The sequence below is a fragment of the Balaenoptera ricei genome, chromosome 1, assembly GCF_028023285.1.
Source record: "Balaenoptera ricei isolate mBalRic1 chromosome 1, mBalRic1.hap2, whole genome shotgun sequence".
NCBI lineage: Eukaryota > Metazoa > Chordata > Mammalia > Artiodactyla > Balaenopteridae > Balaenoptera > Balaenoptera ricei.
In genome coordinates this window covers 32,505,465-32,636,676 of record NC_082639.1, presented here as the reverse complement: position 1 = coordinate 32,636,676, position 131,212 = coordinate 32,505,465, and the positions used below count along the sequence as shown (strand labels likewise).

The 131,212-nt window shown below is 42.4% G+C and overlaps 5 protein-coding genes across 12 annotated transcripts in view; 3 read left to right on the top strand and 2 right to left on the bottom strand.

Annotated features, from left to right (window-relative positions):
* The first annotated feature begins 25,454 nt into the window (after positions 1-25,454).
* On the top strand, positions 25,455-41,904 carry PPT1 (palmitoyl-protein thioesterase 1). The gene is made up of 9 exons (XM_059897309.1): positions 25,455-25,593; positions 29,134-29,243; positions 29,468-29,595; positions 29,921-29,991; positions 31,940-32,042; positions 35,796-35,886; positions 36,717-36,815; positions 39,055-39,126; positions 40,426-41,904. Exons 1-9 carry the CDS (start codon positions 25,470-25,472, stop codon positions 40,546-40,548), a joined length of 921 nt encoding a protein of 306 aa, XP_059753292.1. The 5' UTR covers positions 25,455-25,469; the 3' UTR covers positions 40,549-41,904.
* A 67-nt stretch (positions 41,905-41,971) lies between these two features.
* Positions 41,972-66,554, bottom strand: CAP1 (cyclase associated actin cytoskeleton regulatory protein 1). Of its 5 annotated transcripts, none has more exons than XM_059919735.1 (13): positions 66,454-66,554; positions 54,457-54,578; positions 53,728-53,831; positions 51,974-52,051; positions 50,073-50,216; positions 49,886-49,971; positions 48,057-48,162; positions 46,699-46,876; positions 44,775-44,959; positions 44,470-44,593; positions 44,232-44,314; positions 43,771-43,914; positions 41,972-43,150 (listed from the first exon to the last, which is right to left on the bottom strand). In XM_059919735.1, exons 2-13 carry the CDS (start codon positions 54,566-54,568, stop codon positions 43,067-43,069), a joined length of 1,428 nt encoding a protein of 475 aa, XP_059775718.1. In that variant the 5' UTR covers positions 54,569-54,578; positions 66,454-66,554; the 3' UTR covers positions 41,972-43,066. The 5 variants fall into 5 exon arrangements, with proteins under 5 accessions (XP_059775718.1, XP_059775709.1, XP_059775702.1 ...); XM_059919726.1 differs by having other exon boundaries at positions 54,457-54,581; positions 66,436-66,550; XM_059919719.1 differs by having other exon boundaries at positions 66,436-66,549.
* Positions 66,555-102,588: 36,034 nt separating this feature from the next.
* Positions 102,589-103,552, top strand: LOC132349135 (small ribosomal subunit protein uS2-like). The gene is given in 2 exon segments (XM_059897301.1): positions 102,589-103,026; positions 103,029-103,552. Coding segments are annotated over 2 exon segments (885 nt in total). The 5' UTR covers positions 102,589-102,647; the 3' UTR covers positions 103,535-103,552.
* A 1,592-nt stretch (positions 103,553-105,144) lies between these two features.
* Positions 105,145-113,063, top strand: LOC132347695 (signal recognition particle receptor subunit alpha-like). The gene is given in 5 exon segments (XM_059894842.1): positions 105,145-105,190; positions 111,080-111,178; positions 111,181-111,656; positions 111,659-112,899; positions 112,901-113,063. Coding segments are annotated over 5 exon segments (2,025 nt in total).
* Positions 113,064-129,021: 15,958 nt separating this feature from the next.
* MFSD2A (MFSD2 lysolipid transporter A, lysophospholipid) overlaps positions 129,022-131,212 on the bottom strand; it is an 11,522-nt gene continuing 9,331 nt past the window's right edge. For all 4 annotated transcript variants that reach the window (XM_059897265.1, XM_059897287.1, XM_059897272.1 and 1 more), the window contains exons 11-14: positions 131,145-131,212; positions 130,552-130,695; positions 130,285-130,461; positions 129,022-129,504 (exon numbers count right to left, since the gene is read on the bottom strand). The exon at positions 131,145-131,212 is cut by the window's right edge and continues 45 nt beyond it. In XM_059897265.1, coding sequence (XP_059753248.1) covers positions 129,441-129,504; positions 130,285-130,461; positions 130,552-130,695; positions 131,145-131,212 — 453 coding nt within the window. In that variant the 3' untranslated portion in view covers positions 129,022-129,440. The remainder of the gene's footprint in view (positions 129,505-130,284; positions 130,462-130,551; positions 130,696-131,144) is intronic.

The following is a 131,212-nucleotide window of genomic DNA, read 5'->3' as shown; positions in this document are numbered from 1 at the left end:
TAAGAAGCCCGTGCACCGCAAGGAAGAGTAGCCCCCGCTCACCGCAACTAGAGAAAGCCTGCGCACAACAATGAAGACCCAACGCAGCCAAAAATAAATAAATAAAATAAATAAATTTATTAAAATAAAAAAGAAATAGCATCATGGGATTGCCTGAGGATCAAATGCATTAATATATGCAAAATTTTTAGAACAATATTATATAAATGTCAACCATTATTGTTGCCTTATCAGGTATTGTGAAGATTAAAGGAAATGAGATAACCGTTGTGAAGCTCATGTTACAGTGCCTGACACATAGAAAGTGCTAAATAAGTGTTGGCTATTGTTATAAATAGATATTTCTGTGATTTCCTATGAAGCCCACCACTTTATTAGGTACATCTTGCCTTTCTTCACAACTTGGACATATGATGAATATGTTATCATAGTAAGCATTGATATTTTTTTTTCACAGTTATTCTTCAGCCAAGCAACTCATTTTTGAGACCTTACGTCTGCATTTCCAAACATGGTAGCCTGTGGCCACATATGTCTATTGAGCACTTGAAACGCGGCTTGTACAAAATGAGATGAGCTATGATTGTAAATTACACATCAGTTTTGTTTTGTTTTAAATTCTTGTTTTACCTTGTACAATCCCTATTTAATATTTACCTATGTTACACCTTAAGGCATGTGGTCAGTCTTTTTTTTTTTTTAATTAATTAATTTATTTATTTATTTTTGGCTGTGTTGGGTCTTCATTTCTGTGCGAGGACTTTCTCTAGTTGTGGCAAGCGGGGGCCACTCTTCATCGCGGTGCGGGGGCCACTCTTCGTCGCGGTGCGCGGGCCTCTCATTATCGCGGCCTCTCTTGTTGCGGAGCACAGGCTCCAGACGCGCAGGCTCAGTAGTTGTGGCTCACGGGCCTAGTTGCTCCGTGGCATGTGGGATCTTCCCAGACCAGGGCTCGAACCCGTGTCCCCTGCATTGGCAGGCAGATTCTCAACCACTGCACCACCAGGGAAGCCCACACATCAGTTTTTGAAGTTTTGGTATGAAAAAAAAAGATTGAAAAATCTCATTAATAATTTTATATTGATCACATGTTCAAATTGTTATATTTTGAATATATTGGATTAAATAAATATATTATTAAAATTAATTTTAATTTTACCTTGTTTTTTTTTTAAATTATTTATTTATTTATTTATTTATTTTTATTTTTGGCTGTGTTGGGTCTTCCTTTCTGCGCGAGGGCCCCCTCCAGCCGCGGCAAGCGGGGGCCACTCCTCACCGCGGTGCGCGGGCCTCCCACCATCGCGGCCTCTCCCGTTGCGGAGCACAGGCTCCAGACGCGCAGGCTCAGCAGCCGTGGCCCACGGGCCCAGCCGCTCCGCCGCATGCGGGATCCTCCCAGACCAGGGCTCGAACCCGTGTCCCCTGCATTGGCAGGCAGACTCCCAACCACCGCGCCACCAGGGAAGCCCTACCTTGTTTTTTTAATGTGACTACTAGAAAATTTAAAGTTCCATATATGGGACTTCCCTGGTGGCGCAGTGGTTAAGAATCCGCCTGCCAGTGCAGGGGACACGGGTTCGAGCCCTGGTCCACGAAGATACCACAAGCCGCAGAGCAACTGGGCCAGTGCACCACAATTACTGAGCCCGCGTGCCACAACTACTGAAGCCCACGTGCCTAGAGCCTGTGCTCCACAACAAGAGAAGCCACTGCAATGAGAAACCCACACGCTGCAACGAAGAGTAGCCCCTGCTCGCCACAACTAGAGAAAGCCCGTGCGCAGCAACGAAGACCCAATGCAGCCAAAAATAAATAAATAAAATAAATTAATTTATAAAAAGAAATTTTAAAAATAAAGTTACATATATGAGAATGTGGAGAAAAGGGAACCCTATACACTGTTGGTGGGAATGTAAATTGGCAAAACCACTATAGAAAACAATACAGAGTTTCCTCAAAAAATCAGAAATAGAACCACCAGTGGATCCAACAATTCCACTTCTGGGTATTTATCCAAAGAAAATGAAAGCGCTAATTCGAAAAGATATATGTACCTCCATGTTCATTGCAGCATTATTTAAAATAGTCAAGACACAGGAACAACCTAAGTTGTGGCCCTAAGTGTCCATCGATGGACGAAAGGATAAAGAAAATGTGATATATATGTATAATGGAATATTACTTGGCCATTAAAAAGAATGAAATCCTGCCATTTGCAACAACATTGATGGTCTTTGAAGTCATTATCCTAAGTGAAATAAGTCAGAGAGAGAAGACAAATATTGTATGATCTCACTTATATGTGGAATCTTAAAACAAACAAATAACAAATGCACTGAGCTCATAGATATAGAGAATAGAGAGAACAGACTAGTGGTTGCCAGAGACAGGCGTGAGGGTTGGGGGAGGGGACTGACAAAATGAGTGAAAGGAGTCAAAAGGCACAAATTTCCAGGTATAAAATAAGTCATGAGGATGTTTAAAAAAAATAAAGACTTACAATAAAGCTACAGTAATCAAGGCAGTGTGTTATTTGCGAAAGAATAAACAAATAGATCAATGGAACAGTATAGAACACCTGCAGATAGAGCCACATGAGTGTAATCCGCTGATCTTTGACAAAGGAACACAGGCAACACAATGGAGCAAACATAGTCTCAAACAAATGGAACAACTGGACATCCACATGAAAAAAAAAAAAGAATCCAGACACAGACCTTACACCCTTCACAAAAATTAACTTGAAATGGATCATAGACCTAAGTGTAAAATGCAAAACTGTAAAATTCCTAGAAGGTAACAGGAGAAAACCTAGATGATGTTAGGTATGGTGATGTCTTTTTGGATAAAATACCAAAGACACAATCCATGAAATAAAGAATAAGCTGAGCTTAATTAAAATTAAAATGTTTTGCTTTGTGAAAGACAATGTCAAGAGATTAAAAAGACACCACAGACTGGGAGAAAATATTTGCAAAAGATATATCTGATAAAGGACTGCTATCCAAAATAAACAAAGAACTCTTAGACTCAACACTAAGAAAACAAACAACCTGATTAGAAAATAGGCCAAACATCTTAACAGACACCTCAAACATCTTAACAGACACCTCAGATGGCAAATAAGCATATAAAAAGATGCTCCACATATGTCATTAGAGAAATGCAAGTTAAAACAATTATAAGATACCACTATACACCTATTGGTATGGCCAAATCCAGAACACTGACAACATTGAATGCTGGTGAGGGTGTGGAGCAACAGGAACTCTCATTCATTGTTGCTGTGACTACAAAACGGTTGAATCACTTAGAGAACAATTTGGCAGCCTCTTACAAAACTAAACCTACTCTTATACAAACCAGCAACGTGCTCTTTGGTATTTACCATTTACACAAAGAAGTTGAAAAGTTACGTCCATGAAAAAACCCGTGTATGAACATTGATAGCAGCTTTATTCATAATTGCCAAAACTTGAAAGCTACCAAGATGCACTTCAGTGGGTGAATGGATAAATAAACTCTGGTATGACCAGACAACGGAATATTATTCAAGTCTAAAAAGAAATGAGCTATCAAGCCATGAAAAGACATGGAGGAAACTTAAATGTATGTTTCTAAGTGAAAGAAACCAATCTGAAAAGACTACGTACTGAGATTCCTCTATGACATTCTCAAAAAGGCAAAATTGTGAAAACAGTAAAAAGATCAGTGGTTGCCAAGGCGATAGGGAAGAAGGAAGGATGGATAAGTGGAGCACGAAAGATTTTTAGGGCAGTAAAATTATTTTATATGATACTATAATGGTGGATACATGTCATTATACACTTGCCAAAACCCATAGAGTGAACAACACCTAGAGTGAACCTTAATGTAAACTATCAACTTTGGGTGATAATAATATGTCAATGTAGGGTCATCAGTTGTAGTAAATGTGCCACTCTGGTGGGGGATGTTAATAATGGAGGAGGCTGTGCCTGTGTGGGGACAGGAGGTATATGGGAAATCACTGTACCTTCCCTCAATTTTGCTGTGACCTTAAAACTGCTCTAAAAAATAAAGTCCACTAAAAATTTTTTTTCATAAAAATAAAGTTACATATGTGGTTAACATGTCATTTCTACTGCACAGTGCTGCTTCATAGGATAACAATTTGTGATCGTTTACTCAAGTCACAACCACAGCTTTAAACTGGACTTCTCATAATTTCGCTTAATCAATAAGTAATATTTCCAAATGTTTATAAAGATATATCAATAATTTACCTCTACAATGCCATTATATTTTAACCATACTTCATGTTAAGATCTCTTTTTTTCCATATTGTCCTGGATTCAAGGCAATTTTATAGCTTCAACTTGTTCCAGTTGATTACAGTCATTGATTTTCAATATTCAGCTTGTCGTGCTTGACTGTCCCTGGGTGTGAAAACTTTCTTCTCAAACTGGCCTGTTTGCCTCTTCCAACACTATACATGAAATCCCTAAAGAACTTCTGCTTCCCATCGGTAACAAAACGTACCAGGAGTTTCTCTGCCTGGAGATTTGGCACTAGCTGCCTTCCAAGAAGCACGGTTTCCTTTTAGTGAGAAGGATTTAGGCTCTAGGGCTGCATTTGTATCATTCTCAGTGACTGTTGGGTGTCAGCTGGCCAAAAATAAACATTAACCATTTCACTGGCAGTGGAAGCCTTTCAGAGTCATGAGTTCAATTTAACCCCAACCTCATTACTTTTATCTTAGTCTAACATAAATAACAATTCTAAATAAAAATTTTCATTCTAATCATTTAACAGTGCAATTCCCCCTCTCCAACCTTCCTGATCCCTCCTCTCCTGCTCTATTTTTACCATGGTGCTTATATTTTCCAACAGACCTCTCTCAATTTTCATTTCTTTTCTTACCTAAAATTGTCAGCTTAAAAAATTTTAATACATAGTATATTCATATCACAAACATTCTTAATATCGTGAGAAAGTGAAAGCAGTACCTAAATGCTTTCTGGAACTGTCCTGGCACTCACATCTGGGCCTTAGCATAGCTAGGAGCTAGCCTGGTACTCACAGCTTGGCCATAGCGTTCTCCTGTTGAACATAAACACAAACGTCAGAGAAGGCCACTCTGATTTTGACAGAGGCAGACAAAACAAGACCACTCCATAATCATGTCTGAGCAGATGGAAACCAGAGTGTTGTCTAAACCACAATAAAGTATTCCGTTTTCCTGGATAATATGAGTGACTACTGCTTCTTTCCCAAGTACAGCTTTAACTCTGCTTTATTCCTCCTGCCTTCTGGCTGAAAATCACAAGAAAGGAGGAACTTCCCTGGCGGTCCAGTGGTTAAGACTCTGCGCTTCCAACACAGGGGACACGGGGTCTGATCCCTGGTCAGGAAACTAAGATCCTGCATGCCGTGGGGCGAGGCCAAAAAAAAAAAAAAAAAAAAACCCACAAGAAAGGAAATTTATATACATTTATATACATTAGAATTTATGATTTGGCTTTGCTCTGAATAATAATTACATAGTCAAAACAACAGAGGTATTATGTCGTTGATTTCCACTTCTGGAATCAACTTATACACAAAGCACAGAAGACCGGATGTAAGTATTTCCAATCTTGATCATGTAAAAGTGAAAATACAGAGGATAGAAGTTCGGGGGGTGAAAGTGGGAAAGATGCTGAAGGGTAGAGGTTCATGACAAGGGTCAGAGGGGAGGAGGGTTTGTTCCAGGGGACATTTGACATTGGCTGGAGACATTTTGGGTTGTCTCACTGGCAGGGTGCTACTGCCACCTAGTGGGGAGAAGCCAAGGATGCTGCTTAGCATCTTAAAATGCACGGGACAGTCCTCCATAACAAAGAAATATCCAGCCCCAAATGTCAATAGTGCCATATTGATCTAGAGTAAAAAGCAAGGTCCTTACCATGGCTGATACAGCTCTACCTGCCCTGGGCTGGCTGCCTCTATTGTCAGCTCCTTCCACTGTCCTTCAGTCACACTAGTCTTTCTCACCAGGGACATTTCTACCTTGGAGGCTTTGCATGTGTTAGTTCCCTTAGTTAGGAGCCTCTTCCCCCACTAACCACATGGCTAAATCCCCCTCCTTCTACAGGTTTTGAACAAATGTCCCTTCTCAATGAGATCTACCTTGACCATGTTACTTAAAATACAACACCCTTGCAGGCACTAGCAATCCTTGTACGGTTCTATTATTTTTTTAATTTCATTTTACTTATTGCCTACTAACATTATTTACTTATTTTTTGTATTTATTGCTGGTGTCTGTCTTTCCTATGATAAGCACCACAAGGAACTTTGTCCAGTTTGCTCACTGACCTACCCCAGGTGCCTGGAACAGTGCCTGGCATATAGCAGCTGTCAATAAATATTAATTGCATGAATTCAATGAGTGAACTTGATAATTTCCAAAGCCTTTTAAAGCATATAGGTATTGTCAATGCCATTTGCAGCAACATGGATGGACCTAAAGACTATCATACTAAGTGAAGTAAGTCAAAAGAGAAAGACAAATGCCATATGAGATCACTTATATGTGGAATCTAAAATATGACACAAATGAACTTATCTATGAAAGAGGAACAGATTCACAGACATAGAGAACAGACTTGTGGTTGCCAAGGGGGAGGGGGGCGAGGAAGGGATGGATTGGGAGTTTGGGATTAGTAGATGCAAACTTATATATAAAATGGATAAACAACAAGGTCTTACTGTATAGCACAGGGAATTCAGTATCCTGTGATAAACCATAATGGAAAAGAATGTATATGTATATGTATAACTGAATCACTTTGCTGTACAGCAGAAATTAACACAACATTGTAAATCAACTATACTTCAATAAAGTAAATGTTTAAAATATATAGGTATTCTCTATTCACTACCAATTCCAAATTTCCAGAAGACATTTAAAAATCAAGAATTTTCAAAAAATCCATATTACATATTACAAATTATACCTAACAATACACTCTCACCTGCAGATAAGACTTTTTTGAAAGTCCATGGATTGAAGTAGGAAACGATCAGACTATCTGTGCTGGTCTCCAGGAGATAAATTGCACAGCCAGTTAAACTCTAACTGGGTTCCCAGAATCTCACTGCTTCCATATTAAGGATTCAAGATAAAATTGCATTCTTGTAAAGCAGTGGACCACCCTGCTTACCCCAGCTCTGTCTATTACATTTTGATAATGCATTGCATTTAGATATTAACAAAATTAATTAAGTTAAACTCTGTTCATTTTTGGTTTTGCCCCCAAATTTTCCAAATAACTGCAGACACAGAAAACACTCCCCCTGTACAAACATACACGCACATGCACACAAATTACAGGAAAAGTTTCTCCTTAAAAACAACAGGTTTTTTTGTTCATAAAAATTTGGAAAGCTCCCAGATTATTTCCATGAGTCAGGCAGCTCTTATTTGGCAGTCAACAACCCCACCATATCGAATCAAATAATTCCTAATTTTTAACCCATAATAACTTAAAAATTGGTCAGGAAGACAGCTTTTGCTTATTTTTCACTTTGTAATATATTCGGTCAACAAACATATCATTTTAAAACTTATATGTTGATAAATTATGAGTTTTCTTAAATAATTAAGTTGAAATAAGTTAAAGAGTGTGTGTCAGTTGTCAAATTGGAAAAAGTTTAAATTTATCTCTCTGTCATAAATATAATTTAAAAACTGTGTTAAAAATGAACTTTATAATAATAACATATTTAGAAATATACTAAACTAAAAGAAGTTTTACTAGAGTATAGGTTACACTGAAAGGGGTTCAAAAAACAAGAAGGTGTGTTAAATGTTGATCTCTAGCATGAGTATTTTAATATATTTTAATGTTATTTTATTCTATGTTTTGCTCAGTACATGTCTTATAGTTAATAAACTAGCTTGCTAAATTTGTATTGTCTTAAACTGAAATTTAAGAGTATTTTATTTTCATATTAAATATGGAGCTGTTGCCTACAACTTTAAATTCTTAAATTTGGTACTTTTGGTACCATTTTGGTACCAAATATGGTACTTTTGGTACCATTTTATTACCATAAAAATATGGTAATTTTCTTTGCTCTCTTCTTTTTAAAAAATGAAGTAGGAAACTACTAAATTAAGGGCTGCTGATAAATCTGACCCCATAGAACCCCAGAATCTTGGAGCTGAAAGAATTAAACAGTAACTTAGCCCATTGCACCCCACTCCCAGCTTTATAAGTGAAAAAACTCTGGTAAGAGATGTTGTAGAATGGTCTGGCTCCTTCTCTTGATCATTTTATACCACATCCACCTCTCATAAGTAAAAAAGGAGTTTCTGTACCAACAATATATGACTTATTAAATAGATTTATTTGTGTTCAAACTCATACAAGATAAAAAATATTTGAAGCAACTCACAGCCAGAACACATGCAATAAACTAGAAATTGAAATGGAGCACCATATCCATTGAGAAAGCCAGGCACCCACCCAGCTTTGGGTGCAAAGGCCTGCCATCCTTGGACATCTTGACCTCATATCTCTTCCTTGTCTTTGATTCTCTTTCAATAGTATGTTTTACAATTTCCTTTGCAGTGTGGACAACAGTTGGGAAAATGTTCTCAGGATTTATCTTCTCTTGGTGTATTGCTAGATAATATGGGGAAGGAATAGCCTTGTTTTGAAAGTATCAGGCCTTCTTGGGGGGCCATCTGAGGGCTTTTAAAGGTTCATAGGAAAGTGCCATATATCACAACACTCCATGATGCCACAAGAAGATAAGGCAGCAAGAACCCCACACCTCCCCAGAAAAACAGCTCTTAATCTGGGCCTAATGGTTTCCTCTTTCCAGCTGTCCTGGTTAAAAATCTGTTCCACCCACCAGGGTTTAAATGCTACTAGTATATAGGATTTGATTGGGATGGACAAGGCGGGACTGGACCGGGGGGAATGGTTTAGCATGTGCAGGCTTAGACCACATAAAATCCTTTATAAAAGTTGATTCCTCAGAATTGTGACTCCAGGATGCCATTGTGCCTTGTGGGTTCGTAAGTCTCATAAGAACTTGCAAGTCATAGGTAGCAGTGGTTCTCTGGAGTAAAAACTGTTGGCTTCAAATTCTGTTTCTTACCTGCTCTCTCACCTTGACAACTTCACATCTTGGGTTCTTCATCTGAAAATTGAGGATGATTGGGCTCACTTCATAAGGTTGTTGTTGGCTTAATTAGATAATCTCCATAAACTTCTGTGAATAATAGAAAAAATATGTATTGTTCTCTGCCCCCCAGTTCTTGGCACACAGCTCCTAAAACCTTTGTAATTTCTCAAGTGATAAGAACACTTAGGAGCATCTTTTGTTCTAATATTTGGTCTTTGTCTCTGGTTCCTGACACAGAGCTCCTAAATCCCTTGGAATTTGACAGGCAATAGGAGTGCTTTTTGTTCTAATGAAGCAACTCTTGGTGGGCTCCTGGATGGGGCTGGTCACCAGAAAGAACAAGCCATGATTCGATGCTTAGAACTGTCAGCCCCACCCACCTCCATCCTGTGAGAAGGGGAATGGAGCTGGAAACTGAGTTAAGATCAATCATGCCTACACAATGAAGCCTCCATAAGAATCCCAAATGTACAGGGTTTGGAGAGCTTCTGGATTAGTGAACACATTTACATGCCAGGAATGTGGCACAGCCCAGCTCCATGGACCTGACCCTACATATCTTTCCATCTTGCTGTTCATTCACATCCTTTATTATAACCTTTACAATAAACCTTTATAATAGACCAGTAAACAAAAGTGTACCCCTGAGTTCTGTGAACGATTCTAGCAAATTATTGTACCTAAGGAAAGGATCATGGGAACCTGGATTTACAGCCGGTTGGTCAGAAGTACAAGTGACAACCCGGACTTGTGATTAACATCTGAAGGGGGCAGGCAGTCTCATGAGGCTGAGCCCTTGACTTGTGGGATCTGACAAGTTAGTGTCAGAACTGAATTAAACTGTAGGACATCCAGCTGCTGTTGGAGAATCGCTTGATGTGTGGAAAGCCCACACATCTGGTGTCAGAAGCAAAGTGTCATAGTAGTGTGAGAGTAAAGGAGAAAGACACAGGAGTGTAGATTTTCCTTTATGACCTCCTACAAAGTTCGTGGCTCATAGCAAGTGCCCCATAAATGTTAGTGTTGTTGACCTTAAAAATAAAACAGTCGGTTCTTTTACCAGCAAAAATGGGTTTATTCAGGAATAGCAGGGGAATTGCAATTGGGACAAACAAGCCATAGCAAAAGCCGTAGGCAAACCCAATAACTAAAGGAGAGGAATGTTACTTTATAGAGAAAAAGGAGGAAGTTGGAAGGGGTTGTTCTGAATGAAAGTCCATTGGAGAAAAGTGAGAGTTCAGGGTGATGATGGTTTCTCATTGACTGAGTTGCTGGTGTAGTCAGTTTCTTGCAGGAGATGCAGTGTACATCTTTTCCTGTTAGGGCCTTTAATTGATGGTTCTTTCCTGTGGATTCTTCCCCTGGGGTCTGTAATTGACGGCTCCTCCTGTAATCGTCCTGTAGTGCTACTGCAGTGAGAGCACCCCCTGCTGGCCACCTGACTTCACGTTAGTGAGGTTTCCCTTTATTAATTTTCACAGGGATAATGACTGGTCTTTGTCTTTTCTCTGGGCCTCCAAGGAGGCTATGGCTACTAACAAATACTAACAAACAAATACATAGTCTTCAGGTGGTTTTTATCTGACCCGTAGATGGTGTAAAGATCCCCCCTTAACATGCTACTGAGCACGTGGGCTCAGTAGTTGTGGTGCACGAAGTCAGTAGTTGGGGCTCACGGGCTCTAGAGCGCAGCCTCAGTGGTTGTGGCGCACGGGCTTAGTTGCTCCGCGGCATGTGGGATCTTCCCGGACCAGGGCTCGAACCCATGTTCCCTGCATTGGCAGGCGGATTCTTAACCACTGCGCCACCAGGGAAGCCCCATGTGATATTATCTTGTGTGCATGTTTTATTTCACTTAGATAAGAGTTTTTATTTGTTTTAAGCAAATAAATGACCATGTCCACTTGAATAGACTCCGTCTGCCCTGCTGGCTTAGTGTTTCTGGCTAATATCCAATAAAGCTGAGCTTCAAGCATCCCAGTGCTTTTCAGGGCTCACCTGCTGCCTTTTATTTTGCTTCTCAGCAGACAAGAGCAACTCCTCAAAGAGAATATTTTTTTAATAAATTGAGATCTCTTTTGTTCTGAATGGTTCTCAAGTGAGCCAGGAGAATTAAGAATAGAAGAAATTCCAGTTCTTCCTAATCCATCCACAAGAGGCAATTGAAAGGGTCCCTCCTAATGTGAGGCTATTAATAGACGGGAGAAAGGTGCTTGTTTATTGGGTACCAGCAGACAGAGGAAAAATCATGGCACCAATGGCCTCATTCTCCCTAAGTGCCCATCTTTCTCCCAACAATGCTCTCCCTCGGGGTGGAGGTAACTAGAAGTGCTGCTCATGGTCCCCCCTGAACCAAGACTATTCCTGGGCTAACAATAAGTTGTGTATTCAGAAGGAGAAAGCCACTGAGTCATCTGTGGTCTCAGGATATCATCTGACCGAGCAGGATGCACCCAGCAGGAGGCCTACGCCCAGAGCACTCAGTCCTCTTAGAGGGTTTCCAGTGTTCTCTGCCACTGAACTATCTCCCACTTTCCCACATGAACAGACTAACCCCTGTACTCCTTTTCTCATCTCTCGGGGCATGACCATCACAAGCAGAACTTTCACAACTCCTTTATGAAGGCTCCAACTTATACCCACTTAGTTGGCTCTACCCTAAGAACAAACCTTGTAGATGTTAAAGGGACACACCATGGTTCAGGAGAAGCTGGCAGTGGGGAAGGGAAGAGTTATATCCTCTCACCCCAGAGTGTTCAAAAGCAGAGCTATCTTCCACCCTTACCTAAGACCCATTCATTCAATCATCCTTTCCCTCAACAAATATTGGTTATCTGCTTATGCTATGAATTGTTTTAGGTGTTAGGGATATAGTAGTAAACAAGAGAAAATTCTTGCTCTTATGTATCTTACAAAGCAAGTAATAAACTAATGTATGTATAATAGGTAGAAATTAAACAGGAAAGGGGATAGATAATTGTATATATATAAACACGTAATATTATTTTTATTTATTATTTATTTATTTATTTTTGGCTGAGTTGGGTCTTTGTTGCTGCCCACGAGCTTTCTCTATTTGCGGCAAGCGGGGGCTACTCTTCCTTGTGGTGTGTGGACTTCTCATTGCGGTGGCTTCTCTTGTTGCGGAGCAGGGGCTCTAGGCGTGCGGGCTTCAGTAGTTGTGGCACGTGGGCTCAGTAGTTGTGGCTTGAGCGCTCTAGAGCACAGGCTCAGTAGTTGTGGCGCATGGGATTAGTTGCTCCGTGGCATGTGGGATCTTCCCGGACCAGGGCTCGAACCCTCGTCCCCTGTGTTGGCAGGTGGATTCTTAACCACTGCACCACCACGGAAGCCCTAACACGCATTATTTGCTGAAAGCTTTACATAGGTGACCATTGGACAGAGGTAAGAATGAAGTGAGGTTGTCAGCCATGCAAATACTTGGGGGAAAGAGCATTTCAGGCAGAAGGAATAGCAAGTATCGCTCTCTGTTTTTTTTTTTGGCTGCGCTGGGCAGCTTGTAGGGTATTAGTCCTCTGACCAGGGACTGAACCTGGGCCATAGCAGTGAAAGCCCAGAATCTGAACCACTAAGCCACCAAGGAACTCCCAATAGCAGGTATCTTGAGGTGGGAGTAGGTTTGGTGGGCTCATGGAGTAGCAGAAGGCCAGTGTGCTGGAGCTCAGGGGATAAAGTGAGAGCCGTGAGAGATGCAGCCAGGGACATGAGACTGGAGGCTGGGTACAGATAATGTAGGGCCTTGCAGGCCATCGTAAGGATGTTGGGCTTTATTCTAAGTGTGATGGGACCTTACTGGAAAGTTGAGAGGAAGGATTAACATGATCTGATTCACATTTTCAAAGAATCACTCTGGCTGCTTGTGGAGAACAAACTGTAGGGACCAAAGTGGAAGCAAGGGGACTCGTTACAAGACCTCTGCAGTAGCTCAGGGGAGAAATGACAGGCAAGGATGGTAGCAGTGGAGGTGGTAAGAAGTTGTCAGGTTTTGAATATATTTTGCTGATGGGATTGGATGTGGATTATAAGAGAAAGGGAAGACTGAAGGATGACTCCGAAGGTTTTGGTATGAGCAGCTCAATATTATAAAAACAAACAACCAAATCCAAAAATGGGCAGAAGACCTAAATAGACATTTCTCCAAAGAAGACATACAGAGGGCTAAGAAGCACATGAAAAGCTGCTCAACATCACTAATTATTAGAGAAATGCAAATCAAAACTACAATGAGGTATCACCTTACACCAGTTAGAACGGGCATCATCAGAAAATCTACAGACAACAAGTGCTGGAGAGGGTGTGGAGAAAAGGGAACCCTCTTGGGAATGTAAAGGGATATGTAAATTGATACAGCCACTATGGAGAACAGTATGGAGGTTCCTTAAAAAGCTAAAAATAGAATTACCATATGACCCAGCAATCCCACTACTGGGCATATACCCAGAGAAAACCATAATTCGAAAAGACACATGCACCTCAGTGTTCATTGCAGCACTATTTACAATAGCCAGGACACGGAAGCAACCTAAATGCCCATCGACAGATGAATGGATAAAGAAGATGTGGTACATATATACAATGGAATATTACTCAGCCATAAAAAGGAACGAAATTGGGTCATTTGTAGAGACGTGGATGGACCTAGAGACTGTCATAAAGAGTGAAGTAAGTCAGAAAGAGAAGAACAAATATCGTATATTAACGCATATATGTGGAACCTAGAAAAATGGTACAGACAAACCGGTTTGCAGGGCAGAAATAGAGACACAGATGTAGAGAACAAACGTATGGACACCAAGGGGGGAAAGTGGCGGGGGGGTGGTGGTGGGATGAATTGGGAGATTGGGATTGACATATATACATTAATATGTATAAAACAGATAACTAATAAGAACCTGCTGTATAAAAAAATAAATAAAATAAAATTCAAAACACAAATCAAAAAAAAAGGTTTTGGTATGAGCAGCTGGATGCATGTAATGTCATTTACAGAGACAGGAAACCCTGGGAGAGGAAGAGGGTTTTGCAGGGGTTGGGAGGGTTGCGGTAGAGAGGGGGGATGGTCCAGCGTTCATTTTAGACATGTTGAGTTTGAGATGACTGTTAAACAATCAAGCAGAAATGTTGAATAGGCAGTTGAAAATTCTCGTCTGAAGTTTAGGGGAAAAAAAGTCAGGGCTTGAAGCATAAATACAGAAGAGTTCAGTATATAGATAGTATTTATTTGCTTGGATTATGGAAAAAAATTTTAAGCACATACAAAAGTAGAGAGAATAATATACCCATCACCTATGTACCCATCACCTAGCTTCATCAATTATTAGTATTTTGTTAGTCTTGTCCCATCCTCCCCTGCTCCTCCCTGGGTTGGAGTATTTTAAAGCAAACTCTGGATATTTATTGTTTTCCGCATAAATACTTCAGTATGTAATAGATTGTTTTTAAACAAATGACATTACCCAGGGAGTGTGTATAAATAGAGAAGAGGTCAGAGAACTGATTTGTGACTCTGCCTTTAGAGGTTAAGACTAGGAGGAGGAACCAGCTAAGGGGGCTGAGAGGAGCAGCAAGTGAGATAGGAGGGAAAGTGTAGGGAGTGTGGGGTCTCGGAAGCCAAATGAAAAATGGGTTTCAAGAAGGAGGGAATGATCACTTGTGCCAAATGCTGTTGAGAAGCTGGAGAAAGGTGAGGGCTGAAAAATAACCCTTGGATTTAGCAAAGTGGTAATCACTGGTGACCTTGCTGAGAGCAGTTTAGTGGAGTTATAAGCATAAGAGCTTAATTAAAATGGGTTTATGAGAAAATGAGGGCTTCCCTGGTGGCACAGTGGTTAAGAATCCGCCTGCCAGTGCAGGGGACATGGGTTCAAGCGCTGGTCCAAGAAGATCCCACGTGCTGCGGCGCAACTAAGCCCGTGCGCCGCAACTACTGAGCCTGAGCCCTAGAGCCCGCGAGCCACAACTACTGAGCCCACGCGGCACAACTACTGAAGCCCGCGTGCCTAGAGCCCGTGCTCCGCAACAAGAGAAGCCACCGCAATGAGAAGCCCGCGCACCGCAACGAAGAGTAGCCCCCGCTCGCCGCAACTAGAGAAAGCCCACGCGCAGCAACAAAGACCCAACACAGCCAAAAATAAAAAATAAATAAATAAAAATCAAGATAAAAATTGGAGTATTTTTTAAAAAGAGAGAAAATGAGAGGACAGGCAATAGAGACTTCTAATACATACAACTTTAAAAGGGACCTTTTTTTCTGTTAAGAGAAGCTGGGAAATGTGGTAATTGCCAGAGGAAGGTGTGAGGTTCAAGGGAGGTACACTTTTTAAGATAGGAGAAATTACAGCATGTTTGTATGCTCATGGAAACAATCAAATAGAGAGGGAAATTCTGATGCTGTAGAAGTGAGAGGAAATAAATTAGTGAGCTAATTCCTGGAGTAGTTAAGAGGAAGTGGAATCTAGGGTTGTAGATCACTCATTTCAGTAGCTACAGGAAATTCTGAAGACGCAGGCCTTGCCTCTTGTGGGTCAGGTCCTAGGGTAGAGGCAGACCCCCTTCTTTATCAGCACTGGTTCCAGGGAATGAGTATCTTTGCCCAAAGCATGGTTGGGGCTGGTCACTGAGATAGATGGAATCCTCTCTCACTAAGTGGAGTCATTTGGATGTGTCTTACCCATTGTCGAATCTGCATCTATCTAGTGACTCCCACAGCAAGCCCAGTCCCAGCCATACAGAGATGGGGGTCCCCCCAAGAATTAGCAATAAAATTGAGTAGGTCAGATATTAAGAATAGAAAACTTTTTTTTGTGTGTCTCTCCTCATAGTATTCATTTTGTCCAAGGAAGCTGACTCTAATTCAGGGGTGGAGCAGATCAGTGCACACTTGACCACAGTCATAGATCCAGGGGTGGACATGTGATCTAATCCAATCCAATCATATCTTTTTTAGGAATGCTAGGCTAAAGATTCCCTGTTTTCTATAAAATATAAAAGAGAAAGTGCGAGAATAGTACCAGCTCTTACTTACATGAAAGTCTGATATTTGCTGATGGCAGAGTGATTATTCTGTACTCTGGTTGATGTTTAGAGTAGATTGACTGGGGCTCTCAACTGTTTTTATTTATATCTGTTGTTTTCTGGAAAAAAAATTTTAACGAGATAGAAGACTTTGTGACAAGATAAGCCTCCTGCTTTATATATAGCTTCTTGGATTCAACTGAGAGATTTAAAAACTAATGGCATAAATGCCCCCAACCAACCTTTGCAGTTATTTTCTAGCAGGAGAATACTGTCTTCATAGTCTATTCCTTTTAAATTCTTTCACAAGGCAAAATAGGATTGCCCTGTATTATGTACAAATAAAAATGTCTATACAGAGCTTGTAAGGTTTGCTGGGTCAAACAATGGTTCCAACCTAAAGTCTATCTCATTTCCACTTTAACTACTTTTAGTCGTATTTATTAAGTAAGGCAGTTTGTACTTTTTAATTTTGTAATGTTTTGTGATTTTTTTGTACAATACTGTATTTGTACAATGGAGCAATTCTCAGCTGATGGAATGAATGAATAAAATGAGTGATTTTACTTAAAAAAAAAAGAGGAAGTGCGTAATTGTGGAGGTCTGGGCATCAATCAATCAACAAAAGAAGTCAGTCTTATGATGAAGCCAACATTTTAGAAGGCAGAGTTAAGGGATGAAAATAAATTACGTCCTTGTTGAGCTGTTGGACTAAGTATTGCCTGAAGTTCTGACAGTAAGTTTCAGCATAGTTCTGAAAATTTTTCAGTTATGTGGAATAATAAATCCCCTTTATTGCTTAAGCCAGTTTGAGTTGGACTTTCTATTAATTGCAACCAAAAGCATCCTAACTGAAGCACAAAGAAAGGCACAGTTCTCTACTGGGGTATGCATTTGTTAAACATGTTTATCATACACCAATTCTGTGTCAAGCATGTGCTATGCTCCAGGGATATAGTAGTAAACAAGGATGTGTCCTCACAGTCTAAAAGCAACCCCCCAGGCACTTTCTTCTTGAAGGACTTTTGAGTTATTTACTCTTTGTGTGAGCCCCAGGGATTCAATCTTCTCTCTTCTCAGAGCTGTCACCTCCTGCCTTTACCACATGGGATCTTCTCTAGCCAATTTCGTCTTTTTTAAAAATTTGTTTGTTTTTTTGGCTGCACCATGTCACTTGTGGGATCTTAGTTCCCCAACCAGGGATTGAACCTGGGCCCTCAGCAATGAGAGCACTGAGTCCTAACCACCGGACCGCCAGGGAATTCCCCTAATTTTGTCTTAAAGCATGTTTATCTTCCAAGCTCTCCTTGTCTTTGTCACTGTGTCAGTTGGAGATCAGTCAGGGAAACAGAAACTATTTTAGATATTTCAAGCAGGAAGGAATTCATTTCAGGGAAATAGTCTTTTAATCAAACCATTAGAAGAGCCGGAGGATTGAAGGTCAGAGTAAGTCATCCTTTGCTCTCAGACTTGTCACTAGCTTTCAAAGAGTCAGAAGTTTTAGGAACTGCAATGATTAGTCCTGCATGCAGCACCAAGGCGGGTAATCTGTGGGGAACTACTTGGAGGCTACTGTAAAACCTCTTGTCTTCCTGCTGCTGGCCAAGAAGCAATAATATATAGCTTCCGCTTCTTATTTGCTTTCCAAATCTCATCTGAATGCCTTTCATTGACTGGCAGTAACCTGAACTCCACTGGTGAATTTCCAACAGACAATCTGACACAGCCATTCATCAAAGGAAGAACCTAACTATTTTCTTTTAAGGGGTTGTCTGCTAATCACATCATACCTGCTCTTTGAAGACAGTGGGGACTTGACTGGAGCAGGCTCCTAGAGAGAATATTTCGTCTGACAAAAGGTAGATTTTGTATAAAAGGAAGGGGTGGGTGGGTGGGACAGCAGCTTCACTCAGGAATGATTCACATAATGCACTCCACCATCATGATGGAGTCAGTTATAGAGGTCACCAGCCTACCTGCCTACTCCCCATGCACGCTACAATGAAGACTGCCTGATGATATGATATTCACCTCCTGCTCACATAGAGCTCAAAGTTAAGGGATAGGTCTATTGGAAAATCTCAGATGCAGAGGAAATTCAAGCTAACTCCCTATGTAGGAATATGAGTGGACAACCAAGCATCCAAAGAGGAAGAAAAGCAAACAAACAAAATAAGATCTCTTATAAAGGAATGAGACTTGTCATCATTAGCAATGAATGTCTTCAAAGTTGTGAGGAAATAATTATTTGAACCTAGAATTGTTAAAAAGAAATAGAGCCAGACACTAGTTAAAGGCTATAAAGACAGATTTTATTTAGTACCATTGCAACAAGGGAGAGAGGCTTCAGTAAAACTGAGCTCAACTCCAAATATAGCAAAGACAGCTGGCAAAGAGCAGAGTGAGGGAGTCAGTGGATGGAAACTACTAAGAGGAGAGACCTGAAGGGTAGGGGGATTCTTGTTAAACTTGCCTAACAGGATTCTTGCTAAGGGCAGGACAAGGACTTAGACATCAAGGGTGGGGAATGAATAACTTCATCAGATATCAATGGTGATCAGATATTAAGAATGGGGGAATTCTTGCTAAGCTAACTTAGCAGGATTCTTGCTAAAACTGGGCTAGGCAAGTTGAGTACAGAGACCAAGGGTGAGGAATAGTCAAAAAGAGGGCTCAGAGTAGCCTGTCTCAAGTTTGGTCAAGAAGAGAGTCTTTGTCAGAATTCTATACATAGCCAAACTGCCAACTGAATGTGAGGGCAAAATAAGAAACATGTAGAATTTAAAATGCTTAACACCATATAGTCTATGTGGAAAAATTACTCATAGATATACTTCAGCAAAATGAAAATGGAATCTAACAAAGAGGACCATATGGAATATAAATAATAGAGGTATAAGACTAAACAAAGTGAAAAAAGCTTGGAAAAGATTAAAGATCCATAAGACCCTGATACATGGAAGGCTCCCTTTTGAGTTACAAAGTTTTAATGATATAGGAGTATATTTCCATCACTAAGGATCTAATCACGTTACTTGGTTCTACAGTTAATATTTATAGAATTATAATATGTTGTCACTTAGTGAAATCTCTCTTTACTTTATTGAAAAGTCAGTGGGTGTCTAGATCCCGGTTATCAATAATCAGGCTTTTTAATAGCAAGCAACTTTATTAAATTTTTTTAATCTGTAAAAAGCATTTTTGGGCTTCCCTGGTGGCGCAGTGGTTAAGAATCCATCTGCCAATGCAGAGGATATGTGTTCGAGCCCTGGTCCGGGAAGGTCCCACATGCTGCGGAGCAACTAAGCCTGTGAACCACAACTACTGAACCTGTGCTCTAGAGCCCGCGAGCCACAACTACTGAGCCCACACACCACAAGTACTGAAGCCCGTGTGCCTAGAGCCCATGCTCCACAACAAGAGAAGCCACTGCAATGAGAAGCCCACGCACAGCAACGAAGACCCAATGCAGCCAAAAATAAAAAAATAATAAATTTATATTTTAAAAATTGGGTATTTTAACAACAACAACAAAAAAGCATTTTCATTTCTTCTCTGCAAAAAAGAAAACTGAAACCTATGAGTGTTCAGATACTCCTCTAAGTTCTCATTGTTCCCTGCCTACTCAGGGAATGTATACTTATCTTATGAACTTTCAGTACTCTTTGAAGTTACATTGAAATTTGGACTTTGCAAGCTCTCACTTCCTATTATAATATTAATAAGCGTCAGAAGCTACTGTTATTAAAATAACAACCTGAAATTGACTTAAATTGAAAGAACTTTGTCTCATTCTAAATGGTTCCTCTTAAAACCAAATCCAGAGGAAGTAAGAACTCTACTGCTACTTCTCTACGTGGATACCTTTAACTATTTGATTAAAAAATGCTTGGGCAGGGGGTGAATTCTGAAGAGGTCAATGGAAGAGGCAGACCAGAGGTTGAGCTTTGTGTGATGGACTGTATTTGCCAGGAATAAGGATGGTGACCCCATTCAAGATGGTATAAATTATTTGGGAAAAGGAGCAGAGCAGGGATTTTCAGGGAGTATCTCTTATAGATCAGCCCCGTTAATTTGAGACTAAAGGGAGATAGGTTTGGAAAGATAGTTTGTTTTTTTTTTAAAACAAAAGCATCAACCACATCCTGAAGACTAGGGAGAAGTGTGGAAATTTTGTTTTTCAATTTGTTTTGCTTTAAGAAAAATCTGGTTGTTGTTCTTATAAAAAATAACATTTTCATTGTAAAGAATTTAAGCAATGCAACACACACACACACACACACACACACACACAGGGAAAACATTTTAAACCCCTTAAAACCCACCATCTAAAATAAAAATTATTAACATTTGGTTAACATCATTCTAAATCTTTCCATGCTTTTACACAGATAGAATGATAGATAAATAGGTATGTTAATGGATATACCTAATTTTTAAAAATAGTATCATAATATATGTGTTATTTAAAAGTTAAAAAGTATTGCATTCAAGCTTAGTCAAATTTAACAGAATTTAAAAAAACTAAAAGAAAAGCTGGACATCAAATAAGGGTTTATTCACTACAAGAGTTATCATTTTTTAAAATATCAAGTTAAGGTTAGAAAAAATGGTTTTGATATTATGTTATTCTTTTTTTTTAATTAATTAATTAATTTTTATTTTTGGCTGTGTTGGGTCTTCGTTTCTGTGCGAGGGCTTTCTCTAGTTGCGGCAAGCGGGGGCCACTCTTCATCGCGGTGCGCGGGCCTCTCACTATCGCGGCCTCTCTTGTTGCAGAGCACAGGCTCCAGACGCGCAGGCTCAGTAGTTGTGGCTCACGGGCCTAGTTGCTCCGCGGCATGTGGGATCTTCCCAGACCAGGGCTCGAACTCGTGTCCCCTGCATTGGCAGGCAGATTCTCAACCACTGTGCCACCAGGGAAGCCCTATTATGTTATTCTTATTTTTGTTTTCAAAAAATATGTTTTAAGTTAAAATCAATTGACCTTGATGTGGAAGATCAGGACATTGGCGCACTCATCCTATCTTTCATAACCCCTTCCCATGGGGTCAATATTTCTTAGTCATACTATTTTACATTGTTAATCTGTATAACATGTATATGCTCCAAAACAATAACTCATGCAAGTGTTCATTATTAATTCTGTATTTAAATGGATTCAATGATCATCACACATCCTTTTACCAAGACTTCTCAATTCTTAAAATCTTAATTTTGCCCTATTTCTTAATTGGCTGAATTTCACTTTCAAGTATTTCTCTTTTCTAGGAGTTCTTTTATATTTGTGGGAACTGTCCAGTACCTTTATTTTTGAATGACATCTTGGCTGGGTATACTATTCTTGGATCACACTTTTGTCCTTTCAGAACTCTGTAGACAATGCTCCACGTCTTCTGTCTCTGAATGTTGCTGTTGAGATATCTGAGAACAGCCTGACTTTTTTTCTTGTAGGCAATTTGATTCTTTTTCTGCCTGGATGTCTGAATTTCAATTAATTAACTAAAATATGTCTCAGGGTTAAATATTTTGTATCAAATATTTGACCTTTCAAGCTACAGATTAACTCATCATTTTAGAGGAACTTCTGTACTTATATATATATATATATATATTTTAAGTAAATGTATTTATTTTATTTATTTATTTTTGGCTGTGTTGGGTCTTTGTTGCTGCGCACGGGCTTTCTCTAGTTGCGGCCAGTGGGGGCCACTCTTCATTGCGGTGCACAGGCTTCTCATTGCGGTGGCTTCTCTTGTTGTGGAGCATGGGCTCTAGGCGCATGGGCTTCAATAGTTGTGGCATGCGGGCTCAGTAGTTGTGGCTCGCGGGCTTAGTTACTCCGCAGCATGTGGGATCTTCCTGGACCAGGGCTTGAACCCGTGTCCCCTGCATTGGCAGGCGGATTCTTAACCACTGCGCCACCAGGGAAGCCCTGTACTTACATTTTTGAATGCTTTTTCTGTTCCATTTAAGAGTTCTCAACTCCAGGGACACCAACAACCTCTGTCTTCCATATCTAGTAGCTTCTCTCTGATTGTTTTAATCTCTTAGTGTTTTTCACTTCCCTTTATTGTGATTATTTCAAGCCTTTTTCCAAATCAATAATTCAACCTCGGGCTTCCCTGGTGGCGCAGTGGTTGGGAGTCTGCCTGCCGATGCAGGGGACACGGGTTCGAGCCCTGGTCTGGGAAGATCCCACATGCTGCGGAGCGGCTGGGCCCGTGAGCCACAACTGCTGAGCCTGAGCGTCTGGAGCCTGTGCTCCGCAACAAGAGAGGCTGCGATAGTGAGAGGCCCGTGCACCACGATGAAGAGTGGCCCCCACTCGCCGCAACTGGACAAGGCCCTCACACAGAAACAAAGACCCAGCACAGCCAAAAATTAAAATAATAAATAAATAATAAATAAAAAATTAAAAAAAAAATTCAACCTCCAGCCATGTCTATTCTGTTCCTTGCTGTTTTGATGTATTTTTTAGTTCTTTAATGACATTGTTTTGGTCTTTGCTTTGTCAGATGTGCAATTTCCCTATTCATCTCTTTCAGCTGTTTTATTATCTCATTTTTGAATTTCATCTACTGAGTTCGTTTTCTTTTTAGGTTATTCTAGTGCTCAAAGCACTTGGGGTGAATTTTTTTCTGTTTCTCTACTTGCCTCCTGAATTCCTTCCCACTTGATCTGAAACTGGTCTGGTTTTCCTAATGAACAGCAACTTGAGGCTGTTATTTTATGCTGTATGCACTTTTTCTATGACTTATAAGCTTGTCTGAAGGAGGGGAGGGGGAAGAACTCAGGGAAGGTGAGGTGCAGTCTTTGTTAGAATACAAACTTCTGCAATCACTTCTGAGGTTTTAAGTGTCTATTCCAGAATTCACTCTCCTATGGGAAAGAGCCTCCTCCGATTCAGTATGCTTTCCTGGAGTCTTCACTGTTACCTAAAGACTTAGTCTATTCTTCACTTCTCACTCCACCTTCATCTCCCCAGTAGCTATTTTCACTTTTCCAGATAGAAGAGATAAAAGATAAGGAAACCACTTAATTTTCTTCTCTCTTGGAATATATGCTCATATGTATGTGTTATTTTCCAGGATTTTGTGGACCTAACAGTATGAGTTTTGATGGAATGGAGGCAGGATTGGAAGCCGTGACATGCTTGCTCCAGACCAGAATCTTCTACTTCTTTCCTTGACTGCCACTTATTGACATTTAAGATACTGAGCTGTAACCCTTTGCTTGCTGTGGATGAAATTTTAACTTTTAAAACTTTCTTGGGTATTGGTGGAAAACAGAGTCTATGAGAAAGCTTTATTCCATTATCTTAACTGAGAAATACAATAATTTTTAATGTATATATATATATCCTTTTTTCTGACTATAAAATTTATGTATCTGTACATATATCATTCATCATGTTGTATACCTTAAACTAATACAATGTTTTAATTATATCTCAATAAAACTGGGGGGAAAACCTGGGAAAAATAAAAGTTATGTATCCTTCCTATAAAAATTCAAACTATACAGAAGCATATAAAGTAAAAAATGAAAGTTCCTTATAATTGTCAGCTAAAAATTGTTGCTCATCATGTCACACTACAAGAATGAAGTCACTAGCCACTGTAGTCTTTGACCTTCAACACCCCCTGAAAGGAGTTCAGGGTGGAGATCAGGAATGAGGCACTCTCCGCTTGAAAAAACTGGCAGAACAGGCCTCCAGATAGTTAGATATTTTCAGGAGAAGATTTTAGGAGCCCAATTTCTTGCATCTTCTCATATCCAGGAAAGCACTGAAATCATTAACAGAAACATCTGCTCCTCCTGACTAGCAGCTACCTTCTTGTCACTAGCAGCAACCCTCTGCCAAAATGTGTGTTTGACTGCATGCATCCCCCTTCACCTAAATCACATATATACTGACCTCTCCCTTACCTCTTCGGAGCAGTTCCTCAGAGCTATCTGAGAGGCTGCATCCGGGGCTACAGGGCTCACTTTGCCCCAAATAAAACTTAACTCACAACTCTCATGTTGTGCATTTTTTTTCAGTCAACATAATACAGCTCCAAGAATATCACTCTTAACAGTTCCCTGATCTTTTTGTATATTTATTTTCTTTCTTTTTGCTGTCAGTTCTTAGGCCTTTCAGTCAAAATCACTAGAAACACGTGAATATATAGATTAAAAAACAGCTGTTTTAATGTAGGTTTTACATACCATAAAAATTCACCGATTTCACATATACAACCCAATGATTTTTGGTAACTATAGAGCGGTACAACCATCACCACAACACATGTACTTCTTACAAAAATACAGTTACTAGCTCTTCCTTTACAATATATCGAAAACATTTTTCGTGTCACTATATACAAATTTACCTTATCCTTTATAAAATCTGCTTCACAACATTCCATTGTGTAGTGGATACACTTTAATTCACTTAACGTATTCTCCATTTAAACAATTTCAATGTTTTTCTGAAAAAAAAATTTCTGAGCAGAGAACTAAAATGGTGAAAGTGGATTGAGATCATGAATCTGGAGGCAAATGAAAAAGGGTAAAATGGTGGATGAGAGTTTCCTGCAATAACCCAGCTCTAAGATTAGACCAGGAAGTGGCAGTGGCCTTTTCCATCACTCTTGCATCCATCAGATGCTCTTGTCAGTCTGGAAGCTCTACCATTTCTAAAAAACAGGTAGCTTTCCTGTCTACCTTAGCTCATAACAGTCCTTCTCCCGCATTTCATCTTTGCCTGTTGAAGTCCTATCTTTCCTTCATGATAGAGCATACCACACTGCCATGATTAGCCCTGGAAATTATCCCTCCCCTTCAATTTCTGATAGAGAGCTGAGTCCTTCCTTCTTTTCTTCCTTCCACAAAGTACTTTTCTTCCAAAGGCAGTGCAATGCAGAGGTTAAGAGCAAAGACTTTGGATCCGCCAATTTACTCTCTGTGAACTTGGTTCCTAACCCAAATGCTCAGTGCCTCAGTGTCCTGACCCATAAAATGGGGAGAAGTGTATTCGGCGTTGTTACGAGGATTAAATCAGATACCAGATGTAAAGCGCTTAGAATAGTGTTTGATGCGTAGGAAGCGCTGAATAAATGTTGGCTTGCATTTGATTCCTGCTGGCGGTCTGTTCGCTAGGGTAACACTCCAGGACAGACACCCGTCCGCGCAGCTGCCCATGCGGAGCTGTGGAGGATGCGGCCCAGCCCCTCCCGCGCCAGACCCGGGAGAGGGGAGGGCGGTCATGTGATTGAGTCAAGATGGCGTCGTCCAGCTCCTTGTGGCTCTTGGCTCTCGCTTTCCTGCCGGCGTCCTGCGCTTCCCTGGCACTGGGGCATCTTGACCCGCCGGCCCCGCTGCCTCTGGTGATCTGGCATGGGATGGGTAAGTGAAGGAAGGAGGCGAAGAGAGTCAAAAGGTTTTGGCGACTCTTTCCCTCTCCCAACCGGTGTTCGCGTCTGCAAAGTGCAAGTGTGGTGGGCGAGGACCGTGGTCACACAGCACCCGGCTGTCCCCACGGTTTAGGATTTGGGGGTTACTCTGCATTGGAAAGGGAGATGCGGAAGGAGCTATCTTTTGGTGAGCGCTCACAGAGGGCTGTGCACTGCGGTAGGGTTTTACGTGGTGTCCTGGTTTAATCCCCATGGCAGTGGCGTCAGGGTGCAGCATCAGACACTTGCTCGGGGAAGGCTGGGCTGTGGCTGCATGACCGGCGCATCCATCCTTTTGTTCATTCACACATTGAAGAGATTTGTTAGGCACCAGTAGTTCATTTATACATTTGACACATAGTTATTGAATACCTACTGGATGCTGAGGATACAGCAGTGAACGAAATAGACTAAATTTTTTGCTCTTTTAGAACTTTCCAGTGGGAGAGACAGACTATAATATAATATAATAATATAATGTAATATAATACGTCAAATGGTGATACGTGCAATGGAGAAAAATAAAGCAGAGAGGGGGATAGAGACTGCAAGTGGGGGCTTGCAGTTTTATAGAGCAAGGTCAGGAAAGGATTCACTGAGAAAGTGACACCTGAGCAAAGACCTGAAGTCGATGAGGGAAGATGCTTTGTGAATATCTGGTGGAAGGAACAGCAAATGCAAAGGCCATGAGGCAGAAGTATGTCAGGTATGCTGGTATGTTCAAGGAACAGCATTCAGGTCATTGTAGCTGGAAGAAAATAGGTGTTTAGTGAGCAAGAAGAAAATAGGTGTTTAGTTCAGGGATGGGAGGGGGATGGGGGTGGCCTGCTGATGTTGTTGGGCCTACTAAGGCTACTGTAGGAACTTTGGCTAGAATGAGATGGGAAGTTCTTGTGGGTTTTGAGCAGATGAGTGACATGATCTGATTTGCACTTTAAAAGCACTCTAGTTGCTATATGGAGAATAGATTGTAGGGGGTCGTGGACCTTTGCAAGGAGAAAACTTAGGAAGCTTTTGCAGTAATCTAAACAAGAGGTGATGGTGGCTTGAAACAGTTTAGTAATAGAGGAGATGTTGAGAAGTGGTCAAAGTTTGGATATAGTTTGAAGATGGAACCAATGGGATTTGCTAACAGGTTAGATGTGGGATGAGAAAGGAGTCAAGGATGATTCCACGGGTTTTGGTCTGGACAGTGAGAAGGATGATGTTGTCATTTTACCAAAATGGGGAAGCCTGTAGGGTGAGCAAATTTGGGATGAAAACCAAGAGTCTGCTTTTGGGACTCTTGAGATATTTGTTACATATCCAGGAGATGTAGAGGCATTTGGAATGTGGAGTCCAAGACAGATACAGGCTGGAGATTAAAGTTGGGAGCCTTTGGCATATGGCTGGTATTGAAAGCCATGGAACTGGGAGAGATCACCTAGGGAGTGAGTGTACACAGAGGAGGGAAGAGGTCTAAAGACTGAGACCTGAGGCGGTCCCAGCATTTGGAGGTTGAGGAGATGGGGAGGAATTAGCAAAGGAGACAGTGATGGAATGACTAGGGAGGCAGTAGAGTCAGGAGAGGGCAGAGTCCTGGAAGCCACATGAAAATGTTTTAAAAGGAAGGGAGTAAAAAACTGTGAGATGTTGATGACAGGTCAAATAAGATGAGGGCTGAGAATTGGTTATTGGATTTAGGAATACGAGGATCACTAATGACCTTGACAAAAGCACTTTTAGGGGAGTGGTGAGAGTGAGAGCCTTTTTGAAATGGCTTAAAGAAAAACGTTCAGAGAGGAATTAGAGTCAATAAATAGAGACAGTTCTTTCAAGGCTCTGTGCCAGGGCCTGGGGCTACTACAGTGGAGTTAAAGGAGAACAGGGGAGCTCCGTGCCCTCCCAGAGCACAGTCACTCTGTATGGGAGGCAGTTAAGTAACCCACGATTATAGTTCAGTGCAAGAAATCAAAGATGCTTGGGGTCTTTTCCTTCTTTAAAAACAAATTCTTAAGCTTATTCTCAGGTTGAAAATGGGATGATTAAGTTCAAAATGGAAAATGATCTCAGCCCAGTTCTCCCACTCAGTGGCCACTTTGCTTCCTATTCTTAGTTCTGGTTCCTTGAAACAGGAAAAAAAAAAGTAAAATGTAAGTTCAAGGCCAGCACTTACATGAAGGCAAGAGTTAGCACCTCCTTAAATTTTGTGTCCTAGTCACTTTACTTGTCTTACTGTAGTCCTGGCCCTGAAGAGAAATCAGATTCCAAAGTGCTTTTGAGTCTATTAACCCCAAATGTTCTAGATGATAAGGGAATCTGCACCCCTGCTTATTTTCAGTTGTGAATTTGGTGTCCCCATTTTATTGTGTGGGCTTTTGAAGTTTGTTATTACCTGATAAACATGAGCTGAGCAAAAAATGTTGTTCTCTCTTTTTGTTGTTGCTGAGGTGAAATTCATATAACATACAATTAACCATGTTAAAGTATACAATTCAGTGACATTTAGTGTATTCACGTTGTGCAATCACCACTTCTCTCTAGTTTCAAAACTTTTTCATCACCCCAGAAAATACCTGTACCCATTAAGGAATCACTCTTCAGCCCCCACTTCCCATCATCCCCAGGAAATGTTCAGTCTGCTTTCTGTTTCAATGGATTTGCCTATTCTGGATGTATCATATAAAAGGAATTATACAATATGTTACCTTTTGTCTCTGGCTTATTTCACTTACAATAATGTTTTCGAGGTTCATCCACATTGTAGCATGTGTCAATACTTTGTTCCTTTTTATGGTGGAATAATATTTTATTGTATATATGTACCACAATTGTTTATCCAGTCATCCATTGATGGACATTTGGGTGTTTTCCACCTTTTAGCTATTACAAATAATGCTGCTTTAAATATTGTTCTACAAACCTCTGTAGGGACATACATTTTCACTTCTCTTGGGTATGTATCCAGAAGTGAAATTGATGTGTCATATGGTCATTGTATGTTTAAATTTTTGAGGAACCATCAAATTGTTTTCATGGTGGCTGCACCATGTTACATTTCCACCAGCAATGTAAAGGGTTCCTATTTCTCCCTATCTTTGCCAACACTTGTTATTTTCCATTTTTAAATGAATTAATTTTTAAAAAAATTAAAGCCATCCTAGTAGTTGTGCAGTGGTATCTCATTGTGATTTTGATTTGCATTTCCTTAATGACCACTGATGTTGAACATATTTTCATGTGCTTGTTGGCCATTTGTATATCTTCTTTGGAGAGATGTCTGTTCATATCCTTTTCCCATTTCAATTAGATTGTCTTCTTGTTGTGGAGTTGTAGAGTTCTTTGTATATTCCAGACATTAAACCCTTATCAAGTATATGTTTTGCAAATATTTTCTCCCATTCTGTATGTTGTCTTTTCACATTTTCATTAATGCCTTTAAAGCACAGAAGTTTTTTAAAAAAAATAATGTTTTTTTTACTCATGAGTTTCCACGATTGCCTTTGTTGTCTAGGAGACAGCTGTTGTAATCCCTTAAGCATGGGCGCTATTAAAAAAATGGTCGAGAAGAAAATACCTGGAATTTACGTCTTGTCTTTAGAGATTGGGAAGACCCTGGTAGAGGTGAGGCCCCTCACGGCTCTGTTCCTTTGAAGGTTTGCTGACTGATTTCATAGAATATACTATTAAGATGCTTAACCTTGTATTTTTAGCAGCAGATCATACATGATACTTTAGTTCTTGAGTGGCTTCTGTGAGGGTACCAACCTAAACAAGTTTGCTCTTAGAGAAGGTGCCAGTGAGAGTTTTCAGCCCCATCCTTTCACTTCTCATGGCTCTTCTTTTAGGATGTGGAGAACAGCTTCTTTTTGAATGTCAACTCCCAAGTAACAACGGTGTGTCAGATTCTTGCTAAGGATCCTAAATTGCAGCAAGGCTACAATGCTATGGGATTCTCCCAGGGAGGCCAATTTCTGTAAGTCCCTTTTTGTTATATCACTTACATGGAACTGATTTTTTTTTCCTTTGATTCAGATAGATCTACCCATTCAGTTCTTTTGGAATCTTCACCTATTTTGGAAGGGAAACTCTTCTAAAATATCCCCATGGAAGAAGTTCTATGAAGCTTAGTTTATTTTCTGTGAAGGAGTGAAGATTTGTTTGGCGGTATCAGAGGAAAGTCCTGAAACTTTGTGACTTTGGGGAGCCACAGAGGATTAAGTAGCTTAATCTGGGAAGTTAATTGTTGATGATACATTTCCATCTGACAGTTGGAACTGATAATCCTTTTTTTTCTCCAGGAGGGCAGTGGTTCAGAGATGCCCATCACCTCCTATGATCAATCTCATATCAGTTGGGGGACAACATCAAGGTAACTTTGTCCCCTTTGCCTAAGAAATTCTAGCAGCTCTATTTGTACAAGAAGTCAGCCATCCTTGCAAAAATCCTGTTTTTCTAATTTATAACAAATTAGCCAGGAGAGATGACGAAATAGGATTCCAGAGGCCTGGAACACAGGTGAATCATTAGGTTACCACCTACTTCTCTCTAATTTAATTGACATGATTTCATGGAGGTGAGATGTTTGCAGCCACGTAGCAGGTGGTGGTTTAGGAGTTAGGAAAGTCCAACAACCTTTCCTTTTTTTTTCTTTAAAAAAATTATTTATTTATTTGTTTGTTTTTGGCTGCATTGGGTCTTCGTTGCTGTGTGCGGGCTTTCTCTAGTTGCGGCGAGTGGGGCTACTCTTTGTTGCAATGCGCGGGCTTCTCATTGCTGTGGCTTCTCTTGTTGCGGAGCACGGGCTCTAGGCACGTGGGCTTCAGTAGTTGTGGCATGCGGTCTCAGTAGTTGTGGCGTGTGGGCTCAGTAGTTGTGGCTCACAGGCTCTAGAGCGCAGGCTCAGTAGTTGTGGCGCACGGGCTTAGTTGCTCCACGGCACGTGGGATCCTCCCGGACCAGGGCTCGAACCCGTGTCCCCTGCGCTGGCAGGCGGATTCTTAACCACCGTGCCACCAGGGAAGTCCCCCAACAACCTTTCCTGTTTTCTGACATGGGTGATGTCCTACTGAATTTAGACTTAGGCAAAGAATAGTGTCTAGGCTTTTTGTTAATTTTATAATTAACAGTAGAGATTAAATCTTTCAAAAAACAACAGGTTTGCTATTTAGACAGAATTATTTACTTTTGGGGGAAGATGTGTCTTTGGGATAGAACGTTATCTCTGTTCTGATGGATATAGCTGTTAGCTGGTAGGGTGTAGGGACAGACGGATTCTCCTTATAATCAGGAAACTGGCCTTACCCAATTAACGGTTACTGATGGGCAAGTAATTTGGTATCGTAGGTCCGTTTCACAGATGAGGGAAACTAAAATAAGACCCTGCCCATCTTGTGGGAATTTTTCAGAGGATGAAATGAAATAACAAGTAGGAAAATACTTTTTTAAAGTACACGTATTATTTAAATGCAAGTTGGTAGGAACAGCTTTATCATTCATTCATTGATTCTACAAATATTTATTAAAAACCTAGAAACCTAGAAACAAGACAGACAAGGTTTCTGCCTTCATGAAACTTCCATTCTAGTGGGGGTGAGAATAGACATGAAATAGGTAAACAAATAAAATAAATACAGATAGTGGTAACTATGATAAAGAAAAAAAATAGGATAATAGGAAGAATGGTGGTTGTATTGGTGAAAGGTGTGGGCTCTGGAGCCAAACTGCCTGTGTTCATATCCTGGCTCCATCACTTACTGTCTAACCTTGGACAAGGTATCTAACCTCTCTGTTTGAAAGCTTCCTTAAAAAAAGAAAAAAAAGTTTCCTATCTGTAATATGGTACAAATGATTTCTACTCTACAGGGTGGTTGTGAGGATTAAATTAATTATTGCCAATATATGCTTAGAACTGGTATGTCTGGTAACCCCCAAAATGTTATTAATGAGGATGATGAGGATGCAAGTATAATTGGGGGAGGGGAAGGAACTGGGGTTGGGCACTGCTTGAGTTAGGGCACTCAGATATGACTTCTCTAAACCAAGACCCAAGAGATGTGAATGAGGCCAGCCATTGAAGCAGTAAGAGAAGTACATACTCCAGAGAGAAGCAGATGCAAAGGTCCTGAGGCAGAAAAGAGTGTGGGAACACCAGGAGGAAGCTGGTTATAGTATTAATTCTCAAAACATTATTTTCTTGAGGAATAAATGAACAAGATCAGGGTCTAGTTCTGGTTTTTGTTTCTTGCAATGCCCTGCACATAGTAGGTATTCAATACATGACTACTGAAGGCATGGATGTTTGTCTTCTACTACTATAGGTGTTTTTGGACTCCCTCGGTGCCCAGGAGAGAGCTCTCACATCTGTGACTTGATCAGAAAAACACTGAATGCTGGAGCTTACAACAAAGCTATACAAGAACGGTATGTATGGTTAGCTGAAAAGGATACAGAACTGTCACTAATGAAAATATCATGCTGACTTTCATGCTAACCGTGATTCTAGGAGTAGTTGCTAGTGATTTTCAAATGAGATATTTATTGTAAATATGTCTATACTACCTGCTTCATTTTATTGTAAACCTAAAACTGCTCTAATATTAATTTAAAGGAAGGGAAGACATTTTTCTATGAAAGAAGAATGTAATTACAACAATATTTTTTTTTTTTTTACTTTTTGGCCATGCCACGAGGCATGTGGGATCTTAGTTCCCCAACCAGGGATTGAACCCTGGTCCCCAGCAGTGGAAGTGCAGAGTCTTAACTGCTGGACCACTAGGGAAGTCCCCACAACAATACATTTTCATCTGTAAAACAAAAAACAAAAAAGCCTTTAGAAAGTAGTAAACCCAAGGAATTGATGTTAATATTTGGAGGACAGATTCTTTCTGTTGTCAGCAGTGAGGGGTTAGCCTCCTACGTCAGTGTTCTTAGCTACCTGTGTTTGGGTATTTAACAATATGCAAAATCACTTTCAGGGTGTGTTCTCCTTCAGTTGTTTCCAAACTTAAATTATACATCAGACCCCCTGGGAAATTCATTAACAATGAATTCCAGGGCTCCATCCCTAGAAATTTGAATTCAGTAGGTCTGGAGTATTCTGGGTGATAACTGAGATTTGGGATCAACTAGTATGGTTTTGGTATCTATCCTGTGGGTCTTCCAAGTGTATGATTCTTGTTTGATAGCAGCTCTTCAATACAACACTTCCTTGAAGGCCTGTCCAAGGTACAGCCTTGTGAATGATTGGCCTGTAGAAGAGACCTGCAGCTACCTCTCTTTTCCTTTCCTACCCATTGGCTGGCTACACGGGTAGCCACAAAGCTGTCTTGGGTCAACAGTGCCACCTGATGGTCAGTGAAGGAAACTAAGAGACTTTATATCTCCACCTCCTACCCATTCAGGCAACTCAAACCACTGCTAAGCTTTACCCCTTCCCTGGTTTGACTAGTCACAGCTTGGTTATTTATGTCCAAATATTCTCTGTTCTCATGGGTATGTATGATCTGTTTAAACTACATTGTTCTTTATTCTTTACTCTTTATTCTTCTAACTATTGCCCAGATGCCTCAGAAAGAATCCACCCTTTTCTTTCTTTGTGTTTCCTTCTTTGGTGAACCAAACACAATTGGAATTATTATTCACTGTAGAGGAGCAGTCAGCTGGGGGGTGGGGGGACAGTGACACCTAAGTACTGATTAAAAGTGGTACATGGATGTGTTTATCTTCACTTCCTTCTTAACCGTTAATAAACTGGTAGCAAAAGAAGAAAAAGTGATAAACCCACAAGGGCAAAGAGAACAGGAGAGGAGAGAAGAGATAATAAAATACGTCAACATTTCTTTTGAAAGACAGAAAGCAAATTAATGAGTGATAACTGTTTTAGCAGAGCAGAAAATTCTGAAACCTTTATGTCTGTGGAGGGATACACTGACAAGAAGGAACCAGCTTCACTTTTTACAGTCCCAGAAAGACTCAGGAATTAGATGCCTAAGATGCCTTGGAAGGTAGAGTAAGTGCATGGGACTTTTTGTTGAAAATCTATATAAACAATGATCAAACTCCTTAGTTCCCTGAAATGCACGTCCAAGTGACTGCTCCTCCCCCACCCTGACAAGAGAAGCCAAATTTATTTTCTGGAGCAGTTTGACTAAAGAAGTACCAGGGGACTTCCCTGGCGGTCCAGTGGTTAGGACTCCATGCTTCCACTGCAGGGGGCATGGGTTTGATCCCTGGTCGGAGAACTAAGACCCCGCATGCCGTGTCACGTGGCCAAAAAAAAAAAAAAAATTAATTAAAAAAAAAAGTAGTACCAGATTTCGAGATAACAAGCACCTGACAGTGGCAAGACACCATATTGAAAACCCACTCTGTCCCATTCTGCTCCTAGAATGATAGCAGCCAGGCTTATTACCTGCTAGGCAGAAGTTTGACAGATCCCTCTCTGAAAAAACTGATTGGTCCCAGACAAAAGACCTACAGGTTCATGTTTTGGAATCCTTCAACAAGTAAGGACTCCTCCTGACTACCACGTAGTCAAGCCACCAGTAGATAAGCTCTGTTCTTGCGTGAAGAACTTTCAGTCAGCTTCTTTAAATATGAACAGTGAGCCAAGGATCCCCAGTCAGACATCTGGGGAAAGCTTCCAAAATGAAAGACCAAAACAAACAAAAAGTAAAAAGGAACTTGGAAGAAACAGATGGCAATTCAAGGAGCTGAAGAAAACCTTAAAAAAAAAAAAAAAAAAAAAGCCTGTATTATTATCTTCAGAGATAAGAGATCATCCATGACGCTAGAAGAGAATGCAAATAAAACCAATCATCAGAGAGAAAGAGATCCTGGAAGTTAAAAATAAGATAACCAAAACAAAAATGTGTTAGCGGTATGGGAATATAAAGTTGAGGAAATTTCTTGGAAATTAGAACAAAATCTCAATGAGGTAGAAAAAAGGGGGAAACAGGTAAATTAGAGAAGCCATTCAAGAAGTTCAATACCTGCCTGATTGGAGTTTCGAAAAGAGAACAGAGGAAAGAGTGGATTGGAATTATCAAAGAAGTAATATGAGAACACTTCTCAGAACTATGGGACATGAGTTTCCAGATCAAAAGGACTCACCAAGTAGTCAGGGGTGAAAAAAGACCCACATCCAGGTATATTCCCGTGAAGTGTCAGAACACTGTGGGTAAAGAGCAGACCCCAGTGAGGCCGCCGACTGACTCTCTGACAGCAAAACTACTAGCTAGAAGGCAGTGGTGCAGTACCTTTGTCTTCTGAGAAAAAATGATTTCCAACGTAGAATTCTCTATTGAACCTGGAAGTAGCAATCAAATGTGAAGGGAAAATAAAGACATCTTCAGACATGTAAAAAGAAGAGACATGGCCTTCCATATTCTCTCTCTAGGGGGTTGTTGGAGAGGCTCAGTGCTACACTGTCCAGCTGTGTGGCCTTGGATGTCCTTGAGCCTGCTTCTCCTCACCTCCAGCATGAGGCTAATGGTGCCTTCCTGCAGGGTTGCTGTGAGGATTAGACCAATGGAGTGTGAAGCCATCAGTGCAGTGCTCAGCTCATAGTGAGTAGGCAGCGTTGGGCTGGTACCACTAGTGGTGCTGTGTTGAAAATATTTATTCAACTTTAGCTTTCTCTTTCCTTTATTTATAAGTATTGCGGTGGTTGTGTTGTCTCTAAGTTTTAGTTGCACTTAAAATATTTTGTTCATAATTTAATCAAGTACTGAACTATTACTGTTTGCCAGGCCCCATTGTAAGTCTTGCAGATACAGTGGAGAATAAGACAATTAGGGTAACATGCTCTTGTAAATAAGACATTTAGGGTAACATACTCTGTTTACTTGGGGAAAGGGGGTCTCCAAGTAAACAGATGCACTAGATAACAGTGCTAAGCCCGTGGCAGAAAGAAACAGGGTGCAGCCATGGACAGTAATGGAGGAGGTGCCTACTTTGGACAGAACAGTCTTTGAAGAAAAGATATTTAAGCTGGGATCTCAACGACGAGAGGGAGCATAGGAGATGCTAAGGAAAAAGGGATCAGGCAGAGGGAACAGAAGACTCTGGTCCTTTGTCCCTTTGAAGTCTCTTGGTGGCCTGTGCACAGGGGCATGCCCCGGGAGTGCTGACCGAAGTGCAGCTTGGTCACCTTTCTTTCTTTTTCTCCCACAGCCTGGTGCAAGCAGAATACTGGCACGACCCCATAAAGGAGGACATATACCGCAACCACAGCATCTTCTTGGCAGATATTAATCAGGAGAGAGTAAGCACCCAACCCAGGCTACCGTAGATGTGCATTCATTTTCCTGTTTAGGGCATTATAAACAGATTAGCAGTGACCGTTTATTCATAATACCCTAGGCAGAATCCAGGAAACAAGAAGTTCTGTTTTTAGGGAGGCGGTGCTTATGAGATTCCGTTCCTTTTAGGGAGGCTGAAATTTATGTGGCTTTCTTCCTGTAGGTTCTTCCTCTTTCCTAGTGTTGAAGCAGCAGGGTGAGCTCAGTAGGTGCTGGCTGGCTTACATGGAACTTCAGCTGCTGCCTTACTGAGGGAAGCCTTTCTAGTGGATCCTTTTTGGGTCATATTTTCTCAGAAGAGTAATTAGAAGAGAGACTGCAGAGGGGACTGAGTGTGTCCCAAAGTTGAGCATGCTTTGGGAGGTTCTGGTAAACTAAATGGCTCAATTTATATTGGGCTTATCTGGAGGTTTAAAGCAAACAAGAACAGAATTTGAAGGGGGGCGGTGGGAATAGAATAGTATAGCAGAACCACTCAGAGTTTGTAGTTTCTTATTTTGCCTTGGTTTTCTCTGGCTAGAAGCCTTTAACCTATGTGATGGAGGCCTTTGGAGTGCAGTGACGGATTCATGGTGGCACCAGTATGCCATGGTTGGTGGGAGCATTGTCAGTCAGATACGATGGTAAGAAAAGGCTGTACCTGGTATATTCTGGGAAGGAAGGCAGCCCATACCATGGAGAAGAAACATGGTGATCCAGGGTCAGGGAGACCAGAGCACTGAAAGGTTTTAATTCCCCAGCTATAACCTGATGGTGGTGTCCCTGAGGTGCTTACTGTTCGCCTTTTCTCCAGGGTGTCAATGAGTCATACAAGAAAAACCTGATGGCCTTGAAGAAGTTTGTGATGGTGAAATTCCTCAATGATTCCATTGTGGACCCCGTGGATTCTGAGGTGAGATGCTGCTTAGGCCACAACATGCCAGGAGACCATCAGAGTAAATGGCATTAAAACACAGCTGCATGACTTCCCTGGTGGTCCAGTGGTTAAGAATCCGCCTTGCAATGCAAGGGACGTGGGTTTGATCCCTGGTCGGGGAACTAAGATCCCAAATGCCACAGGGCAACTAAACCCGCATACCGCAACTACTGAGCCCATGCGCCCTGGAGCCCACATGCCACAACTAGAGAAACCTGCACACCGCAACTAGAGAGAAGCCCGCAATGAAGATCCCGCGCGCCAAAACAAAGACTGAGTGCAGCTGAACTAAAAAAAGACAAGAAACAAACAAATGAAATGAGCTGCCTGCTGGGAAAAACTGTCAGTCCCTTTCACCCACCTTTGTGTAGAGCAGGGGTTCTGAGGTCTATAAACGGGACACTGAGGGTTGTAGCCCCCCAACCGCCCAAAATTGTGTGCAAACTTAGTTGACCCTTGAAAAACGTGGGGATTAGGGATGCTGACCCTTCGCACAGTCAAAAATCTACATATAACTTATAGTTGGCCCTCAGCATCCACAGTATTGGAAAAAAAATCCACTTATAAGTGGACCGGAGCAGTTCAAACCCATGTTGTTCAAGGGTCAACTGTAGTTGCATCCTCTGAGGAAGGGTCTATAATTTTTATCAGATTTTCAGAGATCCGTGATCCAAAAAAGGTTCGGAACTATGAGTCCAAAGTCTATAAATTCCTGAGGTTCACATTCAAGGTCTGCCTTGACCTGGCTTCGACCTGTCTTTCCAACCTAATCTTAGCTTCATGACCACTTCATATCCTCTCTGATCAAGCCATACTGTACTACTTGAAACGACCCGGGCCTGGCATGTGCTTTTTCTTTTGTGTGTCTTTGTTCCTTTGTTCATGCTTTTCAGTCTCTAAAACGCCCTTCTGTGGGCTTCTCCGCCTGACAAGTTCCTATTCAGCTGTCAAGGCCAATCTCAAGTGTCACTTCCTCCATCCAGGATGCCACCACTCTTCCAAGCAGAATTTGCTACCACCCACCTGCTTTGTTTTTTTTTTTTTAATTTTTTTAACTTTTTGGGTTTATTTTTTTATTTATTTATGGCTGTGTTGGGTCTTCGTTTCTGTGCGAGGGCTTTCTCTAGTTGTGGCAAGTGGGGGCCACTCTTCATCGCAGTGCGCGGGCCTCTCATTATCGCGGCCTCTCTTGTTGCAGAGCACAGACTCCAGACACACAGGCTCAGTAGTTGTGGCTCACGGGCCTAGTTGCTCTGCGGCATGTGGGACCTTCCCAGACCAGGGCTTGAACCCGTGTCCCCTGCATTGGCAGGCAGATTCTCAACCACTGCACCACCAGGGAAGCCCCCACCTGCTTTGTTTTTGGTCGCGCCGCACAGCATGCGTGATCTTAGTTCTCAGACTAGGGATCGAACCCACACCCCCTGCAGTGGAAGCGCAGAGTCCTAACCACTGCACCGCCAGGGAATTGCCTTTGCTCCCTCTTTTAAAGAATCATCAGCCTCTGTTCTATCAGCATTCATCACATTGTGTCAGAGCACCAGAGACTAGCAAACTACACCTGTGGGCCAAATCCAGCCTGCCACATGCATTTGTATGGCCCACAAACTAAAAATGGTTTTTATATTTGTAAATGGTAGAAAAAAGTCAAAAGAATATTTGATGATGTGAAAATTATGTGAAATTCAAATGTCAATGTCTATAAATAAAGTTTCATTAGAATGCAGCCATATTCATTTCAGAAACATTGCCTGTGGCAGCTTTTGCATTACAATGGCAGCATTTAGTAGCTGCAACCACGTGGCCCTTAAAGCCTAAAATATTTTGTATCTGGTCTTTATGGAAGTTTCCTGACCCCCATGCTGAACAATTAGTTGTTTCTGTGCATTGGACTAGAGCTTCTTGAAAACAGGGGCTGTATACATACTCATCTTTGAATGTTTAGACTTCAGCACAAGGATTTTCACAGAGTAGGTGCTCAATAATTGTAGGAAGCAGCAATTCTGGGGAGTTGGAAAGCTCTTTGGAATGATTAACTCATACCTCAGGACCCACCCTTAAGAAGAGATGACTCGAGACACGCTGTTTTCCCTCCTTGCTGCAGTGTTAGGGTGTTCAGTTTGTTGGTAGTCTTAGCTACTAGCCAGTCTTAAACCAGTTTGGCAGTACGCGCCATGTGTCTGATCTGACCTCATTTCTTCCTTCTCTCCTGCAGTGGTTTGGATTTTACAGAAGCGGCCAAGCCAAGGAAACCATTCCCTTACAGGAGAGCACCCTGTACACACAGGTAACTGGGGAAGAGAGGCGCAGTCCTTTTCAGCTCCTGCTTCCGGAAGCTGCTAGGTGCTTTGGTGACAGACCTTGTCTTGTACACCCCAGCACAGCAGGTGCTTGAGGCGTCTGACTTGTGTCTGATGTGGGCGAGGCTTGTTAGGCTGTTGATTGTTGCACTAGCTTATCAGGCATTGGTTTACCGAAGCCTACATCCTGAAGGTTGAAGGACCTGTACGGCATATGTTTTCAGGCATGTACAAGGGACACATCATCTCTGACTCCTTCCTTCTGATAACAAGGTTTAGAACCGGCTTCCTTTGCTGAGGCGTAGTCCACTACAAATCCAAGAAGCCCCCACGCGTGACAGAAACACACTTCCAAACTAATCCTTACTTTAAAACAATAGATGCGCAAGTCCTGTTTTTAAATCAGGCACTGACACGGGGAACTCCTGCAGGAGACTGATAGGAACAGAGCTGTGAATTTTGTTCAGCAGTAGGTCCTGTTTCTCAAGCAGAGGTGGCAGCATTTCACCACCTCCAGTTCTGAGGCCTTCCGTACTCTAAGGCTTTTATCTTGGGAGATACTCTCCCCAAAATGCAGAAGTGTTACATCTGAACCACTTGCCTTCTTTCTATTCAGATTCCTCCAAGTAATTTCAGAGGCCAGTTGTCATCTCTTGGCTTTTCTCCTGCATCTGGTGCCCCATCTTGGGTGAGGTAAAAGGACAAGGAAGCTAGGATCTGTTAAGAGTTTTGGATATTACAACTAAGAACTTGTCATGAAACTCAAACTGATGGTAGCTACAGCAGAAGCAACATTCTGGCACCATCATAACTGCTCATCTTCCCACCCATACTTGTTCTTCAGCACCCCAGCTGTGGGTCATGACATGTTCAGCTGCAGGATATGAAAGTGTCTGAGTTTTGTTATCTAAGGGTTGGATCTGTTGTAAGTTATCTAGCTAATGTTCTCCTGTCTTTGGTTCAGTCCCACTTAACTTGACATTTTGAGGCAGTTTTGTCCATGGCTTGCCCACTCATAGGTGGTCCTCCAGAAGCTTTGGGAAACTTCAGAAAGCAGAATATAAAACTGTATAGAATAACCTCAATTGCACATACATTTTTAATGCTTAGGAAAAAAACTAGAGGCAAGTATCCTTTTTGGCATTTTCAACAATACACCTAAATTTTAATACTCAAAAGAGAAAAGACTGCATTTTGAGAATATATCTCAAGTTAACTTTCTTTACGATTTCACTGTGAAGCTTTTCATTAAGCCTCTTGATTAATTATGGCCTTTCTCTCTGCAGGACCGCCTGGGGCTAAAGGCAATGGACAACGCAGGACAGCTGGTGTTCCTGGCTCTCGAAGGGGACCATCTTCAACTGTCTGAAGCATGGTTTTATGCCCACATCATACCCTTCCTTGAGTGAAACCCTTGTAGTTTGCACCAGAGCTCAGGGAACCCCTCACACTTCCAAACCAGTTCCCTCCATGCCCAAGCCTGAGCTCAGATCCAGCTAGAAACTAATCCTTCTCTTGTCACCGTCTAACATGCCCTGCTTGGAAAGATCCAAGATAGGAATCTTATCCTTTGCCTCATCCTATCAGCATATGGTGTTGAATGCAAGTTTAATTAGCTAATAACCATGGAGATTGTTTTACAACCCTTTGATGTGGTCAGACTGTTTCAGGAATCAGGAGTTTGCTGCAGGTCAGTGGCAGAACTGTGCCCAGGCCTGGAAGAGACTAAACAAACTAAACCAATGAGATAGAGTCTAAGGCAGATGCCTTTCTCAGGAAAATCTAGCCACATCTCAAACCAAGAGGCCAGTACCCAGGCCTAAGGTATTCACATAAATGCTTTCTCAGTTGTGCTGGTGGAGATTTGACCAGTGCTTGGAGAAGTATTGCTTGGATGATGTGTCCACATAATTTCTTGAGGCTGTCCTCCTCTCTTTCAGTGTGTTGCTTTCTGTGGTGTCTTAGCTATTATTAGACAAATTTGGGCAGGCCACCATCTTGCCTTGGTAGCACTTTTTTTTGTCTCCTCAGGTAGTGATGAATTTGTTGCTCTGTCACAAAAGGAGGGAAATAGCACACAATTGGCTTGCTTAAGGGAGCAAGTGTACATATTGCTTAACTTAGATGGGGCGGGGGAGGTTTAAAGAAAAATAGGAGGAGGTAGTTGGTTCTTTCCATTCCATCCTTGAAGAACCTGCCCTTTCTAAATATGACTAGTGGTGTGGATTCTAGAGTCACTCTATTGCTGGCATTAGCAAAGAATGGGAGGAAAAATGCAAAGAGATCAGGCTTTCTAACTTCCATCTCAAAAATTTGAGATTACCGCACACTTCAAACTGCTTCTGATGTGTTCTGTGAAAAAAAGAGTGCTCAAAAAGCTTAGGGAGTATTCCATATCCCTTTTCTTCTCTTGAAGATCAACCCACCTTAGAATATTAAGGACTCTGAGAATTTCTGTTACAGTAAAGAAAACTAACTGTAATCTACCGTTTCCCACGCTATTTGAGCATGGACGTCTTAACGCCCAATCCCTTATCCCATGAAAACCAAGCAACACTTTTTGGAAGATTGTTCTGCAGAATGCCAGTTTGCGGAAATGGGTAGCTATACTTGAGGGAAGCACTTTGTTAGTGCTGCAAAGTTTACCCTCTGTGATTCTTCTTTCACCTCTCTCAAGACTTTTCAACTAAGAGGATGAAAGGCAAGAAGTGGGGACGTGTGAAAATAATTTTATGAAGTTGTTTAAAATAAAGAGTAGTTTCTTATCCTTGGTGTCATTTTTCTTTTCAAAGTTCTTACATCTCTGTACAGCAAATATACATAAATACTAAGCAAGTTTGGTATTAATTTTATTCTATTTTCTGTATAACTTTAAGTACATAAAGGTTCATTTCCGCAGGCCTCAGGAAACGGGTAGAAATCACAGGACAATCTCTCTTCCCACCAAAAAAAGTTGCATATTTTGGTAAAGTGTTTGTCCTAGAGGAAAAACTGAAATTTACATTAGCAATGCTGTGCAAGATTTTTACACAAGACCTAAAACCAGCCTGCAGTGGAGATTTTAGTCCTCTGTTCAGGTGCCCAGACAGAAGCCAAAAGCTGTTGAGCATGACAGGGCAAAGGAAGCAATGAAGATGGATGATGGGCACCCAGCATGGAAGGAGAAAGAGAAGCCAGATTCCTGGGAATGGTGTGGTTTTCCTTTTTTTTCTTTTTAAGTCATCTCTGTAGGAAGGTGCTGGGCAGGGGCCCAGAGAGAGGAAGGGTCCAAGACTCCTTTAGCTGGCCTGGGTGCAGGGCACCACCACAGCAGCTAACACAGGACAACCTACTATCTCAGGTTCGGGCAGATGCAGGATGGAATGCAGAAGAAAAGGAATGCTTACAGGAAATCATTTTGCTTGGAATGCTAGATGGCCAAGCTTCAGCCTTTGGTCCTGTGCAAACCCTTGCCTCACTTGTCAACAGTGAAAATTAGTTTAAGTTAGAAGAACCAACTAGGATCACACCAGCTTCTGCTACCTTCACGCTCATTGTTAGAAAAATATTAACTTGTGTGAACATTGTGATCTGTTAATTCCTGGGGACTACTTTATCCTTCCCCAAAGACTATTTGTTGGTCAAATAACCCCAAAGGCTGAAAGCTAAAACACACCTGTCCTGATGTGCAGTTCCTTAAGAATGGACTGGTTGTATGGTTGAGCTGATACGGAAAAGCTGCACCTTCCTGCAGAAGATCAAAGACCTGCTATCCCACCCCAAATCTCAGCCTGAGGTATATTTCAGTGAAGGCAGGTAGCTGTGCTTCTCAAAGCAGAGAAGCAGTTTAAGAGCAGAAAGGTAGAGGAAATCTAAAAAAAGAACCATCTTGATACAGATTTATCCCACGGTGTGAGGGAGATGGCAAAGAACCCAGTGGCACTTCGCTTATCCAGCAATTTCTGTCACTGTGGTGACCAACTTCCGCCCATTCCATACGGTCTTGAACTGCTCAGGGACTGGGAACTCATTCTGCAAATAAAGAAACAACAGTTTTAAACCCAAGCTAGGCAATACACTGGGGTTAATTAAGTCTTAACTTTCAATGCTCGCTTGCACTACACTGAGAGCAAGTAGGATGTAATGAGAGAGAAACTGAATCCACCTGAGAGAGCAAGGCTGTGGAACTGACAGCGCCACATCTTCCAGACCACCTCCCCCACCGCTGACAGTGAAGGAGCAGCGCAGTGTAGGAACGAGAACAAAGGCTCCAAAGCTAGACAGATGTAGGTTTGAGTCTGTCTCTTACTGTTCACTGATCAGTGAACTTGCAGACTGTTAAACCTCCGAGGCGTAGATGGGAATGTGTATGGCTTCATGGCACCAGCTCAACAGGGTGCTGTGATTCAATCCCGTTCCTTTTTGACTACCCTGAGCATCTGCTCTGCCTAAGAAAGGCAGAAACCACCCTCCTTCGGGGGTCTGCTTCGTGGGACTACCTCATGCGTCTGTGTGCCTGAGGTGTGCACTGCTGGGCTGCACCCACTTGGTGCGGAGTGTCCATCAGCTGCGTTGGAAGACTTCTCCTCCAACGCAAGTCTTCAGTCCCTTCTGATTTCAGATCATACTACTAAAGAGATCAAGGAACTTACGAAGTCATCGCCCTCTGTAGGAATGAGGACATTCATCTCAGAAGACTTGGCACTGACTATCTCACAATCCAGTGAATTCTTGCTCAGGTAAACGTGGCAGCCATCTGTTTTGTTGATGGAAATGGTTGGCACTTTACCCATTACCTGCAGGGGAAACCAAGAGCACTGAGTCCCAGCAGCCAGGAGAACAAGTTAGCTGTGGGAAAAGCTTTCACTGTTTCACGGGATTACATGAAAAACTCACAGGTGTACAACGGATACTGGATACTAGGGGCGGGTGAGAATGGGTACTGGAAAGAGCTCGTGATAAGGGCCAACTTCTTTTCCTGCCACATCCAAAGCAGCTCAGCTTACAGACTCTGTAGAGTCAGATTCCCACCAAAGCAACATCTGTGGGTCGGCTGTGTCTCTTTCAATTAATTCCTCAGGGACTAAAGGAAGGAGCCAAGATATCAAGTTACCTGAACTTTGACATCCCTACTATTGATTATCTCCACAATGCCCACCACGTCATCAAACACCAGACCGAGTTTCTTACAGTTATCTAGGAGAAGAAAGGGAGCGGGTCAACAGTGTAACTTCAAAGGAAAGTACTCGATTTAAGAATTAAGAATTTAAGAATCTCTAGAAATAGGGTAGGTATGGTTCCAGCCCTCTCAAGCTCTAGGACAGAGCCTCCCTAGGTCAACAAGAACTCACCTACTGTAATGGAGTTAATTTTGCCCTTGATTTGCAATGTTGAATTGACACACTTGAATATGTAAGCCACCTGTTTCAGCTCTGTGTCATCTATCACCAGGTTGGAAACATTCTCCTGATTTTCCTGTTAAAGAGATACCCCTTTCAGGAATCTCATCATTAAGCACATGCCACCCCAAAACACAGGCTATGCCAAACTTTCATTCTTGCAATCTAAGCCAAAACCCTGTACTCATTTGGCTGTGCTCCGTTTAACCGCTTTGTCCCCACTCCTTGTTCCCCCAGTCCTGGCATTTTTAACTCACCACTCTCCACTTCTTGCCCTCCAGTTCAAGTAGAGCTGGCTCCTTCTTTGTGACTGGTTTGGGGCAAGGACTGATTCCTGGTTTAGATGCAGAGAATGGTTTGGGGCCACTTCGTACTGGAGCACTCTGAGTCTTCAAGGCAGGGTTCTTGTGAGTCTTCAAGTCATCAGATACATGTTTCAGGGCTGTAAGAACAACAGCTGCCTTGTTCCTGTCCTTCATACCAGGGCTTTGGGCTGAGGCAATAACCAACTTCTGCTATCAGAAGTTAAACTGACCCTTACGAAAAAATTCAAAGCCCAAAACCAGAGCCTTTGAGATGTTCTCTCACACACAGCTTTGGAGAAGCACTTTTATAATTTTTCTTCTACCCCAAGACTAAATTATAAAGTTCCACTAAAAAAAAAAAAAAAAAAAGTGGAATGTGTGTGTATGGGGGGATGGTTATGTACAAAGATCTAGAAAGACACATACTAAGTATCAGTATATACTCACAAAATAAGTATGTAGTTTTTAAAGCAACAGAGGAAGAAAAAGTAGTATGTGATAATAAAGAAAATTTGGTAAAAGGAAAAAAAACCTCACCCACAGCTAACCTACGATCCCCAATCAGTGTTAGCATTTGAAACTCCCCTTCCAATAATTTTTCTATTCATAGTTGTTTTTTATTTAGATATAAGCATGCACACTGCTAAGAAATTTGGTTTAACCAATTAACAAAATAAAAATTTTCTCAAGTTAACCTATAGTTTCTAACAATATCTTTTTTGGGGGCTTCTCTGGTGGCTCAGTGGTTAAGAATCCGCCTGCCAATGTGCCAATGCAGGGGACATGGTTTCGAGCCCTGGTCCAGAAAGATCCCACATGCCGCGGAGCAACAAAGCCCGTGCGTCACAGCTACTGAGCCTGCGCTCTAGAGCCCGTGAGCCACAACTACTGAGCCCACATGCCACAACTACTGAAGCCCACGTGTCTAGAGCCCGTGCTCCGCAACAACAGAAGCCACCGCAATGAGAAGCCTGTGCACCGCAACGAAGATTAGCCCCCGCTTGCCCCAACTAGAGAAAGCCTGAGTGCAGCAACGAAGACTCAACACAGCCAAAAATAAGTAAATAAACAAATTTAATAAATAAATAAAAATATCTTTCTTTTTAAGGAAAAACATTCCATAATCACCCTCAACAGGCTGACACATGCCTTGCTTATGGACACGGCCCAATCTCTATAACCAATACTGGCGTTTTAGCTCCACCACTCCTAAACACTGCATGGTTCACTGCAGAAAAAGATTTAATGGCTGCATAGTATTGCGTCAAGAGGAACACACCACAGTTAACCACTTCTCTTACAGTGGGATATACAGGTTGTTACACCATTTTTAGCTACTATGAATAACAATGTATAAAACTTGTTCTTTCAGTGTTTTTATAGGTAGATTCCTAGGAGAGTGCTGTATAATTTAGACCTCCACCTACTGTGTATAAGGGTGTCTACTTTCTCTATACCAACATCAGGTCATTCTTATGCAAATTTTCCATATGACTAATATACACCCTCTGAGGACATGAACCACCCCCTCCACGATGACCTCCTAAAGAGACCACATGGTAACCTGGAAAAAGCTCTGGGGAAAACTGCCGGCACCATGTCTTGGCACAACAGGGTAGCTACTCTGTATATGCCCCTTAATATTAAATCACTTTCCTGTGGGGAGAGAGATTCCCCCAACTATAATGATCCATTTTCAATTTCCATTTGAGCCAGCTCTGCTATCCCTTTAGGCAACCTGAAGGAATGTGACACCCCAAATGAATCTCCCATATACAAATCACGGTTCTGGTTTACAGACTGTCAGGTCTCTAGTTGGTAAGTTCTTGCCAAAACAACTTATTTACCAACTCTTGTTGCCAAAGCATTCACTTACCATGTGTGATGCTCTCCCCCTGATTAATCTGTGCAAACAGTGCAGAGCGTGAAGCAGACTCATCTGAGCCTGAACTGGTGGGGACTAGGGGGGGAGGTGGGCCTGGTGGGGGGGGAGGAGGACCCGATCCAGCAGAGGGTCCCGATGGCAATCCACTCAGTTCTTTTGCCACAGGCCCCTGGAACAGTAAGTGCAGGTAACACAATCAGCCTCTCTTCTCCTCTGTACCATCCCCAATAGGGCCCTGCATGTGTCCAAGATACATGGGGTACCCACTGTGGCCCCTGATGCAATGATTAATGCTCCCTACCCACACCCAACTTGGTTTTATTCCTTCTCACCCTTTCCCAAGGATCCAACTCAACTCCATTTTTCAACCTTCACATTTTTCCATTGGCCTCTACCTAATTCCAGCTCTGAACCTATAGTTCTAAATACTTACTTAGTGTGTCACTGGTACCTCAGACTCACAAAGTCCAAGACTGATTTCACCATCACACCCATGTCTCTATTTCAGTGAGAGATATTATCATCCAAGCTTGACCGTTCCATCTTCTTTGAGTCTTCCAACCCCCTCAATCTCATTAAATCAGTTTATTACCTTGGTTATATCTCATTCTTTTTTGTACCAGCCCCTAGCACCATGAGCACCTCCATAGTCTGAGCATAAGCCCTTACCCCTAACCTATATACTAAGACTCTTTTAAGGACAAATAGGATCATTATCACTCTCTTGCTCAAATACCTCTGATAGTTACTTATCACCTATTATAAAGTCTAAAAGTCTCAACTACCTTCCTTTCCAGCCTTTCCTCCTAAATAGGTGACTCTCTCTCCTTATTGAAGCCAGATGACCAATCTCTACATTTACTCTGCATTTACTTTGTTTAAGCTTTGCTGTTTACTAGTATTCCCATTTCCCCCACTTCTGTCCTATACCTGAAAAGTCTCAGAGTATACCTCTTCAAAGTACAGTCTCTCCCAGTGAGAATCATTCTTCTCGTCTTCATACTCTGTAGTGGGTACCTTTATTACAGCACTTAGCTTGGTGATTTGTAGTGGGGTTTCGTACTTGTATTTTTACGCTTCTTGAGGGTTGGCACAGTGTAACTCATTCATCTATCTCTCCTCCAGCCCAATCACTGTCCCTGACCCATGTTTACTGACGCTGAATAGAACTGACTATTCCTTCTCTGACCCTTGCTTTCTTTTCTCTTTTTTCCCCTTTCATTCTCTCCTTTTTCTTTCTACCCTCCACTGAGAAGACTAACATTCCTTCTTAGACCTTGGTAGTGCTAAAGTCTAAGAAACCTGTAGATCCAGTCCTGGAGGGATGAAGGGAGGGGAGGAGCACTCACCGTTTTGCTCCAGGCCAGTCCAGTGCTATGGAACTCCTTAATGTAAGCCTGCAGCTCTGTCCATATACTCAAGTAAGCTCTGACCCAGTCCACATGCTTCTTATCCCTGGGAGAATTAAAGAAGAACTCATCACAGACAGGCAGGGTACACTACAATAGTGATCCCAGATCCCCTCCTATCTGTGAACTCACATCCTCTTGCCTGTGGCATTTCTTAGGCTCTGCTCAACGGCAGCTTTTCTATCGTAACTGAGCCTTCCTTCTTTCTTTGAACCTATTCTCTTACCCTAATTAGACCAAAGTCCATACGGATAGGGACTCCAGATTATATCTTTCTATCTCTTACAGCAGTATTCCTCAAACTTTTTTTAAAAGTAGCAAAACCACTATTTCAATGTAGACCTTAGGCAGAGCCTAATATACAAAACTGATAAAAGCAAACATTCCGTGCATGAAGCCACGGTAGAGAGGTCTCTTAAGCATCACTGTGGATCTCTAGGACTCCAAGAAACTCAACTGCCTTATAGCATAATGCCTTATGTCAAAAACATGCCCTCCTCCTAAGAAATTAAAAATAAAAACTTCCAGTTAGGAGGAAATAATCAGTATTAAATTATAGAAACAGCACTGCACTATAGTTCAAGTATCCTCTCTCTCTCTCTTTTTTTAATTTAAAAAAAAAAAATTTTTTTTTAATTTTTTTGGCTGCGTTTGGGTCTTTGCTGCTGCGCATGGGCTATCTCTAGTAGTGGCGAGTGGGAGGCTACTCTTCGTTGCGGTGCGCGGGCTTCTCATTGCGGTGGCTTCTCTTGTTGCAGAGCACCAGCTCTAGGCGCGTGGGCTTCAGTAGTTGTGGCACGCGGGCTCAGTAGTTGAGGCTCGTGGGCTCTAGAGCGCAGGCTCAGTAGTTGTGGCGCACGGGCTTAGCTGCTCCGCGGCATGTGGGATCTTCCCCGACCAGGGATCAAACCTGTGTCCCCTACATTGGCAGGTGGATTCTTAACCACTGCGCCACCAGGTAAGTCCTCCTCTCTTCTTATACATTATTAGCTGGAAGAGTTTATGATTGTTTAGCATAAAGCCTAATTTCCTCAACTGTAAATTGCAGAGTATATGGTGGAGTATAATGAAAACACTGTGATGTTTAACCCCAGGTTACTGGAAGGATCAAGGAGCGGCCTGGTGTTCTGGGACATTTTTCACCCACATGAAGGCTTAATCCTTCACAGATGTTGGTTAACTGATGATGGACGGAAGAAAGGAAGGGTTTGGAGAGTTATGCAGCTAAGTAATAGCTGCCTGCAGTCACTCCAGCTCAAAACCAGCAATGGAGAAGTAGGCACTGGTGTACATGTGTGGTTGGACGTACAATGACTCCCCTTATGCAATACCTGCAGTGGTCAGGCAGCCTTCATCTCACTTTACCTGACCACGTGAATAGTCAGGGTCATTTTCTAGTAAATCTTACTGAATCTTTTGTAACTGGGTCAGTTAGAAGTTTTCAACAAAGGAACAAAATCTTGACCACATAGGCAAATAAAAGGGCATTAGTCCATTTTACCTCCTAAACCTGGAAGGGTAAGGATGAGAAGACTCAAAAGTCCTCTACAAACCCTGGAGAAAAAGCAGAAGAGGAAACAGAAACACTTCCTGCTTGCTTGCAAATACAGCTTCTATGAGCCAATATCTATCAAACTTTCCAAAAACCAGCCCTGAGATAAGAGAACCAACACAGCAGCCAAAGGCAGTCTTAACTTAACCCAAAGCACTACTCCAGCAAGTAACCAGCTGGGTTTGTCCTTTACCCCTTGAGCACAGGCTGGACTTACACATCTTTGTACTCCTTGAGGACTCGGTTTGTATAAAACATGGCAGCATCATTCATTTCCTTCACATAGGGACCAGGCTTGGGAGACTAGAAAAAGAGAAGCTGTCAGTGACTTGGGGCCTCTCCAGCCATATCTCCTTGCCTCTTTCAATCTGTCCCTTCCCTCCCATGGAAGCTGTGCCGCTCACCATAGCCACCCAGCCCAGGGCCTGGATACTTTCGCTGACACCTGACAGGTGATTGAACAACTTGCTGCCTCGGTTCTTCTCCCGAAAGGTTATCACTTCTTGGATCTGCTCGGAGATGGGTGCCAACAAATCGGAAAGCTTATTCTAGAAAAAGATGCAAGAAAAGACTGAGGTTAGTGTATTTTTATAAAAGCCTTTATGTTGCTCAACTCTGATCCTCAAGGCAAGAATTCTTCACGAACTACAACAAGCATGCAAATAAACTCTGTACTTATCATGCAAAGATTCACATGGCTACAATACTGCTCATCATCTCACTCTCCTTAGACAGTTCTAACTCCCCAGGCTGGATTTTGTGGTTCTTCATGATCAGGACCCATACTCCAGCTGTACCACAAAATTCTACCATTTCTGCCACTTGCCTCTTTTCTGTCCCACTAACAGGAGACACTAGTTCATTTCTGGGCTCCTCTTTTTCCATCTATCCATGTGTTCCTCTGCGTCATGAGGGACAGCACTCCACCAACCACACCGGCCTCCTACAGCATCTATCATCAGCATAACCAATTCTGGCACCTTATCACACACCAGCACAATTTATTAATGGACCCATGTAAACATGCTTTTCTTTGTCATTGATTCTTCAAAGACAAGGGCTTTGTCTTAGCCCTCTTTTATAATCCGTATAGCCCTCAACACATTGCTAGCCATATAGCAGCTGCTGAGAAGAGATCTGTTGAATCAAATGCAATTAGAGGGCTTGGCACTTGAGCAGACAGCTCAGCAAAATGGATGAATCTTGTGTTTCTGTGTTTTCATCCTTCATCCGAAGCTTGGTTTCCTGAACATCTCATTTCTCAGATCTTAGCATGAGAACAGTCTAAAGCAGGAGTCGGCAAACTTTCTGTAAAGAGCCAGACTGTAAATATTTCAGGCTTTGCAGGCCATACGGTCTCTGTTGCTATTTTTCAACTCTGCCGTTGTAGTGCACAAAGCAGCAACAGACAATACTTAAAAAAATGGACATGGCTGTGTTCCAAAAGAAACTTCATTTAAAATAGGTGGCAGGCCAGATTTGGCCTGCAGACTACAGTCTGCCAATCCTCGATCTAAAGCAAGGGAAAGATAATAATGTCTCAGCTGCCTGATTTGTTGTGGAAAGTGTGGGCTTGGAAAAAAGGTTTAGACAAAATGCTTTAACTATTCGAGATAGATTAAAAATTAGAGTCTAACATATTTAACATTATCTTACGCTATTTTTACATTATTTAGGCATGCCAAGGGTTCACAGGTTTTAATACAGCATTAGTAGGAAGACTTATTTTATTAGCCTTCTGCCTAGGAAAGCCAAATGCAAAAAGAAGAAATGAAACAAAACTAAAATGTTTGGCTCTGAGAAAAATCTAAATTTTCTCTAATTTATTTTCATACTTGTGGCAGCATAAAATCTTGAGGTAGGAATAAAGTTAAAGAGAGATGCCTAACCACTGAAGGGTGAGGGGAGAAGCAGTACTTTGGAGAAGCAGTACTTTAGGAGTTTTAGGATCTCCCCAGCAGCCCTACTGAGCCCACTCATAGTGGAGCGAGAGAACCACTCTCTAGGTCCCAAAGGGCATAAGGGACAATATGATGAATTTGGGCTAAGAATGTCTATTGAGAGAAGCAGCAAAGTCCCAGGGATAACTACAGTCTTAAGTAAAATGACAGAAAAAAAGCCATTAGAGCCCAATAAATATATACTCAATGGCACATTCCCATAGTGGCGCTTAAAACCTGACTCTCCCTCTGGGACTTGGTGTGAACATACATGAGCCTAGTAGGTCTATCTTAGCATGTTGTGATAGCTTAGCAGAAAGCTCTCAACCTGTCCTGTGCATCAAACCAACTAGTAATGAACTTACGCCTGCTGGCTTCTGGCATTGAGAGGCTGTAACCAAGAGCGCTCGTTCCAACTTCAGACCCGTGTGGACCATCTCCGCCTGAAAAGGAGAGGAAAGGAGAAGAATCAGCTATCAATGACACTTTACAACTGGAGAGGTCCTGGTAAGAATAACTTGAAACCTCCACTTCCATGTACTCTGGTAGCAACCCAGGCACTTCACGCTGATTTCTTCAAGTACTCCTGATTCTTGGGACTGATGGCAGACTAATATATCATTGTTCCTGCTGGAACTAATCAGGGATATAATCCAGAGTTGGAAATGAAGATAACTGGGGCTAGCTTTCGATGAAGTCAAGTCAGCAACTGAACATGCAGTGTGATATGAAGTGCACTGAAAATCCCTCTTACCTCTCATCACCTCCCCCGCCCTCCCAAATCTGTTCTCAAGAACTAGAGGTAAGAGTTAAAGCAAAAGCCTAAATTTATGCCTCAAATTCTCAAGGTATTTACTCCTCTGTGTTAAAGCTATTTTTCAAATGCTGGACCATGACCTATCACAGATAATTAAATCAACTTTGTGACCCCATAACCAGCACTTTATTAAGTGAAGGAGAATAGAACAATGAGTTCAATACATCAACTGGAAATTATTTCCAAAAAAAAAAAGTGCAACACAAGTAGCATAATGTGAAACTTATATCTTAGTTACAAATATGCATTTCTTTCTTTCTTTCTTTCTTTTTTTGGCTGCGCCGTGCGGCATGCGGGATCTTAGTTCCCCAACCAGGGATCGAACTCATGCCCCCTGCAGTGGAAGTGCAGAGTCTTAACCACTGGACCACCAGGGAAGTCCCACAAATATGTATTTCTTACTGAAGGTCATGACCAAGAGTTTAAGAAACATGAGGCTATAAGCACTACAAATACAAAAATTCAAATTGAAGTCATATATTTTTTCTGGATTTGTATTTTTAAAATATAAAAGTAAAAAAAATATATATAAAAGTGATACGTTTTAAAACCTTTTCAAATGTGACCTACTGTATAAAGTAAAAATGCAAGCCTCACACTCCTACCTAAGTCCCAGTCCCACTCTCTAGAGTTAACACCATTGCCAACAGATGGTATATAAGAGGCTCCAAATAGCTCTTCCAAAGATCAAGCAACCAGTTTTGCTGACGGGTCAGGAAGATCCTAAACATGGTTCTTGCTGACAAAGGATCACTTAGAAGACTAGCAGGAGGATTCTGGGTCTCAGAGAGAGAGACAGAGTAGGGGCGGGGGTGACAACGTGGGTAGCAGCACATGAAGGGAGGTTGGTGGAGAGGCACCTGTCATTGCCTACTTCACATTCTTACTGTGGGCTAAGTGTGAAAATAACTCACATTAGCATAGCTTTAGCATAAGTACCATGCTTAGTTTTATAAATGCTAAGTCATGATGATGACTCCTTTGAATAAGCCACCCCAGGCTTGGTTATATAACACACTGGGATCAGACTGGTAGCATGTTCTCACTACAAAGATGAACCAAGCCACGTTTTATGCACCAAGCAAACTATCTGTATAAAAGAAGCCCATGCGGAATATGTGATAAAAGCAGGGAGCCTGGAAAAACCTGAGGAAATGTTCCAGTGCGTGGACTGAGTTCCTCAGTGCAGGTAGAAGAGAAGGAGCCAGGAGCCTCTCAAGGGGCTCTTCAACCAAGGATGAGTAGGATCTGAAGAGAGCCACCAGTCCTTAAAAGAGGGAAAAAAGGGCCAAACCTCCTTACATGCTTCTGCACATCTCCCCCAATCTCTTTACTGATCTTGAGGTACTCTGCCACAGGACCGGCCAAGAGAGAGTCAAATGCTTGCACATACGGAGTCGTTCCTGCTGAAGACAGACACACCACGAAGAACTGGTCACACATCAGAAAGAGGATTTGTTAAAGGCACTTCCATATGAAAGCAGAGAGGCAAGGTAACACAGTAAACAGAAGGCTGGAGCATGAGTCAGGAGCCTGTGTTCTAGCTCCAGAACCACCATTAACTTCTTGTGCGACCCTGGCTAAGTCCCCTTTTCTTGCTGAGCTTAATTTTCTTTACCAATAGAATGAAAATAAACAAAATGATCCCTCTCAAGGTTCCTTTTAGCTCTAACAATCTGATTCAATTGGGCATGTGCAAAATGGCCAATTTGCCAATCGTCTGGAGAGAGGAAATTTAATATCACTTGTCATTTGACTTATACTAGAGTCATTTTGCTAAAGAAAGAACAGGAAATATCACACAAGCAGGAAGTTCTCGTGTTAAAATAACTTAACCACAGGCCTCCCTGCACAAGTCACTTCCTCCCTTATCTGTTCACAGCAATACGAATTATAGGCAATGAACTTTCTAGATTAAACGTTTTAGGGAGTTAGCTCCAAAGGAAGGAATATACTGTGACAGAAGAATTTCCGGCCAGGACACCAAGTATTCACCACTCAAGGTATTCTGCTGGCTTGTATGCTGCTTACCTTTTGCAGCACCGTCTGCATACCCACAGTGCGTGCCAGAGGCCTGGGAGACTGCCTCCAGGCGGCCCACCGCTCTCTCCAACCTTTCTACCAGATTTTGCATGTCAGCCATAATGTAGCACCTGCTGAAACAGATCAAATATCATTTGTTGCTTTAATATTACATAGAACCTAGGGAGAAAAGAAAAAAAGAATGCCCTGGGAGTGAAGAGGATGCCAATTCTGAGGAACAGAATCATTTTACAGTAAAATAAGATGGAAGATAGTCTAGCATATTTGCAAAATCATAAAGACTTCATTAAGCAAAAGAACTACCCAGGAAACAGTGTTAACTGAAAGCAAATGCTTACTCATTCAAATACTTACTGAATATTTACTATGATATCATCAAATAAATATTTGTGTAAGAATTTAGAATTTACAAAATACAGTCTCATATATTATCTCAGTTTAAGCCTCTCAACAACTATTTAGGAATGGAAAGATAACTACTATCCTCTCAGAGATAGGAAACAATTTCAGTGAAGTTAAATGACTTGCCTATAGTCTCACAGTTAGCTGGTAGGGAAGCCAGTCCTCAAATTCAAGCCTTCTGGCTCTAAGTTCTGTGTTTTTTCCTACAACATCCTGCTGCCTACATATGGAATGCCCAAAACCAAGATGAATAGGGTATTTATCCTGCCCCCAATAACTTACAGTCTAATAGAGGAGACTTTACATGTGCACTAACAACTGTAAAACAAATAGAAAAAAAAAAAATTAAGGTGACATAAGTTGTAGAGAGAATAACACAGGATTTCAGAGAGGGGAAGAATGTATCAGCTGGAAGGATCAGATAAGGCTATTATGGCAAAGCTTCCAATTAAGCTGGGCTTCACATGAGGGTGGGTAGGATCTGGATATGCAGCAGGGAAGGAGAACAGACACACCCAGAGAGCTTGTTACAGATCTTTCACAAGTACCAACTTATCTGAACTAGCCTCATTCAATGTCTAATATCCTAAAGAAAGTAAGCTCCAAAAGAGAAGGGACCTTCTCTGGTTTGTTTCCTAAACAAGTTTACCCTCTGTCATCTAGACCACTACCTGGCAGGTAGAAGGTGTTCAATAAATATTTTAGAAGTTAATGAACCTGAAGTATAGTATCCCAGAACTCCAGAGAGACAAGGGTTCTGAAAGTTACCCACAAATATACATAAATGAGTGTTAATGTTATCAATATGCACCGACATAAAGTGCTTTAGACTATAGGTGATCTCATAAAAATCAGTCAGTGTAATCACAATCAAAGACTTGACTTGGAGAGATTCCATTTCAAAGCGTTAATTTATTCAGGCAACTGAAGCCGAATGAACTCAACTCCCTTGAAGCCACCTAAAATGACCATAGCAATTATAATTCCCTCAAAGACAGCTACATGACAGAATATCTCATTTAACACACATTGTCTTCCCTGTGGAAGAGAGAAGCAACTCAAAAGATAAACTAAGGAAGACAATATCATCCCTGTCCATTCTTTTCCGTGTACAGGCTCTGATCTCTCAGAGCCCAGTGATTTGCCAGAGAATGTTGTTTAAAAAAGAATCAAGGAAAAAATAAGAATGCGAACCAAATAAACCTTTCCATTCGCCGGCCTGAAGAGGTAGCAGAAGCCTCCAAATCTGTACTCTACTCAAAATGGAACAGACTATGGAGCAGACTAGAAGCATCCAATATACTCTCCCTTATGTTATGGCACAATCACCCAGATATCCAAACTGCTGCCCTGTTCATTCTGGGTACTATCCAGGGACAGACACATATAATCCACCACACTCTGTAAATCCCAGGGGAAAAGGCAGTGACTGCAATAAACTCCCAAGCTACCTTGCATTAATAAATACCACCCATTCTGTTATAAAACATGTTCCTTCGGACATAATGGATGCTATAAGCTGCGGCCAATGTGAACATGGTAACACAGTACAAGCATCTCTAAAGGCTGCCAGGGTTCGTGAATACTTACCAATCTGAAAAGTTTAATAATACAGCTTCATGGATTTTGCTTCCTTCTTTTCCATCTTTTACTTGTACTTGTAAGCTTTCAATGCTAAACAAGCTATGGTTCTGCTGTTTAACTTAAGCAGAATGAGAAAAGACAAAACAGCTATCATAGCTAATCTCATTCCACCACTAATCAAATATAGGAGAACAGTTCCTAGTTTTTTGTTTTTGATGGGGGTGGAGTGAAATTTGAGATGTTATGGGAAAGAATGTCTAGAATTGAAGGACCGAAAGACACACCTTGTCTTATTCTTTATGTACGCATATTCGTTCTTTAGGTGGTCATGTCCACTCCAAAGCCGTCAACTACCATTATCGCGTTACTATCCAGTCCACCTGCTGAGTGATACCACCACAACCACCTATAGACTAACAACTCCCAGAGCAGTATATTTTGCTCAGGCCATCCTTCTGGGATTCAGAATTTTAGATCCAGCTTCCACCTAGACATCTCTACCTGGATGTCCCAAAGGACATCTGAAATGTCCCAAACAGAACTCATCATTTTCCCTAGCACTGCTCCCACAGACTCACTGTCTCAGTAATCCAGCACTACCAGCAATCAAGATACTAACCTGGAAACTGTTAAGCAGTACAGTATAGTGGTTAAGAGCGTTGTTCTTTAGAGAAGTCAGAGAGACTGGGAGTTTGAACAGTGGTACTCACTGGCTCTGTGTCTGAGTGTTACCAAACTTTCTCAACCTCAGCTTCCTTATTTGTAAAACAGGAACAACAACAATATAAAATCCAAAGGGCTGTAGTGAGAATAAATGAGGAAATACATGTGGAAGTGACTGGCTCGCTCAGTCCTGAAAAATGGTTAGGATTCCATAAACATTAACTAAATGATCTTCTTACTAATTTCATCAGTCATCAAAATCCATAGGCTCTATCTTGCATATCATAAATAGATGCCCCTTGTCTTCATCCTGATTGATAAAAATTCGGTCATCATGACTTTGCCTAGATTACTGCAATAACCTCTTCACTAGTCTCCTCTAATTCCAGTTACAAACCCTCTTTATCCATTCTCCTTATTACCACAGTGATTCAGAGTAAAGTCCAAGCAAGGGTTTCCATAATCTGGCCCTGCTTTATTTCCTACCACTCTGCCAGTTTTATCTCCTGCCACACCTTTCCTCAACATTCTACAGCAACCCAGAACTACTTGCATTTTCCAGAAAGAGTTATGCTTTCTCTCACTTTTGAGCCTTTACAGTGCTATCCACTCTGCTTGGTTGCTTTCCCTTCCCAACCTGTTCCTTTTCTCATAACTCCTACTGCCTTTTTCAGATTCAGTTAAGGTGTCACCTCCTCTAGGAAGGAAGCTTTTCCAGTTTGGTATGTTTTCCCTTCTCAATCTGCCCCCTCTCCAGAATTCCTACTGTCCATTCAGTCTCAGCCAAGGTATCACCTCCCCAAGAAGCAGTTCCAATATGTGCTCCCACATATCATTGTGTACTTATCTCTACCACACATTTAACACACTGGTTTAAAATCATTTAATAGTCAACAGGCAATTAGTCACCCTACAGAAGAGACCATGTCTTGCCTTTGTAATTCCAGTACTATAAACATGGTAGGCACTATAAATACAATAGGTTAATGAAGGTCCTTGGGAAAAATAAATACATAAGTGCCTTTACCCCCTCTCCCCTCAACGCAAGTCTGGCTATCTCCTCTCTGTGTCAAATCTGGGGAGAAGTGCGAGGGGCGTTTCCCTTTCTTTAAAAAAACATTTTTTTTTTGCCTGTTTGTAGGCTCTAACAAACATTCCCATCTTTCAAATAAACGCTGCCTTCTTGGGCACAAATTAAATTGATATAGAGATCTTCAAACCAAGTGCCATAAGGTAGATAACCTTGTTTATTAGACGATATAATATTAATTAAAAACAGAACTCCTTTAGAATTGTAGGTGCTTTATATCATCAAACTGCTGCTTCTTTTGAGACTTAAAATAATTCTGTGACATATGTTATAAAGATACTGATCCCCATCTTTAGAATGAAGAAACTGACAGAAGTTAAAAAGCTTGCTAGATATCAAACAACCGGTGGGGAGAGAACCTAGCCTTGAGCACAGATTTTCTGAGGCTCTTTTAAGCAATTAAGTGACTAACGGGTTCTTCACAGCATCCAGCCCCAGCTGTTTGCTGAGCACAGCACTGTGGGTTTAAGGTCTCTTTATGGTGTCTTTAGGCACATTATTAGCAGCTTTCAATTCCTCTGCTCTCAATTTCCTCTACGGAGGCCAATATTTTTTCACATTCAGTACAGATGACACATGTTTGGAAAGCAAATATTTAAAATAAGGTTTTTCCCAAGAATACAGAATTGCCAGAGCAGAAAACTAGAGCTTTGCCTAATCTTGCTCCCTGTCATTTCTGACTGACAGTAGCCAAGAACTATATGTAAGCCTCCGTAAATGAAGGTACAGATTCCCAACTATTTAAGCATTCATCATAAAAGCTTCAGAAGGAGAGGCAGTCCTAATTACCCAAGTCTAAATAAAACTTGGATTCAGGAGACCAAGGTTTGAGTCCCAATTCTGCCACGTATTAACTGTGTAAGTTTAGGATAGTCATTTAATGGACCCTCACCTAGCACACAGAGATGTAAGGATCAAAGGAGTTGGTTTTACAGATGAGTAGTTACTTTGGGAGCCTTAAAATGCAGTTCAAATGTAAAATGTTATCGCTGCATATCATGTACTAGAATACAGCCTCCAGAAACATGGCAATTTATCCATTCTCCCCACCCCTGCTCCCCCAGCTGCCCCCACCCCCCAAATCTGCAGCACCTAGAACAACCTGGCACACAGAAGACACTCATAACATGAAAGTGCTTAGCATTGTGACAGCTACTGAAGAAACAGAAGACTTGCGGTCTCTGCCCTCTAGAAGCTTTCATTCTTATTGGGAAGGGCAACGCAAATGAAATGCCAATCGACTAAATACTGAAGACTATATTTTTTAAAGTTCTCTTAGAGATTAACTAATTTCATTTGGATTGGGAAAAGTTAAAGTTATCAGTTAATACAGTGGAGCTTTTTCTTTGCAGAATGTTGTATGGTCCTGAATTATATAGTATAGATGACTACATGCTGGGAGAAGAAATCAATGAGGACTAAAGGTAGTCTCAGGAGGTTTCAGGAGGGAAGTGGGGCATTTTGACAGAAAAAGTAAAAGAAAAAAGGGAAGACATTCCAGAGCAATCAAAAGCAAAGAGAGACCAAGAAGGCTATGTACAGAAAGTGTGAGAAGGTTAGCCCACATAGTCTCATGGGAAATAAGCAAGCTGGGCTAGGTTATGGAGGACACTGAAACCTGGGCAACATTTGAATTTGATGTTGTGATAAATGTGAAGCCATTCAAGGGTTCTGAGAGAAGGAATAATGTGATGAAAGCAAAATTTTTACAAGTACTGTCTGATAGAATGGGTTTTGGGGAAATAACCGTAAGATATTAGGGTCTAGGTTAGGTTGAAAGCTGTTCAACTAGCTGCAAAATAAAAAAGTGGTACTGTAAAAAATATTTTTGGTATTGCAAAGGAAAAAAATAATCACTTTTAGGCCGCTAAGTGACCAGCACCTGAATTAACAGTAAAATAGTTTTTCTACCCTGAGGGAGTCTAGCAGGAGTGACAAAGCTACCTTCCACTGAATCACTGGCTCTCAGGATCAGGAGGGAGTCTAGAAAGCACCATCTGATGACAGAACAGACCTTTCAACATTCTCAGCAATTAGTCAGATAGCCTCTATTCAAACACCTTCAGTGTGGAGAACCCAAGACTTCTGGAGGCAGCCCATTCCATTCACACAGCTCAAAGTATTTAAAAGTTCTTCCTTATATGGAGGCAAAACCAGTCTCCCTGCAACTTCCACCCACTGATCTTGGTTCTGCCCTTGGAGTTCACACAAAACAACTGAGCATTAAACACAGAACAAGTATTAACTGTGTGGTACTGACTACTGAATTACAGTAGCATTCAAAGAAGGGAGTCAAAGATGACTCCAGAGTTGCAAATCCAGGGGAGTAAGAGAATGATGACACTATAGGAAAAAACAGGTTTCTGGCACGTCTAGCTAAGGCAAGAAGATGAGGTCAGTTTTGGATACACAGTTTGAACAGAAGATGAAGCTTCCAAGTGGGAATGTCCAGTAAATAGTTAGAAATGAGCTTGGGGAAGGATCAAGGCTAGAGATCAATGTTTACAAAGTCATCAGCAAGGAAAGGTCATAAAGTCATGAGACTGCATAGGCTTTTGGAGGGATATCATGCAGAGTGAAAAGAAACCAGGAGCTTGATTCTCCAGCAATTTCTTCTGTAGTCTGAAACCAAGCAAAATCAGAAATGGTCAGTGATTCCTGCCAAAGCTGCTTCATATTCTCATCATTCTAACAATTCAAGCAACCCAGTTCCTTCTGCCTGTCACTCAGAAGCAAATGGAACCAGGTTACTCCTGCAGTTCTTGCCTCTTCTCACCAGGCAATTAAGGCAGTGGAATGAATTTCTACTCATAAGAAGTTGCTATGCTTAAAATGTTTTCTACTTTGCCAGGTAGTTGTTCCTCTAAGTCATACCCTTAAGTAAAATCGAAAAGAAAGCAACTATACAAGTCACCCTGTATGCTATGGTAGCCCAACTGATCTGCTTCAAAATGCTTCTGTTGGCCTTTGCTTTGTAATTCTGTTCCCTAGATGTTATCCTAAGAAAATAATACTAACATGGGAAAACTGATAGGCATGAAGATGTTCAATGCCGTGTTAGCTTAGACTTCTAATTACAGGGGAAGAGCTAAATGCACTGTGGAAAAAGACCTGAAAAAGAACACAAAATTTACAGTATTTGTCACATTCGAGTGATGGAGTTTTAGACAATTTCCCCGTTTTCCAAAATTTTTTTAACATAGTAATATAATTTCTTTATAATAGAAGACAACAAAACAAAACAGCTCCACTTGGATATCTCTCCTAAGCTACCACTAAACTATAAGGCATTAGTTAGTTCTACTCCTAACAATATAGAAATTCTCATCACTAGGCTCTAACATGTTACAGAGCAAAATCTACACATGCTAATAGGATACTTACAAGTTGGCTGATTTAACCCAGAAACCAAAGAACAGACACCACTTTGCCCCAGTAAGATGCCATCTAAATCTAACCCAAATCAGGAGCCACTGTTCTTCCCCAAGCATTTGGTTTCTCTGATGAAACCAATGACATTTAGTGCCTGAGTCACTGCCACCTGAGGTTTAGATTAAAACAGAAAGAAAGGCCTGTCTCCTGCGGAGGGAAAGAATTCTACCCAATATCAGCACTTGTCTCCTGACCATTAAACATGGTCCTCTATCTAAAATTCCAGGAGTGAGTAAAGCTAGTAATAGTGTACAAGCTGAAGTCAGACTTGAGCACTAGCTGTTTCAATGCTCTGGGGCAAAGAGATAACCTTGTGTGGTCAAGGGTTCCCCTCTCTCTCACATTCAAGGAATATTACGAAGACTAACACCATAAAAGCATTCAGCAGGAATCTTTTATGTTGTATAAGGAAAAACTGCATTGGTTGATTTCAACTGGTAGTTGCTGTAAACAGAACAGCATTTCCCATTCTCATGCATAAAGATAGATTCAAGGATGCCATTTGTCCCTAGCCATGATTCAGCTACAGCTAGAGATACGAAAAGATCTGCGGCTGTAAGTCTATAATTAACTTAAGTGTAGGAATTTTAATGACCTCTGGAGGGGAAAAAAAATAAAAAATAAACAAAAAAGCAAGCTCACTTCTTCCATTAAACATTTCAACTATAACTACTTTCCAGTAGAATAGAAAAATTTGATACAACAGGTCTGGTAATACAAGGCAAACAAAGCTGCACTGTAGCTGAGGAGTATTTTTAGAGTTGATGGTTTTTATTAGGTTTACATGATGGTATATCAAGAACAAATAGTTTCATGGTGAATGCTAGAGCTGCATTAATTTAAGGATGATGAAACTACAGCGACCCTTGAACAACATGGGGGTACAGGCACTGGCCCTCAGTGCAGTGGGAAATCCTCCAATAACTTTACAGCCAGCCCTCCATATCTGCCCGTACAAGTGGACCTGCGCAGTTCAAATCCATGTTGTTCAAGGGTCAACTGTACAATAATTTTATCAGTCAAAATAAATCTTGAGTAGCAACATCATAAACTACATCCAATGTAAAATAAATGATAATCCCTGTCCACTAAACCAAGCTGTCTAAATGCAGGCAAAGAAAACAGGAATTTATATAGCCCCAGTATAGGGGAAATATAAATCTGCTGACTTGCGCTGTCAACTAACACCAACCTCATTTCTAGTGAGGGCCTAAACAATGGCCTTTCTCTATTAAGATCATATCCTCTGAGGGAAAAAAAACACAAAAAGGCAAGTTCTTCAAGGCCCACCCAGAAATTCCTGGAATGAACAATAATTCTTGATGCCTCAGTGAAACCCATGATTTATTCCTTGCAAGGTACCCAGCGTTTATCATGTGCCATACACTGTGCTAACCACGGCCATCGAGCCTGCCCTCAGAGAACTGAGTTGGAGAGATAAGACACCGCACAATCAGAGCTATGATATTTTCTCATGCACTGTTCTCAATCAGGGGCAATTTTGTCCTCCAGGAGACATTTGGCAATGTCTGAAGACATTTTTGGTTGTCACAGTTGAGGGAGTGCCCCTGGCATCTAACGGGTAGAGGCCAGGGATACTGCTGAAATCCTACAATGCACAGGACAACCCCACGAAATGAAGAATCACCTGGCCCAAAATGTCAATTATGCTGAGGCTGAGAAACCCTGTTCTAATGTAATAATGAGCAAAAGGTAAGTGCAAGAGGTACAAATAAAATGCTGATGTAATAGTTCAGGACTTTCTAAATTAGAATTTCACCCAATGAAAACTAAGATGAGGGTCTGACTGTGGAGAACTCTGTAAATTGGACAATAGAGTTTAGACTTGATGCTTTGGGAAAATGAAGCCAGTGAAGGGTTAACAAGATGAAAATGGTTCTTTTTAAAAGAGTAGTCTGGTTATGGTAGAGAAGCTGAAGTATAGATACGAAAGCCAGTTTAGTAGAAAGTAAAGAAAGAAACTGATGAGGACAAGTCAAAGGAATAATCACTAGGACTGGCTAAGATATAGCTTGAGGATACTCAGATTTCAAATCTCAGGATTAAATTTCAAACCAGAGGGTTCAACTTTCAATGACACTGCATTTGCTTGTTTAAGTAAAATGAATCTTTGACTCACCATACTTCACAGAAAACTGAAAGGAGGAAGTCACTTTTTAAAGGCTCAGTCCCTAGTTAAAAAAATAACTAAAACTAAACAAAGGTATATATAAGCAAGAAAAGGGGTGAAAAAAAAGTTCATCCTTCAGGTTGGAAACAAAACATTTTACAAACTAAACAGCTAACCTCCTCAAAGCAAAAATACACTCACTGAATCTTAACAATACCACCACTTTTGGTTTGCATGACAGGTTATACTTGAGAAAGTACTTTCACAGTTACCATTTTATTTAAACTCCTCTGAAACATAAATTATGTCCATCTGATTGATGAAGTATTTCTGGGGAAGAAAAAGGGGGTAAATTCCAACAGAAATTTCTTTATACTGGACAGCAGCAAGTCAAACAATTAGCAAAATACCAACCATAGAATAAATCCAAACGCATTCATACAAGGCATCAAAAGCCCTTCACAACCTGGCAGCACCTACCTTTTTTTTCTGGTCTTATCTTCTCCTGCAAACCCCAGGCTCCAGTACTTCCCTGAACAATATAAACCCTCTCCTGCCTCCACATCTTTCTCTTGCTCTTTCTTCTAGTTGAGATACCTTATTAGACATCTTTGCTTAGATGTGCTGCAAATACCTCAAACTAAATATGTCCAAAATTCATTTTCTTTCCATGTCACCTCTCCAACTTAACCCTCCTCTCACAGTACCTATAACGGTGAATGATGCTACCCAGTTCCCTAAACCAGAAAACCAGACAATCACCCTAGGCTACTGCTACATTTTCATTTCCATAAACAATCAGCCTTCAACTCTATGGATTCCATCTTTTTAATATTGCTCAAATTTGATCCCTCCTCTCCTTCCCATTCTCATTGTCTTCATGGTTCAAGCCATGTTCAAGCTTCCAAATACTGGTCTACTTCCCCATTATGTTCCTTCCCCCGTGCCAGGCCGAACTAAAACATCAATCTGACCACATCATTTTCCTAAATAAGAGCCTGCAAAGCCTCCCCACAGCTTTCAGGGTAAGCTCCAAATTCCTTAGCATGGTTTACAAGGGCCTTCATATGTGATCCACCCCCACCCCACCCACTTCCTCCACTTCTCTGAGCATTACTGGAATTCCAGTCATGGTCTTTCACATGTCCAGATTCCATGTCCCTGCACTGGACCCTTTGGCTGGAAATCCCTTTTCCAGATTCACCATACGGCTAAACAAATCCTGCAGGACTTAGCCTCCCACTTCCTCCCCAAAGCCTGGAAAGCTGGCTCAGGTATTCCTCCTCTCAGAGCCCCGTGCTCACACACTATGACACTGTAAGCCACCCCCGATTTACTTGTCTGCCTCCTCCTCCACTCCATGAGAGCTACTGTATCCTTAGTCACCAGGGCTAGGTGCCTCATTGAACATGTGCCTCACACGTATCAAGGGCTCAATAAATGGCTGGTCAATGATTAATGTGCTGGGCTGCCCCGGTTTTCACTTGAACAGGGATCCCTATAAAGAGCTTCAACTGACAGTTCTGATACTAACTTCTGCCTTAAGTTTCTCATGCTCTCTTCATTGAGCTCTTCATGCTTCGAAACTCATCTTAAATCCTGCTTCTGCAGAAGGGATTTTCCTGAGCCCCTCGTTACATACTGCCAAAGCACCCTGCTCTTCTTTCCCAACACTAATCACATTTATAATTATTTGTTAAATTCCCTGCAAACACTGTCAGCTCCGTGAGGGCAGGGTCTACCTTGTTTTGTTTCTGCCTTCCCTGGATATGGCAGAGTGCCTAACAAAGAATAAACACAATTTGTTACACTGAATTTAATCCTGTGAGGTGAGCAGAGATCTCCACTTAAAAGATGAGAAAAATCAGGCTCAAACAAGTTAAACAAAGCGCCTATGGCTACCGATGCTTGACAGTGGGACCAGACCAAAACTGAGCCAACTGGTTTCACGTCCAGAAGTATGCAACACCTTCAACAAAGTTAACTTGGCTTTTCAGGATCAGAGCTACAGACTAGGAGAAAGGGGAGGCTCTCTGATTGCAAACACAAAAACCCGATCCTCTCTTTTTAAAAAAACTGCCCAGGCGTTCCAAACAGGCTGCATTTTTAAAAAGTTCCAAGCAGCGTGTAGCCTTTAACCTGCAACTGCCCGCGAGACGATACCTACTGGAAGACCACCCCAAGGTAGAGAGAGGTTCCTGGGAAATGAACGGGGGAAGGATCTGGGGCTGGTAATCTAAGGAACTGAGGTCTAGATTCCGATTGTTTCCCTCGCTCGCTGTAAGATCTTGGACCAGCCTCCTCTCTCCGGGGATCAATTTACCCATCCAAGCAATGGGGGCGAGACCAGGGATAGAGAAGATTCTAAGGTCTCGGAGGTTCCTTTCAGTTAGAGCACCTTAGGAATCAGGCCTCCGCTGAGGCTGATGGCCAGAACCGCGAAGTCCAGCGGAAGGGACCTCCCCAGGAGAGCCTGGCTCAGTTGGTCACCGCGGCCCCACCTTAAAAGACCGCGCCCAGGATCCCGGGTCGGCCTGAGGGCCCCGGAGCCGGCCGCCTCAGGGGGGCTCACCGCACGCGCCTAGGCCAGAAGGGTCATTAACAACGCCAGGGGCCAGTGGGCCGCGGAGGGGACCATAGTCCCTACCCCGCCGCGCACACTCACCTCAGAGATCTGCCTCACCTCGGGACTGCGATCAGCCCTGCCGCTCTCCACTTCCGGCAAGAACCGCCCAGCAATCTTCGCGCGACCCACTTCCGGGCCCTCACTGGGCGCGGCACCCCCACCGGAAATGAACCGCCGGCCGAAACGCCGGCCCAGAGGAGGGACCGGGGAGGAAGTCTGGCAGCTCCGCTCTTGACTCCGCCCCCTATTCGCCACGCCCGGGAGAGAGAATCCCCACTAGCCTGGGAAAAGAGTCCCGCCCCCAAGGCGGGATCGACGGGGGGCGTGCCTAAGGCTAGGCCACGCCCTTCTATCAACTGCTGCTGCCGGAATCACCCGGACCAATGAAGGGCCGAAGTTACTGGCTAAGCTCCACCCCCGGAGAAGGAGGACAGATGAGTGGTTAATTCTCCTGTCAGTTTGGCCTCATTGGCAAAGGCCGGTTCCTTTTCACAGTAGTCAGGAAGGGGTTCAATCCTTCAGTCCCTATTAGGGTCATAGCCGGAGGATTCTCTGAGGGCGGGTATCACGGGCGGCTGTCTACTCTCCGAGGGGGATCAAGGCTAAGCTCCGCCTCCCTCTGGGCGTTCAAACCTCGGTTTCCCCGTTTATGACGTGGGGAGGCCATTGCTCTGGACAGTGTTTCGGGAGGACCTGCGGAGGCTGGGTGTAGGGAGGGGTCGACGGGGGCGCTCGGGCCCAACCCCGCGTTTCTGGGCATGCCCGCCGCCGCCCCGCTCGCTCTGCCCCGGGCTGAGAAGGTGGAAGCTCGCCCCACTTCCTGTTTGTTCGGTGCGCTCTGTGGCCATAGATGGTCAGGTCTGGGGCCGCGCGGAAGCCTCCGTCTGGCGGTTTGGGAGTCCTTCCTCTCCGCGCGCAGGGTGTTGTCCCCGAGAATAAGATGAGCGGGGGAAAAAAAGAGAAGAAAGATGAGCGGAATTAGAAGGGATCCGGCTCCACTCGGCTAAAACCCGGCTTCTGAGGCACCTTGCCCGGGCTGGGCGTGGCCAGCCGGCTGCCACTCAGACCGGGGGAGGCTCTGCACGGTGGCCGCGGCGCGCGGGGAAGACTTCTCTTCGGTGCTTCTTGGGCCTGGGGATCAGAGCTTTGTTCCCTCAAGGCTCACACTTTCCAACCAGTGATTATCCTCCTACAAAGATTTTATTTACAGAAAAAAGTGGCAAGTTCCCACCCCTTCAGTTGAACGGCTGTGACGGCTGCAAGCTTCAAGCTGAATGCAAGCGTTATATGCCAGAGTCACTCATTCAACAAATACAATTCTTATAATAACAGCTACCATTTACTGCGCGCTGAGTACATGCCAGGCCTGTGCTGAGTGCTTCAAGCGCATTTTCATTTAATTCTAACGAACTCTCTGCGGTAGGTACCATTACGGCCTACAGTTTTCAAATGAGGAGGCTGAATTACTTGCCAAGTTCATAAAGTGTCAGAATTTTGAAGGGGACACATCTATCTAACTAAATCCCAGAACTTAACCCCTATGATAGACCGTACTGGAATCATTTGCTGCAATTTGGAGGCAGTGATGCCCCTGGTGGGGAGACATCCTGGGTTCCAGTCATGGCTTAGGCGCTTACCAGGGGTCAGACTTGGGTCAGGTTACCTGACTTCTCTGAACCTGGGCCTCTTCTCAATTTTATGACTCGCAGAATATTTACAAGTAAATGACCACATGACAAAATATGGAACAAAAAGTGCAGTACCTTTTAAATATTTACATTTAACAAAAACACTGTCACACATGCACACCAACTCTATTCAGACATAAAATTAAAAGGTTATATTTGAGTGATTCATGTGTGTGTAACCTAGAGCAAATAGCCTCCCTGGCCCTTATCGTAATCAGCTCTACATTTAGCCCTTCTAAATCTCTTTCCGGATTAGAGACAGGAAATACCAAAACCATACGTGCTTCCTAGAGGAAGGGGAGAGAAAGTGGGAAACAGGAAGGAGAAGGAAGAAAATAAGGAAGAAAGTTTCCCCATGCATAAATTGGGGATAATAATTCATGGGGTTGTAATGAGAAACAGAAGCAATGTTCACAATGCCTGCCCTTCAGGAACTTCTAATCTTTTAAGAAGTCTGAACACAGGTACTTGTAACTCCAATGGGAGGCAGTTTAAGAACAGTATCTGTGACTTTTTTTTAATAAATTTATTTTATTTATTTTATTTTTGGCTGCATTGGGTCTTCATTGCTGCGTGCGGGCTTTCTCTAGTTGCAGCGAGTGGGTGCTACTCTTCGTTGTGATGCGTGGGCTTCTCATTGCGGTGGCTTCTCTTGTTGCGGAGCACGGGTTCTTGGCACGCGGGCTTCAGTAGTTGCGGCATGCGGTCTCAGTAGTTGTGGCTCACGGACTCTAGAGCACAGGCTCAGTAATTGTGGCGCACGGGCTTAGTTGCTCCGCGGCATGTGGGATCTTCCCAGACCAGGGCTTGAACCCATGTCCCCTGCATTGGCAGGCAGATTCTTAACCACTGCGCCACCAGGGAAGTCCATGACTTTTATTTATTCATTTATTTATACATGGAAAAAAAATTACTGAGTTCTTCTGTGCTAAGCACGATGCTACTTTGTACTAGGCACAACTAGGAGTATAGCAGTAGACAAGTCAGACCGTGTCACTGCCCTCGTAGACCTTCCACAGTCTATTGTAGAAACCAGTATCACCATCTGGGGAGGTCATCAGTAGATGTGCTGACTACTGGCTTCCAGTTTTTTTCCTCCGCACTGATCTTGCCCAGTGCCCAATACTCAGTGCCTCATCCATGGTGGGCTCTCATCAGGCTCATGTTCAGTGAGCCTCTTGAATTCAGAACAGTCATTTCCTGGACTGAGATGGATGGGTGGAACATTGCAGGGCAAACGTGAGTAAACAGTAGTGGAGATGGGAATCTGTGTCTAGATGAGGTGAGAAGTTCCTGTAGGAGAGGAATAGGAGATAAGGCTGAAAAAACAAAAAGAGGTTGAGCAAGCTGTGCCAGGCAGGAGAGGTGAAACCCTAGTGTGAAAGCGAGAGGGAGCTGGTCATATCGCATTTTAGAAATACAATTCTAGCTGTGGTGTAGAGCATGGGCTTGAGTGAGTAAGAAAAGAAGCAGGGAGACCCATCAGAAAACAGATGCAAAGATGTAGTGATGTCTGAATCAAAGCTATGGTATCGGGGATGCAGCAAAGGGGACAATGCAGGAGATAGCATTCTTATAAAGGGGCTAGGGAGGAGGAGGAAGACAGATGGAAAGGGGATGATTTGAATATGAACCTTCAGACTAGATCTAGTTCCCCAGGGATACACTCCCACTGAATATTACTTTTCCTTCTTGGCAGATATCACAATCTTAAATAATTATTTGTGCAATTATTTTTTAATATCTTCTTTCTCTCTAAGTACCTTGAAGTTAGAGTCCTTGCCTCTCTAGCACAAAAATCTGTCTCAATGGATAGTTATGGAAAGTTGTGACTAAGTGAAAAGGGTGGGAAGGGCCTGGGTGGCTCTGAGACTTGGAGATAGGTGAATGAGAGATGGGTGGAAGACTGGATTTTGGGGTTTTCAGCCTCAGACCTTCAAAATCCAGCCTGGGGAGAGAAAGGGGGAAAAGAGTGCAGTTAATCATTTTTCAAACAAGAATTGTCAGCAGAGAGTTGATTGATTCTCACACATGCCCCCTCTTCATGTATTTTGCCTGGATTTCAGCAACATTCTAAACCTGCAGAATCGCATTGTCTCTGAGGGTGCCACCCAAGATTCTTCCTTATCGCTCAGAGTTTCAGACACAGAAGTCTGGTGGTTCATCTGGAGTGTTTCCCAGCCTGGCTCAGAGGAGCGCCTGCATCTGTGCTGCCTGGCCCAGAGCCTCTCTGCATTTGGGCAGATCCTGTATCCCCCTGCCAGAGGGGCTGATGACAGACAACGATCTATGTGAGCCCATCTTTCTTTTCCTCCCAGGATAGAGTCCCTGGCTCCAGCCTGAGTTAAGGTCTCAGGTCCAAAAATTACAAGCAGGCAAAAGAGATATTGGCAATATAATAATGTAGTGGTTAAGATCTGGCTTTGGCATCACTCTGACCTGAACCTGAACCCCAGCTCTTCCACTTAATGTGTGATCTTGGTCAAGTCAGTTAGCCTTAGAAAAAGATATTAAAATCCATCTTGAGGGGCTTCCCTGGTGGCACAGTGGTTAAGAATCTGCCTGCCAATGCAGGGGACATGGATTCGAGCCCTGGTCCGGGAAGATCCCACATGCCATGGAGCAACTAAGCCCGTGCGCCACAACTACTGAAGCCCGTGCACCTAGAGCCTGTGCTCCGCAGCAAGAGAAGCCACCACAATGAGAAGCCTACGCACTGCAATGAAGAGTAGCCCCCGCTCGCCGCAACTAGAGAAAGTCCACGCACAGCAACGAAGACCGAATGCAGCCAAAAAATAAATAAAATAAATAAATAATAAATAAATTTAAAAAAAATCCATCTTGAATGGTTGAGATGACAATTAGGAGAGAAAATTTATAAAACATTTGGCTCACAGTAAATATGCAATGAGTAGTAACAATTATTATTCGATACAGAGAGTCTATTGTCTGTGTCCCTGGTAAAGGCCACCAGGAAGCAAAATAAGGTCTGAAGGGTCAACACACTGGATGGTGCCACCAGAGGCACCGCCACTACTGCCCCATCTCCAAAAATATCTGCTTCTTTATATCTCTAACTTTTTTTTTTTTGGCCACTTGGCTTGTGGGATCTTAGTTCCCCAACCAGGGATTGAACCCGGGCCCTCGGCAGTGAAAGCACCAAGTCCTAACCACTGGACCAGGGAATTCCCTTTATATCACTAACTTTTTTTTTTTTTTGACTGCGTCAGATCTTCATTGCTGTGCTCAGGCTTTCTCTAGTTGCGGCAAGCGGGGGCTACTCTTTGTTGCAGTGCACAGGCTTCTCATTGCGGTGCTGAGTTGACGTGACACGAAACCTTTCTGTAACTGACCACAAGGCTTTAGTTGATAGTTGTGACTTCACATATCCACTACCCATTCCATATTCTCTTTGTCTTCAACCAACACCTAGGTTCATTAGGGTCATAGCGATGGGAAAAGAAAGAGGACATGAAGGAAGCATGCTACTGTCTTAAAGTTCCTGACCCAGAAGTGGCATGTATCACTTCCACTTATACTTCATTAACTAGAACTTAATCACATAACTTAGTTGGGGCTACAACTGATTTTCTGTAGGTCACCCAAATCTTTTTTCTTGAGGGATTGAAGACCTTGGTGGTCCTGCCTGTATAATATTTCCATAATTTTTTGCACTAAGCATGGCAGAACTAGGAGGTGCCCTAGGTATCCTCTGGATTATATCATAATCCTCCCTCCCTCTATTGCATAGTGACAATTCTCTTTTGCCTTAATAATGGCTCATTCACCTAACCAACCATCATAATCAGAGGTATGCAGGTAAACTTTAACAATATGCCCTCCATGGGTAAAATACCGGATTTGTAGCATTTGCCGATTTCTGTATTGTAAATACTCCCACCATGGCCAACTTTAAGCTACCAATGTTATATTACTGAAGAAAAATGCACTGTGGTATGTGGAATAGTGGCCCTCCAAAGATGTCCACGTCCTAATCTTTGGAACCTGTGAATGTGGTACCTTACATGGCAAAAGGGATTTTGAAGATGGGATTAAATTAAGGATCTTCAGATGGGGGGATTATCCTGGATTATCCAGGTAGGCCAAATACAATCACATGGACCCTTATAAGAGAAGGAAGGAAACAGGAGAGTCAATCAGAAAAAGAGATGTGACAATGAAAGCAGAAGTCCTAGTGATATGGCCAAGGAATGTAGGTGGCCTCTAGGGGCTGGAAAAAGCAAGAAACAGATTTTCTCTTAGAGCCTCTTGAAGGAACACAGCTGGGCTGACACCTTGATTTCAGCCCTGTAAGCTGCATTTTGGATTTCTGATCTCCAGATATGTAAGATAATAAATTTGTGGGGCTTCCCTGGTGGCGCAGTGGTTGAGAATCTGCCTGCCAATGCAGGGGACACGGGTTCGAGCCCTGGTCTGGGAAGATCCCACATGCCGTGGAGCAACTGGGCCCGTGAGCCACAACTACTGAGCCTGAGCGTCTGGAGCCTCTGCTCCGCAACAAGAGAGGCCGCGATAGTGAGAGGCCCGCGCACCGCGATGAAGAGTGGCCCCCACTCGCCGCAACTGGAGAAAGCCCTCACACAGAAACGAAGACCCAACACAGCCAAAAATAAACATAATAAATAAATAATAAATAAAAACTTAAAAAAAAAAAAGATAATAAATTTGTTTCTTTTGGGGTTTTTTTTTGAATTTTTGAATTTTATTTTATTTATTTTTTATACAGCAAGTTCTTATTAGTTATCTATTGTATACGTATTAGTGTATATATGTCAATCCCAATCTCCCAATTCATCCCACCACCACCACCACCCGCCACTTTCCCCCCTTGGTGTCCATACGTTTGTTCGCTACATCTAGGTCTCTATTTCTGCCCTGCAAACCAGTTCATCTGTACCATTTTTCTAGGTTCCACATATATGCGTTAATATACGATATGTGTTTTTCTCTTTCTGACTTACTTCACTCTGTATGACAGTCTCTAGATCTACCCACATCTCTACAAATGACCCAGTTTCATTCCTTTTTATGGCTGAGTAATATTCCATTGTATATATGTACCACATCTTCTTTTTTTTTTTTTTTAATGTAATTGACTTTTTTTTTTTTAATTTTATTTATTTATTTATTTATGGCTGCGTTGGGTCTTCGTTTCTGTGCGAGGGCTTTCTCCAGTTGCGGCGAGCGGGGGCCACTCTTCATCGCTGTGCGTGGGCCTCTCACTGTCGCGGCCTCTCTCGTGGCGGAGCACAGGCTCCAGACGCGCAGGCTCAGTAGTTGTGGCTCACGGGCCTAGTCGCTCCGTGGCATGTGGGATCTTCCCAGACCAGGGCTCGAACCCGTGTCCCCTGCATCGGCAGACAGATTCTCAACCACTGCGCCACCAGGGAAACCCTGTACCACATCTTCTTTATCCATTCGTCTGTCAATGGGCATTTACGTTGCTTCCATGACCTGGCTAGTGTAAATAGTGCTGCAATGAACATAGGGGTGCATGTGTCTTTTTGAATAATGGTTTTCTCTGGGTATATGCCCAGTAGTGGGATTGCTGGGTAATATGGTAATTCTATTTTTAGTTTTTTAAGGAACCTCCATACTGTTCTCCATAGTGGCTGTATCAATTTACATTCCCACCAACAGTGCAAGAGGGTTCCCTTTTCTCCACACGCTCTCCAGCATTTGTTGTTTGTAGATTTTCTGATGATGCCCATTCTAACTGGTGTGAGGCGATACTTCATTGTAGTTAATTTTTTTAAATTAATTAATTAATTAATTTTTTATTTTTGGCTGCGTTGGGTCTTCGTTGCTGTGTGCAGGCTTTCTCTGGTTGTGGCGAGCGTGGGCTACTCTTCATTGAGGTGTGCGGGCTTCTCATTGCAGTGGCTTCTCTTGTTGTGGAACATGGGCTCTAGGCACGTGGGGTTCAGTAGTTGTGGCACACGGGCTCAGTAGTTGTGGCACATGAGCTCTAGAGCACAGACTCAGTAGTTATGGTGCACGGGCTTAGTTGCTCCACGGCATGTGGGATCTTCCCGGGCCAGGGCTTGAACCCATGTCCCCTGCAATGGCAGGCAGATTCTTAACCACTGCACCACCAGGGAAGCCCCCCATTGTAGTTTTGATTTGCATTTCCCTAATAATTAGTGATGTTGAACAGCTTTTCATGTGCTTCTAGGCCATCTGTACCTCTTCTTTGGAGAAATGTCTGTTTAGGTCTTCTGCCCATTTTTTTATTGGGTTGTTTGTTTTTTTAATATTGAGCTGCATGAGCTGTTTATATATTTTGGAGATTAATCCTTTGTGCATTGATTCCTTTGCAAATATTTTTTCCCATTCTGAGGGTTGTCTTTTCATCTTGTTTGTAGTTTCCTTTGCTTTGCAAAAGCTTTTAAGTTTCATTAGGTCCCATTTGTTTATTTTTGTTTTTATTTCCATTACTCTAGGAGGTGGATCAAAAAAGATCTTGCCGTGATTTATGTCAAAGAGTGTTCTTCCTATGTTTTCCTCTAAGAGTTTTATAGTGTCCGGTCTTACATTTAGGTCTCTAATCCATTTTGAGTTTATTTTTGTGTATGGTGTTAGGAAGTGTTCTAATTTCATTCTTTTACATGCAGCTGTCCAGTTTTCCCAGCACCACTACTGAAGAGACTGTCTTTTCTCCATTGTATATCATTGCCTCCTTTGTCATAGATTAGTTGACCACAGGTGCGTGGGTTTATCTCTGGGCTTTCTATCCTGTTCCATTGATCTATATTTCTGTTTTTGTGCTAGTACCATATTGTCTTGATTACTGTAGCTTTCTAGTATAGTCTGAAGTCAGGGAGCCTGATTCCTCCAGCTCCGTTTTTTTTCCCTCAAGAATGCTTTGGCTGGGGCTTCCCTGGTGGCGCAGTGGTTGAGAATCTGCCTGCCAATGCAGGGGACACGGGTTCAAGCCCTGGTCTGGGAAGATTCCACATGCCTCGGAACAACTGGGCCCGTGAGCCACATTACTGAGCCTGCGCGCCTGGAGCCTGTGCTCTGCAACAAGAGAGGCCGCGATAGTGAGAGGCCCACGCACCGCGATGAAGAGTGGCCTCTGCCTGCCACAACTAGAGAAAGCCCTCTCACAGAAACGAAGACCCAACACAGCCATAAATAAATAAATAAATAAATTAAAAAAAAAAAAAAAGAATGCTTTGGCTATTTGGAGTCTTTTGTGTCCCCATACAAATTTTAAGATTTTTTGTTCTAGTTCTGTAAAAAAAAATGCCACTGGTAATTTGATAGGGATTGCATTGAATCTGTAGATTGCTTTGGGTACTATAGTCATTTTCACAATATTGATTCTTCCAATCCAAGAACATGGTATATCTCTCCATCTGTTTGTGTCATCTTTGATTTCTTTCATCAGTGTCTTATAGTTTTCTGAGTACAAGTCTTTTACCTCCTTAGGTAGGTTTCTTCCTAGGTATTTTATTCTTTTTGTTGCAATGGTGAATGGGATTGTTTCCTTAATTTCTCTTTCTGATCTTTTGTTGTTAGTGTATAGGAACGCAAGAGATTTCTGTGCATTAATTTTGTATCCTGCAACTTTACCAAATTCATTGATTATCTCTAATAGTTTCCTGGTGGCATCTTTAGGATTCTCTCTACATAGTATCATGTCATCTGCAAACAGTGACAGTTTTACCTCTTCTTTACCAGTTTGGATTCCTTTTATTTCTTTTACTTCTCTGATTGCTGTGGCTGAGACTTCCAAAACTATGTTGAATAATAGTGGCGAGAGTGGACATCCTTGTCTTCTTCCTGATCTTAGAGGAAATGCTTTCAGTTTTCACCATTGAGAATGATGTTTGCTGTGGGTTTGTTGTATATGACCTTTATTATGTTGAGGTAGGTTCCCTCTCTGCCCACTTTCTGGAGAGTTTTATCATAAATGGGTGTTGAATTTTGTCAAAAGCTTTTTCTGCATTTATTGAGATGATCATATGGTTTTTATTCTTCAATTTGTTAATATGGTGTTTCACATTGATTGATTTGCATATATTGAAGAGTCCTTGCATCTCTGGGATAAATCCCACTTGACATGGTGTATGATCCTTTTAATGTGTTGCTGGATTCTGTTTGCTAGTATTTTCTTGAGGATTTTTGCATCTATATTCATCCGTGATATTGGTCTGTAATTTTCTTTTTTTGTAGTATCTTTGTCTGGTTTTGGTATCAGGGTGATGGTGGCCTCCTAGAATGAGTTTGGGAGTGTTCCTTCCTCTGCAATTTTTTGGAAGAGTTTGAGAAGGATAGGTGTTAGCTCTTCTCTAAATGTTTGATAGAATTCACCTGTGAAGCCATCTGGTCCTGGACTTTTGTTTGTTGGAAGATTTTTAATCACAGTTTCAATTTCAGTGCTTGTGATTGGTCTGTTCATATTTTCTGTCTCTTCTGGTTCAGTCTTTGAAGATTATACCTTTCTAAGAATTCATCCATTTCTTCCAGATTGTCCATTGTATTGGCATAGAGTTGCTTATAGTAGTCTCTTAGGATGCTTTGTATTTCTGCGGTGTCCATTGTAACTTCTCCTTTTTTATTTCTAATTTTACTGATTTGAGTTTACTGAGTTATTTAGCCTCCATGTGTTTGTGTTTTTTACATTTTTTCCCCCTGTAATTGATTTCTAATGTCATAGCATTGTGGTTGGAAAAGATGCTTGACATGATTTCAATTTTCTTAAATTTACCGAGGCTTGATTTGTGACCCAAGATGTGATCTATCCTGGAGAATGTTCTGTGTGCACTTGAGAAGAAAGTGTAATCTGTTGTTTTTGGATGGAATGTCCTATAAATATCAATTAAATCTATCTGGTCTATTGTGTCATTTAAAGCTTGTGTTTCATTATCAATTTTCTGTCTGGATGATCTGTCCATCAGTTTAAGTGAGGTGTTGAAGTCCCCCACTATTATTGTGTTACTGTTGATTTCCTCTTTTATAGCTGTTAGCAGTTGCCTTATGTATTGAGGTGCTCCTATGCTGGGTGCATATATATTTATAATTGTTATATCTTCTTCTTGGATTGATCCCTTAATCATTGTCTAGTGTCCTTCCTTGTCCCTTGTAACATTCTTTATTTTAAAGTCTATTTTATCTGATATGAATATTGCAACTCCAGCTTTCTTTTGATTTCCATTTGCATGGAATATCTTTTTCCATCCCCTCACTTTCAGTCTGTATGTGTCCCTAGGTGTGAAGTGGGTCTCTTGTAGACAGCATATATATGGGTCTTGTTTTTGTATCCATTCAGCAAGCCTGTGTCTTTCGGTTGGAGCATTTAATCCATTCATGTTTAAGGTAATTATCGATATGTATGTTCCTATTACCATTTTCTTAATTGTTATGGGTTTGTTTGTGTAGGTCCTTTTCTTCTCTTGTGTTTCCCACTTAGAGAAGTTCCTTTAGCATTTGTTGTAGAGCTGGTTTGGTGGTGCTGAATTCTCTTAGCTTTTGCTTGTCTGTAAAGCTTTTGATTTCTCCGTCAAATCTGAATGAGATCCTTGCTGGGTAGAGTAATCTCGGTTGTAGGGTCTTCCCTTTCATCACTTTAAATATATTGTGCCACTCCGTTCTGGCTTGTAGAGTTTCTGCTGAGAAATCAGCTGTTAACCTTATGGGAGTTCCTTTGTATGTTATTTGTCTTTTTTCCCTGGTTGCTTTCAATAATTTTTCTTGGTCTTTAGTTTCTGTCAACTTGATTACCATGTGTCTCAGTATGTTTCTCCTTGGGTTTATCCTGCCTGGGACTCTCTGTGCTTTCTGGACTTGGGTGGCTAGTTCCTTTCCTGTGTTCAGGAAGTTTTCGACTATAATCTCTTCAAATATTTTCCCAGGTCCTTTCTCTCTCATTTCTCCTTCTGGGACCCCTATAATGCGAATGTTGCTGCGTTTAATGTTGTCCCAGAGGTCTCTTGGGCTGTCTTCATTTCTTTTCATTCTTTTTTCTTTATTCTGTTCCATGGCAGTGAATTCCACCATTCTGTCTTCCTGGTCACTTATCCGTTCTTCTGCCTCAGTTATTCTGCTGTTGATTCCTTCTAGTGTATTTTTCATTTCAGTTATTGTATTGTTAATCTCTGTTTGTTTGTTCTTTAATTCTTCTAGGTGTTTGTTCTTTAATTCTTCTAGGTCTTTGTTAAACATTTCTTGCATCTTCTTGATCTTTGCCTCCATTCTTTTTCCGAGGTCCTGGATCATCTTCACTATCATTATTCTGAATTCTTTTTCTGGAAGGTTGCCTATCTCCACTTCATTTAGTTGTTTTTCTGGGGTTTTAACTTGTTCCTTCATCTGGTGCATAGTCCTCTGCCTTTTCATTTTGTCTATCTTTCTGTGAATACGGTTTTCATTCCACAGGCTGCAGAATTGTAGTTCTTCTTGCTTCTGCTGTCTGTCCTCTCAAATTTGTTTTGTTTTAGTCCAGTAAATCTGTGGTCATTTGTTATAGCAACAATAGGAAACTAATACATATACACAGTCAACTCATGTAAGTCTGTATGAGCTGGCTCTAGCAGACCACTGAATTAATCTTTTCTTTTTTTTTTTTTTGGTCTGTTCACCTACTGGCATGACAAATTTGCCCAAAATTGGCAAATGGCAGCCTTCGCTTCCAATCCAGTGGAACTATTTTCATGTCCTCTGGTAGAGGCATTCTTCCCTTGGGTAATAAAACTTGTCAATAGCCATAGTCAGACTCACAGAGACATGAAGATAAACATTTAAACGTAATCATTTAGGTATAATAGAAGTGTCACTCCACATATACCCTTTTCTTCTGGGATCCATCTATTTTGGCTATGAGTGAAGCATTACCGCACATTGGTTGCTGGTTCAGAACAAATAGTGCATCCTATGTAGGCTAGAACTTCAATCTGGCAAGATGTTGTCTCTTACTTATGGCCATGTATTGGGCACTTTTTTGCCTCTGAGTGCACCTTCTACTCCAGCTATTGCTATGGCAACCAGGTGGGTGCAGGTGTGACCTGACAGTCCAAATCTTCATCTGCTTTCTCCAAATATCTCGCTTTCTGCCCTTGGGCTTCTCTCATGGAACTCATCTCAGGGGTTGCCAGGGAGAACTTGCACAGTCATTTTGATTCATGTGTCAGCCTAAAAGTGCCAACTTGAGAGAGTACAAGGGAGTTTACCAGCATTCAGGAAACCCTTGACCAGTAAAGAACAGGAGCTGGTGAATAAATACTCGCCTCTTCCTTCCCTTGGTTGGACAAATGAGAGTCACGTTCTACACTGCCTCTTCAGGGAAATCAAGCCCTACGTGCCCAAAGCAGTGACCTTCTGGAGCACTCCTCCTTGGATTGGCTTTCCTGGTTTGCCCATTTTATTCTTCCTAGTCAATCTCTGACTCTTGTCCTTTGGGATCACTTCTGAGAATAAACTACGTACCTGTTTGCAAGCCCTTGTTCAGGCTCTGCTTTAAATCAAGTCTAAAAGTTTTGGTGGTAGAAGTGACCCTAGAAAGCAGATTCTCAGGATGGGATTCTGGAACAAGATCAGACCCTAATGAGTACCCCATTCCTGGTGCAGTGGTGATAACCCTTGACATGTAGTGTCCTCATAATTACTAAAATCCTTACCAGTGGTATCTTGTAATAAGGTGTAAAAGGAGGGTGAAGCGTTGATTTAAGAGACTAAGGTAGCATTTGAATGGCCCGGAGCAATGGTATTATAAGGATTATGGTGTCAGCTGGCTTTTCTTTCTTTTTTTTTTTTATTTTATTTTATTTATTTATTTATTTTTATCTGCGTTGGGTCTTCTTTGCTGCGCGTGGGCTTTCTCTAGTTGTGGCGAGCGGGGGCTACTCTTGATTACAGTGCACAGGCTTCTCACTGCGGTGGCTTCTCTCATTGCGGAGCACAGACTCTAGACGTGTGGGCTTCAGTAGTTGTGGCACACGGGCTCAGTAATTGTGGCTCGCGGGCTCTAGAGCACAGACTCAGTAGTCGTGGCACACAGGCTTAGTTGCTCCGCGGCATGTGGGGTCTTCCCAGACCAGGGCTCAAACCTGTGTCCCCTGCATTGGCAGGTGGATTCTTAATCACTGTGCCACCAGGGAAGCCCCAGCTGGCTTTTCTTTTTTTTTTTTTTTTTTTTTAATTTTTTAAATTAATTAATTTATTTTTTGGCCGCATTGCACAGCATGTAGGATCTTAGTTCCCCACCCAGGGATCGAACCCGTGCACCCTGTGGTGGAAGCATAGGGTCTTAACTATTGGACCACCAGGGAAGTCCCCAGCTGGCTTTTCTTAATGCCTTTTGAGATCTTGGAAAAAAAACAAGATAGGATCAGGTTAGCTATCATTGAAGATAGGTATGTCAACCCTGGCTTGAGTGTTACACCAGGCTATACTTGTGCACTTGTCCTCCTCCATCAGTCACTCCTTTCTGCCCCTTCCCCTGACTTCTCTGCTGCATATGACAGTTCCTGAAAGTTCAGTCCTAGGTTCTTCATTCCCTGCTCTTTCCAATGGTGAATTACCCTTGTCTCGTGTCTTTTATTATCAGCTTCATTCCAATGTCTCTCTGGTGTGTTTGCCATCCTTTTAGGTAGCTCTAGGTTCTTGAACATTTTACTTCAGATGTGCTTAGTGACATTGGACAGTGTGTCAGTAAATCTCCACAAGATGGCAACCTTGCTAACTTTGGCCACACTGTATGCACGCCTTCCAGTTGGAGGGGTTAGGAGGGACTTCTAATAAGACTTTAATCTTATTTATTTAACATTTGTTGAGAGCCTGCTCGATACAGATCCTTTTAATATATTAGTATTGTTTGTTTTTAATATTTGCAAAAGTATAGTCCCGTTTGCAGATGAGAAAACTGAGTTGAAAATGATTAATTTGCCTGAAGTCAAGACCTAGATTTGAAGCCAGTTTTCTGACTCCAAACCCAATTCTCTTTTCATTACATAAATGAATCTCAAGCTGCAACAGTATTATTTAAGGTTTTTTGTTTTTGTTTTTTAAAAATTACAAGTAACAGAAAACCAACTTGAGCCAGCATAACAACAACACAACAAAGCATTTGGGAGTGTCTCATGGAAACCTAAACAGAAATGATGTCCTGGCTTTAAAAGAGCGAATAGAGCCAGGAACTGGAAAGTCTTCAAGACCTGGGGGAGAAAGGATGAAAAGTGAGAGAGGGGAAAAGAAAGGGAAAGCTAGGGAGGCTTAAGAGATGAAGATCTGCCCCATCCCACATTCAACTAGAATAGCCCTATTTTAGTGCATCTTACATTGGTGTCCTATTCCAGGTTCTATTTGAAAAATAGGGATTAGATCTATTAGACAATTATTTTAAACCACTGGTGTAATATATGAAGCCATTCCCACATTGTTGGATATTTAGGGGCTATTGGCTTTTTCCGATTTTTCACTCTAATAAGTAAAATTGTGATGAATATTCTTTCATATTGTACTAGACAGTGCATGAAGTCATGCAGTACTTCCATTTCCCCTGGCCCTTATAACTGCCCTTAAGGGAGGAAAGGGTGGGGGGGTTATAGCCTCAGGCAATTCTAGCCTGTGCCCAAAGGACAGTGCGACTTGGGCCCTCCCCAGTTGTCAGCCAGACCAGAAATACTTAGTGAGCATCTAACTATATGCTCTTCTACAATGGTGAGTAAAATAAGCATGGTCTGTCATAATGGAGCTAACGCTCTGGTGGGGAAAACGGACATGAAACAGATACTCTACAATGATTACAAGAATCACAAGCAAAGTGCTGCCCAGCAGAAGTTCAGAAGGTTAAGAAAACACACAACAGAGTGAACTGAGTTAATCTGGGGTGTTAGGGTAGGCTGCCCTGAGGAAGTGCCACTTAATCCGAGACTTGAAGGTTGAGTGAGAGCCAGACAAAGAGAATGGAGAAGAGCTGTTTAAGCAGAGGGAAAGTGTGAAGGCCCAAAGGTGAGAAAACCTTGGCAGGTTCAAGAGACTGAGATCAGATTGGTGTGACTGGCCACAGAAAAAAAGGGCAGTGCTATGAGACTGAGGTGGAAGAGACAGCAAGGTCCAGATCATGCAAAGTCTTATGAACTATATTAAGCAATTTGTAGTAAATTCCAAGGATATAGGAGATCACTGCAAGACTTTAAACCGAGGGAGTGCACGGTCCTATTTGTGTTTGAGCAAGAACATAGCATGGAGGGCCAAAGTGGATACAAGGAGGCCAGTGGATAGAGGTATGGGGCTGATGCAAAAGTCCAGGCAAGGGATAATGGCTTGGACTACAGTGGCAGCAGTAGATGAAAAGAAATGTACAGATTTGAGAGTGAGTGATAGAAGAGGTAGAAATTACAAGAGCTCTTGATTGATTATCTATGGGGGTACGTGTAAGAGAGGGTGAGTAGCCAAGACTATTAGCTTTCTGGCTTGAGTGGTTGGGTAGATGGTATTTCCTTACGAGACTGGGGACCTGGAGGAAGAGTAGTTTGTTGGGGAAAGTGATAACTTCTGTTTTGACAAGTTCAGTTCGAGGTACCTGTGGGATTTCCCGAATATGCAAGCAGACATATAGAACTGGAGCTCAGAAGACAAGTCTGGCCAGGAGGTGTTGGTTTAGGAATCCTAGGATTGATGGAGTATCGAGTGAGACCAGAAAAAGGTCATTCAGAGCTACTGATCTACGTTAATAGTGAATTAGAAGAGAAGCCAGAAAAGGAGAATCAGAAGGGGCAACCAGAGGGGTAGCAGAAAATCAGAAAAATACATGGTTCAAGAAAGCCAAGAGAAGAAAATGTTTCAAAAAAGCAGTGGCTACCTGTACTAAAAGCAATAGAGTGATCAAATAAAAAGAGGACGGGAAAGTGTCCATTGGATTTAGAAACACGGTGGTCATTGATGATATTGTCAATAGCAATTTTACAGAGGTAGTAGGCAGAGCCTAGCTAGGAGTGGGATGACAAGTGGGAGGTGAGAAAATGGAGACAACAGTGTAGGTCATTCTGGAAAATTCTGCTCTGAAAAGAGGCAGACAAAAGAGGTTGAAGGGGGACATTCATTCACCCTGTTCTTCCAGATAGAGATTATGAAGCCATGTTCAACTTTCCTTTTTTTCTCATGTCCTAATCCAATATATCAACAAAGCCTGTTGGCTCTAATTTCAAAATACATTCTGAATCTCACCACTTATCATTTTTTCCACTGTTCCCTACTCAAAACCAGCACTATCTCTTGCCTGGACTATCTTATGAGCTTCTGAATTTATCTCCTAATTGGTCTCTCCCTCGCACCCCTTCCCTATATAGCAGATCTGTAAACTAAAGGGGCAAGTTATCTCTCCCCTACACACATCGTACATACCATAGTGGGAAAGGCAAAGGATAACCTCAAAAGGAGGGAAAGCGGGAGGTACACAACAGAGCCAACTCTGAAATGCTTGTTGGATTAGAGCTTTGCCCGATTGCTTGAGAGTCGTTCTTGTTCCCTGTGGTTTTTGGCTCCAGTGTCTGGGCTCTTGGTTCCACCCTCTGAATAATCCTTACTTTTCCAAAAGAAAATTGAGTTTGCAACTGAGTAGCCTTCTCAGTCTCCTTCTTGCCTATAAAAGGGATGCAAAGGCCTCTTTTCATTCTGTACTATGTCCCTGTTAGTCTGAGCTGATTATGCTCCTGCCAGGACAATTCCCTTAAAGGATTTGTGGGGTTTTTATGCATCGATTTTTAACCCACTCCATTCAACAAAAGCCACACCCACAACTGTCTTTGAGATCAGCTCATCTCTACCCTGGGCTCCCTGAGAGACTGCTGTGAGTGAACATCCTTAAGATCTTCAGAGAGACTTCTCTCTGACAGGTTCTATGGGGCCCCTCCTTAGATCTTTTTGAAGTCTTAATCCTTAACTTCATTTTTAGATAATGTTTTCCGAACTGTGTCTTGGATTTTATTTTTGCCAAGGGACACTTTTTTGGGGGGAGTGGCGGGCATGCTGCATGGCTTGCTGGATCTTTGTTCAAGCCCAGTAAGTCCTGGTCCTGGATATACAGGGAGGCTTTACATAGCATACAATTCACCCATTTAAAACACACAGTTTGGTGGTTTTTAGTATATTCACAGAGCTGTACAACCATCACCACAATCAATTTTACTTATTTTTTATTTTATTTTTTTGGCTGCATTGGGTCTTCGTTGCTGTGCATGGGCTTTCTCTAGTTGCGGCTAGTGGGGGCTACTCTTCGTTGCGGTGTGCGGGCTTCTCACTGCGGTGGCGTCTCTTGTTGTGGAGCACGGGCTCTAGGCGTGTGGGCTTCAGTAGTTATGGCACGCGGGCTCAGTAGTTGTGGCTCATGGGCTCTAGAGTGCAGGCTCAGTAGTTGTGGCGCACGGGTTTAGTTGCTCTGCAGCATGTGGGATCTTCCCGGACCAGGACTCGAACCTGTGTCCCCTGCATTGGCAGGCGGATTCTTAACCACTGCGCCACCAGAGAAGTCCCACCACAATCAATTTTAGAACATATTCATCACCCACAAAGGAACCCGGTACCCATTAGCAGTCACTCCCCATATCCCCCCAGTCTCACTGCCCAGCTGTAGCAACCATTAATCTGCTTTCTGTTTCTGTAATTTGCTTATTCTGGGCATTTCATATTAATGGAATCATACAATATGTGGTCTGCTTTATAGCTAAGTTTATTTTTTTAGTTTATCTCTTTCCTTTCATGTTTTATCATAGGCAACATGTAGAAGGCAGGTAGCACCTTCAGTATTCTGCCTAGAAATCTCCTTGATTGACTCCTTGAGTTCAACAGGGACATTTCTTATTTTCTGTATTACTGCATGTGACAGTATTGCCAGACATTCTGGGAAAGGACCCCCTTTCCTCTCTTTCCTTTGTGTCCCCCAACAACCCCCTTCAGGCCCTTTAGGTTTCAGCTCACACTCTTACTGAAGCTCTTTGAAAGCCTTTTCCCTCAAGGCCCTTCCAGCCTCTCTGCCGGGCAGTTCCAAAGCCAGTATTTTAGGCTTTTGTTACGGCAGCACCCACACCAAGTTGTTTCATTATCTATTGTTGTACAGTGAATCACCCCAAACTAAATCTGAGTCCTCTAGCAAGCAGATGCCGAAGATGGAATTAGAAGTTCCAGGGTAAATGCCAGTGAAAGATAAAAATGAGAGGAGGTAGGAGTAGACAGGGAGAATTTGCAGACCGTGACACAGGACTGGCACCCATGAAAGGAGAAATGAGTAAGAAGAGCCTCAGAAGGCCGTGCAGACAGCTCTGAGAAAGCCTTGGCCAGGCTGATTTCCCATTAGAGGAGCCCTACATGAGGCGCAAATGGCCCAGCCCCAGGCCCACTGGACTCAGTCATGGCCTGGGACAAATCCAGGGAGAGTGTGCCTTGGCATGAGCATCGTGGCACATCCCAGCAGTATATGAGCTGGAAGCTGTCAGCCACCTACACTCCTCACTGCACTTCTCTTTCTGAATGTAGATCTGAGAGGTCAGGCACACAGTCCACCCCTTACTGACATAGTCCATTCCTTGCACGGTTCGGGGATCCACTCTTCCACACAGCTTTGGAAAGCAGCTCCATCTCTGTGGTTCTCACAGGCTCCTCTTCCTGAGGGCACACTTAGAAGAGGGAGGTTAATGGGATGAAATGTAGCCCCCATTGCTGCAGAGGGTTGACTTGCCTTTTTTAAAAAAAAAGTAATTTATAGACTCTCATTGTATATTGCAGGTATTCATCCCTTTTCAATTCCATGCATTGCAAACATTTTTCCAATCTATCTTTTGGCTTTGTTATCTTTTCCCATTAAAAAAAAAAAGAATTTTTATGAGTTCAAATAAACCTAATTTTTTCTTGATCTTCTGAATTTTTCTCTTGCTTAAAAGGTCTTTCTACTCACAGACATAGAGAACAGACCTTGGTTGCCAAAGAGGTGGAGGGAGGGAAGGATTAGGAGTTTGGGATTAGCAGATGCAAACTATTACATATAGGATGGATAAGCAACAAGGTCCTACTGTATAGCACAGGGAACTATACGCAATATTCTGTGATAAACCACAATGGAAAAGAATATGAAAAAGTATATATATATGTATAACTGAATCACTTTGCTGTACAGCAGAAATTAACACATTTTAAATCAACTATATTTCAATAAAATAAAAAATAAATAAATAAAAGGTCTTTCTAAATCTTAAATTATATGTTAAACTCCAAAATATTATTTTAAAATGTTTTTCTCTTACCTTTGTTTCATGTATCCAGAATTTATTTCTGAATGTAGTGAGTTTGGGAGTCCGATTATATTTTTTTTCTGATGGATGGCTAATTGTGCCAGTGCCATTTATTAAATAAACTATACCTTCCTCCCTGAGGAAGGATGACCATTTTGTGATTCCTAAAATTCCCATGTACACTGAAATGTATATCTGAATTCAGTCTATTTCTATGCTACCGTATACTTTTTTATAACCAATTTTTTATTATTTTTGTTTGATGATCAGAACATAGACACTATGACTGGTTTGCACATAATTCTTTTTTTTAAAATAAATTTATTTATTTATTTTTGGCTGCGTTGGGTCCTCACTGCTGCGTGCAGGCTTTCCTCTAGCTGCAGCGAGTGGGGACTACTCCTCGTTGCGGTACACCAGCTTCTCATTGCAGTGGCTTCTCTTGTTGCAGAGCACGGGCTCTAGGCATGCGGGCTTCAGTAGTTGTGGCTCACGGGCTCTAGAGCGCAGGCTCAGTAGTTGTGGCGCACGGGCTTAGTTGCTCCGCGGCATGTGGGATCCTCCCCGAGAAGGGCTCGAACCCATGACCCCTGCATTGGCAGGCAGACTCTCAACCACTGCACCACCAGGGAAGCCCCTGCACATAACTCTTAATCTAAGTATTGAAACGCACTATAAGTTACATGGTTGTAATATTTTTTTGTACAATTTTGCAACGACTTTCCAGCTTAAAATTTGGAGTCAACTTTTTCATATAAAGGGGATATCAGGGGAATACCCTGGTGGTCAGTGGTTAGGACTCCAGGCTTCCACAGCAGGGGACCCAGGTTTGATCCCTAGTCGGGGAAAGAAGATCCTGCAAGCCGCGCAGTGCAGCCAAAAAAAAAAAAAAAAAGATATCAAATACCAGTATCTTAAAATATTAACAAACTATTAAGTGTAAAACTCCATAAATTCATAGTTTAATATCAAGCATACTGCCTACACCATAAAATTTTGAAATATTTTATATCACATTAACAAAAAAGGAAAACTGGATTACCCCCTGCAAAAGATGTCACAAATGGCATACGATTATGACAGGGGACCCAAGACTAAGACACAGGTTTTTTTTAAGGTGTGATTTAATAGATTTTATTTAGAAAACTTACCCAATATTACAGAGCATATATTTTCATCGATCATTTCCATGGAGCTTCTGTAAATATTGACCATACTCTAGGCCATGCTCTAGCCTTGTTGAAAAACAAATCTCAAATACCAAAGAGTAAGTATTATACTTACCACATTGTGTGTCTAAATCATAATTAGAGGACAATAACAGCAGCTACTAAAAATGCCCTGTATGTTTGGAAAATTTTAAACATACTGCTTAACTGATCACGGAAGACATCAGATAGGAAATCAGAAAACACTTCGAATGAAATGACTTTGAAACTTGCAGGATGTACTTCATGCAAAGCCTTGAGTGCTTATATTAGAAAAGAAGATAAGCTAAAATTTAAAGAGCTAAATGTTAAAGTCAAGAAGTTAGACAGGGCTTCCCTGGTGGCGCAGTGGTTGAGAATCTGCCTGCCAATGCAGAGGACGCGGGTTCGAGCCCTGGTCTGGGAAGATCCCACATGCCGCGGAGCAACTCGGCCCGTGAGCCACAACTACTGAGCCTGCGCATCTGGAGCCTGTGTGTGGCAACGAGAGGCCGCGATAGTGAGAGGCCCACGTACCGCAATGAAGAGTCGCCCCCGCTTGCCACAACTAGAGAAAGCCCTCGCACAGAAACGAAGACCCAACACAGCCATACATACATACATACATACATACATACATACATACATAAAAAGAATGTAAGCAGACAAGAATATCATTAAAAAAAAAAAAAAAAGAAGTTAGACAAAGAGGGAGTTCCCTGGTGCCCTAGTGGTTAGGATTCGGGGCTTTCACTGATGTGGCCCGGGTTCAATCCATGGTGGGGGAACTGAGGTCCTGCAAGCCTCGGGGCATGGCCGAGAGAGAGAGAGAGAGAGAAAGAGAGAGAAAAGTTAGGCAAAGAACAACAGAACTAACCCAAAGAAAATGGAAGTAATGAGTTAATAAAAGTAAGAGGAGAAACTAAATAAGCAAGAAACAAATACATGTGAATTTTAAAAGACTGACATAACCGAAAGTTGATTCTTTGAGAAGAATAATGAAATAGATAAATCTCTGGTGAAATGATGAAGAGAAGTCACACAAAATTTTTGGAGTAAAAAAGAAGCTACAGGAGAGACAGATGGTATAACATATGTAAAGACTACCTACCACAGCCCACCCTCTGGACAACACAATTCACGTCCATTGAATGTGCAAAATACACTCACCCTTCTCCCACATCTCCCAAAATCTCATTTAATTATAGCATCAGCTCCAAGTTCAGGATCTCATCATCTAAATGAGGTCTAGGTGTAGATGAGGCTCTTTAGATGTGGGTCTTTGGGTGTGGTTCCTCTTGATCTGAAGATCTATGAAAAAAGAATCAAGTTGTCTGCAACACAAACACAACATACAATGATGTTATAGGGATAAGATAACTGCAATAAATACTTCTGTTCAAAAGGGAGAAACAGGGCACACATAACAGTCAGTGTTCCACAGCAATTCTGAAATCCCAGCCAGGTACATGTTTCCATTTCTTTGATTGGGACTCAGTCCTGCTCCCAGCGAGTGATTCTCTGTGGCTTTGAGCTCTGCCTTCTGGACTCTTGGTTCTTCACATTGAGTCATCCTTCCTTTCCCATAAAAAGTGGCTTATATTTCCTGCTGTGTAGCTTTCACAGCCTGCTTCCTGCCCATAGGAATTTGGGTGTTCCAAGGGCTCTTTTCATTTTGAACCGTCCTTTTTACGTGAAGCTGGTGGTACTTCTAAAAATGCAGTTCTCCTGAACGTTGTGTTTTCTGGGAATTTTATTTAGGTTCTCAAAAGTCACATCCACAAATATCTTCAAGATAGGCCCTTCTCTACCTTGGTCTGAGATTCAGTATGCTATAGGAAACACCCTTAAGATTCTTAAAACCTCTCTTGTCTAGTAAAAAAAAAAAGTCTAAGAGGCATTCTACCATTCTTAGAAGCCACTTCATTTACTTGAGAGAATTTATAAAACATGCACTTAAAACTTTCTAAAGTCTTAACAAAAAGTCTTACAAACGCACTCTTGACCTCTTCTTTATTTGAAGAGTATTCTTCCTTTGAGAAACTTTTAATGGCTGGAAAAACTGTCCTGAGCCCTTCATATAGCCTCTAAATTTTTCTAAAAAGCCGACTAGTTCCCTTTTAACGTATCTCTCTCTTTCAGTACCTTATCATTGACAGCTAAAAGAAACCAGTTGGCACTTGCAACAGTCTACCGAGCAATCTCCTTAGCCAACTTCACCTATGCATTAACTACATTTTCTATTTTGTGTTTTACAGGTGACAAGTTCTTCTGAACTTTTTGCTACTACCTAACAGGAGTTATCTTTTCTCCGGCCTCCAATAACAATTTCCTTTCTCTCCTTCAAGTCTTCACTAATGGTCTCCCTGAGGCCCTTCCAGCTTCCAAACACTTCTTGGTCCCAAGCCATTGCCACATGTTTTAGGTTTTTGTCACAGCAGGATAACACTTCTGGTATCAATTTCTGTTCCAGTTATCTATTACTGCATAACAAACCACACTAAAACTTAGTAAATTAAAACAATAATTTATTAGCTCTCATGCTCCAGTGAGTTGCCTGGGCCCAGCTGGGCATTCCTCACTTGGGCGGTCTCTCATGTGATTACTGTCAGATGATGGCTGGGGCTGGAGCCATCTGAAGGCTTGACTGGGCTGGACATCCAAGATGGCTCGTTCACATAACTGGGAATTCATGTTGACTCTCTACTGGGAGCTTAGCTGGGCTGTTAATCAAAGTGCCTACAGGTGACCTATCCGTGTGGCTTGGGATTCTCACACCATGGTGTCTGGGTTCTGAGGGGGAGTGTATGAAGAGAAAACATTCCAAAAGATCCCCATGGAAGCTGCAGTATTTCTTATGATCTAACCTTGGAAGTCCCAGAATGATACTTTCTCTGCATTCTATTGATTAAGCAAGTCAGCATTCTATTCTGTTGATTAAGTGAGTCGTTAAGTCCAGTCCAGGTTTAAGGGGAGAGATAACTCCGCATCATCAAGGGAAGGAATTGATCACATTCATCTCTGGAGACTGTCTACAAAATCAAGTTAAAAATTATTTCTTCCATTTCAAAAAAATATTAAGTTTATAATTATAACTGTATTAAATGTATTAATTTTGGTAGACTGGACATTCCAAGTCTTCCCCTCCAAGAATAGGAGATGTTTTTCTGTTTGTTTAGATTTTGTCTTATAACTTAGTCATGTTTAATTGGTGAGAGAAACTTTCTTTTTTGGAACAAGAATGTAAAAGAAACAAAGCATTGTGTATACTTGGAATACATTATATTCATCCGAGTTCCTATATGAGGCTACATTGTACAGATTTATAATTATTATGTTTAAGAAATTTTTAAAATTATAGAATAAATCTATCAGTATCCTTGTGGGAATAAATGTCTGCATGAATTTAAATTATGGCTGATGGCTAAAGCAGTGGCTTAAAGTCAGAAAAATCCAGTGACTTCTGGATTTTCATTCATTCATAAGTTGATTGAACTGAGAAATAGTCCACTCGCCTCTATTCGACCTGACTCCCTTTTTCTAGCCCATAAAATTAAACCAAAGTCAGATTATTGGTCTTTGAGGGCAAAGATAGGCAGTCTCTACCATAATCAATATCGTTTAATGAGTACCTACTATATGATATGTAATGGCTAGGTACTTTGCACCTATTTTCTCACTTAAGATTAAATTAGACCAATAGGCCAAATAGAACAAAAGAGAGATCTCAGAGATAGACCTATGTATAAATATGGGAATTTAATATATGATAAAAGTATAGCACAAATAAATGAGAATATGACTGTATCAGTCAGGGCCCAAGCAAGAGACAGACACCATACAGTAATATGAACAGGAAGAGTTTAACATAGAGAACCATTAACTATAGCAGGGGATGAAATAACAGGAGATTGAGTAGTAAGAAATAAAAAGAGCACCTAAAGAATGCAAGAATCTCAGATGTAAGGAATAGCTACTACCTCTAGGACAATGCCCACAGGAGAGTGGGCAGCTTGAGACCCAGAATGGGTTGACAAAGGAGTGTCCTCTTCACTGGATGATGAAGTTGCACCAGTGAATTTTTCTGGAAATCTACCCAAGAGGGTGCCAGGGGAAGCTGCTGCATGCTGGACACTGCAGGCCACTGCACAATCTAGGAACCAGGTGCTGGAGAAGTTATGTGCTGCAAGCCCAGTGTCACAGAAACTGCATACTGCAAGAGCCTGATGAGAGAAGGAATCAGGAAAAATCTTTTTCCTCAGTGTTCCTCCAGCATCCTCTACTGACTAGCTTAACATTATGCCAGATGCTAATAGAGAATGGAGAAATATTTAAAGGGATCACCTTAAGTTTTGCTGAGCAGGCAATGAAGGGTAGATTTGGAACTGTGAGGAACTACATTGAAAATTGGCACAGAGGCTAACTGGATTGTTTAGTAGATAGTTTTTAATAAATTGGCTCACTATATGGAGAAAAATACTAGATCTCTATTTAATACCATATATAAAGATGAGTTCCAAATGGGTTAAAGACCTAAACATAAAAGGTAAAATTATGAATTTAATAAGAAAAAAAGTAGGAAGATATTTTTGTAACCTAGAGGCAGAACAGAAATGGTTTTTCAAACTTCAAAAAAGTGTAACTTGAGGTAAAAAAGAAAAATCAATGGATTTGGTTACATAAATCAAGATTCTTTTTGGTTCAATAAAGGACTGTATAGACAAAGTCAAAAGAGAGATGACAAAATGGGAAAAGATATTTGCCTTGTCTCACACCAATAAGAGATTATTAACTAGAGCAGGATTTGGCAAACTCTTTCTGTAAAAGACCAAATAGTGAAAATTTAAGCTGGCTTTGTAGTCCAAATGATCTTTGACACAACTATTCACCTCTACTGTTGTAGTAGGAAAGCAGCCATAGACAGTAAGTGAATGGGTGTGACTGTGTTCTAATAAAACTTTATTTACGAAAACCAAAGGTGTGCCACATTTGGTCTTTGGGCTATGGTTTACTGGTCCTTAATCTAGAAAAGACAAAGAACTCCTGCATACTAACAAAAAAAAAATACAGCAATTTTTTTCAGCGTTTAAAATGGAAAGGGGACTTCCCTGGTGGCGCAGTGTTTAAGAATCCGCCTGCCAATCCAGGGGACACAAGTTCGAGCCCTGGTCCGGGAAGATGCCACATGCTGCAGAGCAACTATTCCCGTGCGCCACAACTACTGAGCCTGCATGCCACAACTACTGAAACCCATGCGCCTAGAGCCTGTGCTCTGCAACAAGAGAAGCCACCACAATGAGAAGCCCGCGCACAGCAAAGAAGAGTAGCCCCTGCTCGCCACAACTAGAGAAAGCCCACGCGCAGCAACGAAGACCCAATGCGCCAAAAATAAATAAATAAATAAAACTTTTATTTTATTAGACTTGAGATGTCAGGATTTGTTAAACTACCACCATACATTAGCTCATAAAATAGGATTTAGGAGACTTTAACTTTCTACATTATGCATTTAGGTATTGTTTATATTTTGTAGAATTTTACATGGCATTTATAATTAGCCTTGTATACAATATAGATTTTTTTAAAATTAATGTTCTGTAGCTTATAATCAATTCTTTCTCCTTATTCCCTGAGTAATTCCTTCTTGCACTTTGGTAGAAAATGCAAAGTTGGATGGTGTTACCAAATGGCTGACTGTCCAAGATCTATAAGTATAGAAGTCAGCTTGCTATCCTTTCTGGTTTTCTTTATAGAGATATAATTCACATAGTATAAAATTCACCCTTCTAAGTGTACAATTCAGTCATTTTTAGTATATTTAAGAGGGTTTGCAGCCATCACTACTATCTAATTCCAGAACATTTTCATCACTCCAAATAGAAACCCCATACTGGGACTTCCCTGATGGTCCAATGGTTAAGACTCCACGCAGGGGGGAACGGGTTCGATCTTGGTTGGGGAACTAGATCCCGCATGCTGTGCAGCCAAAAAAAAAGCTCCATACCCCTTAGCAGTTATCCCGCATGTCTCCCACCCAGCATCTGACAACCACTAAGCTACTTCCTGTCTATGAATTTGCTTATTCTGATTTTTTTTTTTTGGCCACACTCAGCGTGGCATGCAGGATCTCATTTTCCTGACCAGGGATCGAACCCGCACCCCCTGCAGTGGAAGCACAGAGTTTTCACCTCTGGATCGCCAGGGAAGTCCCTGAGCATTTCATACAAATGTAATCATACAACGTGTGGCCTTTTGCGTCTGGCGTCTTTCACTAAGCAGAATGTTTTTGAGGTTTATCCACATTGCAGCATATATCAGTAGTTCATTCTTTTTTGTAGCTGAATATTATTTCATTTATGGATGTACCATATTTTGTTCATTCATTCATCAGTTGATGGACATTTGTTTTTTTCCCACTTTTTGGCTATTATGAATAATGCTGCTATATCTTTTTTAAAAATTTTTAAAATTATTATTATCATTACTGACTTTGGGCTGTGTTGGGTCTTCGTTGCTACACACAGGCTTTCTCTAGTTGTGGCAAGTGGGGGCTACTTTTCATTGTAGTGCATGGGCTTCTCATTGCAGTGGCTTGTTGTGGAGCACGGGCTTTAGGCATGTGGGCTTCAGTAGTTGTGGCGCATGGGCTCAGTAGTTGTGGCGCACGGGCTTTGTTGCTCTGTGGCATGTGGGATCTTCCCGGACCAGGGATTGAACCCATGTTCCCTGCATTGGCAGGCGGATTCTTAACCACTGCCCCACCAGGGAAGTCCCAATAGTGTTGCTATGAACGTTTGCGTATAAGTTGCGGCATGAACATATGTTTTCAACTTTCTTGGGTATACCTAGGAGTAAAATTGCTGTATCACTTGGCAACTCTGTGTTTAACATTTTGAAAAACTGCTAAACTATTTTCCACAGCAGCTTCACCATTTTACATTCCCACCAGCAATGGATCAGTGTTCCAATTTCTCAATATTCTCTCTAAAACTTGTTATTGTCTGTCTTTTTTATTATAACCATCTTAGTGGGTGTGAAGTCATATTTCATTGTTGCTTTGATTTACATTTCCCTGATGATTAATACAATTTCTGTTCTAATGCTTATGTGTATGTGATTGTGGTGGTGGTCATGGTATAATAATTACTTTGCTATACTGACAAGGTATTTATGGATTGTATGTTGAAGAAAACATAAAACATAGAAAGAGTTGATTCTATTCTCTCCCACGTTTTCCATTCACCTGTCCTCCCCCACAACAAACAAAAAGACACCCAATCAACTCATTTTATCTTCTTCATGTAGCAAGGTGGCTAGATTGGACACAGTTTGGGAGTCGGTACTTCTGATAAGTGAAAGTCATTAATGCCCTTCTCTCCACCTCCACATACCTATTTAAATTTGTCTTAGTTGGCTTGAGTTGCCATAACAAAATACCACAGACTGGGTGACTTAAAAAACAGGAATTAATTTTCTCACAATTCTAGAGGCTGGAAAGTCTAAGATCAAGGTGCCAGCCAATTCAGTTTCTAGTGAAGATCAAGGTGCCAGCTAATTCACTTTCTGGTGAGGACTCTCTTCCTGGCTTGCAGACGACCACCTTCTTGCTACCTCCTCACATGGCCTTTCCTTAGTGTGTGTGTGTGGAGAGAGAGAGAATGAGAGTTCTCTGATATCTCTTCTTAAAAGGACACTAATCCTATTGGATCATGAACCCACTTTCATGATCTCATTTAACTTTAATGACTTCTTTAGAGGCTCCATCATCAAATACAGCCATATCTGAGTTTAGGGTTTCAACGTATGAATTTTGGGGGGATATAAATCGTCAGTGTATCCTCTGATTTCCTAGGAACCTCCTGAGAATCAGTCTTGATCTATGTCCACTATTTGATTCGTACACATGCAAACTCATCTGATGGATTGGTTTAGCCCTGACTGATTGGAAGGAAATTCAACTGTGCACTTGGAGGGAAATTCAAGAGGAGGAGACTGTATGAGGCTTACGCAAAAAGCCAAATCCAGCAACAGGGACTATGAGAGGGGAGTAATAGGTCACTGCACTACACAACATCAAGGGCACCATTCACATCATAATCTATGTGAATGGCACTCCCTGGAGTTTTGTGTAGTGCAAAACCTATAAGGCCATATCCTAGGTAGTGGTTCTGAATATAGTGTATCAGCAAGTACTGGTACCCTTCCTGAAACCTTTTTCAGTCCAGACACTATGGAGGTATGCCCGGGGAGGAAATTGCTATATGCATGTGTTGAAAAAGCTGGATCACTAAGTATCAGCTTATTTGGGGGTCCTCTTTGCTACAAAACCATTCTAACTGAATTTAGTGTTCTTTTTTAGTGGGATTCTTCTAACTGAGCTTAACACTAAGGAATCAACTACCAAATAAAGTTCTTTGGCTACAAGCAACAGAAACCAACTCTGGCTAACTTAAGGGGGAACATCAAAGGATTTGTTGAAAGAAAATGTGAAAATTCACAAAATCAAAAGACAGTCTGAACAGTTAAGTAGCACGATAATCGGGAATCAGGGAAGTTCTGGATATGTAGTTAACAGAAACAAACAGAAAGTCCCTTCAGGATACTGCCCCAGAATGAATCAACTTGAAGAATTTTTTGTTCTCCTGTCTCCCACTAAAATATTCTCCCAGAGAAAGCACTTTCAAGTGGCCTAGTCGGGATTAGACGCCATCCCCTGACTAGGGAAATGCAGAGAACCATGACTGACAGCCCCACCAAGCCAGCGTATAGTGGGGGAGGAGGCATTCTCCGAAAGAAGGAGATAGAGGAAAACAACAGATGTCCTCTGCATTCCAACTATGGTTGCCAAGCAACGTCCTCCCACTTTTTTTTCATACCATATACAATTTTTAAATGCCTCTGCCTAACATAATGTAATTATCTCACATGCAAACAAAGAATACACTCAACTCCTTCCAAAAGGCGATAACCCATGTCCAGTTATGGCATCCATTTCTCCCCTCATTCCATCATGATCCCCCTCCATATTTTGCAACTTGTGGACAAAATGACAAATTTAACCATCACAATTCACATCATACATGAGTCTAGGGGAAGGGAAAAGGAAAGAGAAGGATAATTACTTTCTAAATATATCTGACTTTCTGCATATTACTCTATGTCAGCTTGAGAAGGAAAAACCCAGTCTTCCTCCTGTGTTTCTCCTTTACTTTCATACCACTACCACACTCAAAACATTTCTGACACCAGATGTGTGGGGTTTATCCCCACAACAAGCAATTCTCTGTGATGCTAGCTGGGTGTCCTACAGTCTAACTCAATCCTGACACCATCTACCTGGAGTTAGCTTCATATTCCATAGATTAAGGGCTCAGTCCTACAAGACTTCTCCTCCCCCCCATACTTCGTCTGCCAATTGCAAGTCCAGGTTGTCACCTGTGCTTCTGGCCAACTGACTATCAGTTGGAGTTTCCCATGACCTCCTCATCGGGTTTGATTAATCTGCTAGAGTGGCTCACAGGACTCAGGAAAACTGTTCGCTTACTGTTTACCAGTTTATTATAAAAGGTACGATAAAGGACACAGATGAACATCCAGATAGAAGAGATGCACAGAGCAAGGCACCAGGGAAGAGGCACAGAGCTTCCATGCCCCCTCTGGACATGCCCCTCTCCCTATATCTCCACGTGTTCACCAACCTGGAAGCCCTCAGAACCTCATACTATTGGGATTTTTATGGAGGCTTCATCACACAGACGTGATCAGTTATTAACTCCATTTCAAGCCCCTCTTTCCTCTCTAGAGAGTGGAAGGTAAAACTGAAAATTCCAAGATTCTAATCATGGCTTGGTCTTTCTGGTGATCAGCCCCCATCCAGGAGCCCACTGAGTCACCTCATTAGAACAAAGGCATTGCTATCACTCAGGAAATTCCAAGGAACTCTGTGTCAGGACCTGGGGTCAAAGACCAAATATTAGAATGAAAGATGCTCCTAGTGCTCTTATTAATTAAGAATTAATTAATTCCTTGAGATTAGGAAATTACAAGGGTTTTAGAGCTCTGTATCAAGAACCAGGGGCAGAGAACAGTATATATATTTTCTGTTATCTCACAAAGTTATATCTAAATAAAAGAGAAAACAATATCCATGGCACAGCAAGGAAGGAAATGTAAGTACAGGCAGCAGTCCTCACTTAACGGAGCTGATTGTGGTATTTATGACTTCTCTCCTCTCCCACCAATCCAGATTGTCTTGTCATTGGCCAGCACCTTGGTTGGACTAGTGCTTTGCCAGGTGGGATGTGGTAGTCAGCCTTCAAGGTAGCACCCAGTGATTCTCACCCCTGGGGTTCATGTCCTTGTTTAGTCCTTTCCCACATTGAATAAATCCTAGAATATTTTAGATTATTGGGATTGAGCCTTCCCCCAGGGTAGCTACATCATCTGCTCTCATGCTTACCACTCTGGTTTTCAGCTCTCTCTCTACTTTGGACCCTGGAAATTACTCTTTCTTCTTACCAGTTCAGTTATGCATTTCCTTAAATTTCAGTCAGCATTTCTTAGTGTTTATCATCTGAATGTTTTCAGGTTATCTAGTATTCCAGATTGCTGAAGTTGAAAGTTGCCATGTGTTTACATTTCTATCTCCCCAACTAGATTACACGCTCCACAGAGACAAGGAAGTTGTTTTGTTCATAATTATGTTCGATAATTTTGCAATGTGCCTGGTACATAATAGACATTCATTACATGTTTGTTAAATGAGCACATGTAACCAGGGAAGGAATGGATGCCATAATTGGACATGGATTGTCTCCTTTTGGAAGGAGTTGAGTGCATTTTTTGTTTGCATGTGAGATTATTAATAAGTTATTAATCAATCAATTAATGAGAAGGCATGTAAAAGACTTTCTCCATTTAAAAAAATTATTTAATTTATTTATTTTTGGCTGCGTTGGGTCTTTGTTGCTATGCACGGGCTTTCTCTAGTTGCGGCGAGCGGGGGCTAATCTTCGTTGCAGTGTGCGGCTTCTCATTGCAGTGGCTTCTTTTGTTGCAGAGCACAGGCTCTAGGCAAGCGGGCTTCAGTAGTTGCAGCGCACGGGCTTCAGTAGTTGTGGCGCACGGGCTTAGTTGCTCCGCGGCATGTGGGATCTTCCCAGACCAGGGATCGAACCCATGTCCCCTGCATTGGCAGGTGGATTCTTAACCACTGTGCCACCAGGGAAGTCCCAAGATTTTCCCCATTTAACAAAATTCTCTTTCAGAATTCTCTGTTGTTGATAATTAAACCTTGAGACTTGCCTTTTAGATATTATTGTTTGGCCTGCAAACATGGTGGTCATTTGAGTTTTACTTCTTTTTTTTTTAATTTTATTTTAAGAAGTATAGTTGATTTACAGTGTTGTGTTAATTTCTCCTGTAGTTTTACTTTTTCTTATACTTATTATTTTTTTAACCTTGAAAGTCTCCAGAGGATGTGGAATTTGGTTATGTTGACCTAGTTATAACACTGACAGGACATGAACTTCTCTGTGTCAGGGTAAAAGAAGCAAAATTTATTTATATAAATATATTATTTGCATTGGTTTTTATAGAGCTTGTTCTTTAACGGATGGATATTTTAGTGATTGACTTGAAATTTTGCATTGTTTAGAATAGCTGTTCCATAGTCTGTGGAACTTGACTTGATCAATTTCATGATCAAAAGAGAATTCTTGATTCTTTTTTTCTACACTTGCCCCCATCTTCCCCTTCTCTGAATCTTATCTAGTAGTTCAGGCCAAAACCTTAGGAAGCAGTTGCGAATCCTCTTTTCCTTCCCATCCTACAGCCCTCACCCCACATCCAATTCATTAGCATTCCTGTTGACTCTCCTTTTTAAAGACTCTAACCTCTTCTCTGAAGTCTTACCTACCAAGTCTAAACCCCCATCATTTCTTGCCTAGACTACTGCAGAGCCCCCAACTCACCTGCCTGCTATCACTCATGTCCCCACTATCAGTTCTTCCCACAACAGCCAGAGGGAACTTTTCAAAATATAAATCAGATCACATCAGATATACAGTCATGGGCTAATTTAAAAGGCAACTGGAAAACATATCCTCTTGTGTCATCCCTGGCTGTGTTGTAGGAAGCCAGGGGCCATCTCAAAAAAATGGTGTGACTTTCCATCCCTAACAAATTAAAAAAAAAAAAAAAAAGAGGGAAGTGTTGCTGCCTGAGAACTTTATGGGAAGTTATAAACTGCAGAGCTTGGCCTGATCATCTTGGCTGTCCTCTATCCTTCATTGTGCAGCTAGCACAAACAACCTCTGGGCAATCAGCACGAGAATGCTGAAAAAATAGTCATAATAACCTGATGTTTTCCAGATACATCCCTGCTGTTCTGCTTGCTTCTCTCATTACAAAGTTGACCTTTGATGAGCTAGTGAAAGGCTAGTTCCTATGATGGCCCAGGGTTGCTGCTCTGATGTTATGCCATCACTCGGCAGGAATGAACATGATGGATTTTGATCCTTTTCTATGATGCCTTCCAGAGGACCAATGGCCAGAAATACAGTGGGCAGAAAAATGTTTTCTGACTCAGGTCAAAATAGACACACATTTAACATAAAATTAATGAAGCTTAAGATTTAGGACCCCTTCCTTGTGTGAGAGCCTTCCAAAATCCTGTATCCAATTTTGTGTTCATACTTATGTATTCTTTTGCTCCCAGCCATTTGCAACCAAGTTTACAACCCTTATTCCCAGGTTTTGTGACAGCTACCAGGAAAAGGAGATTCAGGGTGTTGATGATATGAGCTGGGAGAAAAGAGCAGCAAATACTGTGTCCCTGGGACCTTCTATTTTGCTGACACCCTGAGAGAACTTCTGTCCCAACCATTCCAAGCCACTCAACATCCACACCCTTAACTCAGCAATCACCACTTTTTGTCATTCCCAAGAATCCTGGCAGATTGCCAGCTGCGTGGTCATCCGTGAGACCCCATTAAAAAAAAATGATCCTAAATATCTTTATTAGGAACTTCTATGTTAGCTTGACCATCTCTTCTCCACAGAACAGAGAGAGGCCAGTTTGTAATAGGTAGTTCCACTTGGCCCTGCCTCTCTACCATCCAAGATACGAATTGTGATTCACTGAAGTCTGGGCAGTATGTATCAATATTTGAACTTCTTGGAACACAGCAGACTCTCTGACTTATTAAACAACTAGAATTAAGATTTTTTTGCTTTGATCTCTGTCCCCAAGTCATGGACAATCAAAATACTCTGGATTTGCATTGACTTCGATAGCTCCATCTTTAGGCAAAATTGCACAAAGTGACTTAACTTGTGTCAGTCAGCACTTCCCCACTTCTCTCCTTCATCATCTCCAAGGCAGGACATTGAAGTCTCACTGAGTTATATGTATACTAATAATTTTTTAATGTTTAAGAACCACCATTTAAAAAAGCACCCAGTAATGGGACTTCCCTGGCGGTCCAGTGGTTAAGACTCCACACTTCCACTGCGGGGGTGCGGGTTCCACCCCTGGTCGGGAAACTAAGATAACGCATGCCATGTGGTTAAAAAATAAAATAAAATAAAACATAAAATTAAAACTATACCCAGTAAAACTATATAATCCTCAGGGCCCACAAAACCCATCTTTGTCTTCAGGGAATGGCAACTTAAAGGCTTCATTATTGAGAGACCTTAATTTCTATTTAAAGATCAAGTTAACAGAAGATCAGTATATTTCTGACTAAGCCAGATATGCAGAATATTTCACATTTCCCAGCAATGTGGAGGTCCAGGTAACAAATCAAGCTCTCACTCTGGCTAAAAAAAAAAAAAAAAAAAAAAAAAATCACTCTACTTCAACTTTACCTGATATTCTATGCCTCCTATTTACTAAGCATCACATTACCCAGGAGAGTCACCAGCATTTCATGGTAAATGAAGCTAACATTTTTTTCCCCCTTAGGTTCTCACAACTGTATCACATGTATGGTGTTATACGAAGGGTGGATTCCATTAAATATAAGACCCCCCACTTGATGAGTTTAGATATCCATGTTGCAGATTCAGAGTTGGGGAGAGCTGAATTGGTCTGCATAAGAGAGGAAGGCAAATTGGAGTACAGAAGGTAATTCTAGAGGGAGGGATATATAGGAAAGGGAGAGTGAGGGGAGCCAGCAAAATTCTGGAAGACTGGATGTACATGGGGTTAAATGTCAGTGAGAAACCTATAGAATGGCAGGATAACTGAAAAGAATTTTAAGACTGGGGGACTCCCCAGGCTTCCATGGTGGCGCAGTGGTTAAGAATCTGCCTGCCAATGCAGGGGACACGGGTTCAAGCCCTGGTCTGGGAAGATCCCACATGCCGCGGAACAACTAAGCCCGTGAGCTACAACGACTGAGCCTGTGCTCTAGAGCCCGCGTGCCACAACTACTGAAGCCCGCGCGCCTAGAGCCCCTGCTCCGCAACAAGAGAAGCCACCGCAATGAGAAGCCAGCCCACTGCAATGAAGAGTAGCCCCCGATCACCACGACTAGAGAAAGCCCGTGTGCATCAACAAAGACCCAACACAGCCAAAAGTAAATAAATAAATAAGATCGGGGGACTTCCCTGGTGGCCCAGTGGCTAAGACTCTGAGCTCCCAATGCAGGGGGCCCAGGTTTGATCCCCGGTCAGGGAACTAGATCCCGCATGCCGCAACTAAGACCCGGCGCAGCCAAATAAATAAATATTAAAAAAAAAAAAAAGAATTTTAAGATTGGAGTTTTCCCTTTTTCAATGTAAATACTTCCTTGCCCACCTCTAATCTTATACATCTACTCTCAAACTAATGCTTAGTATGAGTAGTTTTTGTAAAACTTGGAGAAAGAAGTGAGGTCATACATGTGGAAAGGATCAGGAACCCAGTGAGATAACCTGAGAATGTAATCCCTAGGAATTCACAGGATTCTTAAGAAGGCTGTGGATTTCCTTCACAGGGTTTGGGATTGGAGGCTAGAGGCAATTGTTTGTTTGTTTGTTTTGTTTTTTACTTTTTAAAAATATTTAGCTTTCTGCGCCAGATAGGGGTCCATACAGCTTTGTTCTGGATTCCCGTCGTAACTTAAAGGGAAACTTTCACGATGTCCGGAGCCCTTGATGTCCTGCAAATGAAGGAGGAGGATGTCCTCAAATTCCTTGCAGCAGGAACCCACTTAGGTGGCACCAACCTTGACTTCCAAATGGAACAGTACATCTACAACAGGAACAGTGATGGCGTCTACATCATAAATCTGAAGAGAACCTGGGAGAAGCTTCTGTTGGCAGCTCGTGCCGTTGTTGCCATTGAAAACCCAGCTGATGTCAGTGTCATATCCTCCAGGAATACTGGCCAGCGAGCTGTGCTGAAGTTTGCTGCTGCCACTGGAGCCACTCCTATTGCTGGCCGCTTCACTCCTGGAACATTCACTAACCAGATCCAGGCAGCGTTCCGGGAGCCAAGACTTCCGGTGGTTACTGATCCAGGGCTGACCACCTGCCTCTCACGGAGGCCTCTTATGTTAACCTGCCTACCATTGCTCTGTGTAACACAGACTCTCCTCTGCGGTATGTGGACATTGCCATCCCATGCAACAACAAGGGAGCTCACTCAGTGGGTCTGAAGTGGTGGATGCTTGCCCGGGAAGTTCTGCGCATGCGTGACACCATCTCTCGTGAACACCCATAGGAGGTCATGCCTGATCTCTACTTCTACAGAGATCCTGAAGAGACTGAAAAGGAAGAGCAGGCGGCAGCTGAGAAGGCTGTGACCAAGGAGGAATTTCAGGGTGAATGGACCATTCCAGCTCCTGAGTTCACTGCTACTCAGCCTGAGGTGGTGGACCTGTCCGAAGGTGTGCAGGTGCCCTCTGTGCCTATTCAGCAGTTCCCCCCTGAAGACTGGAGTGCTCAGCCTACCACTGAAGACTGGTCTGCAGCTCCCACTGCTCGGGCCACTGAGTGGGTAGGAACAACCACTGAGTGGTCTTAAACTGTTCTTCCACAAACTCTTAAAATGGAAATAGGTTGATGGAAAATAAACAGTTTCCAAAAAAAAAAAAAAAATTATTTATTTTTTTTAGAGGCAATTTTACGTAATCTTAGAGGGTAGGGAGCTGGGCTGCATGCTTGGCCTCTCCTTTTCTCATCCCACCAGGTGTGTCTTGAGATGCGGGGAGAGCTCTGGGCATCACCCTTGTTTGGGCTCCATTTGGGTCCGTCCTCTCAGCAGACCTTCCTTGCAGCTCACTAGTCTACATTGAGGACTGGCACTCAGGGCTGCTGAGCGTAGCCTTGGAGACCATGAATGCGTGTGAGGTGCACAGGTCACACTCCACTCACCAAACCCTGCACCCTGGCACAGAGCTGCAACCACTCAGGGAGGGGGCGCCCTTTACCAACTTCCTCTAAGGGGCTCTTTTAGATTAGATTAGAGGTGGCCTGCTGCCACTGACTGGGTCAGAACAGGAAGGGGAAACCTACCCCTCCCATACTTGTCCTAGTTGCCTACCTTCCCCTAGAGGTTTATACAATTCTCTGCTCTTGGGTTTCACTAATTGTTCCTGACTTAGCTACCTCACCCACTCTACCCCAGTAATTTGCAAGGCCACCGCTCTCACAATGGGTAGGACTTCTATCTGCAATGCAGAACAGTTTTATTTTCTTTCTTTGATCCTTGGCCTCCCAAACTGTGTTCACTTAGGCCGCTGGGAATAATGAGCAAGGCTATTGAAGAGCCAGGTACTTCTTAATGGCTTTTCCTTTTTCTACAAAGACACAAAGGCCCTGCCAAAGCTTTGAAACTAAACCCTTAGACTCCTCCCATCTGTGCCTGTGTGTGTTACATCAAAAGGAGCCCAGTAAAAGGGAGAAAGAAGGGGACAAAGAGGGTGGTTTTCTTTTTCTAGTTATAACTGTTTGCATTTTCTGATTTTTCTGAAATGAGTACACAGAGGCTCAGGGAGGTTATATAACTTGCCTGAGGTCACGTAGTCAGTAAGTGGTGACCTGGACGTCGATCCCATCCCAGGACTTCAGGTTGCATGGAAGGCTCTTTCCACTATAACTGAGCTGTCCCTGGAAGATTGAGGCTGGCTGCCAGGCTTGGAGAAGAAAGAGCTTTTTCCATAAGGACAGAGACATATTACTGTCCCTGAGCTGGTGAAAAAGAACCTAAATATCTCTATAGTCCAGCAAGTGAATGTACCGCCTCCAAGTGATTGGAGAGCAGTCATTTCCAGATTCTAGCTGGGCTAATAGGGTCTCTCTCTCAGGGAAATCCATAATTAGAATCAGGAGTGTCCAACTCAATCAGCAGAGGTCACTTGAACAGAGAAGTATGCTTCAGAGCTATGGGTTGGTCATCTTCTACCTGCCAGTGGAACAAAATGCTGAGCAAAGTTATGCAGAGGGTCACATGAGTGGAAGACATAGGACAATTCCTAATGTCTTTAGTTCCTCGATCCAGTGAATTCCTACTTTGTTTGGGGAGGCCAAAGAACTTGGGACAAAGGCCACTACATCCCAAACTAGTCATTTCCAAACTGTAAATCCGTTGCCATTTATCACACATTTTCATGAAACAAGAGGCCAAATAGCTTAATGGCTAAAAGCCCCAACAAGGACACAGACTTCCTGGGTGACTTGGGTAAGTTTCTTTTTTTTTTTTTTTTTAATAAATTTATTTATTTATTTATTTTATTTTTGGCTGCACTGGGTCTTCATTGCTGTACGCAGGCTTTCTCTAGTTGCAGCGCATGGGGTACTCATTGCGATGGCTTCTCTTTGTTGCAGAGCACAGGCTCTAGGCACGGGCTTCTGTAGTTGTGGCTCGTGGGCTTTAGAGAGCAGACTCAGTAGTTGTGACTCACGGGCTTAGCTGCTCCACAGCATGTGGGATCTTCCCAGACCAGGGCTCAAACCAGTGTCTCCTGCATTGGCAGGCGGATTCTTAACCACTGCACCACCAGGGAAGTCCGGGTAAGTTTCTTAATATCTGTTTCCCCAAATGTAAGATAGAAATGGTACCTTTCTCATATGATTTTTATGATGATTCAATGAGTGGCTATATGAAAAGCCTTCAGAATAATGACTGGAACATAGAAAGTAATGTGTAAATGTTAGCTATTACTCAAATTTGTTTTCTTCTTCTTTCTCCCATTTTATAAATGGGGAAAGTAAGACCCCAAAAGTCAAGGGTTTTGTCCAAGGCCATGTAGTAATCACATAGTTAGGCTGGGCCTAGAACTAAAGTCTTCCAATCCTATGTGCAATATTTAATTCATCACCCTAAATGTCCTGCAACCAACCACCAGTGCAGAGTTTCCTTGGGAAAAATGTTAGAACCCCAGTCTTGAGGGTATTATGAAAGCTGGTAAGGAACAGCTCTCTTCCTCTGCTCCCAGTTGGAGAACTAGGCTACTGCAACTTGGCCTGCCCAGCTGGGCCTCCATGCCTGTACAATCGAGGAAGAAGAAGAGGGCTTGGTAATGATAATACAAGATTTTGAGAAGTATCTTGCAAAGAATCTTGCAGCCAAAAATATGTCTGCTAATGTTTAGGCAATCAGGAAGTGCAGAAATCATAAGGGACCAACACCAATGATCTCAGTTACCAGAGACACAAAGTGGGTGATTCACAGGAGGAAGCCTGAAGCTACACTCCAAACCTCCACCTACCGCCTGCAGAAGCCCTAGCCTGGTCACCACTGACAGAGTAATAATGGTCTCTCCTTTCCTCTGCTTTGAAAATCTCACACGTGCACCTCTCATTTGCAGGACACAACCCAGAACTGTGCTGTCGAGGGAATCTGGGAAACACAGTCTTGAGGCTTCCAGCCTCCAAAATATAGGGGAAGTGAGGATGAATCTTAGAAGGAAGTGAGAATGGTGCTGAGATGCCAACAATTTGATATGGTCTACCCCTTTAGCTGGTCAGTGAAACTCATATACATTCTTCTGTGCATATTTAACTTTCAAAGAACAGTAATGTTTTCCTTAATACAATGCAACTATCCCTCATATGAATAGGGATGTTGTTATAGGCTGAACTGTGTTTCTCCAAAATTCATATGTTGAAGCTCAATCCCCAGTACCTCAGAATGGACTACTTTGAAAGAGGTGTTTAAGTTAAAAGAGACTGTTCAGATGGGCCCTAATCCAATCTGACTGGTGTCCTTACAGGAAGAAGGAATTTGGAGACACAGAGATACCAGAGGTTCCCATTTCACTTAGAACCTTGCAGGGTTTTGAGTAGAGGCGTGAGCTGATCTAACTCACATTTTTTAAGTGATCTCACTGGCTGCCATGTTGCAGATAGAAAGTAGAGACCAGGGTGGAAACAGGGAGACCGTTTTGGAGGCTGTTGTAACAGTTTTGGGAGATGACAATGGCTTGGACCAAAGTGGTGGTGGGGATGGTAAAATTGATCAGATTGGAATGCATTTCGGAGGTGGAGCCAACTGAATTGACTGATGGATCCCATGTGGAGCATGAGAAAAAAGAGGTGTTGGGAATGATTCTAATATTTTTGGCCTGAACAACTAGAAGAATTAAATTGTTACTTACTAAACTAAAATAAATCTTGGGACTTCCCTGGTGGCGTAGTGGTTAAGAATCCGCCTGCCAATGCAGAGGACATGGGTTCAAGCCCTGGTCTGGGAAGATCCCACATGCCTAGGAGCAACTAAGCCCATGTGCCACAACTGCTGAGCCTGCACTCTAGAGCCCACGAGCCGTAACTACTGAGCCCTTGTGCCATAACTATTAAAGCCCGCACGCCTAGATCCCGTGCTCCGCAGCAAGAGAAGCCACCTCAATGAGATGCATGCGCACCGCAATGAAGAGAAAGCCCATGTGCAGAAACGAAGACACAATGCAGCCAAAAAAAAAAAAAAAATCTGGGGGAGGAGAAGGTTGGGGGTGCCTGCGTTCAGGAGTAGGTTCAAGGTTTTGGTTGTAACATGTAAACTCTGAGGTGCCAGTTAGTGATGTAAACAGAGACAGGAAGTAGAAATTTAATCTACAAGTGTACACTCAGGAGAGAGGATGAGACGATGAATAATTTGGAAGCCGTCAGTGTACTTAAATCCATGAGACCGGAGGAGATCACTTAAGCCAATGAGTCTCCAACAGGATGATCCACCCACTAGAAAAAAATTTGGAAAATTGCCAGGACATTTTTGCAGGGGGAGGTTATGTATTCATGATTAGGGTTGGGGCACTATGAGGCTTTAGTGGGTGGGACCGGGGCTCCTCGGCATCCTGCAATGCACAGGACAGTCCTGCATAACAGAAATTGTCCCACATTCCATATGATTTTCAAATGTTCTATCAGACATTCATTTGGTAAAAAATATGTTTATTATTTATCTCAACGTAGAGCCTAAATCTATTCTCCACATAAACACAGAGTATTCAGGGTATTGTTTTAATATACACCAAGTTTCCCAGGAACGCCATTTCCCTGTAATTGATGCAAGAGGGTGCTTGGTCTTGATTCGAAAATCAACAACACAGCTTCTCTCTGTATTTGAGATGCCACTCCAGTTCTCCTGGATCAGTCTGCATGTGCAGCTTTGGCAGACACAGTGATTCTAGGAACGACTGCAAGCATCTGATGATTTCATTAGGGCTTCTGGTGAAGTTGTGCAAAATTTTTGCATATTCAAATATATAATGCTTTATACATTAGTTTCCTCTTGTTTCTCCTTGTAATACAGGAAATTCAATTCATTATTTTGAAATTATGTGTGTAGATTGCTTTGAGGGGTATACTTCATTTGTCCCTCTGGACCCGATCTACTCTGCTCTTCTGCACCCTGCTACCTGCCCCAGGAGGCCAACTTTCATAAATGACATCAACCAGCTCCCTTGCCCAGTGGCTTCCTGTGGGGTTCAGACAAAGGGAGATACCACTCCCTCATCTTGGTCTTTCAGGCCCAGGGATGGCAGACATGTCCTCTAGTGCTTCCTCATTTCTTGTTGGTTCCCTTAACTTTGCCCAATCTTTGTCAATAATCCCTTCATAAAACTGGCCTTGATTGGACTCGGCTTGAGTGTGCCATCTGTTTCCTGCCAGACCCTAACTAATACAGTAGCTACATTATCTCTCAATTTCATTTCAGGACAGTAAAGGGCAAATTACAAAAGATTTGCTATAAAAAGGAAGTAAATCCAGAATATGGAACATTCTACAGGAATATTGAGCTGGTTTTTGCAATAAGTCAATGGTGTGAAAAATAAAGGGAAGAGGAGGACTGCTGGCAATGAATAAAGTTGAAAGGATACGGCAGCAAAATGTAATGTGGAGACCTGTTTGGATCCAAGTTCCTGTTTGGAACAAATCCACTGTAATAAGACATATCTGAGACATTAGGGAAAGTGTAATTATGGACTGGATATTAAATGATACCAAAGAACTATTTTAAATGCTGTTAGGTATGGTCATGGCATTGTGGTTTTGCAAGACAATGGCCCATGTCTTTAAGAAATGCATACCGATCTTGCTTGAATTACAAAAGAAAGAAAGAAAAAGAAAAGAGAAATGCATACTGAAGTAGGTAGGAGTGAAATGACTGGTGTCTGGGATTTGCTTTCAAATCCCAGACTTCTGCAAAGAAAAAAGAAAAAGAAAAAAAGTGATAGATAAAGCAAACGAGGAGAAGTATTGTTAAATATTGAACCCAGGTAATAGATATATGGGAATACATTGTACTATTCTCTCCACTTTCGTTTGTATGTTTGACATTATTTATGATAAGACATTTAAAAAATAAATTAAATTAAAAGGGAGCATTGGATCTGATAGGGTTGAGAACCATCAACCAAGTGTAGACAAGAGAAGAGGTCTGAGACTGGGTCCTGGGCACTTCAGGTAGAGGTTGGGAAGATGGGAGGAAAGCCCGGGAGGGAAAAAGAGAACAAAGAGAGAAAGGTGTCCCTGTGAGGTCAAATGAGTTTCAAGGAGGAAGTGATCATCTGGGCTGTAGATGAGCAAGTAAGAGGGCAACTGACCACTGGACTTAGCAACATGGAGGTCATTGGTGACCTTGACAAGAGCAGTTTTGGTGTAATAGTTGGGGCAAAGCCTGACTGGATTAGAATCCAATCATCCCTCTCTCTAGATACTGCTCTTTTCTCTGCTCCCTGTTACAGCACTCCCTGCAGCTAGGGTAAGTGGATTGGAGTGGGTTCAAGAGAGAATGGGAGTAGACAAAGTAGAGAGAGAGGATAAAGGCAATCTTTTGAGATGCTTTGCTATAAAGTAGATTAGAAAAATGAGACAGTACCTAGAAAAAACTGTGCTGTCAGAGGAGGGATTTGGTTTGATTTTTTTTTTGGCTGCGTTGGGTCTTCGTTGCTTTGCGCGGGCTTTCTTTAGTTGCGGTGAGTGGGGGCTACTCTTCGTTGTGGTGCTAGGGCTTCTCATCACGGTGGCTTCTCTTGTTGCGGAGGACGGGCTCTAGGCATGCGGGCTTCAGTAGTTGTGGCTCGCAGGCTCCTGAGCACAGGCTCAGTAGTTGTGGTGCACGAGCTTAGTCGCTCTGCCGCATGTGAGATCTTCCCGGACCAGGGATCAAACCCATGTCCCCTGCATTGGCAGGCAGATTCTTATCCACTGCGCCACCAGGGAAGCCCTGATTTGGTTTTTAAGACAGGAGATAACATGGCCTGTTTGTAAGCTGCTGAGAATGAATCATTAGAGAGGGAGTAATGGAAAATGTGAGAGAGAGAAAGAGATAAAACTATTGTAGGAGGAATGTGCTCGAATAAAGGAGTGCAGATACTGGTGGGTAAGTTGATGTGGTGGTCGTAGAATGTAGAAGTTCTCTTTTGATTGCTTTTCTAATGAAATAAGAAGCAAGATCACCATTTGAGAGTGAGGGTGGAGAGGAGGCTTTGGAGGTTTGAGAAGACAGAGGGTGTGAGATAGTCGGTTAAGAGTGGAAGAACAAATGGACTGGGGAAATGAGTAGCACCACAGGCCCATTTATAGTGAAACTAGCCAATATCGTTGTGTCTTTTTCTCAACCATGTTGAGCCTGGGATTTGGACTTAAACAGGAGTGTATCCAGGCAAGATCTATATAGAGGAAAGTGGGCAAGAAAGTAATGATAATGATGAGACCATGGACCCCAAGAGGTAAGTAGGCAAGGTGAAGGGCAATAAAAAGGTGGTAGGGTCAATGGGCTGGAGATCCTGAAGAGGTTAGAAAGTTAATGGATTCAGGATATTTAAGAGAGTGAGCCAGAAGGATAAGCGGTGATGGTCAATAAATGGGATGCTTTAAAATAATGAAAATACAAGCTGGAACTTTAAGATCGATGAAGATGTTTTTTAAATTAAATATGTGGAAGTTTCATAGAATTAATAAGTGAATTTAAAAAGGTTACTGGATACAAGGTCAATATACAAAACAAATGTATTTCTGTCGATACATACTAGCAAGAAACAATTGGGAAATGAAACTTACAAAACAATACCACTGGAGCCGGTGTCCGGGGCCGCTGGTGGGACGTGTCCCGCGCTTGGCGCAGCAGGAAGCAGCGGCGATCTCAGCCTGAGTTCCAGGCGCCTGCCCGGCTCCTTTCCCGCTGCCGCCACGCTCAACTTCTGCACCATTTTCTCCAAAGGTGGCTCGTGCTCTGGTGCTTACAGGGCGTGAGCGACTCAGGCACCCGGCTCATTAACGCGTTGATTCGTTCGGTACTGCGGCAGGAAAGGGGAGGTAACAACTCCTTCACCCATGAGGCACTCACGCTCAGGTATAAACTGGACAACCAGTTTGAGCTGGTGTTTGTGGTAGGTTTTCAGAAGATCCTAACACTGACGTACGCAGGCAAGTTGATAGACGCTGTGCACCGGCTGTTTTGTGACCAGTACCGCACTGAGATCCAACAGCAAAGTGCCTTAAGTCTATTGAATGGCACTTTCAATTGCCAGAATGACTTTCTGCGGCTCCTTCGTGAAGCAGAGGAGAGCAGTAAGATCCGTGCTCCCACAACCATGAAGAAATTTGAAGATTCTGAAAAGGCCAAGAAACCTGTGAGGTCCATGATTGAGACACGGGGTGAAAAGCCTAAGGAAAAAGCCAAGAACAGCAAAAAAAAAAAAAAAAAAAAAACAAGGGGACCAAGAAGGAAGGTTCTGATGGCCCTTTGGCTACCAGCAAAGCAGTCCCTGCAGAAAAGTCAGGTCTCCCAGTGGGGCCTAAGAACGGGATAGAACTTTCCAAAGAGGAACTGATCCGCAGGAAGTGAAAAGAGTTCATTCAGAAGCATGGGAGGGGTATGGAGAAGTCCGGCAAGTCCAGTAAGTCAGATGCTCCCAAGGAGAAGGGCAAAAAAGTGCCTGGGGTGTGGGCACTGGGTGGCACTGCTAACAGAGAAGTCCTGGACTATTGCACTCCCACCACCAATGCAGCCCCCGAGGTGGCCCTGGCCAAGGGCATCAACTTGATTCGAGGAACTGGGTCTGGGAGGCAGCTTCAGGATCTGGACTGTAGCAGCTCAGATGATGAAGGGGCTGCTCAAAACTCCATCAAATCTAGTGCTACCAAGGGGCATCTGGGTGGCATGTTTGGGATGCTGAAGGGCCTTGAGGGTTCCAAGAGCTTGAGTCGTGAAGACATGGAATCTGTGCTGGACAAGATGCGTGACCATCTCATTGCTAAGAACGTGGCAGCAGACATTGCAGTGCAACTCTGTGAATCTGTGGCCAACAAGCTGGAAGGGAAGGTGATGGGGACGTTCAGCACGGTGATTTCCACCGTAAAGCAAGCTCTCCAAGAGTCCCTGGTGCAGATTCTACAGCCACAGCGCCATGTAGACATGCTCCAGGATATCATGGTTGCCCAGCACCATCAGCGCCCTTATGTGGTCATTTTCTGTGATGTGAACGACGTGGGGAAGTCTATTAATCTTGCCAAGATTTCCTTCTGGCTGTTAGAGAATGGCTTCAGTGTCCTCATTGCTGCCTGCGATACATTTCGTGCCGGGGCTGTGGAGCAGCTGCGGACACACACCCGGCGTTTGAGTGCCCTACACCCCCCCGAGAATCACGGCGGCCACACCATGGTACAGTTGTTTGAGAAGGGCTATGGCAAGGATGCTGCTGGCATTACCATGGAAGCCGTTGCCTTTGCACAAAACCAAGGTTTTGATGTGGTGCTGGTGGACACAGCTGGCCGCATGCAAGACAATGACCCTCTGATGACTGCCCTGGCCAAGCTCATTACTGTCAACGCACCTGACTTGGTGCTGTGTGGGGGGGAGGCCTTAGTAGGCAATGAGGCCGTGGACCAGCTGGTCAAGTTCAACAGAGCCTTGGCTGACCATTCTATGGCCCAGACACCTCGGTGTCCTCACCAAATTTGATACCATTGATGACAAGGTGGGAGCTGCTATTTCTATGACCTACATCACAAGCAAACCCATCGTCTTTGTGGGCACTGGCCAGATCTACTGTGACCTACGCAGTCTCAATGCTAAGGCTGTGGTGGTTGCTCTCATAAAGGCTTAATGTGGCTCTTGGCCAATACCAAATCACCACTTCGCCCCAAAGCCCCCATCCCTGTATCAAGAACGTGCTCTAGAGCATGTGAGCAACTTGTCTTCAGTGTCGTTCAAAGGCAGAGTGAGAGGAGCTCCGGGCGGAGGCTTGCAGCCCCTCCTAACCCCACTCCAGGTTCAGCCCAGCCTCCACCTGCAAGGAGGACCTAATCATGTTACAATCACTGCCCATTACCCGCCCCCATCCCCACGCTCCTCCCCCTTCCTACTCAGGCATCCCTTCACTGCCTACAGACTCGGTCTCATTACAGTTTGACCAATGGTTAGAAGATCCAACACCAGAGCTTTGCTAGCTAAGTGTGGTCATGGGGACGTCCAAGAATCATCCCCAGCTCCATTAGATAAAGAGACTTCCAGAGCCATCCCTGGGTCTTGAGTGGCACCTCTCCCTAGGATACACAGCTTTCAGGTCCCTGGGGCCAGGGACCCCCAGGGACTATGGCACACTGTGGCAGTGTATGGCCTATTCTTAATTGTTGCTAATTCAAGGATGACCCCTGTCCCCGTTTCCCCAAAGCATCAGCTACGCCAGAGCGATGTGTTACAGATGAGTGAAAGAGGAGTCCCTGCTTCCCTCAGAGAATAAGGGAGCCAAGCTGCAGTGTTGCATTGGGCTTCTCAGCCTCCAAGATCTCCTCCCGCTTCCAGAATCCAGACATAACTTTGCATGTTCCCCTTCCCGGGAGAAAACCAACTGTCAGAGGGGAGACATGCTGCCCTCTCCCCATTCTTCACCTGAGGTGGATCCTGGCTTTTCCTCATCTTCTTCTACAGTGCCCGGTAGACAAGTGCTACGTTGAATACAGACCTTGTTAAGAGTTGTACTGTAGCTTGGTATTACAGATGCACGTGCTATTAGTGCAATAAGGTGAAGGTTGTCTGCCCAGAGAAATATATAATTTATATAGGAAAATAAATTTCATAAATAAAAAAACCAATACTATTTGTAAGTGCATGAAATATATTAAATACCTAGGAATAAATCTATTGAAAGGTGTGCAAGACCTTGATACTGAAAACTATAGAACATATCTGGAGAAAAATGAAAGATGACCTCAGTAAATGGACAGATATTCCATGTTCATAAATTGGAAGACTCAATATTGTTATTGATTTTTTCTAAATTGGTCTATAGTTTCAATGCAGTCCAATTAAAATTCCAGCAAGCCACGTGTGTAGTATGTGTGTGTGTGATTGTGTGTAAATTGACAAGGTGATAGCAAAATTTATGTGATAATTAAAGGACCTAGAATATCCAAGAAATCTTTTTTTTTTTTTTTTTTTTTTGGCTGCGTTGGGTCTTCGTTACTGTGCGCGGGCTTTCTCTAGTTGTATTCTCTAGTTGTGGCGATCCGGGGCTGCTCTTCGTTGCGACGCGAGGGCTCCTCATTGCGGTGGCTTTTCTTGTTGCGGAGCACAGGCTCTAGGCGTGCAGTCTTCAGTAGTTGCAGCACGAAGCCTCGGTAGTTGTGGCTCGCGGGCTCTAGAGCGCAGGCTCAGTAATTGTGGCGCATGGGCTTAGTTGCTCCGCGGCATGTGGGATCTTCCCGGACAAGGGCTCAAACCCTTGTCTCCTGCATTGACAGGTGGATTCTTAACCACTGCGCCACCAGGGAAGCCCAGAATATCCAAGAACTCTTGAAAAAAAGTTGGAACACTTATATCACCAGATTTCAAGATTTACTATAAAGCTATAGTAATTAATAGCAGGGAGCTTTTGGAGCAAAAATAGACAAATATGATCACTGGAACAGAATAAAGAGTCTAGAATGGACCCACACGTGTATGCTCTCTTGATTTTCATCAAAGGTGTCATTGTAATTAAGTAGAGGAAGGATGGCGTTTTAATAAATGATATTGGAACAACTAGATGTATGTGGAGGAAAAAGAACCCTGATCCTTAAACTATACACAAAAAATAATTCTAAGGCGGATCATAGACCTAAATGTAAAAACTTCAACACTCAAACTTCTAAGTAAATACATAGAATTTTTTTGATATTGGAGTAGGTAAAGATTTCTTAATCAGATCACAAAGTGCACTTAGCTATTAAAAAATTGATAAATTGGACTTAAAAACATCTAATCATCAACAGATATCATTAAGAAAACAAATTAGCAAGGTAGAGACTGATAAATCATATCCAGAATATAGAAAGAACGCTTATAAATCATTAAGAAAAATGCATTCAATTCAAAATGAGTAAAAGACTTGGAACAAGCATTTCACAAAGGACAAATGGCCAGTAATGTATGAAACTGCTTAAAATAATATCTCATCAAAGAATGCAAGTCAAAGCAACAATGAGATACTTGATACATTCAGAATAATGGCTTTAAAAAAAAACCTGTCATCTAGGGTTGCTGAGGATGCGGACTAACTTGAACTCTCATATGTTATTATTTGGCAGTTTCTTAAAAAGCCAGACATACATCTACACTATGACGCAACAGTTGCACATGCAGACATACACCCAAGAAAGATTAGTTCATATGTCTGTCAGAAGTCTGGTACAAGAACGTTCATAGCAACTTTAGTCAACAGCCAAAATTGGACAAAATCCAAATATCCATCAACAGGAGAATAAAACACTTTGTGATGTATTCACAAAATGAAATATTACCAGGAATAATCAAAATGAAAAAAAAATACTAGTACACAGAACAACACAGATAAATCTCAAAAACATTGTGCTAAGACAAAGAAACCAGACACAGAAGAATACATACTATATGGTTCCATTCATAAGAAGTTCAAGAATAAGCAAAACTAATCTATGGTGACAGAAATCAGAATAGTCGTTACCTCTGGTGGATTGGATATTGATTGAAAAAGGCACAAGGAAACTTCCAGGGAGATAGAAATGTTCTATATCTTGAACTGGGTGGAGGTTATGTGGGTGTATACATAGGGAAAAATTGAGCTGTACAGTTAAGATTTGTGCATTTTCCTATATGAAATTTACCATAATAAAAAAATTTTTAAATAAGGAGCTTCCTTTATAATTACAAAAGCAAATAAATGCATGATCTTTACAGGAAATTAAAGCAACTAAAGGAGTGAAACCAAGTCTTGAACCCATTTCTGGGGACATGGGTCTATCTTCAACTCTCTGCAGGTCTGAGATGAGATTGCGGGAGGTTGTGTTTTGTGCAGACTCCAAAGGCAGATCCAGGGTATGTGGCGGCAAACCACAAGCACCCAGTTTCCATTTAGGATGAGGAATATCTTCTTACACCTTTCTTTAGAAATAAAAAGACTGACTTGAACCATAATGAACCGTCTGCCACCGGCGTGTGTGAGCAAAATGCAGCCAGCCAGCCACAGGCAGGAATGTTGTTGCGGCGTCCAAGCATCAGGTGGCAGTTGGATTAGACAACCTAGTCTCTTCCCTTGTGGCCTCTGTGCGTGAGTCCCTTTAAGAAATAGCAGGGAGTGGATCTGCATCTCGCCTGGGTGTTAACAGAAAAGACCAAACCCATCTGCTAGGAAACTAGCTCTGGAGTCTGGGCCCTGGTGGAAGTAAAGGGGAAGGGACTGACACAGGACAAGAGTCTTGGTCCTTCAGAAACTGACAATTCCACTCAGAACTATAAACAATAAATTCTGGGGAACAAGACTTTAACGAGGAGAAACAAACAGGAAGCTATTGAAAAGATGAAAACCTGAACCAAGAAAACTGCAGTGGGGATGAAGGGGATGGAGATCAGTTCCTCAGCCCTGAGACAAGACTGTATTTATTCATCCCTATGCCCATCCATGCCCCTCCCTCAACAAGCTCTCTTCTAAACTGTTCCTGTGTTCTACAAATTTACCATTTACCCCCTTTAAAAATTATGATGTATTTCAGACACACAGAGGCTACAAGGACTAATGTAATAAACACCTGTTAAACCACTACCCTGTTCAGGAAATAAAGCATTAATACTGGAAAGAAAAAAAAAAAGAAAGAAAGAAACTGACAATTCGGAGGGAAAACAAAAATAACTCTGAGTGTGGGAGTGAGAACTAGATTCCATCCTCCTTCTGTCTCTGGTTGGCTGTGTGACCTTGTGTGACTCCATTGCCCTCTCTGAACCTGTGGGCTACCCTGGGTGGTTCCCCTACCTTCCCCAGTACAGATGTCCTTTGAGGCTGCATGGGGGTCCTAAGGGAAAGGTACTGGGTTGAGTGACTGCAGTGACTGCCATGGGAGACAGAGAGACTTCAGGCCTCATCTCTCATCTCTGATGAACCACTATAAGGGCAGACAGCCCTGCCCCCTCCTTGCTTCTCTGACCTAGGTCACCCCAAGATATCCCAGACTCCCTCCAAGCTATCCAGGCCATATTGGATCACCTTGGAGTGGGGACTCAGTCCACCCACCCCAGGTCATTTTCAACAGGATCTCTGCCAGACAGAAGGTAATTTCCTGGATGAGTGAGCAATCAGAACTTACTCAAGGCTGAGCCACTTTAGGGCTTAGGCCTCACCCCGGAAAATGGAAAGCACTTTAGGCCATAGCAATCGGGCACTTCCTTGATTGCCCTGGAGATGTGAGCCCCACCCTGCCTCTCACAGCTGCCCTGGAGAAAAAGAGGGAGGCTCTAGGAAGCCACAGGAGCAGAAACAAGGGAAGCCAGAGGCCAGGGACGCTGGTACAAACTGTTGGACTGCTTGCCTACTGTCTAGAACTTGTCTCAGTGGATCTGGAACATCAATGGCCATCCTGATCACCTCGACCACCTTTGAGAGACCCACCTTGCTCGTATCAAAATGGTCCCTTTTGGTCCTTTGCCCTGGACCTTTGACATTCTGGACTAGTTCTGTTCTCACTTGTGGCTGAATGTAACATGTGTACAATAAGTCATCTCTTTTGCTGTCTTTGCTGAAGAAAAAAAAAAAAAAAAGGGAGGCTCTGGATCGCATCCAAAACACCCAGTCCTAAACCTTCCCTGGTTCTCTACCGCCTCTGTCATTGCTGCTGCTTTCTTCTCCCCTCTCCTGCCCCCCTTCTTGGAGTTACAAATGAATTTTAGCAAGTAGGAAAATTTGCAAACACGGAATCTGCAAATAATGAGAATCAACTGTATGCTGCACTGGGGGGTACTGGAGGGACCTCTGAGTCAGCCTGGAAGAGTCAGGGAAGATTCCCAAAGAGATGAGACTTTGGCTGTGACCTGAAATACAGAGAGGTCTAGACAGGGGGTCTGTGACCAAATAAGTCATGTGGTTTAACAGAGAGCTATTTTTTTCCTATTCCTAGGTAATTTGTTGCTCTCATAAGTGTGGTCTTCTCTTTCACCTTATCTTCTAACTTAGCACTGGACGATAGAACTTTGTACAATGATGGATATGTTCTATAATTACATGAATACAACAGCCACTAAGCACACTTGGCTATTGAGAACTTAAAATGTAATCAGTAGGATTGAGAAACCGAATTTCGTTTCATTTAATTTTAATTATTTTGCATTTAAATTCAAATAGTCACACATGGTAGTGGTTATCATGTCAAACGATAGTTGTTTTTTTTTAACATTTTTATTGGAGTATAATTGCTTTACAATGGTGTGTTAGTTTCTGCTTTATAACAAAGTGAATCAGTTATACATATACATATATCCCCATATCTCCTCCCCCTTTCACCTCCCTCCCACTCTCCTTATCCTACCCTTCTAGCTGGTCACAAAGCACCGAGCTGATCTCCCTGTGCTATGCGACTGCTTCCCACTAGCTATCTATTTTACGTTTAGTAGTGTATATATGTCCATGCCACTCTCTCACTTCGTCCCAGCTTACCCTTCCCCCTCCCCATGTCCTCAAGTCCATTCTCTAGTAGGTCTGTGTCTTTATTCCCGTCTTGCCCCTAGGTTCTTCATGACCTTTTTTTTTTTTAGATTCCATGTTAGCATACGGTATTTGTTTTTCTCTTTCTGACTTACTTCACTCTGTATGACAGTCTCTAGGTCCATCCACCTCACTACAAATAACTCAGTTTTGTTTCTTTTTATGGCTGAGTAATATTCCATTGTATATATGTGCCACATCTTCTTTATCCATTCATCTGTTGATGGACACTTAGGTTGCTTCCATGTCCTGGCTATTGTAAATAGAGCTGCAATGAACATTGTGGTACATGACCCTTTTTGAATTATGGTTTTCTCAGGGTATATGACCAGTAGTGGGATTGCTGTGTCATATGGTAGTTCTATTTTTAGTTTTTTAAGGAACCTCCATACTGTTCTCCATAGTGGCTGTATCAATTTACATTCCCACCAACAGTTCAAGAGGGTTCCCTTTTCTCCACACCCTCTCCAGCGTTTATTGTTTGTAGATTTTTGATGATGGCCATTCTGACTGGTGTGAGATGATATCGCATTGTAGTTTTGATTTGCATTTCTCTAATGATTAATGTTGTTGAGCATTCTTTCATGTGTTTGTTGGCAATTTGTATATCTTCTTTGGAGAAATGTCTGTTTAGGTCTTCTGCCTATTTTTGGATTGGGTTGTTTGTTTTTTTGGTCTTGAGCTGCCTGAGCTGTTTATATATTTTGGAGATTAATCCTTTGTCTGTTGATTCGTTTGCAAATATTTTCTCCCAACCTGAGGGTTGTCTTTTCGTCTTGGTTGTAGTTTCCTTTGCTTTGCAAAAGCTTTTAAGTTTCATTAGGTCCCATTTGTTTATTTTTGTTTTTATATCCCTTACTCTAGGAGGTGGATCAAAAAAGATCTTGCTGTGATTTATGTCAAAGAGTGTTCTTCCTATGTTTTCCTCTAAGAGTTTTATAGTGTCCACTCTTACATTAAGTCTCTAATCCATTTTGAGTTTATTTTTGTGTATGGTGTTAGGGAGTGTTCTAATTTCATTCTTTTACATGTAGCTGTCCAGTTTTCCAAGCACCACTTATTGAAGAGACTGTCTTTTCTCCATTGTATATTCTTGCCTCCTTTGTCATAGATTAGTTGACCACAGGTGCGTGGGTTTATCTCTGGGCTTTCTATCCTGTTCCATTGATCTATATTTCTGTTTTTGTGCCAATACCATATTGTCTTGATTACTGTAGCTTTCTAGTATAGTCTGAAGTCAGGGAGTCTGATCTCTCCAGCTCCGTTTTTTGCCCTCAAGGCTGGTTTGGCTATTCGGGGTCTTTTGTGTCTCCACACAAATTTTAAGATGTTTTGTTCTAGTTCTGTAAAAAAGGTCACTGGTAATTTGATAGCAATTACATTGAATCTGTAGATTGCTTTGGGTAGTATAGTCATTTTCACAATATTAATTCTTCCAATCCAAGAACATGGTATATCTCTCCATCTGTTTGTGTCATCTTTGATTTCTTTCATCAGTGTCTTATAGTTTTCTGAGTACAGGTCTTTTACCTCCTTAGGTAGGTTTCTTCCTAGGTATTTTATTCTTTTTGTTGCAATGGTGAATGGGATTGTTTCCTTAATTTCTCTTTCTGATCTTTCATTGTTAGTGTATAGGAATGCAAGAGATTTCTGTGCATTAATTTTGTATCCTGCAACTTTACCCAATTCATTGATTATCTCTAGTAGTTTTCTGGTGGCATCCTTAGGATTCTCTATGTATAGTGTCATGTCATCTGCAAACAGTGACAGTTTTACTTCTTCTTTTCCAGTTTGGATACCTTTTATTTCTTTTTCTTCTCTGATTGCTGTGGCTAGGACTTCCAAAACTATGTTGAATAATAGTGATAAGAGTGGACATCCTTGACTTGTTCCTGATCTTAGAGGAAATGCTTTCAGTTTTTCACCATTCAGAATGACGTTAGCTGTGGGTTTGTCATATATGACCTTTATTACGTTGAGGTAGGTTCCCTCTATGTCCACTTTCTGGAGAGTTTTTATCATAAATGGGTGTTGAATTTTGTCAGAAGTTTTTTCTGCATCTATTGAGATGATCATATGGTTTTTATTCTTCAGTTTGTTAACATGGTGTATCACACTGATTTGCGTATATTGAAGAATCCTTGCATCCCTGGGATAAATCCCACTTGATCATGGTGTATGATCCTTTTAATGTGTTGTTGGATTCTGTTTGCTAGTATTTTGTTGAGGATTTTTGCATCTATATTCATCCCTTATACTGGTCTGTAATTATCTTTTTTTGTAGTATCTTTGTCTGGTTTTGGTATCAGGGTGATGGTGGCCTCATAGAATGAGTTTGGGAGTGTTCCTTCCTCTGCAATTTTTTGGAAGAGTTTGAGAAGGATGGGTGTTAGCTCTTCCCTAAATGTTTGATAGAATTCACCTGTGAGGGCTTCCCTGGTGGCGCAGTGGTTAAGAATCCGCCTCCCAATGCAGGGGACACGGGTTCGAGCCCTGGTCCGGGAAGATCCCACATGCCGTGGAGCAACTAAGCCCATGCACCACAACTACTGAGCATGAGCTCTAGAGCCCACGAGCCACAGATACTGAAGCCCGTGTGCCACAACTACTGAGGCCCGTGCACCTAGAGCCCATGCGCCACAATAAAAGAAGCCACCACAATGAGAAGCCCACACACCGCAATGAAGAGTAGCCCCCGCTCACCGCAACTAGAGAAAGCCTGCGCACAGCAACAAAGACCCAACGCAACCAAAAATAATAAATTAATTAATTAATTAAATAATTAAAAAAAAAAAAAAGTGGAGGATTACTGGACTGAATGTCAATACTATGACATAGTATGAGTGTGTTTCATGTTTGGTAATTGCAATCATTGTTGCTTTTGTTGTGGTCATCCATGTACAATGCTTGGTGTCAGTCGATTTACCTCTTGTAAAAATAAAATACAGTGTGTGTGTGTGTGAAAAAAAATAAAATAAAATAAGTTACAAAGATAAAAAAAAAAAAAAAAAAAAAGAATTCACCTGTGAATCCATCTAGTCCTGGACTTTTGTTTGTTGGAAGATTTTTAATCACAGTTTCAATTTCAGTGCTTGTGATTGGTCTGTTCATATTTTCTATTGCTTCCTGGTTCAGTCTTGGAAGGTTATACATTTCTAAGAATTTGTCCATTTCTTCCAGGTTGTCCATTTTAGTGGCATAGAGTTGCTTGTAGTAGTCTCTTAAGATGCTTTGTGTTTCTGTGGTGTCTGTTGTAACTTCTCCTTTTTCATTTCTCATTTTATTGATTTGAGTCCTCTCCCTCTTTTTCTTGATGAGTCTGGCTAAAGGTTTATCAATTTTGTTTACTTTCTCAAAGAACCAGCTTTTAGTTTTATTGATCTTTGCTATTGTTTTCTTCGTTTCTATTTCATTTATTTCTGCTCTGATCGTTATGATTTCTTTCCTTCTACAAACTTTGGGTTTTGTTTGTTCCTCTTTCTCTAACCTTCCTTTAAGGTTAGATTGTTTATTTGAGATTTTTCTTGTTTCTTGAGGTAAGCTTGTATTGCTATAAACTTCCCTCTTAGAACTGCTTTTGCTACATCCCATAGGTTTTGGATAGTCGTGTTTTCATTGTCATTTGTCTCTAGGTATTTTTGATTTCCTCTTTGATTTCTTCAGTGATCTCTTGATTATTTGGTAACTTATTGTCTAGCCTCCATGTGTTTGTGTTTTTTACGTTTTTTTCCCTATAATTGATTTCTAATCTCATAGTGTTGTGGTCGGAAAAGATGCTTGATATGATTTCAATTTTCTTAAATTTACCGAGGCTTGATTTGCTACCCAAGATGTGATCTATCCTGGAGGATGTTCTGTGTGCACTTGAGAAGAAAGTGTAATCTGCTATTTTTGGATGGAATGTCCTATAAATATCAATTAAATCCATCTGGTCTATTGTGTCATTTAAAGCTTCTGTTTCCTTATTAATTTTCTGTCTGGATGATCTGTCCATCAGTTTAAGTGAGGTGTTGAAGTCCCCCACTATTATTGTGTCACTGTCGATTTCCTCTTTTATAGCTGTTAGCAGTTGCCTTATGTATTGAGGTGCTCCTATGCTGGGTGCATATATATTTATAATTGTTATATCTTCTTCTTGGATTGATTCCTTAATCATTATCTAGTGTCCTTCCTTGTCTCTTGTAACATTCTTTATTTTAAAGTCTATTTTATCTGATATGAATATTGCTACTCCAGCTTTCTTTTGATTTCCATTCGCATGGAATATCTTTTTCCATCCCCTCACTTTCAGTCTGTATGTGTCCCCAGGTCTGAAGTGGGTCTCTTGTAGACAGCATATATATGGGTCTTGCTTTTGTATCCATTCAGCGAGGCTGTGTCTTTTGGTTGGAGCATTTAATCCATTCACGTTTAAGGTAATTATCGATACGTATGTTCCTATTACCATTTTCTTAATTGTTACGGGTTTGTTTGTGTAGGTCCTTTTCTTCTCTTGTGTTTCCCACTTAGAGAAGTTCCTTTAGCCTTTGTTTAGAGCTGGTTTGGTGGTGCTGAATTCTCTTAGCTTTTGCTTGTCTGTAAAGCTTTTGATTTCTCCGTCAAATCTGAATGAGATCCTTGTTGGGTAGAGTAATCTTGGTTGTATGTTCTTCCCTTTCATCACTTTAAATGTATCGTGCCACTCCCTTCTGGCTTGTAGAGTTTCTGCTGAGAAATCAGCTGTTAACCTTATGGGAGTTCCCTTGTATGTTATTTGTCATTTTTCCCTTGTTGCTTTCAATAAGTTTTCTTTGTCTTTAATTTTTGCCAATTTGATTACTATGTGTCTCGGCGTGTTTCTCCTTGGGTTTATCCTGCCTGGGACTCTGCGCTTCCTGCACTAGGGTGGCTATTTCCTTTCCCATGTTTGGGAAGTTTTCGACAATAATCTCTTCAAATATTTCCTCTGGTCCTTTCTCTCTCTCTTTTCCTTCTGGGACCCCTATAATGCAAATGTTGTTGCATTTAATGTTGTCCCAGAGGTCTCTTAGGCTGTCTTCATTTCTTTTCATTCTTTTTTCTTTATTCTGTTCTGTGGCAGTGAATTCCACCATTCTGTCTTCCAGGTCACTTATCCGTTCTTCTGCCTCAGTTATTCTTCTATTGATTCCTTCTAGTGTATTTTTCATTTCAGTTATTGTATTGTTAATCTCTGTTTGTTTGTTCTTTAATTCTTCTAGGTGTTTGTTCTTTAATTCTTCTAGGTCTTTGTTAAACATTTCTTGCATCTTCTCGATCTTTGCCTCCATTCTTTTTCCGAGGTCCTGGATCATCTTCACTATCATTATTCTGAATTCTTTTTCTGGAAGGTTGCCTATCTCTGCTTCATTTAGTTGTTTTTCTTGGGTTTTATCTTGTTCCTTCATCTGGTACAAAGTCCTCTGCCTTTTCATTTTGTCTCTCTTTCTGTGAATGGGGTTTTCTTTACACAGGCTGCAGAATTGTAATTCTTCTTGCTTCTGCTGTCTGCCCTCTCTGTATTGATTTTTGTATGTTAATTTTATATCCCATATCCTTATGGACTTTTCTTGTTTAGAGCAGTTTTTCAGTTGATTCACTTGGGTTCTCTTGGAATACAATCATTGACAAATAAATATAATTTTACCTACTTTCCAATTTTATCTTTTTTTTATCTAATTGCATTGGCTAATATCTCCAATGAAAGGTTACATAGTAATAGTGGTGACAGTGCATATCTTTGTTTCTTATTTAGTCAAATTTCTAAGTGTGATTTCTTTCTTTTTTCATATAAAAATGATACAAACAGGTGACAAATGAATTGTTTTGTCCCCCAAGCTTGCTCCTCCTCCAGTGCTCCCTCTGTTACTGAGTAGAAGCACCCCTCTGTTCCCTAAGTTAGAAATCTAGGCATTGGACTTCCCTGGTGGCACAGTGGTTAAGAATCTGCCTGCTAATGCAGGGGACATGGGTTCGAGTCCTGGTCCAGGAAGATCCCACATGCCGTGGAGCAACTAAGCCCGTGCACCACAACTACTGAGCCTGCATGCCACAACTAGTGAAGCCCCCACGCCTAGAGTCCATGCTCCGCAACAAGAGAAGCCAGCACGATGAGAAGCCCTCGCATCACAATGAAGAGTAGCCCCTCTCGCCTCAACTAGAGAAAACCCACGCACAGCAACGAAGACCCAATGCAGCCAAAAATAAATAAATAAATTTATTAAGAAAAAAAGAAATCTAAGCATCACCTTCATTTCTCTCTTTCCCTCTCCCTCTCTCACCCTTTCTCTGTCAATTATCCAGGCCAAACAGCTGCCAAATCTGTCTTCTTTCTGTTTCCACTGCCACCACCTCTGTCTGGTCCTCTTCATTACCCAGGAACATTTCAAGAGCAGCCTCTTCATTAGTCATCCTGCTTCCACTTTCACTTCCTTCAATCTTTTCTCCACAAAGCAGATGATACAGTCTTTCTAAACTCTTAATCATCATATGGTCCCCCTACTTAAAACTTGTCAACGGATTCTGTCTGCTCTTAGGATAAAGACAAAAATCCTTTTGGTTCACATGGTTCACAAAGCCCTGTGCCATCTGCCTCTGCCTACACTTTTTTAGAAATGTAAATCAATTTTGTAGAAATGTAAATCAACTTTTAAACCTCTTCAATGGCTTTGGCTGCTCTCAAAATAAAACTGAAACTCTCACTGTGGGCTGCAAGGCCCTGGGTGAGCTTGTTCCCATATAGCTCTCCAAATCCACATCACACCATCTACCCTCTCCTTCACAGCTCTCTGGCTGCACAGTTTTCTTTCAGTACTTCAAACACACTAGGCTCTTTCCTACCTCTGGGTTTTTATGCTAGCTGTCTCTTCTACCTGTAATACTTTTCCCCAAGCTCTTCAAAGGTCTGGCTAATTCTCCTCCTTTGTGATTTGATTCAAACATCACTTTCTCAGAACATTCTTTTCTGAGCACCTGATTTAAAATAACCTCCAAATAAAATAAAATAAAATAACCTCCATTGCCAGTTCCCTCTATTAGTGCACCCTGCTTAATTCTTTCATGGTGCTTATTGCAATCCGAAATTATCTTATTTGCATGTCCATTTATTTGTCATTGGTCCCCACTAAGAATGTAAACTCTGTTTTTTTTTTTTTTTTTATACACTGGAAATTTACTAGAAAATAAAGTACTTATCAAACAACCATGTCGTACCACACCAGAAATACAGACATCAAACTCTGTTATAGAGGCCAAGCCCTTAGACTCTGTTTTGTTCACCACTCTATCCTCAGAGCCTAATCGATGCATGACACATAGTAAGCTCATTATAAATATTTGTTCCGTAAATGGATAACCAAGGTCCTAGAGCCAGTCAAGGACAGATCTGGAAATCTTTCTTTGCAATGTTAAAAGGTGTTTCCCCTTTCTTCCAGCAGGTGGAGTCAGAGCCACATCGGGTCCTCAGCAGGGGTGGAGTGGAGGGGTATGTGCTTTGCCTGGCTGAGGGCAGCAGGACAGTGAAGAGGGAGAGGCAGGGTTTGTTGTAGTGCTGCTGGATCCAAGCGTAGAGGAAGTCAAGGTGGCAGCGTCTCCCAAAGGACAGGAAGGTATGAGCTGTCCAGAAGGCACCTGGAGCAGCCAATGATCCAAGGAGCCCCTGGGATCCCAGATCACTTTCCCACTTCCCCCACCTATCCAGCCTCCTAAATCACACCCCCAAGAGTCAGCAAAGGGTCTTTGAGGAGGAGAACAACCTTCTGTGAACACGAAACTGGAGAGGCAAGGGTTTTCAATTCCAAATCCCCATGGTACAATGGAGGGAAACTGAGACCAGGGAAGCCTCCCAGTGGGTCAGTGGGAGTTGGGTCTGGCTGACAAAGCCCTCTCTAGTCTTAGCTCATTCATTCAGCTCCACACGCCCCACCCCTCCGCTTCATGCCCGCCCCTGGGCGCCGTGTGGGCGGCCATGACGAGGGCATGGATTCCCAGAGCTGCCCCAAAGATGCAAGGGACAGGTATAGCTTTCGAGAGGCATGCTGGAGCCAAGGCACACTGGACCAGTGTCTGCCAAGGGGACCAGGGGCCAGAGGTGTGTTCCAGGGCCAGGCAGGTGACCTGCAAAAAGGGCTGCATCTAAATCTAGAGCTGGGGAAGTCGGCAGGGGTCTTGGATTTCCTCCTGAAGACAATGGGGATTCAAAGGAGTTTCTAAACAGGAAATCTACTAGGTTATCTTAGATAGCTTGCAGAAGGAATCAAATCTGATTTGAGATCAAATCAGTCAGTCAGCCAGTGAGGACGCTGGTATAATCATCCAAGGTGAGAGAAGATAAGACCTGAGAAGTAATTGCAGGGATGGGAAAGAAGTAAGCTTGGGTGGTTTAGGAAATTTCTGTTTTAAAGATGGGATTGGGTGGTTATTGGTCAGAGTGGAGGGAGAAGGGAGGTGTGAGTGGACTTCTGCAAATGTCATCTTGGAGTCCTTGAATGCTCCAGCTATGGAGGTCAGACCAGAGCAGCCTCTGACCCTGAGGGCAGCTCCAAAGGCAGCAGCAGGACCTGGCTTGGTGGTGGCAAAACTATTGAATGGAAATGTACCTACCTCACTCAGAGGGAAGTTATGAGGACTAATTAAATTGATATTTATTAAGCATGTGTAACAGTGCCTGTTATTAACACTTTATAAATTTTAAAAAGTGGTTGAGGGCTTCCCTGGTGGCGCAGTGGTTAAGAATCCGCCTGCCAATGCAGGGGACACGGGTTTGAGCCCTGGTCCGGGAAGATCCTACATGCCGAGGAACAACTAAGCCCGTGCTCCACAACTACTGAGCCTGCCCTCTGGAGTCTGCGAGCCACAGCTACTGAGCCCGCATGCTGCAACTACTGAAGCCCACGAACCTTAGAGCCTGCACTCCGCAACAAGAGAAGCCACTGCAATGAGAAGACCACACACTGCAAAGAAGAGTAGCCCCCGCTCGCCACAACTAGAGAAAGCCTGCGCGCAGCAACGAAGTCCCAACGCAGCCAAAAATAAGTAAATTAAATAAATAAATTAAAAAAAAAAAAGTGGTTGAGTAGAACTTCATCCAAAAAATGGAGCTCCACCTCAAAAAAAAAAAAAAAGCCCCAAACCCAAAGTAAAAACCAAGCCTAAATAGTCTAAGCATGCCTCTCCTCTGGGCCGCATTTATCCATCTATGTAAAATAAAGAGGTTGGATTGGTAGCCTCTTGATCCTGCCAGTGTTGCTTTCCTGATTTTTTGGAGTTTCATCTAAGTGTGTAAAACCCAATGACTTGCTGAGGCAAGTTCCTACCAGCTTGTGAGGGCAAATTATTAAATTTTCAGGAATTTTGCAGGAGAGCACAACTGCTGGTAACTTGAAATTGGCTATAGTGAGAATATTTACAGCCTGGAAATAGGCAAATGCTACAAACTAGGCCTTCCCCACCATCCTCCTCCCCGCCACCAGTGGTGAGACCGCCTCCCCTCAACCAACACATACACCCAGCTAGGTACATTCCCGCCTTCCAACACTGTCATTGTCAGTGGTGGAGGAAGAATCACAGGTCTCTGGGGACCCCGCAGGGGCCCAGTCACAGGGTCTGCCCCAGCACAGCCAGCGCCACATGCTCAGGCAAGCCTAGGGTGGGAAGCAGAGCATGCAGGCCTGAGCAGAGCAAACTGGTTGTTCTCAGACACAGGGGAGCAGTGGGTAGTGGTTAAGGTGCTAGAGTCTCGAAGACCTGGGATGTTACTCCATTTAGGTCTCTCTTGGCTGTGTGAGGTTAGCCAAGTCCCTTTCAACACTGGGGCTCAGTTTCATCATCTTTAAAATGGGGACAGTCCTGACCTAGCAGGATGCTTCCCAGTATTAAGTGAGAACATCAGCAAAGTGAGAGGAAAGCTTCCACACCTGGGCCGGGTACAGACAGGTGTTCAGTAAATGTTAGCTGATGCTGTTATCACACCTCTACACACATTCTCGCCCCCCAGGGCACCTGCGGCTGAGCGCTCCCTCTCACTCTCTGCACCTTGGCACAGAAGGGCTCAGTGTCAGGACAAAGACAGAAAACAGGCAGCTCCGTTTCCCAGCTTTTATGAAAATTAATAACATTAATAGCTCACAGACATATACAAACACACACACTGCTATGTACATGGTCATTAAGTTATTAATTAGTCTCTGTATAAAACGTTTCTACATTAGTGTTCCGGGCTAGGCCCGATCAGTCCTTGTGGCATATTCACAGTAGCAGCCCCTGGGCTTGGCCCCTGGGGTGGGCAGAGGGAGGCTGGTGGCTGTATGAACAGCCCGCCTCACGATGGGCACAGGAGGCGTCCTGGGTCGCTCACTCTCGAGTCTTTGGCTCCCTTCCTGGCATCTGGAGACCAGCTGTTCAGTGAGCAGGCAAGCAGGCCCGGATTCCTCATGTGGCCTGGTGACCCAGGCCTGGTGACCCAGGCCCTGTGCATGGTGGCTTCGCGCCACCCAGCAGGCCCTAGAGGATTCTGGCTAGTTCTGTAGAGTCTGTGTCAGAGCAGCCTGAGCTGCTGGCCTCTTCCCTGCAAAAGTCAGAGGAGACGGGCTGGAAGAAGCACCCTTACCCACCTGCTTGGTCCCCGCAGGATCTTGGCTCTGAGGTCCTAGCTGACTGCCAGGCTGGTCTAAATCACAGGACATAGTTTGCTCACTCCCACTCTCAGCCCAGAAACTGCTGGTAGGCTTGTTCGCTGTCCTTGCAGCCCACAAGGCATCCCAAGCCCCAGGACTACGCCCTGGCCCGGGGCGGGCTGATGAGCTCCGCACAACTCACTCCACCCTGCCCTCTGGCCTCCGCACCTGAGGTCCTGCACACCAGGAGAGCCGTGAAGAGTGCGGGCTCTGGAGTCAGAACACCAGGGCTCAGACCCCAGCTCTGCCCCTTATCACTTGTCACTCTTCCTGGTTAAGCCTCAGTGTCTTCATCTGCAGAGTGGGAATCATAGGAATCTCTGACACCCAAGGTTGTTGGACGACCATAGGAGATCATGAGTACATTCTCTAAAATGTAAACTCCTTGAGGGCAGGGATTTATCTGTTTCATTCCCTAGAGCAATGCCTGGCACATGGGCATCCCATTAAGTACTTGTTGAATGAATAAATGTAAAACCACTCAGCACAGGCAGGCAGTGTTCAAGAAATGTTGACTGCCACAGTGATGAATCAGATGGGGGAAAGGGCAGAGGAGCTGTCCCGGGAAGATGTGTGGAAGGCAAATCTGGCTTTGGCCCCAGGAGGCACTAGTCGAGGGCTTAGACTGGATGATGTCCCCTCGTCCACCTCCCTGTCCCTTCCCCACTCACCTCAGAGCCTGCAGGGCCTTCTTGTTCTGCCGCCGCTTCTCCTCGTCAATGGGGTACAGCTTAAAGAGCAGCAGGCCTATGAGGATGAGGACTATGGGAGCCATGGTCACCAGCATCTTCAGTGTGAACTTGACAGGTGCTGGCTGGGAGCAGCCACGGGTCTGGTACCCAGTAAAGCTGTGGGACCCAGTGGTTAGGGGAGTGGTGAGGATGGGACACCTGGGACCTACCCCTGCCCAGCACTGCCCAGACCCCCACCCCACTCACTCCAGACTGAGGGTGGAGATGCCCAGGGAGACTCCGGAGGCAAACTTGGTGAAGAAGACGTAGAAGGAGAAGAAGATGGGCTCGGTCCCATGGATATGGGGCTGCTTCAAATGGAAGTCATCAATGACGTCAGGCAGCATGGACCTGTACACAGTGGTGGCAGCCGTGAGCACCCTTCCACCTAGCAACCCCAGGCCCCCACTAGCCCATGTGGTCCGTGTCAATAAGATTGGTCCTCTGAGAGTTTGCAGTCCCACAGCTCACACACAGTTCAATGAGGAGAGGGCAACTTCATGTGAATAAAAAAAGAAGGCCCCTTCCTCCAAGATGAAGTAGCCCCAGATCTAGTTGCTCAGCTAGGCAAGTATAGAGTGCAGGCTAGATCTGAGCCCCCATTTCCCACCCTGACTGGATGTGGCCGTGCAGTTCACAACCTGTACAACTGTACTGGGAAGACCTGCCCCACTCCCAACCTGGACCCACAGAATGGCCTGCAGAGAGAGAAGCCCCCACAGGATTCTCCCTAAGGAGCTTCAGAACTAGGGGGGGTGGGAGGCTGGGAAACATACCCAGCTGGGCCTATATACACTTACCAGGGTAGTAAGAAGGCAGCTGCTACACTGATGCCAGCTGCCACAGCTACCACATATGTGACAATCAG

Excerpts from the sequence above, each read along its gene's own strand:
- PPT1 (XM_059897309.1), top strand. The coding sequence starts at position 25,470 with ATGGCGTCGTCCAGCTCCTTGTGGCTCTTGGCTCTCGCTTTCCTGCCG. Across the intron at positions 25,594-29,133 it reads GGTGATCTGGCATGGGATGG|GAGACAGCTGTTGTAATCCC; the intron begins GTAAGTGAAGGA and ends TTTGTTGTCTAG. Across the intron at positions 32,043-35,795 it reads AACAAAGCTATACAAGAACG|CCTGGTGCAAGCAGAATACT; the intron begins GTATGTATGGTT and ends TTTCTCCCACAG.
- CAP1 (XM_059919735.1), bottom strand. The coding sequence starts at position 54,568 with ATGGCTGACATGCAAAATCTGGTAGAAAGGTTGGAGAGAGCGGTGGGC. Across the intron at positions 53,832-54,456 it reads TGCAGACGGTGCTGCAAAAG|CAGGAACGACTCCGTATGTG; the intron begins GTAAGCAGCATA and ends GTCTGTCTTCAG. Across the intron at positions 52,052-53,727 it reads GGGGAGATGTGCAGAAGCAT|GCGGAGATGGTCCACACGGG; the intron begins GTAAGGAGGTTT and ends TCTCCTTTTCAG.